This window comes from Rissa tridactyla, chromosome 2 (genome assembly GCF_028500815.1).
Source record: "Rissa tridactyla isolate bRisTri1 chromosome 2, bRisTri1.patW.cur.20221130, whole genome shotgun sequence".
NCBI lineage: Eukaryota > Metazoa > Chordata > Aves > Charadriiformes > Laridae > Rissa > Rissa tridactyla.
Window position 1 is genome coordinate 114,776,342 of NC_071467.1, and position 109,732 is coordinate 114,886,073.

A 109,732-nucleotide genomic window follows, 5' to 3' on the forward strand; every position below is an offset into this window, starting at 1 on the left:
GATGCTCTCTCAAGCCCCTATTAACTTTGCAAGGCAATCCATAAAAGTTTTAAATGCTGGGTTTGTCCTCAAACTCCCATCTGAGTTTGGAAACGTGCCTCACACATAGGCAGCAGCCAATTCCCACCTTTTAAAGTCTAGGCCCTGTACTTTGTGCTTTATTTTCAGAGAATGCATGGAATTAAAATTGTCTTTGAAAAGCTATTTGGGGAAAAAAAGTGTCACGATACTGCAAAATGCTAGAATCTGATCAGCCATTTACAAGCTGCTGTATTCAAGGTTTCTTACACCCGATTGTGGCAGCGAGCTCTTGGGAAAGTCACTGATTTTGGTAGCATCAACATACCTTACGAAAGAGGCATGCCACAGAACAGCTGTGCTATTGATTTTTTAAATATAATTATGGGACAACGATTGCGTGCAAATGAAATTTAGTCTTGTCTCTTCAGGCTGGGGAACAAAACTGAGCTATCACTCAGAGCTGGGAAAAAAGTTCATATTCGCTGCTGTCTCCAGAAGAAAGCTAGGTGTCAAGGGGTGCCGTGCTTCATTTTGAAGTCACATAGTGTTGCCTTTTCCCCACTGCACAGATACACAGGATACACCAGGGCAAGCCTGGAAATTCACCTTCACAAGTGGATTTGGTTTGCTTGGACCTGCAAGCAAGTTCCCTGTCCCAAGAGAGTCTGCCGGGCTGCAACTGAAACCCTTTCAGCAGCAATCAAACGCAACGTGTTCAATAATGAGGTGTCATTATGGAGGCAAGTACATCATCAAGACATGGCCACTCGGGCAATGCGGTCATTTCATAAGCTGGCTGCTCTAGCACGTATTACCTTGGGTGGCCTTCAGGGTGCCCCTTGTTGTGAAATTAACTATTGCTCAGCTCTTTCATTTTAATTGTTGATGTGAAATTGTCAGGTTAACTCTTCCATTTGAAGGGTAGCAATAAAGGCACAGAAACCAGAGAGAGACGAACACATTATTTATCCACTTTATAGCATTCAGGAGGGACAGTCCAACATGGCTTAATAGTCCATGCTGTAAAAAAGCATTTAAAAACCCAGACACTATATTGATGCCACAGGTGGTTGTCAAAGTCTTAACCTACCTGCTACTCAAAGTATGTTCTTAACCTGAACACGACTGTGTTCCCTGAGCTGGAAAACTTGAACCTGTTGGGGGACACTGGGTGTGCCCCACTGGGGAGACACTGGGGGAGAACTGGAGATGAGCCCTTTTACACTGTGAGCAAAGGAGCTGAGCCCAGGTGAGGAAGGCAGGATGATGCTCCCCTCTCCATTATCCATCTCTTCTTACCCACCAGCTCAGCTCATAGTAGGAACAGAGGGGAGGAGCGAAAATAGTCTACCTCTGGTAGACTACCTCAGTCCTGGGCTGAAGGGTGGTCCTCCTAAATCATGCAACTCAGCTAAGATCTGGGTTCGACTGCAGGCAAACCACTAAGAACCAGTAAGAGGTCAGTACAATAAAGCCTTATGGCTTTTTGCCTTCACAAGTAGCGTTCAACTTAGCTAAGAGTTTCAGCTAAAATAAAAGGTCAGAGGAACTACAACTTCAGCACTTTCCCACTGGAATATTTAATTTTCTTCATTTTGCAAGTCTTGAAACATTATAGCTTCATCTATGCTTAATTAAACTAAAAAACCCCAGTTACCTGAGCTGAAGCAACAAAGCTGAAATTTTCAATTTTCATTTCACTGTATTGGTGAGCCCAGTCCTCCTCTCCTCATCATTTATTAGCATAGTTCCAAAAAGTAACGTAGGAGAAGATGTATAAAAGTTAATACACATACCCAGTCTCAGCTAGACTGAGCTATGGATACGCTATGTTGGGATACAGTCTGATGTTAATTTTGTACAGGTATTCCAAAGATTTCTCTATAACTTATTTAATGTAGTTGCTGATCTAGGACTGAGTATCTAGTGAGTCTGGGATGAATGAATAAAACATACATTCTTCTTTTTTTTTCCCAATTACAAAAATGGAATGAGAAATTGTACATATGTATTATACATATGTATAATTTACTGTTCAGTCTTTGAACTCTAATCTATTTGACAACCTGGAACAGTGATTTTAAATTCACCTATTCCTAATTATTTGATCTGCTCCCTTGACTACTTTAACCTTCTTCAAACCGAAGAGATTTATCTTTGGAGCATGTTAAGATTCGAACAGCGCAAATTAGATGCTGACACGACTTCTTTAAGTATAATTAAAATACATGACCAAGTCACACTTCCATACCTTTAAAAAAGCGTTTTATTACGTTAAATATATAATCTGGAGCAGTTAATCCATATTTATCTTACAGGATCATGGCAGTGACTGTAAAATTGCAGGCCATTGATCCTTCCTTGTACTCCTTGGAAAAGATCTATAAGAAAATTATGGGCTAAGATTGCCTTATAAAGCTCAGGCAAATACTCCTCAAAATTGAGCGGTGTTTAAATCAGTAGACCAGATCATCCAATACTGTGGTCCACTCCATCCAAGAGACGCTGGTCCCTGTTATGCTAACTATGTGGTAATTTCTTGGGTGTTCTCATCAGTAGGAATATTGCCTGCTTTTTTTGTGTTCTTGCCTGTGCTGTGCTGCAGGACAGAGATCTCAGCCCCCTGAGCAAGGGACAGAGATGTTCATAAAAAAGGGTAGCAGAAGTTGACAAGACATTGCCTTAGACTTCTTGCATTTTGGAATTGAAGAAATGAGCCAGATGCAAGGCATGAAAATCCAGTCAAGGTCACAGGCTTTTATGGGGAGAAGCTGCACAGCAAAGTTTATAAAGTTCTTCATTAGAGTCTTTGTTCTTGATTGCTTCTTTAGATCTTACTCTCCATTTGCCATTCATCACTTCTTACCCTTGTGGTATGAGATATGCATTAATTGCACAGATTTTTTTTTTTTTGGCAAACTAACTCTGCTTTCCCATATCCATGTCTTGGGTGTCAAATGAATACGCAGGAAGCTCTGAAATTTGGCCTGAGCCATTTAAATATCTACTCATTATATATATCTCTGTATAATATAAATTTACGTATAAAATTTGACAGATATTTCATCAAAAAAATGTGTACAATTTAAGGGTTGCTGGTGTTGAACACTTCATAAAAGGGAAGGTGTTACAAGAGTAATAATAAGACAATATTTACAAGCATAATATAAAATTATTCTTGTAAAATAGCTTTCACAAAAATGCTTGTTTGGTTTGAGTAAGATTAATTAGTTTGAGGTCAAATAATTTTGACAAAGAAGTTGAGAATTGATGGTTTAAAACAGATATTTTTAGTTTGTTTTAAAATTACATTTGTTCAGTAAAGTACCTATTTCTTTTAGACTTTCATATCACTGCTGGAGGGAGTTCAGACATGTCTGCTGTTGTTTTTATCATGAAAAAATAATGGATGATTTTTAATTTTTTTTATTTTTTTATTTTCACAGGAGCTATTGTGGATTGCGGCTTTGTGGAGAGAGAGAATGGAGGGGGCCAGGCACCAGCAGGTTTCCTGTGAGATGCTCTAATTTATGTCATTCCTGACACAAGGTGGTGAAAGCCATTTCCAGACTTTCAGACCCTGAGGCATGGCCAGATTAGTTGGATTTTCATCTGAGTTCTCCAAAACACCAGCTGCTAAGGTCTGCAAATATAATTTCATACTCTTCTGTGACTTAACATAGATTCCCAGTTTTGCGTCTTCGTGTAAATTAAACAGAAGTTGGTGAAAGGCATTTTACCTGAACAGATTTCACCAAAGTTCAGATGCTATTTGTAGTGCCTGCTGCTAGCTCTGGTGACAGATGGTCGGTAGCAAGATGACTGATAACAGGAAATGCATCTTAGAAATCCATGTATTAAGATCTTTGGAATGGAAAATGCAGATTAAGGAAAGAAGGGTTTCAATATTATTTCCCTCTTATTACTAAAAAGACCCGTTTTCTTTCATTCTTTCATTCATTCAGTCACTTAAACAGCAGCAGTGTGGACAGCTGAAACTCTGCACAAAGGGGCAATGAGTAAATACAGAAATAAATTCTTGCTTTTTTCTTCCATGAGTGCCACAAGAACAGTCAACAAATGCTAGAGATCAGTGCAAATTAGTAAGCACATCCTCTCAGCAGCCCATCAGTGCCTATCCCTATTTTTTGCATTCCCTTAAATTGTAAGTGTTTCAGGATAAGCACCCTTTGCACGTGCCTTCTGTTAACTGAAACATATTGGACACTTGCACATTGCAGCTGTGCATTCAGAGCAGCCTCCGCAATTCATATAAAAGTATTCCAGTTAAGCTGCAAAAGGGGATATAATTCAGCTAGAGAGAGTGTGTAAACAGTACTTTGCTAAGACAAATCCTACTGTGAAAATGAGAGGTAGGTATGCTTCTTTTAATTGCTCTGGGCTTTGACTGATGGTAAATACGTTGTCATCTCAGTTGAATATCATTATGTGGACCAAATCTGAACACCAGAAAATGAGCTCTAGCTACCTGGAATATCTGACTTTAGATGATCGTTCCAGAGTGTTTGCTTAAAAAATACGCACACAAACTTGAACTGTCAAACAAGGGAGATATCAATTCACCCATGAGCCATTTTTTAAAGCAGACACTATAATGTACCTGCACTTGGATAAAAGTTTCATTATTTTTTTGGCAAATGTTACAGTCCAGGAGCCTCTGTTGTCTTCAGTTTGCTGAAGAGACAATAAAAGTGCAGGGCACATAAATAAGCTGAATAAAGTTAGGCACTAATCTTGTTCCAGAATTTATTAAATATAGGACATTTTTAGTCCCCCGCATCATTACAGGTGAAATGAAATCACAGCCATGTCCAAAACCATCACGCCATTCTTAAATCATCATTCTTATCAGATTCAGCAAATAATCTGATGTGGTAATAACAGCTGTGCGTTAACAACGAAACAATCAAAATTGCACTTGAGTCTGAAAAAATCCAACAGCAGATTCCTAGAATTAGCAAGTAAGGATGGACAAAAGAAAAAGCCTACTGAAAAGTATTTTGATGTAGCATTGGAATTTTTTTGAAAACACAGATTTTTCATGGTAGAAGTCTGCTTGCATTAGAAAAAAATTGCATCACAAAAGTCAAAACCTGAAAATTTTTACCAACAAAAAAAAAAAAAGATTGTGTGCGTGCACTCTTCAGCTTTTTGATGACAATTGAGGCCTTTCGTGAAAAGAGTAGCAAAACTTTCCCCGAGACAGTCATGGAAATGCGAAAAGCAATTAGATCTATCAACTAGCCAGTAGACTTCCTAACCAATTTCACTGTTTAGCATGGGAAAAAAATGAAACAAAAGGACAGATTCTTCGTGATGTTTAAGCAGTATTTGTTTAGCTCCTAACACTAGATTTTCAAAGTTTTCTAAAGGAGACTCCCAGGATTCAATTTCTTTTGACATTTTGAAAGCGTGGTAAAACCCCTTCAGCAACTCCTATGGAAAAATTCTAACATTATTCCTTTCTTTTAAAGAAAAAGATATGAAATGAGAAGTCATCATACACGATTTATTTCTGTAGAGAAATAAATTAAAAGCTCTATATACATATGAAATTGTCTTGCTCATCATTTTCCCAAAGAAGAGATGCTTTAATTAATCCTTTCTGTGAGAAAGATATTAAATCCTCATCTAATCCCCAAGCAGCAGTTCATATAAAGTCTAGAATCATTTTGCGTGTTCATAACCACAGAAAGCATTATTTTCTCCTAAAGCAAATTGTGCTACAAAAACTATGAAAGCTTCAAGTGCAGAGATGTTTCACTTTTCCTTCATTTAATCTCTCCCTGATTTGATACAAATGTGGAAGCATAACAATAATTTTTTTTTCTTCAAATTTTCTTTTTTTTTTCTTAAGAGAGAAACTAGGGAAATCTTCATCAATTTTGGTCTTTTTAAATGTTCTGAAAACTCAGCTCTGGGCAGCAGGAGCAACAAGTATCTCCCACGTTGATTTCAGGTTTGTTTCTAATGACTTTAACAAAATAGGTATTGTATTTGCTGTTTTAGGTATTCTACCCACACCACTATTATGCACTGGCAACTTTTTGCACTCCTGTTTTCTAGATGATACCTATTATTTTACCCTGTATAGCTTTATTACAAGAACTGTATGACTTGTTTCGAGGTATGTTTGGGCAAAGACTGGAAATTTGTTGCCTAACTAATGGAGATGTTTTTTTGTCTGTATAAACAGTAAGTCAAGTCTGCTTATACATACGAAGAAATCAATAACCTACTCCCAGGCAGAGTCAGCAAGCCAGATTGTCAGCTCACATACGTGGGCACAGCCTGCAGGGATTTGAGCCCCTTTATTTCTATGAAGATCTGGCACCACCTGTCCATAACTCATTGCAAATAGAGCAGTTGTCCCTGGCTAGCAAAGGCTGCTGCGGTGTAATGTGGTCAACTGGGTAATTATACCCATTCTGAAAACGACAAACTATGTTACATTTCTCTGAGCATTTGTATCGTAATATTCCCACTTACAATGGTGAGCGAAGAATCAATGGTGAGCATAAGATATCCAAATCATTGTGCACATCTTATTGAAATGCCACAAAAAGAGCCACAAAAGTCTATTACAATATGGAGACACAAAAATACCAGACTCACTTGATTTGCCTACTTACAACTTCCTGCATGTTCGATCACTAGGGGATGTGAATACTTACATCAAGTACATCCAAAACCTTATGTCAGTTGCTAAATGTTGTATTTTTTTTTTTTAGACAGTATTGTTTCTTTGAACTGTCCTTTCTGCTTCCAAGTCAGCCTGTGGAGCAGTCCTGTTTTAATCCTCTTTCTTCATTGGATCGGAACCGTAATCAAAATGTTTTATTTGTGCAGAAATGGAAATAATAGCAGTCCATTTCCCTGTTTTTAAATGAAAATATGTTTCATAATGTGATCAGGAACATTAATATACAGCCTTTATATTCTAAACAATGCCAGACAATATCCAAAGAAGTATGCCTGAAAAATGTATTAGCAAAAGACTGTAGTATTTTGGAAATGAATTTTTGAATCACACAAGACTCAGTAATTTACGTCTATATTGCATTCTAGGAAAAGCTGGCTTGCAGAAGACTTTTTTCGGTGTTATTTGTCTAACACTAAAAAAAAAATCATAAGTTGCTCTGTGGTGTACCAGATCTAGATTGCTGTTCTGGCCAATGTATGTTATTAAACACACTGCTTGTGGCAATATGCAGTGACACATGCCAGAGTGAACAAAGTGGGTTTTGTCCACACGAGCTCTCTGATGAAGCTGAGACAGTTCCTTTGGTGAGTGCTTCTTCACTTCTCTCTGGTCCCTCTCCCTTTCCCCAGCTCTGAAACCCAGTGGATTTTAAGTAAGCGCCAACACAAAGCTGCTGAGATTTGAATAACTCATCCCTTTTGATGCCTGAAAATATGTATCATCCTCCTTTAGGGAAATGCCCTGGAACACAATTGCATATTGTGGTCAATATTATCTTCTGACCACCCCCCCATATAAGTTCTGACCTTGAACACATTTCACCTGTGTCCTGGTTCCGGTGGGGATAGGGTTAATTTTTCCTGGTATTCCATGCCATGTGAGCCACGCCCACCCTGAGCTGCCGGGGGAGGGGGCAGAAAGTTGCTGCTTAAAAGCGGGCTGGGGTGGCCCCGGTCTGGCCGGCGAGCGGCGAGCGGCGGGGGAGCGGCGGTTCCGTAATCGTGTTTGTATATTCCCCTATCCGTGTTGTTGTTGTTGTTTGCCTGTTCCCTTTGCTGTTCTGTTAAACTGCCTCTGTCTCAACCCAAGAGTCTTGCCTTTTCTTACGATTCTTCCTGTATTAGGAAGGCGCGAGCGAGCGGCACGTGGTTCTTTGTTGCCGTTTGAGGCTAAACCACGACAACCTGCAAACAGGGGTTTTCTTCTGTCCACACACTGCTTTTGGAGGGGAGAGCAGTAGGTGAAATGTATCTTTTTCTGGAGATCCTAAAAAACTGATCTTCAATAATTGAAGAGGTTACACTGTTCTTCAGGTGCCTGTTAGTGGTAGCAGTGCAGTACATTTATTTTATTCTACCTTAGGCTTTATTAAAAGGAAATTGGGCGTAACTTGTTCACCTTCCATACCGTGATTTTTTTATTTCTCTGTATGTGTGTGTGTGTGTGTCCATGTGCGGGCAGTCAGAAGCATGCCTGCTACTGCAAAGGATTTTTCCTCTAGCTCTGTATAATTTCTTCAGCCTTTTTATAAGTGGAATTAAGCCTGAGAGCAGTTAGAATTCAACTGGCTGCTTCTATATTTAATAAATAATAACCCTGACATGAAATTGTAATTGGCAATAAAAAGTCCTGCAATTCATCTAGTGGCTTTCCACCTCTGTTGTAAATCTGTACCTCCACTCTGCTGCTCATCGCCAAAAGACAGAGTGTATTCATTACTTCAGATACAACTTCTTCCATAGAAAGGGGAACTGGGATGCAGGCATTTTAAATTCTTTCTTCCCACACTTTCTTTTACTCACCTACCTCCCTGTGGGCACAGAGTTCCTCCATTTTTTGACCTATATTGTGGTTTCTGCTGGTCTTTTCCAAGCTTTTAGTGTTGACGGATTAGACTAATTTCCCTAGATCACCCTCTTCCCTCTCTGCAGCATCTGTAGTACCATTTGATTGTAAACTAATTCTGGTATTATAGTCTTAAAATATGTCCTAATGTATTAATTTTTTGGTTTTGCCATGCTTTGAACTTTAATTTTAACGTTACCTAGAATTGTATTTTTTAAAATCTTCTGTCCAACAGAAATTCATATCAAAAGTTCAGTTTGCTGTGAAATGAACAGCTCGCTCGCTGCGTGGCTTTTCCTACCCCTGCTTCGCAAAGGAGGCTCAGCGCAGTTTCAGCTCACTGCTGATTTCTTCTGTTCAGATTTGGTACTCGAGGATTGTGGTGCTGCAAGGGCTCACCCTTCTTTAAACAGGGGATTAGGTCCCTGTTAATAGAGGGTCTGTCAAAAATTATAGTTGAATGATCAGGCGGATACTCCAAGTGTTCTGTGTGCCCAGGGATAACTACAGAGACAGCAGAGACCAGGTGGATGAAGGGTGGCAGCCAGAAGGGCATGAGTTTCTGTCACACCTTCATTTCACAAAGCTCTCCCCTATGGGAAAGGAAGTCTCTTGGCCAAGGTCAGAATCGGAATGTGCAAAGGAGAAAGGAACTAAATCTCTTCCCTGAACTCCAAGCCTGTGTTTTAGCTGTTGGATTATTCTTCATCCCCTGCAGAGGAAGAGAGAGGTTTATCGGCTCCAGGCATCCTCTGCACTCTAAAGGGGGATCAGCTTCCAAATCAGTGCAGGCTTGAGTGGAAATAATGGAAAGGACGTCTTGTATGCAACCACCAGAAGTGGCACACAGGGTGGGTAGGGAGTGGGAGGAGAGAAACATTTCTCTCCCAAACCAGATATGACACGATATCCGTATGCTGTAGTCTAAGATGGAGTAAGATTTTGTTAATAGAATAGAATAGAACAGAACACAACGCAACGCAATGCAATGCAACACAACACAATAATTTTCAGTTGGAAGGGACCTGCAATGACCATCTAGTCCAACTGCCTGTTAAATTGGTTTTAGTTCAATTAAACATGAGTAAAGGGAGGAAAAATGCTTTAAAGCAACAATACATAAACTGCATTGAAAATAATTCCTATTTATATAGGTTAAAGGCAGTACGTATCAGTGGTGGCTGTTTAAAACACTGTAAGAAGTTGGCTTGTGGAAGCCTCAAACTCAGTTCTCCTCCAGTGGCCTTCCTGTACTGCGCAAAACAGAGCTCTGGCCCTGCTGAGGCTCCGGCTCATAGCTCAGAAGACTATAAATGCACAACAAGCTGCTGGTGCCAGCTGTAGACTAAATGGGAACTAGTACCTGCGCCTGCACAACCTCTCTGCCCCTGTCTCAACGTGCATTAGCACTCATTGTAGTTAACCGGGACCTTAAGCAGAGGGAGGAGAAGGGCAGGACATCCATATGGCCGGTGTTTTGTTCTCTGCAGTCGCCCAGTTAATGAACATATGGTCTGCTGGGCGATGGGGTCGAGCAGGCTGGCTGCTCGCCTGCCGGGTGTGCTGGGAGCCAGCCAGGTATCACCTGAAGCTGCCTTTCCCATTTGGCAGCGCAGCTTTATTTCTGAGCTGCTTTCCCTTTCCAGCTGCAGCGGGCACGCCGGTGCTTTGAGAAGGGCAGACAGTGCCTTGGCAATTGGAAGCGGAAGATTTTGAAGGAAAAAATCTTTCTGGTGACAACGTGAGCTGTGAATCTATTCTGCCTACCTACCGTAATCCCTACGCGTAACTCCGTGCCAGGACTTGATGGATGCCATACATGTTGGCTACCTGCTCAGCTGCTTAAAAATCGGAATACTCCAAGTGGCTGTCTTGACCGCCTCAATATTTTATAGGAATGCACATTTATCACGCATTTGTTTCAATTCATGGGGCTTGGCTCTTTTATTCGCTAAAGCTACTTGCAATTCAAGTCACTGAACAGGAAGCAATCCTACTCTGCAACAGACTAAATTAATGCAGAATCAGGCCCTTGTGAAATATATGATTTTCTTGATGGTTATATTGAGGGGAAAAGAGCAAAGGGATTTGAAATTTCAGGGTGTCTAACAGTTCCACTAGCATGATATTCATATTTAATGGTATTCTTCTACGAGTTTTCTTCATCTGCTTGCTCTTTTCAAAGATAATTCCTTAAGGATTGCTTATTCTTCTGCAAGACTTTCTTAGCAAAAACATAAATGGCTGTGTATCGTTTTTGTAAAATGGACCAATCTGAATTAAGACTACAAACAGAAATGAAGATGTGAAAAAAATGTCCTCCTTTTAAAATTTTTTTAAGTTACCCATGGAAAAGAAAGAGCATGCTTATATTTTATCATTACTCTTATAAAAATGCTTTGTAATTGCTATGACTCCAGTGCTTTACTATGGGTAAAATTTAGACTTTTGCAAACCATCTGATCCAAAACTTAAATGAATAGGAAGTATCCACTTGCTGGCAGTTTGGGGATCTGAGTCAAAGCTGGATAGACACTCGACAGGTCAGAGACCAGGCTGGAGCCCAGCAGAGAGCAGTCATCTCATTCTCTGAAGGCTTTAGTATTTCAAAATTGAATTTGTTCAGATTCTGGAGGAAAATTAAACACAAATTACTTTGTAAAAGGAAAAGCCTCCTCAGCTCCAGCTGCCAGCCTCTAACTCCGGAACGCAGAAATTTGGGGAACTGACGAAATCAGCGGGCTGTCAGTTCCATGTCCCGAGGTGACCCGTGTGGTGCAGCTGGGACAGAGTCACAACCCAGGAGTCTCTGCAGTGTGTAGCCGAGATTCACACACTTGCAAAGAGCAACTTGGGATGGCTGAGATTGGCAGTGTCAGCATGCTGCTGCCAGGATCCCAGGCATCACGGATCCTGAAATAAAATGCTTGGGAGTGAGGATGAAACCAGCTTCTGAAATCTTGCCGCGTCCCCTGAACCTTCAAACCCTAAGTTACAGCTGTTTCATTCAGAAAGGCAGAGAATGGGAGTTAGAGGTTTCTGTCAAGAGAACCTAGTAACCTTGTGACTGTGTTTAGCTCATGAAAGATTGTTGCTATTTCAAGTCTTTGAAGATTTAGAAACTTGATGTCTCCACCTGGAGGGGCTAAAAAAAATGAAAAAATGCGAGTGCAAATGCAAGGGGAATAGTTACCTCCTAGCTAAGGCACATACGGACCTCGCTTCCTTCGCACACAGCACTGACCTCCAAGACTCCAGAAATACAGGCATCCCTTCCCAGTCACAGCCCAGGCTGCGGGGAGACTTGCAGCCTTGGTGGGTCCTAGCTCTGAGGGTGGCAATTCAGCCTGTTTGGGTATCTCCTACCCGTGACGAACAGATCTGCAGTCCTCCAGAGGCACGACGTCAACAGAAAACAATGTACATGCTAAGTAGCTTGTAAGCTAAAGGAAAATGAACTTACGTCAGACAACACGAATTGTGCCGCTAACGTGTGATTTCTGCTCCTCTCCTGTGCGGCTGGGATGTGGGAACACAGCTCTCCAGTGGTCCTGCTCTCCCAGAGTCGGCAGCTGGACCCCTCTGTGCTGCCCCAGATGTTCAGCTTCTGGAGACAAGGCTGCGCATTGGGAAGAGCAGACTGACCTTCCTCTTCCAAGGCCAGAATATAGGAATTTGGATAAGCATGGGGTTTTTTTGTTTGTTTGGTTGGTTGGTTGGGTTTTTTTACAGAAAAACAATTAACTTGTTGTTCTTTTAGAAGCAAGAAATACCTCTTTCTCTTTCTTTGTGCAATCGGATAGCATTGTTTCTTCTTTGCACTTAATATGATTGTGTTCAACTACACCAGAGTGCAGGAAACTCCAAATAGATAGAACCCAAATATTTTTTCAGTTTACTTCCAATACTGCCTAAATGCAGCAAAGAGAAATCTACTATGAATTCTCTGTGAAAAGTAATACAGACTTAAGCAGATGTTATTTTCTGTCCATTTCAGACATGCCTGATTTTTTTAAGTATTAGATGCATTGGAACAGTTAGCTTGGCTGACTTTTGGCAAATTATCAACGTCATGCACAACAAATACTGCCACACAGCAGTTTCTACCAGGGAAGACAAAATAGGGAAAAGCATAGCACAGGAGGAGCTACATATTCCTGCATAGTGCCCTCTCCTACTGCTGCTGGGTTTTGGAGAGCAAAGTCCATTGTGGCTGCGACGGCACCTCTACCTGGTGTGGAGTGTCCACACTGTGGCGTACAAAACGACCCATCTCCATCTATTGTGTTTCACAGCTGCTGTGCAGGAAAGACCAGAGTCTCTGCATGAGGAATTTCTGGCTTAAATAATCAATATCTATGCTATTTATTTCTTTCTCGGTCTTTAAAAACTTCGACTCGTTGTGTCTTTTTTTTCCAGAAGCACCTGCTTTTGTCGCATTGTATACCTCTCTGGATTTCACTTTCTGCAGCTGTGCAAGGTTTCCTTCTCTTTCCCGTAAGGAAAATCATGCCGCTGTGGGGAGATACAATATACGTGTTGCAATGTCCCCCCATGTGCCTGCACATGGAGGATATCAGTGTCATTACACACTGCAACTGCAGAGTAGTCTCTTCAGCTTTCGCTGGAGCCATTTATGCTCTTAGGTTTTCTGGTCCTCTGGTTCAAGGCTATATTTAAGAAAACTAAACTTGTGTAGATTTTGAGGTCAAGATAATAAGAATGGCCAATGAAGTGGCTCCTGAGACAACTCCTCTATTCTTCTTCCAAATAATCCATTCCCTTGTTTAAAGATTATTTTCAAAATTGCCTAATCTTTCCTGCAGTGTAATACTCAAATGTGAATTTAAGAAAAGCCATTCAAAAAGGTTAAGCAAGCAGTATCACATTTTATTATACATTAGGAACAAAAAGTTAGAATACTAATTTGAGAGCATTTTATATTAAAGCAGAGGGAAGACTCAATTTCTCTCTCTGTAAAACTATCTAAATCTCTTCAAGCACCGAAAGTTCTTGGAGACTTTTCAATGTCCTGGCTAAGGAAAACAACAAAGTCAGTGGTAGGAATCAGTCAGCCAGCCATTTCTTCTCCACAGAAGGACTGCTAGGATTTGATCTTGCCTTTTATAGGCTTTTGAGATTCAGTAATTAAACTTTTATTTCACCATTCATTTCAGAGGTTAATTTCAAATAGTTGGCTTAGTCTCCGGGGGGAGGGGGTGGGGGTGGTGGACGGACACAAACCCCAAACCCCAAATTTCGGAGAGCTGGTATGACTTTGTAGAGGTTTGAAAACAAAGTGTTGCATCCTAGAGAATTATGTTAATTATAGATGTGGTGCCACAGACAGCCCATGGCTTCAAATTCTGTGACTAAATGGAAAGAAAACAGTGTTTCAGCAAAACCAGCCATCAACAAACCAGGGCAGTGACAGTGACTGAGAAATACTTAAAGACAGAAAAGCTAATAGTGATGGAAAACTTGAATTACCCCTGTGTAGACTGCAAAGTGCTGGAGCAGGGCACGGTATAGCCTTTTCTAGCACCATAAGCACCACTTAGTGCAAGCAGCTGGCAAAGCCACAAGAGAAGTCACTCTTGGTTAGTCCTGAGAGCTGTGCACGATGTGGCATGCAATATAACTACTGAAAAGCCTCTTAGTGCCTGTAATATGCTTGAGCATAACAGCTCTGTAGGAATAAGAGTGCCAAAAAACCCTCCCACATTCAGTGCAATAACTTTTAACTCTAACAAGGAGAATTCTGTAAATATAAGAAAGCAAGGTAAGAAGAAGGAAGAAGAGCAAAAAACTGTCAGGAAGCATTCAGGAAGCTTGGATGCTACATAAATACTTCATAGCAGAGGTTCAGATTCTACCTGTACAATCAGTTGGAAAAAACCTTCAAAAAGATTTCCTCTCCTCTCTTAGATAATGTATTAATGAGCATTTCCCAATGGTTTTCATCAAAACATAGTGGTTCTGGAATATTTCTTTTTATCTGAGCCCATTCCAACCTATGCATCATTTGCTGCTGTTGATTACTGGTGCATATGGATCAGGGCCAATCATTTCTCATCATGACTGGTACTAATTATCTGTATGGGCCTGGATGAACACTCTCCTCTGAATGACTCCAGGGAAGCTGTGGAGGCCCCATCCCTGGAAGTGTTCAAGGCCAGGCTGGACGGGGCTTTGAGCAACCTGGGCTAGTGGGAGGTGTCCCCGCCCGTGGCAGCGGGGTTGGAAGTAAATGATCTTTATGGTCCCCTCCAACCCAAGCCATTCTATGATTCTATGATCTGCTGGAGAGGCCGGAATAATGCTCAGACATCCGGAGGTTTCTCACATCCCTGGAGCAGCCTGGTCCAAAGCCCTAGATAGAGACATGTCTCAACTTGGGAGGGTTCGGAGTCAAAACCTAGACCTGATTTTCACTGCTTGTGCCCCCATCCCCTGCTATTACTGGCCCTGGGAGTCGAAGGTCCCTGCAGCCACCCCTTTCTTGCTGCTCACGTAACCAGACCCACCTGGACTGTGGGGGTGGATGCTGTGGGCATGTTGTGGAGACCCCTGCTCCAGCAGCTGGGCAGAGGGTGTGCTGTGCTGGCCCCAGCGAGGAGTTTAATTCCTCCTGAGCGCCCACATGGCCATCTGTGCTTACACGTGCATAAGCAAAGGACTAGGTTATGCTGTGAGCAGGTAATGGGAAATTGAGTTGGGAGGGAAATTGAGATGGCTGGGAAAATACATCATGTTCTGCTTAGGGTTGCATTGGTATTAAGGCAGAGCACCTCCACAAAGCTGAACAAGTTCTGGATTTACATGTGATTATGTGCTACGGTCAGGGAAGGTGTGCACAATCTCACCTGCTGTCTTGATATAAACCCAGGGTAACGCGACTAGAGACAGGGAAAAACATCCGAATCAATGGAGGGTAAGTGAACTAAGAGCCCAGAAAATCAGTAAGTAGAAAGATAATTGATTATCTTGTTCTGAAGAGTCCTTGAGCCTCTAAGTGACACCAGCAATCCCTTGGAGCCATACCTTTCCAGGCAGGCTCTCCATATGGAGAAGAAAGCACTGCCCATACTGAGTGTGCATCAGGTTTGAGCTCTTTGCAAAGATAAGTGCGAAGGCCTATTTAAGGTATTTTTTTTTCTTGGTGAAGGCAACTTCAGAAGTCAGACAGACACTGACAGCGAAATTGTGATAGCTTAATCTTAAAAATTTAATAGGGTTTTGCTAATACAGGAGAGCGTGTTAGTGCTTGTATATGGATATAGCATAATTCTGCAGGTAATTGAAATCAAAGCGGGTTGAGCTAGGGTAAATAAGCAAAGCTGCTGAGGGGAATAGCCAAGCTCCTGAGCTGAATGCAGGGAGGAGGTCCATGCTTTTACAGGTGTGCCTGACTCCAGAGCTGGCAACTTTTGGGGTGCAAGATAGTCCAGAGTCCACAAGGCATATGGCTGGGTCCACGTGTGCTGACTTTCTTACCGGCTGCTGCTCCTGCTGCTGGAAAGAGCATGTGGAGGGCTGTCGTCAGAGTTGTAGCGAAGGAGAGCTCAAAGGGACAATGCCAGCTTGGTTTTTTTTTTTTCTTTTTTTTCTTTTTTTTTTATCACTCAGCTGCACTGAAGCCCGACGCCTCTGGTAGCCAGCGGTGGAGCAGTGAGGAGCTGGTTCTGTTGCTGCGCTTTTACAGGAGAAGCCTGGCTGCGTTAACTCTCACAAAAACAAGCACCTAGACAACTCGCAACAAAATCCAGTGATGGAGGTCGGCTCCACAGAAGCCAGTAGCAGCTCCCAGGGAGGCACCGGCTGGCTGGATCTTACCCTTGTCACCTGCACTGAAACGGTGACTTTCACGGAAGTGGTGACAGAAGAGGAGTGGGGATCCTTTTACTATTCTTTTAAGGTATTCATTTAAGGCGTGCGTTACTTTTCTCACATGCTTGCAGCTTTGGTGCATTTTCAGCACCTCTGTGGGGAGGCATGTAGGATTATTGAACTTTTTTGCCCAGATATTTGTGGGTTTTTCCCCTGCAAAGACAGCGGACAGCATGTGTGAGGCGTTTACTGAAAAACAAAATAGTTGTAGGTATTGGAGTTCAGACTTTCAGTCCAAGAAGGGACAATACTGTTTTTCTATAGAGGTATTGTAGTTACAAGTGCACCTGTAGACAAAAACTTGTATTAGTTCAACACATCTTTTGTGTAATTTCTTACAGACATCATCTTGACATAAGGGGTTTCTTTTCAATTTTCCAGCTGCAACAAACATTGTACACAAGCGAGAAGGTTTTTTGCAGGGTTTTTTTGTTGTTTGGTTGTTTGTTTTTTTTTAGTCACGAGGGCAGATTCAAATTAGTTGTTTTGTTTGCTTTTAACTTGAACGGGGGATGCAGCATCTCTTGAAAGCTGCTGTTAAGAATGCACCAGATGAATCATTCAGTAGTGAATGCTGTTGAATGACATGGGAAGTGTATTCATTCATCTCCCCAAACAAATATCACCCTTGCAATATATGAATGTAGGAAAAAAGATGAAAGAGGTACTGAAATTCATCTTTCCTTCAGATTTCTGTGCCTGTTCTCATTGCTTAATTTCATGCTGCCTGCCATGTGTCACTCCGGTGTTGTGACACATAGTACAAGTGAAGTAGAAGTTATTAAAAGTCTGACAAGGAGTACCCTGCCATTCCTTCTGGAGCTCAGGACCAGAGAGATCACTTTCAGTTGGAAAGGTACAGGCACTTACAACATTTGACAATATGTTGGGTAAAAGGAGATATGTTCAGAGGCAATTTTGATTCCTGTGAGACTGTTAGCGCTCTGATACAATGCCAGTGAAATCAGTGGAATTACAACAGGTTTCCACGTCTGCTAAGGAAAATGTTGATCTGTAGTTCTACGGTTAATTAATTATGGTTTCTTCTAACATGCTGCTGATATGTTTTTTTCTTGATAAGACAGTACTTTCTTATCTAGGACTTCAAGGATGAAAATCCTTTTTCTTTGTCTTTTTTTTTTTTTTGCCTCCATGCCTAAAATGTTCTTGAAAAAAGCAGAAGCGACAAGCAAAATATTTTTAACAACTTTATCTCCTTTCTTTTCTCCACACTTAGGGCTGTAAATCTGAACAATGTCACGGGAGCAGTATTCTATAATGTTAAAAGTGACAATTAATTCTGTGATTAGAAAGTCCTCAGGCAGAAAAATGCTCCTTAATAGGGAGATTGAGGAAATTACAATAATTAGGGAACCATGGATAGTCATGCATGCCCATCCATTGCTAAGGGAAACTTGATTCTGTTAGCTGAGAGCTTCTCATTAGACTTGCACTCCTCTGTCAGACATCTAGCTCTGGCATATATAGCATGAACTTTGCAAGGAGGTTGACTGATTTCGCATCAATTACTAGCTGTAGATAGGCATGGAAATATTTTGACTCTGGAGACAAGTGACAGCTGGTGCTGCTGCAGGAAAGGAGGGATAAAGCACCTGCTCTGACGACTACGGTGCAGGGAAGACAGGGCTCCCTGCCAGCAATTTCAGCTCTCTGTAAAAGCTCACGTGTGGAAGGTGCTGCTGATACCTGCTGAGTTGGTTGCCTGTCCTCCACCAGCGCTGCCCATGTTGTGGATGTGTCCTTGCCCCTTCCAGCAAGCCAAGCAGCATCCCCTTGCTTTTCACAAGGGTTAAGTAGCTACAGCAATAAAAGGTTCAGCTTGGAATTGGGTGATTAAAAACCAGATCTCAGTGCTCAAAACATAGCTACAAATGGGGGTTTGGCCTTTTATTGGGATTTTTGAACACATTGTAGCCCATGGCTGACAGTTAAGGCAGGCTGGATGAACAGCCACAACACAGGTTATCTCCACAGCCTGCGTGCCGGGATGCAGAAGTCCAACACAGGGCACACAAGTCATTTCTGTTTGGGAAATGCAGGTGTAACCCGTCTTACCAAAGTGGTCACAGGAAAACATGACCTAAGCAGATCAATGGAGACAAGGGAATGGTGCTCACTCCGTACCTGGAGCAGTTCCTGTGTTAATGACTTTTTAATTATTTTACCCAAGGACAGCCACGTAGCGTATCTTACACGCTGCTCGAACGACAGGAGCAAGCGCTGGTTTCTTCTTTTCCTCCCATGCTTCGAAAGGACAGCCTGTACCCACCTAAGGTAGTGTCTGTGTTGTACTGTGGTGGCAATGTGACAAAAGTAAAATAATGCGCTTTAGAGCATTTCAGTGCCAAAAAGTCCTGTTATGCGATAAGCTGTGAGTGCTTCCCAGCTCCCTGTTTCAGAAGCATTTGAGTTTCTGTCCATTCCTCTTCAGAGCTTAACAGCTAAATCCTGCACTGCTTCAGATTGGAAAGCATTTTGCCAGTTCAATTAGATTATTTATTTTTTTCGGTTTTTTTGTCTGGGAAATGAAGCATTTCATCCACTTGGGGGAATGCACATTTGCCTTCTGGTAGTCATTACCATAGCCCCTTGCCCAGCCACTAGCCAAGGCTTTGCCCATGAAGTCTGCTATGGGGCCGTGGCCATGCGTGCTAACTAGGCTGGCTCTTGGGGCACAGAGTCACAGCCTTTGGGGCAGGATTGTGTGCACCCATGCACCACACAGTGTGCAAGATGAGCTGGTGCTTCCCACAGCGAAGGCACTGGCTCATGCCCACATCTACATTCAGGTCTTCCTGCTCTGTTATGGCAAATGGTCCCTGAAAGCCCAGACCGTATTTCTTCCCACGTACCTTTACATGAGGCATCCAGGTAGCTTACTGTCTTGAACCACGAGCATCAGAAGTCCTCTTGACTGTGTCAGCACCAAATTCAGAACAGATGTGCAAATTGGTGTTAACTACAGCTCCAACCTCCCAGGCCAAAGGAGAGTTCATTACATCCCTTTACAGTCTCCCTCATATGCATTTAATCTATGTGTAAAAGGGCTCTCAGCGAGTGTCAACTGCCCTCTGCCAAATACAGTAATACAGAAAAGAATGGAGATCATGTGAACACCTGTGGCCTTCCTCCACTTTAGGACCTTCTTAACTCTGTGAACCTGATGAGGCGCAAACCAGAAACCTGCCTGGAGAGAAGCTGGAATCTCAGAATAAGTTCACCCTGTTGTCCGCAGGGCTGGCCAGCTTTATCAGGGCTGAAGGAAGCACCTCAACTTGCCAGGCCCCCCGCAGCCCCAAAGCTCCTCCCTAATCCCAGGGATAGGAGTCCTCCTGACAGCTTGTCCTCAGAGAGGAGTAGGGCTCATCTCTTTCATAAGAGATCTGCTGAGAAACAGGATGCCCTACTTTGATGCAACAGAGTGCTTGAAAGGAGAAAAGTCCCATCTGCCATTCCTTTCTCAGTGGGACTGTGTTCCCACCATCATCTCCTGCCTCCCAGGAGTGTTGGCTGACTTCCGTGATCTAGTGCCTTTTCTTATTTTGTTTTCTGATGTGTAGAGTTGAACCCTCACCTGTGCAGCAGGACACAAAGGTTTTGTCGTTTACTCCCAAGGTTGTTTGGTAACCCCAGTCTCTCCCCTGCCAGGCGGGAACCCCAATCACTGGCCCACATGTTGACATCCTACGCCCTCTGGCCCCGTGAGACCTGGTCTCTGTGCCGTGCAGTGTCGCCACAGCAGTGATGCTGAAGTGCTAGAGCTCTCAGGAGGAACAACATGAACATCAGCTCCACCACAAATTATTTTATATGTATAATCTAATTCCCAATTTTTTTCAGGAAGGAATGTTTGACTCTCTGACTGTTTTCCCCCCACACTGTAGCATTCCCAGTACCTTCATGTTTTAGTCCACATAGCTCAGGTATTAAACAGGACTGTATAGCCATGCCAGAGTAAGCACAAATCTAAGAGTATGTGCTGCTTATCCATGGAGCCTAAAGCTCTTTACAAAGGTAAGGGCTTAACGTTTCCAGCAAAAAGCTGAGGAGACCAATGCGTGGAGAGAAGGTTTGTGTTGACTTGTTTTTCAGGATTATCAGGTAACAAGGATTTGGCTCCAGGTGTCCTCAGAGCATGTTTAAGTCAGAATCTGTTGTACATATCATTTCATCCAAATGCAGGAGTCTGTCTGTCTCTTGGAAAGCATTCGCCTATGCTATTGCTCATTCTCATTTTCAAGCACACCTCACAAAGCATCCCATCATTGAATACATAATAGAAAAATAATAATGGGTGCTGTCAAATTTCTGAGGTAATCTCTGCAAATGCAATCATACATTTTAGAAAAATAGGCATATCAAATAATTCATAAGTAACTTCGCAATCTTTCGGTGGGGGGAGAGGAGGAGAATTAAGTCTACACAAATAAGGTGTCAGGAATTCCTGAACACAGCCTCTGAAATATGCCATAGCGGCTGTTGCTACTCCTGAGATGCCGCACTGAGAATGTAATAGCTTATCTCCTTGTGAAACAAATCTGCAGTGCTTTTGGCCAGGCTGGCTTCATCTTGTAGCTTAAATGCAAAACAGAAGTGATCTGTCTGTATGACAGCCGGGCTGGGGGTGGCTGTGAGCCAACTGATTTAGGTGGGTTTATACTAGCAACCCTCATACTTCTGACTTCATGGTCCACACAGCCACAGAGTTTGCATCTGTCTGCCTCTTCTATATAAATATGCCTAGAAAGTATTAATTTCCTCAGGCTTTTTTTTTAGATGTTTTAACTGTACAGATTAGGTATACTTAATAATTTTCCCCCTTTTGTGATTAAGAAAAAACAGCATTTCACAGTTTTTAACAGGGCCATCAAAATCACACAATTATGGAAGGACCATTGAGTGACCTAATATTGCCTCTTCATGTTGATAATATTCTAGGAAAAATAGATAGGTACACCGTGAAAAATGTATCTTTCCTGATTACATTAAAATTAAGGATACCTGCTTGTCATCTTCTGCACAAGTTTCCTAGGGAGAAACAGGTAAAAGAATCCTGCAATAACTGAGCAGTACTGTTGCCATTTATTATCCCTCTTGTACCAAAACGCAACAGAATGGCAAATGCTAGTAAATGCTGGTAATGCTGGTAAAATTCTATTGTTACCATTTGTTATTGACTGACATTCTTCCCCTCTGTTCCAGTCACACCTATGGAGGATTTTTGGGTAGGGTGAGGGTGGTTTGTTTGGCTGTTGTTTGAGCTTGGAAAGATCACGGCAATTCACATGCATTAAATGCTGCACACTGAAACGACCCTGCCTGGCCTGTGATGGTGAAGTCAGAGCTAAGAAACACATTTTAAAAACCTGGGGATTCACAAAAAATTTTGCTAGATTTCAAAAAGAAGTGAAAGCAATTTTAATAACGTAATTACCCCTCTCCATGAGAAAGTGTCCTGATTTACTGACTAGGCCTCCTCAGCTGGTCTGTTTCCCTAAGTATAAAAGGGTGAAAATATGATAGATTTTTCCTCTATGTAACATGTTAAAATTCACAGACTATGAGTGCAAAACCATATAGACACAAGGACAGGCAAAACTGCTTCTCAAGTTTGGCAGAACAGAAAACACCAGCCTGGGTCCCTTCCAGCTGTGCCCTTCTTCCAACCATAAGGACCTGTGGAGAAGTGACTGTTGACAGCCCCTCTGGCGTGTTGTGAAGGCCTCGTGTGGCAGCACATCCCAGGATCGCCAGAAGGACCTGTAGCCATGTGCTAGCAGGATAACATGGCCATCCTGTGAGAAATCATCTCAGTAAAACAGGCTCTGTGCAGAAGGAGATATGAAAACTATCAGGCATGACCATTGCCATTGAAATGGGAAAGCAGCGGTCCCAGAGGCAAACCTGGGGCTGAACTAGCATTTATGAAGTTTGAATCAGGCTCCATTCCAGGCAATGCTAGCAAAAAAAAAGATAAATAATCAACTCCTAGAGGGCTTGCTCCCTGCCCAAACATGTTTCTCTCAAATTCAGTCATAGTGGAAGCACTTTGAAGGACAAAATATAAAACTTAGCTTTGAACTTTCTCTTTTCTCAGTCTTTCTTATCTTCACATGAGTTTTCCCAGAGCTTTTCAGTGTCAATCAAATTGCTTTCCCAAAATTTTCAGGAACATCTTGTGTGAACTCTGTATGGAGACATCTTCTCATTTTTGCCTTGCTAGACGGAGAACGTTCCTTCAAAATGTGCTTGTATTACAGGACAATTTCTGCTGCTTGTGACAAGTAGGGTATGAAATGTCAGTGATCTTCGCAGTTGTTAGTGTGTTTCTTTCTCACTGAGACAAGGTCTACCTGCAAATGAATCAAGGGCAATCCAACCATTTTTCTATTTTCCCCAAATCTACCTTCCTTCCCCCCGCCGCCCCAGATTTCTTTGGCATTAGGAGGCAGTTTGAATTAATCATCTGAACTTTCACGTTCAGGTGCCTGACATTTACTGTATGAGGCTTACTTCTAGCCTAAGTATGCCCACCGCTGTCCCACTTTTGGCAAAATATTTGGTGCCCCTTACTTTGTTCCTTCTTGACAGTCAGAACTGCTAGTTACATCTAAGTATGTGTAACACACCTACAGCATACGCCTACACACCAACAGAGATTGATGTTGTTTTTCTCGCAACGCAACTTGTGTTGAAAGTTTCAACGCAAGAAGAAGTAGGAATGCTTCTTCCAGTGGGCACTTTAACCAAGTTTCTTCTTTCTTAAGAAGAAGTTAAAGAACATTTATTTTGTAGCTGATAAAACCAACAACAGTCATGATCCCTTCAGTGGCATCGTGCTTTATTTCTGAGAGCTCATTGTTTAAGCTGGTCACACCCTGGCAGAAATTCTTCATCTCAGGCTTCTGTGGAAGCGTAAGACAAGTGCCACCTTATGCTTTTTAAGTGTTTTTTCCTAAGACTAATATGTCTGTGTTATTCCCATGCCAGTAGCCTTTACACCGTACTTTTGACTTGCAGGGTGAATTTTATTTTATGTAAAGATTCCCACAAAGATCTGAGTTATTCATGTTTCTATGATACAATAAATAATATACAACTTGTGCAAAACGCTCATCTGATTATGTCTGTATAAGTACCTTTTAGTTTTAAGCACATTCCTTAAGAAAATAGGTCTTATGCGTACTTGTGTGTGCATAATAATTCAGGTAGGGAAGGACTTCTGGAGGTCACCTGCACCAGCTGCTCGAAAGCAAATTCAAATTATGCCAGATTGCTCAGGGACATTTCCACTCAAGTTTTGAATATCTCCAGGGATGGAGATCCTGCAGCCTCTCTGGGCTCCCATCCCAGTGAGATGAACCCTCACCCTCACGATGAACATTTTTTTCCTAATATCTAATCAAAATGTCCCATGTTACAACTCTTAGTTGTGGCCTCTTGTCCTTTCGTTGTGCACTTCTGAGAAGAACCTGGCTCCACCTTCTCTGAACCCTCCCTTTAGATAATTGTAGGTAGCAGTTAGACCCCACAAGGCTCCTCTAGGGTTTCTGCTGTGGAGGAACCTGGCAGTATGAGACAGAGGGTTTTTTATTTATTTTTGCTTTGTTTATTTAGTTTTAAAAACTTTATGAATTATGTTAGAGGTTGTGCCAGTACCTTTAAGACTCCTTAATTAAATTGTGCCGATGAGTGTCTATCTTTGATTTTTGTCAGCGTTGCAGTCCAAAGTGCAATTTGCCTTAGAGGTAAACTAAACTGACTATAAATCCCTGACTGGAATCAGTCAAACTGCATGGCACCTGTCTGCCTGAGGAAAACTAATCTTCCTGGTTTGCTTTTTTAGGGGGTTGGGTTTTGGTTTTTTTGTTCCATCCGAAAAGGGGGATGTTAAAATAGCAAATCTGTCCTGAACATTGAAAGTTCAAGGTTCCAGAACTTGTACAATGGGGTCAAAATAATGCAAAATCTAGACTCCTCCATTTTCTTGCATGGCCTATAATTAAAGTGATTATTTCAGAGGGTGGGAAAATATTTTTCTCTTTTTTTCCTCCTTTAAGAAAGTTCACCACTACTAGTGGCGAACCTCACCATGAGCATGACAGTTCCCCAATTTAGCAAGAAGATTTATGTGTTCTTCGTATGTGTCGAGAAGAACATCCTTAGAAAATCGTTTAGCTTGCTCCATGATTACCTCTTTCTTACAATCTCAATTGCTGCAATCAGTTACACTAGGAACATAATTTTTAAAATATACCAAAGGTAAGCAGTCAGATAATTTGCGTATTCCCAGAATTTAATCAACAAGCAAGAAGCAGCCATTCAGAGACTTAAGCCACTACTGACCTGTGATATGAGAGATCAGAGCCTCTTCTTCACCCAGGTGACCAAGGACATGGAGCAGGAAGGCACCAGGTCAGTGAGGACATGAATTCACTACAGACCTCCTCGCCTTACACTAGGAGGCCAACCGGTCACGTTAAGAAGGGAGTACCTCTCCCTCTCTTTTTCTGTTTATTAGCTCATTTCTTCCTGGCAACCCATTTTTTCCAGGCTGTATCCCAACCGGCCTCAACAGCTAGAACAAAGCTGTTTCATGTTGTGTTCCTGTTCAAGTACAAATGTGCTTTGTCCATTGATAGTTGAACCCCTCCTCTTAGGCAACTGCTGTGATATCAGGCAAAGGCTTCTGCACCTCAAGACACGAGCAACAGCATCTCCATTGGGATGGGCTATTAGATATATCCACATTCCACAGCCACAGCTGGTGTCCCCCAACAGAGGGGATATAAATCCTGAGAAATGAGTGAGCAACGAAGTTGGATGGGGAGAACTGGAAGGAGGGATGGCATTGTGGCACCAAAATGTCTCCCAGTGGCTCTGAGAGGATTTAACTATGGTCTCGATTAAAGCTGCTCACAGGGATGATCTTTGTCTCAAATATAAAGCAGAATAACCTCATGCTATTGCAACCTATGAATTCAGAAATTTTTGTCAGAGAGATAAAATAACAAGCCTCTTCTACAACCAAAGGAAAATGCACACAATCTTCAGACAGGTTTTCTGGCTTACATTTCACCCATGAAGCAACTTATTTCATTGACTAAAGCTGATTTTAATCTTAAAGCCAAACAAATTAGCCAAACATGAATATGTGCTCCAGATGTCAAGCACTTCCATGCTCCAAACATAGCAGTCTTGTGGAATAGCAGTGCATGCAATGGTTGTAGTCAAGCCAAGGAAGTCCTCTTGACTTTGATTTACTCCGTGACCTCAATTAAGTCAGCAGCATCTTTATGTTTTCTAATCTAAAAGAGCTGGTGTATGTAACTAGTCTCTCTCATTGCATTCTCATGTGCTACAGTTAGCGATGTCCATTTCAGAAGCAGCCCTCACCAAAAAAAAGCTTCTACACAGGGGTTTGGCAGATTTTATTATCTATCTTTTCATCCTGAACACTGCTGATGTCTGTGCAACATGTTATTAAACAATGTTTTTGTAAATCACCTCGCTGAAGGTTATTGCAAAAAGAGGATTTCTGCTTGATGAATAAACAAGACATGAAATGAAAATTCTCTATGTCTAAGCAACCTTAAGGTGACCAATAAACCAGAATTATAGAAAAATGCAGCTAGATTGAAATTCAGGGATCAATCAGCTATCATTCTAATCTAATAGCTATTTTTAAGACCTTCATAGATAAAGTTTTCACTGACTCAATCAATCTATATATATTGTATTTTTTAAGTCAATTTTTGAATATGGTCAGTCTGAATTCTGTGCTGTAGTTTTAATTCACTGATTTTGGACAATCTGCAGTAGATCTAAGAAGACATTATTCCCTTCCTTTTTTACATCAGTCTTTTTGTGTCTTCAAGGCTCTGTTCATATTTCCCTGCAGTCTGCTTTTTTGCTAGATTAAGCAACTTAATTCATTCGGGTTTTTTTCTCCTGGCTATACCCTCTCGCCTGCTGTCAATTCATTGCTCGGTGTCTCTCTGGAAGCCTGGTGCCCAGGAATGGGCACGGTACAGCGTCTGGGTACAGTGGAAGAATTAAAGCAGAGGCACGCAAGACTAGTGTCGATCCCATGACGGTGATTGTCGCTCTCTTGGCAGGGTGGCATTATTACATGATGCTCCACTTGTGGGGCACTTTACCTGCTGCATGCAGGGGAGATGTTTTGAAGGCTCGCCCAAGCCGGTGTCATTACACCCATTGCACTGTACCATCCCATGCTTCTCCTTTGTTGAACAGCATCTTGCTTTTTTTTCCAGTCCATGTTTCCAATTCATCAAGATCATTTTGAATTCTAATCCTAGCCTCCATGAAGGCCTGTATCACGGTGGGCATCCCATTAATAACCACAGAAGTTTCCATTCTGCAAGCTAACACAAACTGAGAGAGGCTGCAGTGATTTAAGTTGCCTATTGTTATAGCTCCTTAATCCCCAAGAATGAGATCTGTTTCTCTTCTCTCTGGATGGCAGCTACCACAAATAGATTAATAGAAACTTTGGCTTTATTCCTTTGTCTATGTCTTTTCAAACTTACCTCTCCTGTATTCAGCTTTTGCACCTTTTAGGTTATCTTTGTAGTCTGGTTTAATCGTACGTTTCAGTAGAGCCTTAGCCTGAAATTGTTAAACTGTTAAGCGGTGCTTTTTAACTTGGCAGGAGGGGATTTAAACTGACCATATGTGCTGCGCTCCTGTGATCGAGAAACACCCTTCTAACACAGTCTCTGTTGCTCCATAGGTATTTCTTCTGCAGGAAATGGAAGAAGATTTGAGTGTCAGATCCTTAGTCTGTTTGTACCCATATGAGTATAATATAGGAATACAGAATTTCTTTCAAGAAAATGCTCTCCTGATTTTATACTAGAGAATACGGGAACAAGTCTTGTCCCTCAGTTTTCTTCATGAGTGAAAGATCTTTTCTAAAACAGAAAAGACAAACCAAACCCTGAGGGAAACCCACTGATTTCAAGGACAAACATGATGTGAAATCTTGCTTTTTTTTTATTTCAATTGCCTTCCAAAACTACAATTCCTTTCAAGTCCTGTACAAAGCAAAGCATCCCCGTAAAAACAGTCCCACCGTGTCTCTGCCACACATTTTGAAGGGAAAATTCCAAGAAATTCAAGAGATTTGCAGACGCACAAAAAAGGTGGAGGTTTTTTTTTGTCTAAAAGCTAAGCATCCAGACCACACAAGGTGTCTCATCTAGGTCACTCTATAATCAGTGGAGACAGGCCATCCCAAGGTAGGTGAGATGAATGGTGACTCATCTCCGAGATACTGCTATTATCTAGACTACACTATGCCAATTTAGAGCAGTTGTCTCCCTTTAGAACTTTAAAGCTAGGTGAGATGACCCAAATGGTAGATTACGCTGGGAAAAGTTATCACGCTGGGAAAAGGGAAACCACCTAAACAGAGCCTTCATTGTACGCTTAAGCTAATCTGTGGGTTCAGGCACAGAGTGCAGCCTCAGATTGCTCATACACCAGGTCTTGCCTTTCCTGCATGCCCATGTAACCCACAGGGTAGCGTGGCTCCCTACCTGGAGCAAAGGAGAGGCTGGTTCCCACAAGTGGCTCCCCAGTAGAGGAGGAACCATGGCTGCTGGCTGGGAGGGAGCTAAGCGCTGAGGAGACACTAAAGCTCATGGCAGAGCAAGAAGTTCCTCACCCCTGCTCCTTTCCTGCCGTTTCACCTTCCCTCCCCATGCTTACAGCTGAGCTGTTTTCTCTCTGCAGGCAGCAGGAGCCCTGGTTTCTGCACAGTCATGTGCAAGTCATGGGTTCTGGCAAAGTCATGGGTTAGTGGCTGCCAAATGCTTTTATATGAGTGGTCTCCCCTCCTTCTGCTCCATCATCAGCCCAGTCATGCAAACATGGGTCTCCCCAACAGCCTCCTTCCCCCCACCTGCTCAGGACAGTGTCTTGGGTGCCACTTCTGTAGGGCCAGCAGCTGGGATCCCTCTTCAACTGCAGCCCTTATCTGTCTCCTCCATTTTCCACTAGCTCCCACATTAAGTGTTTGGTGTCAGGAACAGGAAGATCCCAAATGACTGTGTCGTCATAACCCAAAACTCATCCCAGTTGCTAGCAAGTGAATCCAGGCAACCACTGCATCCGAAGCACTGGAAAGCCACAAGAAGGCAAAGCAGGGGGTTGAAGGCTCTTCTGTATTTCATTCATACGGACTGTCTCCTCCTGAAACACCAAAGGCAGGGGTCTGCTCAGGAGCAGCAGGCTCTGTGAGCCTGAATGGAAATTGGATTTACCTTTATAACTACAAGTTCTGCAGAGCCATACATGTGGGGTTTTTCTCTCTTTGACTCTAATATTAATGCATATATTATTGTTGCTGGATACATTAGGAATTCTTTTCTCCTGAGGGTCCCTACTCTACACCTTTCAAACCTTACTGTTACTGTGAAAATTCCCCTCTCTTCTACTTGTCTTTGCAGAACAGCAGCAGAACCATCTTCCCTCATGCCACTACATGCAGCTTTACACAGGACAGGTTTTTTATAAGTGAGAATTTTGCAGAAATGCAGAATATTTTCTCCATCTGCCCCCATGATCACCAGACTCGGTGCTTCTCAGGCATCAGAGCTGGCTGGCTGCTATGGAGAAAACATAAACTTCACACTCACACGTGGCGAGGGGAAACCTACAGAGCGGTCACTGAAAAATAACTGTCCTGCATCTAGAGAGGACCAAATGGGTTTTGGTAGGTTGAAAGGAGGGACAAGTTTGGGCAGGCACTCACAAAACAAACAAACATGGATACATACACCCTTGTTCTTGCAGCCAGACGATCCTGATGCTTTGAGAGAGCGAATAACGTTTTTTCTCACTTTCTTTTCTTGGTACACACTACCACTAGGGGACGTTTTGTCATCGCGTATCGCTCGCTACACAATTTTCCTTTTCCTTACAGTGGGTCATGCTTTCTTTTCAATCTTGGTGCACATCTAGATCATGGAGCGGATGTCTGAATTTCACAGGGCTTGTGGATGACCCAGGCTGACTGGAGCTGGGAAGGAGAGAAGTATTTATTTCCCCCGTTTCTCCAAAGGAGCCCATCTATCAATATTCCTTGCAAAGTGAGGCAGCTGGTTATTTCACAGCTTGCTGGAGCAACACGAGAAAACTGAGGGCTGCCTCTCATTTCAGTGTTAAGTGCCAAACACAGACACTGCTAGTGGTTTTGTGAGGATAGAAGCGATATACAGCCACTGCAAATCAAACTGGAATGAACATCACCAGCAGCGATGCATGTTAAGTATTTTCTGAAAGAACAAGAATATCTTTTAGACTACATAATTAGAAATCGATTGGCAAAACTCTCATTTCATTCCTTTTTTCCATTCTCATCTCATTTGTCCGAGGATAACTGACTGGTTTAACCCAAGTCACTACCCACCCACCTACCGATGTGCTTTTTTCCCTTCTCTCCAATGCAGACAGAGCAGCTTGTGACTCTTTGGATTCTTTTTATTGTCACAATTGTTGGAAATGCCATCGTGCTCTTCTCTACCTGGAGGAGGAAGAGGAAATCTCGAATGACCTTCTTTGTTACGCAGTTGGCAATCACAGGTAGTGTACGGGAGGGGAAAGGGCATCTGAGCTGCACAGGAATCACAAAATGACAAATAAGAAAATGCTAGTTGAGTGGTGAAGAATTCACTTGCCACCTAATGTCCAGCTGCAGCTTGACATAAGACAGATGTATGGTTTATCTTAGGGCTCGAATCTAAAAAAATGTTGCTAGATGTAGTAGTGTCTGTGTCGGATGCAGCAGCTGCAACTCATTGATTTCACTGAATCTTATCTTCCAGTCTGAACTTGCACCCACATTTCTCAGAAGTTGTGTCCCCAGCTGTTGTCATGGAACTGTTTAAACTAAATAGTTTAAGATGAATCTCTTGTGTTTTTCGGCTAAACCCCTTTCTAAAGTACTTCATAACAGTATTGCTCCATCAATTGCACTTTTGCATGGAAGAGTGAGAATAACTTCATGTTGTCTGGTTTAACCAAGTAAAAGAAATATAAAAATGTAAATGTGGAGAGGAATGCATTTAGCTAATTTTTTTTGAATAGGAAAAAGGATGCCGATCCAAGAACTTTATAGTTTTTAAACAAAAGGAAAAATGTACAGAAACCTGGTTTGTAAAATGTCAATGTCAGCAACTAGGAAAAGAAAGAGGAGCATAAGCAGCACATTGTTTCTCTGTGGCCCTGAATGGATGAAATTTCTGGGGTTTTAAGTTTCCCAAGGGAAAATATGTGCCGTTTCTATAACAGTATCCTGCTACTAATCCCTGCTTACAAGACAGCTGTGTTGTATTGTTTGCCTATATAGGATATGTTTATATGCTTTCTGTTGCTTTTTTTTGGTAAAATATGGTAGGAATTACAGCACTTTTCCACTAAAGACCTATTTAATATGTGATTTCCCAGCAGTACCTCATCCCCTTTGATATCTGTTGTAACTCTGTTTAAACTGGAAAAGCAAAGGACTACGCTTCCCAATTTTCAACATGCATTCTTTGCAAGTAAATGAACTCCTGCTCATGGTCTCAACCATGTCTGCCCAGGAGCTTCTCACATTTGAAGAGCTGTTCTCAGTTGAAACAGTTAGACCAAGGTGTGTAAAGTGATGCAACGGGACTGGCCTCTAATTAACTACAGGTGATGTAAGAATTATTGCAAGGTGAGGAGGTGAAGAGTTGCAGTGACTCCTCTTCTGAAGTGCTGAGTGCTGGTTTTCCTTTTCGCCTGCAAGTCATCTGTAATAAACGGTTTCTCTTCTTATCTTGGTCATGACTTTCATGTCACTTCCTCCGTGTACCAGCGGTATTTTCCATCAGGTAAGGCGTGTTGCTACAGCCTCACAGCACAGTTTGGAAGCATCAGTCACAGATCAAGCATTACAGTGTCCACGGAAGTTCCAAAATAGCCAGTCTCTGCTCAAAGAACTCCCAATCCCAGATGAATATACAGAAGATTTTAAAAGATAGGCAACCAAGCAGTAGTATGGGCAAAGAGCACAAGAGCAACTGAAGCCCCAGATGGACACTGTCCATTTTCTACCTACCGTCATCAATGAGCAGAGTACTGGGACAACCGTCATGAGAAGGGCTTTGGAAGAGAGGAGGGTGGAAAATGACCCTGTGTGTCCATTTGGCACAGAGGGCACAAGGGCTGGGCTTGCTGCCAGAGCAAAGGCACAGGTAATACATACACCAGCATGGTAATAGAAGATGCGTTCTAATGGGAAGAGGTCAACTAAATAGCAAAAGGGCTTGTCCTAGTAAGAAAACAAATGTACTTACTGCAACAGAGAAGGAACCAGCATAAGGACACAGGTGCCCAGGTCACAGGAATAAAGCAAGAAACAGACAGAAATGTCTGGACCAGGATAACCCAGGAGAATGCTGGTCCACGTGAGGTGTACTAGGAGGAGGCTACTGCTGTTGCTGGGCTGGGTAAGGGCCTGGGAATTTTTGTGGGAATTTTGCAGTTCTGGACCCATAGGAAAGGCTGACTTTTTGGATTAGAAAGGAGGTGGATAGAGAGCTATTCACTAGGGGTTCAAATATCATCTACATAAAGGGAAGGGAAGGCATTGCAAGTGAGTTTTGAGGGAGCTGGAATTATCAGTGGCAAATACAACAAAGCAAATATCCCATTAGACGTGGGCTGCAAATAGTGCTGTACAGCTGGCATTAAAATATCAACTGAGGTCCAAATGTTCCACTTGCTGATTCTTCTGACCTCCCTTCCCTAAAATTATCCCTGAATTTTAAAATTAGAGCTTCAAAGTGTCTAAGTTCAACAGCCTGTCCCATTTCATATTGCAAAAATTCCCATAGAAAACTCACATCTGCAATATTAAAAGCAGTAGCACCAGCTTGAACAGCAAAGCTCCTTTCAAGTAGTGTTGACTTCTTTTTTGTAATGCAGAAGTCAGAACTCTAATTTATCTTCCCGCATCAAGAGTTCCTGTCAGTATTTTGGCACAAAGAAATGACTTAATTCCTGAAATGGAGCCATTTCACATTCTTATCTTCAAAAATATTAATAAGAACAAAGCAAGCTGGCAACAGTCATCTTTCTTTCACAACAAGTTATGAGATAGGAGCAGCACATTATGGAAACACTGGCTTGTCACATTGCTTTGACATGCCAGGCATATTTAAATCCTACCAACTAAAGCCTAATCTCCTGGCAAACAGTTTCTGCTTAGTCAATATTACTACTTCCATCTATTTTGGGATTCTTAAAATATTTATTATTTCTACCCCAGTAGCAGAGAGAAGAATAATGGATATAGCTTTATCAATGCAGGCATTTCAAAGCCATTTAAAAATTTTTTGTCTATTGATCTGTGGCTCAATAATTGAGTAGTGTCCTCAATTTGCACATCTTCCCACTAATGTAGTACCAAAATGAAATGAAAATATAGCCTTCATGTTAGAATAAACAAGGTATTCAAAGCAAATTGTGCATAATACATGAATAGGAAATGAGCACTGTTGTTCTCCTTGACTCATTGCCAAGCCAGATGCAGAAGAGAAGTAACTAACTGATTGAAGCTTCTTTCAACACCGCCAGCATTCAGTGGTTCAACCCACTCGGCAAATTCGGAGATAAGACTAGTACTGCTCCCTTACTATGCCATAATTCAACGTGGTGCTCGAGGTTGCAGGGATCTGTAGGAATGTGAGTAATCCCTTCAAGTTCGATGTGCTTAAAGATGTTGCTGAAGCCTGGATTCAGAATATTTCATATTAAATATATGCCTATACAATGCCTGTGTCAGCACCACATTTAAGTCTATGTTTAACTCTCAGTTCATGCATAAATCTCTTTGAAATTATCTGGGAATTAAGCACTAGGAAATCAGCTAAGAGTTAACAGCTGAGTTGAACAATAGTCCTAATCACTCAGCATCAGCTAATTTAACAAACAGGAGCATTACCATGTTTGCCTTTTGTTCAGTTTGCTTTTGGGCATATTCCTTTTTTTTTTGGTAGAAATATTTTTCTTAGAAACAAGCTCGTCTGTGAAGATTGAAACTAAAGCGAGGTTTCCTACAGATTTCTGTCTCCAAGGCAATTTAGTATCTCAGAAAGTGTAAGCTCTGAAGATTACCCTGTGAGGAGGGTATTTCTAAACACTTTTTCCCACATAGATTTCTTCTGGGTTTAGCACAAGTTATGCTCATGGCATAGCTACCTCTCCTGGCAGGAAAGCTCTCGCATCTCCCCCTGCCTGATGCCATGATTCCATTTCATATAACTTGCAGAGTCTCAGTGTCTTTAAGACCTTAGCCTCTGACTGAATTCACTGAGTGGTTCAAGAACAAAGAGTGGGGTCTGACAGACAGGCAAGTTCACAGGCACCGTATTAGGCTGGAAATTTTCAAGTGAAATACGGTTGTTTTCAGAAAAGATGGTTTGTCCACACATTTATATCCATTTAGATCACTTTACCCAGCTCTACCAAATGAAGACCTCTTCATCTCAAAATGTAAAAGCAGCAGACATTAGCATATATAAAACATGATTATTTGAGTAGCCTTAGACAAGGAATGTAATTTTATTGAACAGTTGGTTCAATAAAAACCATTATTATTTGACCAATTCTAAAACCAATCAAGGAATACATTAAAAATATCTGCTAAAAAGTATTTTACTTCTCACTTTTCTTCATCTAATTTCAATTACTAGTGACAGAGGAACATATTTAAGTTCCTTTTAATGGGTGCATAATTTATGGAGGGTTTTTTCCTCCAAAATTAACATCTGAAAAATTTGAGCTGGAAATGTCATGACCATTAGCTCTGTGAGTTTCTCTTTCTATTCCAACATTTAGCAGAAACCAGAACCTTAAGAACAGTATTAGATTTTGTTCATTATTATGGGGTAGAATTACAAGTAAGCACTTTACTGCATGCCCAATTTTAAGCCTTAGGCTGATGGACTTGGTTGGAAATACGTGCTCGCTTAGGTATTGCTGTGACTGTAATAAAGAGAGAAAATAAAAGAATGTCAGCTAAATTCTATGGTAGCTTACATATAAACAAAAAAACCAAAAGACGACCAGTAGAAGTACTTAGCTACAGTCTATATTGTGATATAAATACCGAATCCTAAGGGATGATTTGAGAATGACATTAAAAAGACAAAGAGGTATTTTTAAAAGTGTCTCTTCATATTGTTGCCACCTTCTTCAGTTGCTGCCAGAAAGCTGGATCACAGGAAGGCTTGGTCCTTAAGCAACTGCGCTCCTTTTATTTCGTGTTCAGTAAAATGCCAATGCACTGAAAACTTGCTAGGAGAGGGTTGTGTGAGCGGCTAGGTGGACTGGAACCCTGCTAAAGCAAGGAGTGTTTCTTTTCTGTGCTGCTTCTGTCCAGAGAGAGTATGACTGTGGGGCTAAAACCAATTAGGCTCCGCCACCGACTTCTGAGATGGCTTTAGTTAAGATGACCGAAGGCAGAGTCTGCCAATGAATCTGCTACTTAGATGCACTAAACACGTGCATCTGACTCCACTACTACAATGGCTAAACATGAACAAACACATTAGAGGTTGTCCTGCCTTTCTCCTTTTTCTTTTTCTGCCTACACCAAAAATCACCATGGCACTGGCTGCTTTAATGGATTGTGCATGTCCTTCATTATTTTTCTTCCTTGTCTCTGTGACTTGAAGGAATGAAGATGACTTGTTACCCCCTGATCTGTACAAAAGCCTAATATAATAACACCATTACTAAAATTAACACGTAGAACAATATTAACAGATAATTGTCTCTGTTCCAGCTTTTCGTCTGGAAAATGGTACTTGTAATATTTCCTCACTTCAGAGAAATCATACATACGAATTCATCAGTTTTACAAGTACCTTAGACATCACAGTGATTATGAGCATTGGAAGTTAATTGCATAGAGCCAATTAGCAGCTAACTCAGCAAGTCACCTTAATGGAGGTGGACTGTTGGCAGCCAAAGAGTCCATAGAGTTCCCAGTTATACTGGAAAACTTATACCTTGCCAGCTGGGTCTTGGCTGGAACTTGCCATCTGATTTACATGATTGCCTACTCAAGACGCAGAAACCTAATGAAGACTGCTGAACTGAAACAGAGTTTATTTCAACAGTTCCCAGAAATCTGTATTTTTTCCTCTTTCCACACCTCTATTTTCTGCTAATTTGTGGGGGAAAAAATGAAGGCTGAGGAAAGGGGCAGAGGCGCTTGCTTTTTTTGGTTTTCTTTTGTGTGAAGGAAATGGTTCAACATCCTACCTGCAGAAAAAAAGACATGGAAGAAGTTACAACAGTACTGCACAATTCATTGATAAAATTGAAAGAATGATATCTGCATTTCTTGTCCTAAAAGCTCTTGAAACTGTAGTTAATGTATGGTAAGGAAACAGTCTCTGCTAATGGATCATCTGTTTTCTACACTACGTGTTCCCATCACTACGGGAAAGGATATGTCAAAATTGGGAAGGGAGTGTGACATTTGTTGGTATTCCCTCAGGCACAGACGCTGAAATTTACTGGAGTACCTGATTGCAGCTAAATTCCCCAATTTTGGAAGCAGTCTGATTCCCAAGCACCTCGCTGGAAGTCCAACAACTCCGCAAATCACCTGAGTGTACACACGGCTTGGAAAACAGGGGAAGAAATAGATTATATCCACCTTTCCTCTGCAGGCTAGAGAAAGAAACTATAGCATTTAGTATGACTGTTCATTTTGCATTCACAGAATAAATAAGAATCAATTTACCAAGAGCAAAAATGGTCGCTGGAGTAAACACAGCAATATTAACATTACTTATTCAGTGCATCCCGTGAAACTATGTCTAGTTCTCTGGACTCAGAGTGAATAAGAAAATTCATTGAGTGGCCGCATTAGTTGCCTGGAGAAGCAGCAATCATTTTCCATCCTGATTCTGCCAAGAAGACTAGTTCAGTAACTGGAAAACAACATGGGACTTACTTTTAAGTTAGGTTTGTATTAGTGTACCCCCCCAAAACTGAGGCGTAATGCAGGATAAGATAAATGTGGTCACTGCCTGCAATATCCTGTGGCAGCACATGGCAAACCAGATTTGACATCCATTGCCATTTCTGGCAATTTAATACCACACAACAGAAGATCAAATTCTCCTTTGAACTTCAACTCAGATTTGAAGATGAGTCATAGAGCCCTAGATCCTAATAAGTAATTTGGACACTGACGCTATACAATTCCAGTTTGATAGTATGAATCATGTTTTACTATACTCTTAGATTTCTTATGTGAACAGCCAGGAATGTTTCTGTATGTCTATATATAATCATTCTTATCTGCATATATGGTTAGTCAACCCAAGACTCAATCTTTCCTGAGGAAAATAGAAAATATCCAATACATGCATCCCACTTAAAATGCATTTTCTCCGAAACCAAGCCTGAAGTAGATGGGCTAAAAAGTGGAATATCCTCCGAAGTTAGGCAAGGAAACCAAGAGTGAGCGTTAGCATCAAAACTGAGTGACAGAAAGAAGCTTTATGCAAATGAGACATAGTCTCTTCTGGGGTACCAGGACCTCTATTTCACAGTGTCTGTCATACAGCCAAAGGAAAACGAACATGGAAAATGAAGTAGATTTCATATTTTAGAGGTGAAATCATGAAGCGAGAGGTCTGACATAGAGAACTTGGCATCCTGAAAATACTCCAATCCCCAGAATCACAGAATTTTCATGGTTGGAAAGGACCCTTAAGATCATCGAGTCCAACCAAACAACCTACAATCTCTGCCACTAGAGCATGCCCTGAAGTGCCACATCTAGACGTTTCTTAAACACCTCTAGGGATGGTGACCCAACCACCTCCCTGGGCAGGCTGTTCCAGTGCCTGACCACTCTTTCAATAAAGTCATTCTTCCTAATATCTAATCTAAACCTCCCCTGACGCAACTTCAGACCATTTCCTCTGGCCCTGTCATTATTTACTTGGGAGAAGAGGCCAACACCCACCTCTCTACAACCTCCTTTCAGTTAGTTGTAGAGGGCAATGAGGTCTCCCCTCAGTCTCCTCTTCTTCAAGCTAAACATGCCCAGCTCCCTCAGCCTCTCCTCATATGACCTGGTCTCCAGACCCCTCACCAGCTTGGTAGCTCTCCTCTGGACACGCTCCAGCACTTCAATGTCCCTCTTGTACAGAGGGGCCCAGAACTGAGCACAGTACTCAAGGTGAGGCCTCACCAGTGCCGAGTAGAGAGCCACGATCACTTCCCTGCTCCTGCTGGCCACGCTATTCCTGATACAAGCCAGAATGCTATGGGCCTTCTTGGCCACCTGGGCATACTGCTGGCTCATCTTAAACTGGCCGTCCACCAGCACCCCCAGATCCTTCTCTGCCGGGCAGCTTTCCAGCCACTCTTCCCCAAGCCTATAGCATTGCTTGGGGTTGTTGTGACCGAAATGCAGGACCTGGCACTTGGCCTTATTAAACCTCATACAGCTGGCCTTGGCCCATAGATCCAGCCTGTCCAGGTCCCTCTGTAGAGCCTTCCTACCCTCAAGCAGGTTGACGCTCTCACCTAGTTTGGTGTCATCTGCAAACTTACCGAGGGTGCACTCAATCCCCTCATCCAGATCATTGATAAAGATATTAAACAAAACTGGCCCCAAAACTGAGCCCTGAGGGACACCACTGGTGACTGGCCGCCAAGAGGATTTCACCCCATTAATCACAACTCTCTGGGAACGGCCATCCAGCCAGTTTTTAACCCAGCGAAGAGTACACTTGTCTATGCCATGATTCGCCAGGTTCTCCAGGAGAATGCTGTGGGGGACGGTGTCAAAGACCTTACCAAAGTCCAGACAGACGGCTTCCACAGCCTTCCCCACATCCAGAAGGCACGTCACATGGTCATAGAAAGAGATCAGGTTGGTTAAGCACGACCTCCCCTTCCTAAACCCATGCTGGCTGGCCCTGATCCCTTGGCTGCCCTGTAGTTGCCGTGAGAGCTCACTCAAGATGATCCTCTCCATGATCTTTCCTGGTACCGAGGTCAGGCTGACAGGCCTGTAGTTCCCCGGATCCTCCTTACGACCCTTCTTGTAGATGGGCGTCACATTAGCCAGTCATCTGGCACCTGCCCTGTTGACCAGGATTGTTGATAAATGATGGAGAGAGGCTTGGTGAGCTCTCCCGCCAGCTCCCTGAGTACTCTTGGATGAATCCCATCCGGCCACATAGACTTATGTACATCTAGGTGCAGAAGCAGATCATTGACTACTTCCTCCTGGATTATGGGTGGGTTGCTCTGCTCTCCATCCTTATCTTCCAGCTCAGGAGGCTGAGAACCCTGGGAATAGCTGGTCTGACTATTGAAGACGGAGGCAAAGAAGGCATTAAGTATCTCAGGCTTCTCCTCGTCATTGGTTGCAACTTTCCCCCCAGCATCCAGTAGGGGATGGAGATTCTCCCTGGCTTTCTTTTTGTTGAGGTATTTATAAAAGCTTTTTTTGTTGTCCTTAATGTTAGTGGCCAAGTTGAGCTCCAGCTGGGCTTTTGCCTTCCTAATTTTCTCTCTCTATAACCTAACGAGATCTCTGTACTCCTCCTGAGTTGCCTGTCCCTTCTTCCAAAGGTGGTAAACCCTGCTTTTCTTCCTAAGTCCCATGCAAAGTTCCTTATTCATCCAGACTGGCCTTTTTCCCCGCCTTTTAGACTTGCGACAGTTGGGGACAGCCTGCTCCTGGGCCTTTAAGATTTCCTTCTTGAAGAGCATCCAGTCTTCCTGGACCCCTTTGCCCTTCAGGACTGTCTCCCAAGGGACTCTCTCAACCAATGTCCTGAACAAGTCAAAGTCCGCCCTCCGGAAGTCCAAGGTGGAGGTTTTGCTAACCCCCCTCCTCACATCTCTACAAATTGAAAACTTGACCATTTCATGATCACTAAACCCAAGACGACCTCCGACCACCACATCTCCCACTAGTCCTTCTCTGTTTGTGAGCAGTAGGTCTAGCAAGGCACCTCCCCTGGTAGGCTCACCTACCAGTTGTGTCAGGAAGTTATCTTCCATGCACTCGAGGAACCTCCTAGCCTGCCTGCTCTCTGCTGTGTTATATTTCCAGCAGATACCCGGCAGGTTGAAGTCCCCAAACAGAACAAGGGCTGGCGATTGCGAGACTTCAGCCAGCCGCTTATAGAATACTTCATCTGTCTCCTCATCCTGGCCAGGTGGTCTGTAGCATACTCCCAGCACAACATCTCCCTTATTTGCCTTCCCCTTCAACCTTACCCATAAACACTTGACTTTATCATCACTGGAATCTAGCTCTATACAATCAAAACACTCCCAAATGTACAGAGCCACACCCCCGGCTCTCCTTCCTTGCCTATCCCTTCTGAAGAGCTTATAGCCATTCATTGCAGCATTCCAGTCGTGACAGTCATCCCACCACATTTCCGTGATGGCAACTACATCATAGCTGTCCTGCTGCACAATGGCATCCAGCTCATCCCGTTTGTTGCCCATGCTACGTGCGTTCGTGTAGATGCACTTGAGCTGGGCTACCGATTTCACCCCCATCCTTGGCCCTTTATCCCTAGGCTCATTACTAGTGGGCCTGGTTTTATCCCCTTGCCCCTTCAATACTTGTTTAAAGCCCTGTCCGTGAGCCTTGCTAACTCTTGGCCTAATACCCTTTTCCCCTTTTGGGTTAGGGTTTTCCCATTCTTAGTGAGCAGGCCCGGTGTCCTGTAGATCAAACTATGATCACTGAACCCAAAGCCCTGCTCGTGGCACCAGTTTTGGAGCCAGGTGTTGATCCATCCGATTTTCTTGTTTACCCATTTGTCAGTCCCCAAAGCTGGAAGGGCAGAGGAGAATACAATTTGTGCTCCCAAACCCTTGACAAGCCGTCCCAAGGCCCTTAAATCCTTCTTCATTGCCCTCAGACTTCTACTCTCCAGCTCCTCACTGTCTGCCTGTAAGACCAAAAGAGGGTAATAATCTGAGGGTCATATCAGGCCAGGAAGCTTCCTGGCTATATCCTTAACACGGGCCCCAGGCAGGCAACAGACCTCCCTTTGGGAAGGGTCCGGCCTGCATATGGGACTCTCAGTTCCCCTCAGAATGGACCCCCCTATGGCTATTGCCCTCAATAGGGCAATTCCAGACTGGTACCATAGGAAGAACAGTGAAACTGGGACTCACAACAAACACCCAGTCTAATTACACGACTTGTGAGGTTTAATGTGAAAGAAACTGCTTTTGGTGCAAAATGAATTCTCCTTAAAAAGGTAAAGTTATGCTGCCACAAGACTGGGGCTCTGATGGTGGCCCTGGACGACTGGCAGTAATTATGTGGCAGCTGTATTGCCTTTGCCTTCTGTGCATGCAGGCAAGAGAACTGGAGTCAAGGAAGAATGCTAGGAAAGACAAAGAAACGGTGATGGAGCTGATCTCAATGCACTAGCCAGAGAGTTCTAGTCTAGAATATGGTACCCCAAAAAGCAGGCTGGTTAGTGCCCCACCAGGGAGCTCTTGTAGAGGCGGGACACTCCAAGGGCGCAGAAATGAGCTGTAGGTTTACTGACAGCTACTTCTCCTGCTTTAGTTTCCAATTCCAAACTGAATTCCAAGTGTTTTTAACCAGCCTGGACCCAAAGTTGTGTACTCTATATTTTGCCTAATGCTCACGTATTTTTAGACACCTTCTTAAGGGGTCACTGGAAAGTCCAGGGCTGTACACAATATTCGTCTTTGCTGTGACCCTATCGGCTGTAGCTCACTGCAGTCAGAAACAGTAGCACTGGCACAAAAGCAAAAAAAGATGAAGTGCTGTATCTATAACAGTAGAATGCAATGGCCCTCCCATTAGTGGAAATATAAAGATAATGAGCTCTCCAAATTTGCTACTGGAAGCAAGAATGGTCATCCACTTAAAAACCCTGTAATGACTGTTATTTATATAGCCTGCTTTAATCTTACAGATGCAGGAACAAGATGTCCATGATTCATGGTTTGTAATTAATGCAATCCCAACCCACTAGGCAGACATCCTTAAACCAGCGTATTTCAGCCTGCTGCCTCTGAGCAGTGGTCTTCAGATCCCTCACAGGTAGCACAAAACACTCTGCAGCATAGCTTGCTTGAGGTCCCCGCAGGCAAGGGGAACGCGCAGAAAAACCCCTCTTCTTTCCTATTTACTCAATGTACAGCATCTAAATACTGTACTAAATTGTGCCGGAAGGGGACAGTTTGCGTATTCATCATCCACAGGACCTTCAGAGTGGGATTTTCAAAGTGCCTAGTGATATAAACTGTATCCCCTCTGCAACTGCAAAACAGCAGACACAGTCTCCCAGCTTGCCAATAGCTCCAGTAACAATTTCAGTCTAGGATATGGTGGTGTGGGTTGTTTTCACTCTACACAGGACCACCTGGGACCCTGAAAATTTAGCAACAAAGATGAAATGCCCTCATTTCATCTGTATCTCAGTCACTCTAACACTCTCAAGCCAGATAAATCTTTTTTAACTTTTATTTTGTGGAGCCGTAACATATTTTCAGTAGTGGTCTGGATTCCTGTAGAAAGAATTGGAGTCTTTCCTTTTATAACCTTTAGGGACTTAATAGGCTTTAGACCACAAATCCCCCTGCTTCTAAAGCAGAGGAAAACCAGCTGCAGCACACCTATACATATGCAATGCAATACACAATGATTATTCCTTTGTAGTGCACATGCATATTTAAAATCGCAAGTAGGTACCAGACTTCTGTTCCTAAGTCACCCACGAGAGGCTTCAAATGCCATCCCTAAAGCCTGGGCCCCTGGTCACTCCCACAATGGAAATCATTATATTAGTGGAACATCTTGTGCCAATCCTATCTTCCAAAATTCACCCCAGATCATACATTTTTGAACTAAGATGGAATTCAGTTGCTCTGTTTGCTTTTCCTGGGTAGTAAGTAATTTCTGAAAGGATTAAAAAATGACGAATGGACCTTCGGTGCCCTGTCTTTATACAAAGGCATCGTCTTCTCATTTCAACAGACACACGCAGCCTAAACTTAATTCCACTTCCCCACCTACAGATTTCTACATAGGAGATGCACATTTACCATTTCTATTATTTTAAAAGGAGCTGTCATTATTTCAGATCTTTGCATACAAATGCTTTCCCTGACTCGACATCCGTGTGACTAAAATGAAAGCCTTTCCTTTCAGACAGTTTTTGCTGGTAGCTTTTTTCCCCCATCTTTCACCTTCAATGCAATTTCTCTAACCCTGTGCCAAGACCCGCACTGTGCAGCTAAATTACTGCTCCATCACAGCTCCGCTGATACCAGTAGGGCTGTGTGGACATTATAAAGGTTTGCTTGGCCAACGACAGCACTTTTGAGGGCTGCAAGGCAAAAATGCAATGTAGTCTGGGCACGTATACCAAAGTGACCCTGCAGTATTTGAAAGAAAGGGCAAAAAGAGCAACAAAATTCTAATCTCAGTAACTTTTCTAGTTAGCCTAATAAAATGTGAATTAGGTAAATTTCTTCAGACACCTGCTTTCTCTTGTACCTAGGCGGTTGAGTACTTTGGTGACAACCTGCGTTTGCAGGTCTTTGAGGCAAAGGGATTTTAATCCGTGCCCTTCTTCACCTGAGGAAGTTACTGTTATTCGGAGCATTGAACCTTTTGCTTTGTACAGCATCATTGTCAGCGGGGAGGGTGGAGGGAAAATGCTCTGTTAGCTTCTTGCCATGAGTACAGAAGTAGGTCTAAAGAAAGCATAACTGCTCGACATCAGTCCTGGGAAGCAGAATGGGGCATAACTGTCATAGAGATAATTGGATTAAATTTCACGACTGCATTCTTGGACACTGGTATTCATTTTAGGCATTATTCATGCCATCTATTTTAGGCACCTCACTTAGGTATGTAAGCTACGAAGCCACTCTCCCTGTGCTCCATTTATAGCTGATAGAGGAAAACACTCTGAGCTGCCTTTAAGTTTCACTGACTTGTGCAGGATTCAATTCCTAATTTAGATCTCTAAAGTTGACTGTATAAACCCCTCCAGTACTCATACGTCACCAATTATGTCTGGATTGCTATTCATCTTTGATAACTAAAAACCTAATCTTCCAAAGTTTCAATCAGACCTCAGAAGGCTCTGACTCAAAAACCACCTGCAAATACAGTTTTACAAAGAAGGTATTTCTCAGTACTTTTTTATTTATATATTTTTTAAGAGCAGCAAGGCATATCAACATGTTACCTGATGGAAAAATGCATGATTATTTCTTTTGTGCTCACCTCTGTTTCTAAACAGCCATCCTGAATTTGCCCAGACTTTTCTAGACTCTGCCCAAAAGACAGTTTATTCCAGTGGGGTCTGGAAAAAAAATATAGCTTAAATGACAAATGTTATTCCAAACTTGCGCAGTATCACTACAGCCGTGTGATTAACCTTAAAGAAGAACCTTTGCAGTGCAGACAACTGCCATGCCCCGTTGTGTTAGCGGAAAGAACAAGCTGAAATTACGGAAGGATGCAAAGTGGATATGGATGCATTTAAGCAGCTCATTCTGTTAATATACACAGACACACCAGAAAAGAAAAAAAAAAGAAAAAAAGAGCTTTGTCAGTGTTAAACCAAGGTGGATAAACTCCATAGCCCAAACTTTGAAATCCAAAAGAAACTTGGAGGTAAGTTATATATTTCTCCACTCCTATTAAGTTAGGCAGGCAGTAACAAGACAGAGAAAAGGGTGAAGACTTGCTTAACAAGAACAAGAACAAGTATAATCAAAACAGGATGGAAATTACACCTGGACAAACCCCCAAATATTTAACTTCCAAGTCAGACTTTTTGCTACTTCTTAAGGAACAGGGATAAGAACACTGAAAAGCAGAAGTGGTCGGTTGATCACGCTGATTTCTTAGGCTGAGAGGTTACTGATAATGCACTGATAAAAACAATTTTTCTTGCAAGATGTTTGTACTTTCATTGTAAACTAGCAAAAGAGAATGACAGAGAAAATATTACCCAAACATGCCAGAAGGCTGAAGACTAGAAGTGGGGAACAGTGGGTTTTCAGCACAAGGAAACAGTTTGTTTTGAAGCTGTAGGAACCTGAAGAAACATGACAAAAAGAGGAGGAATTTAACTATTTCCTAAAAAAAAAAAAATTGTTTTAATATATTTTCAGCCTGGAGAAGAGAAGCCTTCGGTGAGACCTTCTAGCGCCCTTTCAGTACTTAAAGGGGCTTACAGAAAAGGTGGAGAGGGACTCTTTATCAGGCAGCGTAGTGACAGGACTAGGGGTAATGGTTTTAAAGTGAAAGAGGGTAGATTTAGATTAGATATTAGAAGAAATTATCTACTCTGAGTGTGGTGAGACACTGGAACAGGTTGCCCAGAGAAGCTGTGGATGCCCCATCCCTGGAAGTGTTCAGGGCCAGGCTGGATGGGGCTTTGAGCAGCCTGGTCTAGTGGGAGGTGTCCCTGCCCATGGCAGGGGGGTTGGAACTAGATGATCTTTAAGGTTCCTGTCAACTCTAACCATTCTATGATTCTAAATCGGTATTTTATGTGTGTGTATAAATATTTTTACGAAGCCACGTATGAACTGAAGAAGTGACAGCAAAATCAGATCCGAGCCACTGGATGAGCTAGGACAGCTTTTTATCTACTGTGTTTTCAGTACAACCTTAACTGTGGAGATAAGTAGCACACCTCTACATTTTAAGATGGTGTTGTTCTATGGAGGGATATTTTCTAGTCTTGAATGGAAGAACTGATTTCTATCCATTTTCACTTTCCAACTCACATTGGCAGGGAGAAAACCAGGAACTGATGCCACGTGTGGGAGGGATGGAGAGCCTTCTTAGAAAAATGGCTTTCCCATGCTACAGAGATAGGGATTGTATAAACACTGGTTTTCTAGCGTGTTATGGGATTGCTGGAGTTACGGTTATATTATGACTAAGTACAGAAAAACAATTTAAGGTATATTAAATATGGTAATTCCCTACTGCTCCTTAGGAAATTGTCTCTCCAGTGATATCTGATAAGCCAACTGAAATACAAGAAATGTCATTTCTGCTCAGTCTTCTTTATTTTAATGAAATACACAAAATATTTAAAAATCAAGAGAACGTTCTCTCTAAATTAAAGTCTTTTACTCAGGAACTGCAGGGCCATGGACCTTTGCTCATGGAAGTCAGTAGCAGATCCCTGCTAAAAGGGCTGGAGAGCAAAAGTTGCTTTTCCTGTCAGCCCTAGCATGAAATCCAGCATCACCACTTCTGAGGCCAGCTTCGTACATAACCCTGGCAAAGTCAGGGTCATTCAGTGTTTTGTTCATCTCTCTAAAAGGAGGATACCATGTCACCTCTTCCACCTTTCATTTACAGAATCAATTTAAATTTGGGTTCCTGGATTTCCCTGAGAGAAGCACATGAAGGCATAGCAAGCCCAACACATTTTAAATACTGGCCTTGTTAGATGGCACGGTCCATTTGGAGTAAGCCTCACGGTACTGGCTGCATGGGTCCCATGAAGACTGTGCTACAGCACTGATTCTGATTCACTTGTCCAATATATACATTTCCAATCTCTGATGATCTTCTCTGATAAGTTTTTACAGCTCTGTGATACTCAAATTCCCTATGAAACAGCAACTAAATTTCTTTGCGTCAAAGAGTTATTAGTGGCAAATCTCATTGCTCTAAGTCAGAAACCGTCATGAAATTTTAATGCACAAAAGACAACACAGCGAAAAATACCCCACCCATGTGAAACCTTTGCTTTGCAAAGGTGTCTGATTTAATATTATTAAGTTTCAACCACATCAGTTGCACATTGACCTGGTTTCTCTCATAATGTTGTGCTGCAAAATCTTAGCTGTCTCATGCACTGAAGCTTCTTAAACAAAGAAATCAGTAGCGAGTCCTGTACCTTTGCAACCTGGCTATAAGTGAAGATTATCTCTTAGTCTCCCTGCATGGGTCAGCTAGCACTTGTGGCTTGGCAAGTTAACTGGAATAGCAGCCCCATCACCACAAACATGGTTTTCATCAAGTACTTGCCGAGTGCCCAGTTTACTTCCCATGCAGCAGGTAAACTAACAGGTTTTGTTCAAAATATGGCACCTTTTGCACGCTTCAGGCACTTACCAAAAGCATTTTTTGTCTCTTCCACAGAAAAAAACTTGTTCAAACAGAGGTTTTGACTTGCGTGAGCATGCTGCATCTCGGATGACATTGACCTCATTGTAGAGTGGGTGGGACGGAGGTTGTTGGCCATCTGCTGAGGCCTTGGAGCAAATGGGTGGATGATGGAAATCAGCATGAAAGTATTTTGCACTGTGTCTGGCGGGGAGTGTGAGTGTATGCTACTTCAAGTATGGATTTTGTGTCAGCAATGACATTAAAACCATGTATTGCACCCTGAAGCTAGCTTACTATAAGCGCATACCGTCTTCAAAAGCATGTAGCACAGAGCAGCCAGTGTGCTTAAATTCTGACTTCGGCTCACTGCCTACTACCTTCTTCTGGGTACGGTGAAAACATAAACTGCACCGTTGAAAATAACTTTTAAGTGCTCTTTCTGGGAGGAACACTCACTCTCCTATCTAGACCAAGGCTGTCAAATTATCAAATATCAACATTTCGAGCTGGCAGTGGAGGATGGGGAAGGAAGCAGTGGAGAGGAGGAAAAGGCGGCAGCACAGTTTACTCATTACGAAAGGGAAAGTATATTTCACTAATACACCAAGAGGGAAAAATAATTTCCCTTTTGAGGGAAATCATATGCCAATAGGGAAATTGTTATTTTGGGTACAGATCTTGAGGTCAGCTGTAAAAATAAATAATATGTTGACAATTTGGTACTGGCTAGATTGGTCTCTGCTGCCTGCGTGAAGGTCTTAGGTATTCCAACATATTCTGCAACCTTTATAACTGCGATTTACAGCAAAATTTCTCAGGCTACAAAACCTGAACCCTGTAGGCAGTATAAAGTTAATGCTTAGTTTACAGCAGAAATTGGCAAGATAGACGAAAGATTGAGAGAACTGTGGCAAACTTTACAGCTAACACAATCTACACTGAGGGTAAAACGACACTGCAGCCAGGGCAGCTGCCATCATGGGAAGAGTCCCCAGTAAACTATGAGGTTTGGCAATACTCACTGAGCTGCTAAAGCAGCGGCAAGTATCGTGGCTCTCCTCTACCTGGGGAAAGCTGCAGACCACCTGCATAGGGTCCGATTTTGAGAGAAAGCCCATCCTCAGATGAACTCCCAGTCCTTTAGGTAAAGGAATAAACTCACATGTCTGAACATTACATTCACAGAGATTGCTGAGCAAGGGATGACCTCAGGACAGGGGAAGACATCTGTTTAATGCATCCAGAAACCAAAGCAATATGCCACTTCCCCAGTGAACATCAAGGATGTCTTTAAAATAGCCCCATTATTATTTTACCAAGTGGAGCGCTCAGAGCACACGGGCACAGAAAGCCCTCTTTCCCTCTGTGGCCTTCACAGCTCTCCCAGAGCCCCAATTTTGGGGACAAACTCAGGTTAGAAGGTGAGCCAGAGCACCTTCGCAGGACGCGGCATCTCCCAAGGCTCCCACGGTTTGGGAGGACACTCACTGGTACCAAGGAAATGCTTCAGCATGCTCTGAAAAGGATCCTTTTGTATCCAGGAAGAATATATGTGCCACCTGCCTGCCATCGCGCTCCCCGGCAAACATCGCTCAGAGGGAGAGTCAGAGCCAAATCAAGCCGGTGACTGACAGAAGACCACAAGCTGTCAGCTGGAAAGCAACGGTGCTAATGCCAGCAGAGCACATCTCGATATATTACAACGCATTAGAAGTATTAAAGCCCTTCAGCTTACGTAGTTTAGAAGCTATGAGCACAAAGGGCATTTACCTTTTAATAATGTTTTTATGAGCTGCCTGAGTGGTTTGCAAGCAGTTCAATATCCACTGCTGCATACCATTACTGCTGTATTTTCTAGAAGACTGCTTGGGAAACACAAAAAAGAAAATGACTGTGATCAAAGCGAAATTACAGTACACAATTGCATTTCTATGAACGCTCTGCGCAGCTAATACAAATAGACTGGAAAAATTGATTCAATGGGATCCATCAGAAAAACAAAGCAGTACTTCCAAAACCATACCCCTTACATGTACGCTTTTAAATAACCGTGCTTTACGTACGTGGCTTAAAATGTCAACATAAATATGAAAGGATCTGGAAAAGGAAATGGCTTGGAGTTCTTTTATCGGACCTCTTTGTGTGCAGATAATGTCGCAAACAAAATATTTTGCTCTTGCTCAGGACTAATTTGATCATCCTGAAACGTCACAAGCAAATGGACTACCTACTCTTGCAAGACAGCTTTATGCATTTTCAATTGTATTTCCAAATCCTTAAACACTCACTTGTCACTGTATCAAATACATTTTCAAATAAATTCTTTGGCAAGTTAGCATTGTTTTCGGCAAACAATGTTTCCACAATGCATTTTTTTGTACTTCGCAGAAAATGTTCATGAAAGATAGTGATGTTATAAATTCATCAGATCTATTTCTCCTAGGAGGTTGCCAAAAATAATCACATCCCTTCTTGGTTGATCATTCTTTGCTCCAGAAATGGAGAAAGACACTAGGATCTGTATAAAGCTTCTTTTATTTTTTTGGTGTGAATTGTAAATAAGTACAAAAGTTCACATTCATTCATTATTTCGGAAGACATTCCAATTTCAGAAGAACTTTGCTAGGATGCTGACTTAGAGGATGTGGAAAAGGCGCAAGTAAATTGATTTTAGCTTTTTATTGAGAGTTGCTGTTTATACTCTACCCTCATCAGTCTCACTGAATTACCTGCAGGGAAAATCCAAATTTCTGGATATTCATCTCAAAGATACCCAGACATTTTTGGTCAGGAAAAGAAGCCAGATATTTTGAAAAGACTAATTTCCTTTATGTTTTTAGCATGCCATGATTTCAGTTTTGGGCTGGGATTGCAACCTTGACACAGCTGCAGGCTGGCTTAGCCCTCGAACCAAAAATCACAGCTCATCCACAGGCTGTTGACACTGGTGCGAAACTGACTCCGTTTTAGCAGAGCTCCACGCAGGTCTCAGGGGCTCTGCTTGCCCTTTTACCAGCGTTAGGTTGACCTCTTTGGGACCACAGGGAAGAGGTGTCAGAGAGGTCTGACTTGGCCACACCAACAAACGTCTGAGGCACGAGGTCCATGCTGTGCCACAGCCCATGAACACAGTGTTGTGGGTGGCATACCCACACCTTTTATTTATATTAGTAACATGCTTTGGGAAAACAGAGCAGCAGCATCTCTAATTCTGGCTAGTAAAATGTTGGTCCTGTTTGATGTATCTTTTCATAAATTACTCTCTTCAAAGCAAACTGGTTTTTGGACAAGGCAGAGTGCAAGAAAAACAGTTGGTTTTATATTCCTAGCACACTCGGCACACATAGTGTGGTACAGGGAAAAGGGAAGGGCAAGAGGTGAACTCGGGGTTTTCTTTGGGGCCCCAGAGCAAAAGGAGACATTAGGATGGATGATATTTTGATAACCTTTCCTGTGTCCCAGTGGTAGGCCTGAATATGCTTTGTAGATACACTTGGCAGCCAGCAGACTGAACTATGTATTTTTCACATCGGCAGCAGTTGTCTTTTGCTGTGTCAATTTATGTCAATTTATAGGAAGACTTAATTTTTGTTTTGACAGCTATAGGATTGTTCTGTGGTCCTGAAGGACTGATTATGGTTTTCCTACCTTCAGCCCGTTTCAGACATTCAAATCCTAATGACAGTTGTGCTATGTTTGTTTTTGTTTTTAATAAAAGGTGCTTGGCAGCCAAGCTGTATAATCCTTTGGGTCCAACATTTCAGCATTAAGGGGGGAAGTGGATTTCTTTCTGAATTGCTCGGGAAACATATTGCCTCTAAATTATACGGATTCCTGTTTGATTCCCCGCTGAAAGTACAGGCAGGATTGTCATCTGACAGAGAGGATGCTTATTTTACAGTTACTGTACGTGAGAGTCTGAGTTCTGTTGATAAATTAAGGTAGGTGTGCAGAGTTTTCTACCTGGCTTCTTCATATGCTGGCAGTAAATGTTGAGAGAGGATTGCACGAGCACGGTGCCGCCAGCAGTATGGCTATAATGACTCTGCTTTACTCAGAATCATCATTTAGGATCTCATTAGCTCCCGTTAAAAGACATGACTTTAAAGTTTTGACATTAGATGTACAAATACATCATTAACACCTTTTAGTCTAACATCTGTACCGCAGCATTTCTAGTTGCAATCGAGTGGAAATTATGCTGGAAAGATCCTTTGCATGCCCTAAAAAGCACTGAAACAAAAAGCTACATTAAGAAGGCAGTGATTTTTTCTGTTCCCTTCTTGCATATTAAAGCAGTGATATTTATTTATTATCCTGAGTTAGATTGTCTTTGTGCCACCAAAAATAGAACACTTTTTCCCATCTTTCCAAAGAGCTGTAGGACAAAATACCCAGCATTTTCATGCTGTACTTCCTCACCTGCTGATCTGTACAACTCACATTCACGTGTTTTACAGGTTTTCTATGGAGAATCACTTCCTTTCATTCCATTGCCTAGCTGGTTACCAACTGCTTACAAAGGTTTAACAGGATTTATGGAATTCAGGTCAAAGATATCACATATGGCGCTACAGAGACTTGGCTATTCTAGTAAGACCAAATGCTCAGAGGTCCATTTTGGCCAAATTCAGCCCAATTATAGGACTGAGATCCAGACCATATGTAATGAAATCTTCAGCCTGTTCTGGCATTACAGTATATTTAATGGAAAGCAGCTCAGTTTACATCTGCATGGGCCAGGTTTTCCACATGACAATTTTACAAGGCAATTCTACAACAGATCTTACCAGTATGCTTTTGTTCATGCTGTCAGCAAATACCAGGGGAAACAAAGCAGGTACAAAAATGGGAGTGAACATTTTTTCTACGGTTCTGCAATTGCAAGCCTACAGTTGGACAAAAATTGAGCAGCAGCATGCAATATCACTGCCCGAGCATCACGGGAATCCGATTTACAATTTGCTGCAAGGTAGGAAAGAAGGCTTTATTCTTACCATTCCTACCTCGACTAAAGTATCTACATCAACCATACCTGAGACTACCAAGACAGGATTGTAAGAAGTGCAGGTATTCGGGGACTAAGAGGACCAGAATGCCTGAATTACACCAACAGAAATTATTCCCAGGATAGTCCACCTTTTTTAGATGAGAATAATCGTGTAGCTGCAGCTGTGACCAAGATAAGAACGTGCAGTCCAGTCCTTAAAATATTTGAGGTAAAGAATTGCCAAAAAGGATCAGTAACGGGGATTCAGAGGAAATAGTGAAAGAAACTACGTACAAGATGATGGGGAAGGACAGAATTAAAAAGGTCTGTTTGGTGCTTGGTACCTTAGAAGATAAATTTATTCTGGAAAATGCTAGAAGGCACCACTTGAAGTAAATGAAGAGGCAATGAATTACAAGCAGTGTGATTTCTGTGTCCTTTGAGGAGGCATGACCCTGTTTTCCAGTGCGTAGGTAAGACAAGCTGATCCATAGCAGCTTATCTTCTGCATTTCCGCTAATTGAGGCCAGCCTCCCCTATGCAGGTTTCTTCCCCAGGCCAGTTTTCTTCTTTCTACCTGTTCTTCTTTGCCTTAAGGAGAAAAGAGGGCTTAAATTAATGAGTTGCTTGTGACATATACTTTCCCAACAGATAAATAATAGTGATCTAATACTTGTTCTTGCTTAACTTTGACTTACGTATTCAGGCATGCATAAGTCATATGTTCGTATACCTACAGTAGTTTGGTTCCTATTTCAAAACCTACAGCCACATGCCTCACTAAAACAAGAATTTTAACTATGGATTTTACAGTTTTGCTGTTACCTGTTGTGTAAACAGCTGCTGAAACTCTTTGTCCACTCTTCAAACCCCAGTGTGAAACTATATTCAGCTGATTCTATACAGTCTGTCCAAAAAAATGTCTCTCTTTATGCAGAACTTCCCACTGAGCAACGGTAGACAGCAAAATAATATTTGGTCTAGTAGACCATGGTCTCATCTATGTGTAAGTAACACAAGATGGGAAGTGGGAACTTTGCCCTAAGATTCAGAACTATCATCAACTTCATCTGCCCCCACACGATTCCCTAACGCGAACTGCCAATCCCAAACCATGGTATCAGCAGAGGTCTGAAGAAGGGGACATTTGAATGGAAATCATTTGCCTTTACTTTCCTGACTGCTTTATGATGCATCCTGATTTTGCAAGAAAACAATTCTCCTATCAGTTCTTCACCTTTGCGGATGGACTGAAACCACCACTGATGTGGATGACCTAGTATTATAAGCCAAGTCCTCCTCCTTGCTCACCCTCTACTGCATTTGACGTGCCGCTGCTGTTCCATTTGTCCTGCCCTGCTTTGGCGGGTGCCATGCTCCCTCCTGCATTGCTGCTGGTTCAGTCTAGCCCCCTGTGCCCCTCCAGCCATAGCCCCACAGCAAGGGCAGGGTGGGAAGGAATGGTAGGAAGAGATTTGTTAATAAAGGCAAATTAAACAAAACCTTAATGCCCTTCAGAGTGGCAGGGCATGTTGAATTCAAATTCCTAGGGACCTGCTCTCCAGCTCTTCTGTAAACACTGTTCTGAAGAGGTTAACATTGTGCAGTACATTCTTTTCTCAGTCCTTCATCTTTTAACCTGGATGAGCTCTGGAGTGAGGCTGGAGCTTCACTGCATCCACCATTTACGACATGCAGCCTAACAGGGCCCGCCTCATTTCGGGGGAGGGAGACCTCGGAGCAGAAATGTAAGAAGTGCAATGAATAAATAAAATGCTCACCCAGTGCAACAAAATTTCTTGTCACTTCTTATGAGCCAGACAGAGAAAAAAAGCATCAATTCTGCCACTGAAAAAATACACATGGCTTTAAGAGAAGGAACTGAACAGGTTTCCTCTTGAAAATTTTCAAGTGGGTTTTGTTTCATCCATTACATTTTGTGTTCTGCTCCAGGCTCCCGGGCCTGAAGGAGAAAACACACAAGAGCAGCGTAGTACGCATCGCCGGCACACGTGCCAAACCTGCTGCCTCACGCGTGCGGCAGCACAAGCGCTGTGGCGGAGAAAAATGTTTGTGGGTGTGCTTGCTGATTCCCCACAAAAGCTTAGCGCACCCCAAATTTTGGCCACCACTTTTCCCCCCCTTTTCCTGGGATTCTCCAGCAGAGAGCTGGGATCCTTGCACCATCTAAGCGCAACCACATCGCTTCCACATCAACACTTCTAAAAGAGTTAAATTCAGGGCGGGAGGGTTCACAGCGGCTCCTGGGGGTGCCAGCCATCCTCCCCACTGGTCCCATCTCCAACATTGTACCCAGATGCTCTGCAGTGCAAGGGGCTGGAAACAGCTACAAACACAGGCAAAGGCACCTGGAGTGATTGCAATGAGGACGAACGGGCTATCAAGGTGCTCTGCTCTCGCAAAGGCACTGCAGTGGGCTCCTGGGGGCTCAGTGGTTTAAGAGCTAAAATTTAGTCATTTTAAAAGGCATCTTCCAGGTATCTTGCAGGTATCTTGTCCTACAGGTGCCCAGGTACACATAAGTACATAACCTATTTCACCATCAGCTGCTGAATGAGAGCAGAGGGGTGGGTAAGTTTTCTAGCTAACATGGTCACAAAACTATTTCTATTGCAGCAAATACTTGCAAAGCCACCTGATGTGTTTTCACTAGAAAGCACAGACTAAGGGAAGAATGGAAGTAAGACTGTAATGAAACGAGATGCAGGGGTGTCTGTGGGAGGTAGGGCAGCTTCTGCTGCTCTCTCTCCCCTGTGTCTGTCCTCGAGCCAACCTGCCACTCCAGGAGCCCTAAGTACACTTAAATTTAAATTGCTTGCACCCTCAGGTCTGTAACAAAATCAGCTGGGGGTTTACTAACTTGTAAGGCAAGTTCACCGCACTGTCTCTTATTAGCTGACAGCACATTAAGCGTGATACTGAGCAGCAGTGGCAAAGCCGCGATGGCCACCTCATCACTTCAAAATCGTGGACAGGATGAAGTAATAGAGCACTGATGCCATTTTTGTTTTTAAGGGTCTATCACTCCATTGCAGGTAGGTGTTAGGAAACTGCTGCTTCTGATGCTTCCAGAGGATGTGCTCCTTGGGGAGTGGTAGGTGATGGGAATGCACATGGTGAGGTCCAAAAAAATGAGCCATGGGAAATACTCAGCCCTGATGAGGAGCTCCCACCCCCTGTCTTGCCTTACAACGTGTTGCTGCTGCTGTGTTGCCTTGTGCAGCTTGGTACCGTCAACAAAGCAGAACAAAACATCCCTCATTAAAATGGAATCGCTCTGTAAGCGACATGAAAAGAGGGATGACATTTCAGTAAGAGGCACAGCTTCTCCAAAAAGTCGTGGATCACCACATCCAACTTAGTAGGACTGTTCTCATCAGGGGAAAAAAAATGATCAAACTGCAGCTGAGATGACGTGTTGAGTTTTTTAACCCACGTCAGTTTACCAGCAATCTGCTCTCCACTTCTGACAGAAAAGACTTTCAGCATCTTTAGGGTAAGTGTCTTAAGGGAAGAGTGGTGTCACTACTAATAATCAAATGATAGAGATATTTTCTTGCAGACTTGCTAGCACAGATTTTTGTCTTAACCTCCTTAGTTGTAATAGAAGAAATATCTGAAGTCCACGCAAGGTACATCCCTTTGGCAATGCCATCAAGTCAATGAATTTCTATGAACAGATTAACTAGGACAGTTGTAACCTGTCTCTATTCCCATGCTAGACCGCTAATTACCTCCATCTGTTTTCTATAATGGACTTCTGTCTCTGTGGAGGGTATTTTGCCATGAAAATTTGTCTCACTCACAGCAACAGCAAGCCTGCATTCAGATTTGTTCCTCCAAGGGTAATGTTTTCTTTTGCACCCTTTTGTGCTCGTTGGCCATAAGAGGCAGCCCCTACCACCCAAGCTGCTGCCATCACCTCCTCAACCAAGGGGTTCCTGTGCCCAAATGCCTAGAGGCAATGCCTGCACTCAGTCATGTCCAGAAACAATCCAAAGAGATTTTGCCGAGCACGACGGAGACTTGGGTAATACTGGTCTTTAGGGTCCAGTATTTTCACGGATTGTTTCAGTACCTGCCATATTTCCCAGCCACAGACGCTGCAGTACTATATTCAGTATGTTTCAGTCCCCTCTAAGAGGGAATAACAGCTGCTTCTCCTTCTCAGCTGTTTTCTTGGTCTTTTTGATAAATGCTGTTTAAAAATCCTTCATTTTGAAACGCTGACAGGTTTGTAAAGCCAAATACTAGTTCTGCTTTTGAGGATGGGCTGCAGCCATGGTGGCGACAGGTAGGAGGCAGCTGAAGGGTCGCAGACCTAAGCAGCTCTAAGCTGTGCAAACACCAATAGGCAGTTTTTCCCTCCCTGTGAACCGCAGGCAAAGCCATCTTTCCTCCCTACCTCCCTCTACTTTTCCTTATTATTGAAGTCTCATGGATCTTTTCTTTTAAATTAGTTTATAGTAACTCCACCTCCCCTCAAGAGCAAACTACTACCATCCCCATCACACCAGTGCTGTTGTCTTCTGTTCAACAAGGAATCATTTTGCCTACATGATTTTGTGAACATATATTTGGCTATAAGTCACAAACTACCACTTGCTGGTATTTTTATTTTCTATCAAAAGAGAATATATGTCATTAATTGATTTTCTGCCTATTTTTCTGAGGAATTAAATGAACCACACCGTTGCCTAGCAATGCAGACGCAGAACCACTGTACACGCACCACTTCTTGGTTAAAAAAAACCAGAGTATTAAGAAAGCAGTGGCAATGACAAGTTCACGCACAGTTACGAGCAAAGGTTGATTAGCACTGTTTTCAGGAGCAAGCTTGGTGCCATTTGTCCCAGGAACATTCATCAGGGAAAGAATACAAGCATCTACCGTGCAAGCCACTAGCTTAGTAAGGAGCAGTGGGGATACCAGCAGTAATGAGGACACTGAGTTTTAGAGCCATGTATCAGCTACGTTGGTTTCCTGTAGCTGACATTTACCACTTAGGACGTCAGTGATGTAATCCAGTGATACACACTGAGGTGTAGGCTTGCCAAAAGCAACCAGGGAAGGTGGGATCTGCTGAGATCACATCGCTGAAATCGGCTGACTAAACACTAACCTCTATCACAGCAATCCAAATTACACAGCAAATGAGGATTTCAAGACACTGATCGTGGCTGTAATTGCATCTGAGATGATACGTGGGTGAGGAGGATTCATCTACCAGTGACTAAAGCTCTGCTGGTAATTCATGATCTGTGTATCAGATTTATAGCACTGGGACACTGGGCCTTTGTGTGAAAGGGGGCTTGTAGCTGTGAAGGAGTGAAAAAAATGAAGTCTAATTATTGCGCCTGTGATGAGCAGTAAGATAACAGAACAATGAGCAGCACATTCGTTGTCTAAATAACTAATAAAGGTTTGCACCAGGTACTTGTGGCACTGGAGGGGGGAGGACACAACGCAAGAAATGGCCAGGAGGGACATTCAGGGCAAGAAGTGAATCGGTGGAGCTTGCGCGTATGCTTAGCACAGGGGTAACCAGTTAGCTGACGAGAGAGTGAATAATAGATGCGTAACAGAAAACGATGTGCAGAATCAACAGATTAGAGCGTATACAGCAGGGAGCAGTAGCACAAATTCTTTGTCATCATGTGTAGGTTTGCTGTGTTTTTCCTGACCACCTGCACAAGGCACATTATTTACTTGGTGGCTCTATATAAAGTAACCTGTGTCTGGATGACAAATCCTCGAAAGATGTGCAGATGGGTCACACTGAGAGAGTCTGTTCCTTTGAAGAGATGGGATAAGAAACACCCTCTGGAGCAGGCAGTAGAAGAGCAAAGGAGTGAGAAAAGTTGGTCTGGTACTTGGTAGGATAGGAAAGACAAGAGAGATTTCTGAAACCTCCAGAGGGCATGAGGATATTGCGTGGAGAAATGTTGCTGTGATTAAAGGGTATTGAGAAATCTGGCTAATTCAGTGTGCATGCACAGCTGGCTGCATCTGCTTTGGCACTCATGTGTGTGCTGTGCTCAGGGGCACATGCTCGGAGGAGCACCTGCTTAGCCCTTCACAGGGATTCAGAAACTCGGCACAAAGAGCTCTTAAAATATACCGCTGGGGGAAAGGAGCTGAGGCTGCCAGCACAAAGAAGCTGTGAAGTTTAAACCTTGCTTAAAAGCCTCTGCAGTCACATGAAAAACCTCACTCAAAGGCTTTCAAGAGAAAGACGGTTTTGAGTTGTCTTTAAAGCTCATGAAGTATTTAAGGCTATAGCTGTACTGGTAGGTAATTCCATGCAGAGGGGGCAGACCTCTAGCATGACAAAGATGGAGCTTTGGATGTGTAGATCCAAAGATAGATCTACACTGTGCATTCTGGGGGGGTTACTTCAGCTGAGTAAAGTCCCCGTGGTCACAGAATCACAGAATCACAGAATGGTAGGGGTTGGAAGGGACCTCTGGAGTTCATCTAGTCCAACCCCCCAGCCAGACCAGGGTCACCTAGAGCAGGTTGCACAGGAACACGTCCAGGCAGGTTTTGAATGTCTCCAGAGACATTCATGACGCCAGAGCTGGTCCATCAGCCTGAGCACTGGCTGGCACCTGCATGGTATGGGGTGCATGAGGGGCACCCCTGGAGAGCAGCTTCAGGACAAGCATTAGCCAAACCAAAGGCTCATTCCCCTGTGGCTTCTCCATCATGCAGGGGCCAACCACAGGTTAAAAAAGTACACCCCTGATGCAAACTAAAAAGCTGATGTGGGTGTACTCTGGAAGCGCGGTTCTGGGCCTGTCCAAATTGCTTGCACCCAGCAATTGGCTCTGCACCCAGTGTCCCAGAGACCGACAGGATGCTGGCCCGTCTCCCACCTCACCTGCAGGATCCACCTCCAAATCTCTCTCCTACTGCATTGGAAATGGATGGCAAAATGGCTGTGAGAAGGGGGAAATAAGGAGACAGCTGAGGTGCCTTCCCTTCTCCCACTCATTCCTCTAGAGCGCATGGAGATGGGCAGGAGGGAGGGCAGGCCCTGCACCCTCCTGCTCTGGAAAGAAGATGAACCCCCATTTCCCACCTGCTTGGCGGATGCTCAGAGCATCAAAAGCTGGAGGATACCCTGAGGTGAAGCTCTATTGATGTGTATGACTCTGAACCTATGAATATTTCATTACTGGAGAGAGAGAGAATATGAATCAGTAATTCAGGAGTAAGGAAAGGGGAAGGGCTGGGTTTGAACCACTGCTGGAAGATGCATTTCACTTTTTGAAACACTTAAACTCTGTGGTTTCTTCAAAGACCACCTTAATTATATACACCTACAATCTTTTCCGTAAAGTCTTAAAGCCACTGTACTCATCAGAGGAACAATCATCCCTTGCCCCATTACTCTAATTAATGAGCAACATTTAACACAAGGTTTCAAACCACAAACTTTCTTCTGGAGGTCGTCTTTGATCCAGCCTCCCTCTGGAGGCAGGGGAAGAGAGAAGAGAGAGAAAACGGGGAAACACCAGGAGAGGAAAGAACAAACCAGAATTAGTTGAACAATAAAGTCATGAGGAGGGAGGCAATGTAGTTATGCGCAACAGCAATGATATTTCTCTTCTAATTTCCTTTCGAATTTAGCCTTGAAGAAATAGAGGAGGTAAAGGATTACTGATACAGGAAAAATAATCCTAGTTTTCCAATGAAGCAAAACACGTTGCTGCTTCTAAAGCATTAAGCTGAGATCTCAATTTCCAGCTAGAAACATCTGGAATTTCTGGAATTTCAGAAAGCTTGGAAGAAACTCGTTTTGACAAATCCATACCTGTTTGCTTGGAAATTCCTGTACAAACTGTCCACCACTCAAAAAAAAAATGTTTTGAAATTGTTGAAAAATCTTGTTTCCAAAAGCATATATTTCAAACCAAAATCTTCTGATTTGGGGGTTAGCATGCCTCTGCCACAGTAAATTTTAGAGGTGGTTTTCGAATGTGTAAAATGGTAGTATCAAAATGAAACATTTTACCTCACCACTCTAATTTTTTTTAAATCAGGATGTTACTTGGTTTTGTCCTGATAAATTGTACAAAATGTTTTCCCAACCTGCTCTTTCCCGTTGTGGTAAACTGTGCAAGAAAAGCAACATGCTGTGTCACTTAAAGTGGCAAAACTCTGGATTGACGCGCATTTTCTTCCATGGGCAGCACCTAAAACACGTATCTTGTCCTACAGGGAGAGAACTTTTTTATTATCGTGGTTTTAAAGACAAAATTTAATATTGCCTATATGTACAACAGCAGTACCAGCTTTTGCGATTCCTTTGTAAAACTTGCATTGCTGTGAGTGTTCATTTGTACAGTAAGAAGCAGAACAAAAGCTGGAACATCTCAGATTTTCTACAAAAAAAAAGAAAAAAAAAGAAAAGAAGATGGCTTGAGGTGTATTAATTTTGGTGAATGCAGACTACAGAAGTACAGGCATAAGTAGGCTAACTTTAAGCTGACAGGGCAGGGTTAGTCATTAAATAATTAAGTTTTCTAATAAAATCCTGACAAAATTTCCACTAACTTCAGCAGCATTTGGATTTCACCCCAGGTGCTTTCACAGGAGACATATTTCTTTTTACAGTGAAATAAAAGACAAAAAGACATTAAATAGTTCAATATTTGGCACAACTGAGATCAAGACGACGCACTTAGACGCTAACCTACAGCTTCTCCCACGCTATATTTTAACCACACCTCACAGAAAACCTGGGGGATCTTGGCAGCCAGTGGTGAGCCTGGCAGGCTGCAGGATCAGGGCCACCCCCTCCATGTCTCTCGTGGATAGGCCTGAAACGTTTAGATGTATAGATGCGTCATCCCTCGAAACATTCGAGGTCAGGTTGGAGGGGGCTCTGAGCAAACTGATCTGGTTGAAGATGTCCCTGCTCATTGCAAGGGGGTTGGACTAAATGACCTTTAAAGGCCCCTTCCAACCTAAACCGTTCTGTGATTCTATGTACATGGGAGTAACAACCCAGAGGTGATTTTTTATGCATCTGCACACACAAAAAGCAAATTGTTATTTCAAGAGAAATTGATCTAATTATAGGCATCTTCAGTATACATGTGGGTATAGACCGAGACCTGCATCCAGTCTAGGGCTGACGTGGCCATTTCAGCTGGTCACCTTACGTCCCTGAATTAGCAACGGAGAGAAAAAGGCACTTTAAGGGTGCAGCTCATACCCGTTTGTCATGCCAGCCAGGCAAGTCGTGCTCACAAGAAGATGCCAGCTCTGATGCTTAGAAGAACCCCACCTCGTCTGTCTGAATGGATTGGCTTTAAATTAAAAGAAAATAAAACCACAAAACTCTAAGTGTTTTCTAAGGCCTTCCCAGCAACTCTAGCATCCTTTACGGACCGGTCACAGCATGGCTGGGGGAGCTGGTACATCCCGAGGGTCATACCTGCCTCTGTGGCTCACCTGCAGTTATGTGTTTGCTTCTTTTAATGCTTCTTCAGTTAACTTTCTTTGCAGATTCATTCACGGGACTCATAAACATAATGACGGACATCATTTGGCGCTACACTGGAGATTTTATGGCTCCTGATATTGTTTGCAGAGTCGTTCGCTACTTCCAGGTATAGAAACCTTGTGCTCCCCTGTATGCACAAGCTCACGTGGCTTTGTGTCCCCACAGCAACTAACCCTAACGAAAACGCTGTAGAAAATTTTTTGTAGCATCAAAAGCGATAAATGCTGAAACTGTTCATTTAAAGTTGAAACACTTTTAATTAAAGCATAATAAGTATTTGAAATTTTGTGGACAAGATAAAGGAAAAAGATTTGGGTGAAAGCACAGGGTTATTTTTTTTTCTTTTTTCTTCTTTTTTCTCAGTGAAAGTTTTCAGATATTATTAGTTCAGTGTTCTCACTGACATTATTTTCTGCGATAAACGTGTCTCAACTGCTGCCTCATGTATCTTCTGCCCCAGGTGGTCCTTCTATATGCCTCGACTTACGTCCTTGTGTCACTAAGCATAGACCGGTATCATGCCATAGTTTACCCAATGAAGTTCTTGCAAGGAGGTAGGAGAATTTCTGTACCTTGCTATTGCTATGGATATTGATGGATAGTTTTTAGTTTCAAAATTATTGACCTTGTTGCCATGAATTATTCATTCCTGCTGTAGCAACATTTGGACTCCGTTACAGTTTTCCAAGTGGCAAAGGAGCTGTGGTTTCGAGATTTATTAAGCTGCACTTAGCCCTCAGCAGTTTTTTTAAGCATTGTGTTAGCAAAGAATGAAATGACATTTTAAAAAGTATAGAGGTTTTCATTATCTTCCAGCATTTTGAGAAGGTTACTATTGGCAAAAGCTATCCCTCGTACAGCTATGCTGATTCTAGGTGCCACAACAGTTACACTATTTATTCACACTAAAAAATAGCTTGGTGAGAGAGTGCAGTACTGAGAATTCATACAATAGTTTGATAAGACAACTTCAAAAGCTATAGCATATAAGTTTGGATATCTATTGTTTCTTGTAATTTCTTCTATTTGTTATTTTTACAGCACTCATATATCCTGGCTGCTTAGCAGTACAATTTAAAGAACATGATTTCTTTCCTACAGAGCCTAAAGTGGGAAGTTAAAGTATGTTGCACTGAGTGAATAAACAGAAATAGCAGGTGGGGAGGAAGGGGAGTAGTTACAAGAACCATGAGGTCTGGAAGACACACTTTAATCAGATGCAAATATCATTCTTGGTTTGGCGTAATGATGGCTTTTGACAGCCTGCTCTATTCAGGGGATCATATTAATTGTCCTTTCCGGCCTTAAAAACCTATGAATCAATCACAGCCCAGGCAGTGGTGCAGCTTTGGCAGATGTTAAGGTCTGAAAACTTCAAATACTTTGTGAAATTTAGCCTCATATTCCCTGGCGTGCAGACCAACTTTTTCAGACCGGGGGGATTGATATCAAGGTTTTCTCTGCAGGCTTTGGGAGGCTCTGCAGCACCTGCCGACATTGAGCTGGGCTCGGGAGGGCTCAGAAACCACCTGAAGCACCGACTGCCGGCTGAGCAGGGTGAGCTGTGAGACAGGCTCGCTGGCATTTTGTCTTCATATGTGGTACAAGAAAAGCAGCACTTGTTAAATTACCACCTGGGCCTAGTAAAGAATTTGGTGGTTAATCTTTGCAAAACACCTTGAAGTTGAAAAAAAAACCCACCAAGCCACCTCAAATATTTATAAAAGCCTTTTTTTTTTTTTTAACTCGGTCCCATTTCCTATACCTGTACCATAAAGATTTTTCGTGTCTTTTTAAGACTGGAGAAGAGCAGACATTGCACCCAGCCGAGGGGCAGCAGAGGCATCAACTGGGTGTAGGTTTGGGGGGGAAACAGGCCACGAGCAGAGATAACGCTGGCAAAGCCCACCTGCCTCTGGCAAGGGCTGGCTACACACTGATGGACAAGCAAAGACCATGTTTAAGTGCCAAAAGGAGGCAGCAGTAAATAAAAAAGAATGATCTAGAGATTTATATTTACCCTAGCAGCTTCCTGGAATGTACATAAATATATAAATATTCACCTTTCGCACCCAGCTGTTCCTAGCAGAGGTGTTTTGGGGGAGCTTTTCAAATGCCCTCTTAGCCATTCTGCAGGCAGACAACAAAGAGAGTTACAAAACTTCATCATTGGTAATGACGCAGGGAAACTTTCAGAACAGTTCTGAGTCAACTTGTGGCAAAGTTCTTTGCAAAAGGAAATGCTCATCCCCCAAAATAATTCAATCGAATGAAAGAAACAAAAGTTGTTTGTCCTTACCAATTTTAAAAATTATGTTTCCATGTAGCCTTGAAATATCATTTTGGAAAAAAAATGAAACTTCTTGCTTTGAAAAAGTGAAACAATTTATTTTTTAAAAAATTGCGGTTTAGTTACTAGCCTCAAGTCATGTTAAAAAAAACATTTGCATGGCTTCTAAGAAAACAAACTTCAACAGTTAAATATTTTATACTCACTTTGTGAATATATAAATGACCACAGAAAGTGCAGGATGTGGAAGAATTATACATTCTAATCCTAACGCTTTTACAGTGTGAGGCACTTAATTCAATAACCAAAGGGGTAATTTAAAAAAAATATCGTAAAATAAAGATTAAAAAGAAAAGAAACTGATATACAAACTAAACAGCAGGTGACAATAAAACTGCTTAGGTAAAAGACAAAACCCAAGCAGGTGTAAACTGTCCATTGCATGGCTTTGGGCTGCGAATGATGCTAAATTCCAGCAGATTAATGAGGTTCTGGAACAGGTCCCTCCCTCTGGATTTAAAACCTAATTTTAAAATGGCACTCACTTTATAGAAGGGTTGCATAGCACTGCTGTTCATGGTAGGAAGGACCAAAACTCCTCCCAAGAGGTGCCTTCCCACCACATGTTGCTGGGAGCAGGCAGATGTGCACCAACCCACTGCCACAGCGCATGGATGGCAGAAGTGGAGCAAAGGGGACGGTGACATGAAGACGTCCTTTAGGAAAGTCAGTGCCAGAGCTCATGACTGAGATTCTTGCTCCAGCCCTGGGTGTTAGTCTTGACCACCCCAGCATGAAGAAATCTCCCGTCTAAAGAGCGATATTGTTCTTAAAGGAAAATACTGAGACTGGCTGAATAGAATATCGTATTTCAAAAGCTGTTATTTATTTGATTCCATTTATAATTGATATAGTTCTAGTTATAGGATTTGCTGGCATTCAGAGCATAGTCGAGCACTTACAAAAAACAACATAAAAAGCCCCTGCTTGTGAGGCAGCCAATTAACATTAGTCTGATAAAACAAAAGTCTACTTACCTAGATGCTATCAGTGCCCTGTGAAGCCCTTTAGACCAGAAAGGCCATATTTTACCAAACAGAAGGGACATTTAAAACAAGATTAAATGAACACTGCAGGTAACGTTTTATAAAGCACAGAGACAAAATACCACTCTTGTCCAAACCAAATTGCCCGCTTCTCATCAAATTCAGGGCATCGCTGCACAGTACAGAAAATAAAGTATATTATCCAGGTATGATCTTTTCCCCTCAGAAATAGGGAAGTGGGCCCACTGTGGCTTGTATGTATGTAGTTTAAGTAGCTAGCTCACAATCGAAAAGCCCTTTCTGTCAGGAAATATTTTATGAAACTTAATATTCCTTTTGCGAAGTTTATTCTGTTATGCTTTGGGAAACTTTACGGTTCTCTTCTGCCTGTCCAATATTTATAGACTCAATATAACTCTCTCACGTCAATGTCATCAGAGTTCCCTTAAGCCCTAGATTAGCAAGATTGTATTTTGCTCAACGTGGGTAGCATTTAAAAATGAGGAGGATAAGTGAATATTTGCAACTGATGTTTTATAAAGCATAAAATCACTTTTTGAATGTTTCTCTCACACACTTTCATATTGCTCTTTGAGCTTCAAGGAGGAAAGACGTTCTTCTTGATATGCATAATTTAAAGCAATTTTCCATTTCACACACAACCTCGGGTATTTTGTAGGACAATAAAGTATTTCAACACCAAATCTTCCCAGATCAAAAAATCCGTCCCCATCTGTTCTTCTCACAATCTGACTCAGGAGGAATAACCGCTGCTGAGAATCACTGGTACTCCACAGATCAGCCTTTTTTCCCCGCACTTATCTAGATCTACATGGATTTTAGCCAGAAGATACAGATTTGTCAAAACAAATGCATTGGGGCTGTTTGCTCCAACCCATTGATTTTTACAGTATTCCATGGGTGCCAACAGACACGATTTGGTTTCCCACCAGTTTTCCCCACTTGACAGTGGAGGAAGCCAGAAGTCAAGGGGAAGCAGTAGCCCAAACCTGCCAGGTGTTTTGGAATTACTCAGTTCCTGATCTTCATCATGATGTCCAGCACAATATTCTAGTCAATGTCGCTTGTGGCAGATAAAATAGAGCTGAGCACTTGAACACCAGCCCACCATCATCTGCCCTGTCTCATGATTAGCAGTTCACCCTTAGCACGGCTTGGGCATGTTCCCATCATCAGGAGCTGGATTTGGTCCCTGCTGTGCCATGGGGAACTGCAGGAGTTGCCTGGACTCTCCTGGACCATGTTTCTTTGGGGCAGTAGAATTGCATTTGGAGTTAAAGGCAGCTAGCTGTGCAGTTCTTTCCCGATCCTGACCAGAGGTGTTTTCTCTCCCCTGATAGGAAGTGTTTTGCAAGCTTTCTCACTACAAGATGCATCTAAATGTTTACTTACCATTCCAAGGAGGATATTTTCCCCCTCCAGTACATCCAGTATGTTCCAACCTAGTGTATGCTTTAAGTAACCTTTCCTGGTCTCAGCCTTCCTCTGTTATCTGTAGCACAAGGACTTCTTCCTTTCTGTCTCTGTGTCCTCCTACTGACTGCCGCTTTGCTGTGCCAGGGTAAGAGTGCACAGCAGGTCAGGGCTGCGGTCCTTTGCATTTGTTCATGATGTTGTCTTGGTGGCACTGAAGCACCTTTCACATCTCATGTTTCTGACTTGCTGACCCTGACCAGTGCCTTTCTCATAGCGTTTCAGATTCACCGGACCCTTAGCACCTTTAAATAAAACATTTAAAATACAAGCCCATAACAACCGGACTTTTTATCATGAGAAAGAGATGAAATCCCCACACTCCTTTGCAGTCTTTTCAGCACCAACCAGCTGTAGACCAAAATTCCCTTTCTTCACCCAGTTTCCTCCCCTTCCCTGCCTGTCTATCAGTATTGCTACAAGGGGACAGTCGTGCCAGCACCCCCATTAACAGCATCTGTTTGACTCTGTTGCACAGAAAGACAGGCGAAAGTTCTTATTGGAGTGGCCTGGAGCCTCTCTTTCCTGTTTTCCATACCGACTCTGATTATTTTTGGGAAACGGCAGCTCTCCAACGGGGAAGTGCAGTGCTGGGCTCTCTGGCCTGATGACTCCTACTGGGTACCCTACATGACGGTGGTGGCTTTCCTGGTGTACTTCATTCCTCTGATCATTATCAGGTAAGCCTGAGCCGCAGCCAGCAAGCGTGTGGTGAAAGCTGTCAAGTGTGCAATCAGCTTAATGCTTTAATTTCTACTCATTCATTACGATTTCATTTCCGCACCTGCCTTATAGCTGCTTCAGTTTTTATCACATAATGCACGGGTCACTGTACTTGCCCTGGGTGTTCTCCATACTGTATTAACAGCCAGAAACATTTTCTCTGAAAAAAAAGGAATGAATCTCTAAGTGTGTCCACTTATCTCTGCAGATTCAGGCTTGAAACATATCGTTATAAATCCAGTAAGAATGTCTAGCTATTATGACAAAACATAGTTTTAATAAAAGAACACGAGACGACACTTAACGCTAATTAAACTAAAATTAACTTAAAGTGCTCTCAAGCTTCATAATACTAGAAGAGTGTTTCTTCACCAGGATTGGAAAGAAATCTCCAAGTGTATGAAGCTGCCAACCACTCCTAAAATATAAAAAAATATTTTTTTTCCCATTTTGTGATGGGAAACCTGAGCTGCAAATATTTGAGACTGATTTGCCTAAAATCGCGAAGACGATCTGCAGCAGAATCTACTTTTAAACTGAGGTCAATCAATAACCCAGCCTGTGCTTGGTAATCAATGAATTTTATTGCCTCCCTCGGGGTGCCGGCATTACCCACTGTTAAATAAAAATTACTTAGCCATGAGGAGCTACTAATGCAAAGGAGCAGTCAAAAACTGATGTGGAAGAGGAGTGAGGCTTCTGAACTGCCTTGAAAGGCTGCCGGTGGCAGTAACTTGTTCTCCAAGCCCAGACGTATTCCTTTTCTTTCTTTCCCTTTTATTCTCTTTCAGTTGCAGGGTTAAAATAGGATTTCTTTGTGTCCATGTCTTCCTCTTAGGGGCAAAGAAGACTTGCTGGGACTCCTTTTGTTCCCCATAATTTGGTGACATGCTGTTTGGGCTGTGAGAGAGGAGCTATGTTTGCGTGTCCCTTGGACATCTCTCATGGTCCATCTGCTTTTCCAGCCATGAATCCCAGCTTCCTGCTCATTAGCACCCCAGATGAGAGCCGGTGGGGGGGAGAGGGGGGGCTGATCTTTTCTAGGTGATGGACAGGACCGGCTACACAGGGTAAATAGTAAAGACCGTGTCGTGGTTTTAGTTCCTTTCCAGTTGAGCTGTGCCTTGAAGTTTATTACTGTTTAATCACAGAGATTAGGTTCTGCAGCTTCTAATGGAAACAAGTTTATCTCTATTAGAACCAAAACCACAGGAGCATGGAAACCGTGATGCTTGAGCTCATCTAGCTGACTTTTTTGAGACAAATTTAGCATTGACCAGCGTTGGTCCTTAGAGAGAAGGGACAATTTTTATACTTTGCTCGTAACACATCAGTTCGCTAATCCTTCCATTTTTGTGTCAGATTGCACAGATATACAAACAAAATCACGAGAAGTTCTCCTTGAAGAAAGGACATGATAACAACAGAGAAAAACTACTCCCAGATTATCCAATTGCTCTTCCTTCCTAGACAGGATCATTTCTCTTTGTATGTTTGCCTGTATCTATAAATCAGCCTATCTTTAAATAAACCAAAAAATATTCTTGGAAATATGTAAATGAAAATGTGGATCTGCAACCCAGCACTAGCAGCAAAAAGAATAAAGACACTCAGAATTCTGAGACAAAAAGTAATTTAACTGTGCAAAAGAAATGGCACTAGAAAACTTTGAGGCTGGCTGTTACTATGAGAGGAGCTTTGTTAGGATTTTTCTCAAGTAGCTAGCAATCAGGAAATTCTAGCCAGCATCTTAAGTGTTTTAGGAAAAGAGCCCATAGCCTCTCCAGTTATCAGTCATTCCACAGGTGTGTGAAACATCACTTTCGCACGCTTAAACTTACAGATTCACACGCTTTCTATCACAGATCAGCCACTCCTTTTTTCATGGCATATACACTTGTTTGGCAAGAAAAGGCAAGCTACAGAGCAACAAATTTTTCAGAGCTGCTGACGTGCTCCCCTCCTCCCTGCCGAAGGAAGATATTCAAACCAGATCTGCTCTGTGCCTAGCTTTACAGGAAATCCCCAGAAGCAAGAAGGCAATGAAGACACGAGGGGAAAGGGAAAGGCAGTGAAACTGGCATTGCATGAGATTGCCCTGACAGCTGAGAAATGAATAAAGCATCCTAAAATTTTTGCAGCTTTAACCTTAACCGACTTTCACACGAGAAGTTTATGGCAGGACAGGAACCGAAAACACTGTCCTTGGAGCCACAGGGCAGAGCAGAGCCCAAACACGTGCCTGGTTTCAGCGTACATTAACAAAAATGCTCCCACGTCCTTGCCAGCAGAAGTAAAATTTTTGACAGGTCCTAAGTGGTGCAGGGCACTGGGAGGAACGATGCGGGGGTGGCACTGGGAAGGATTTTTTTGTGCCCATTTATTTCTAGTTGTCAGTGATACTATTTTCTTTAGAATAGAGAGGATTCTCTAAAACCACATAAAAAGAGGATTACCATCAGGGCAAGGTCAGCGGAGACATTATGAACAAATGCCATGCAGTTTGGAAAGAACTGGCCGGTTTTTTAGAACACTTTCTCAAGTTTCAAGCATACAACTGAAGGTTGCAACTTGCCAGCCGATGCATCTGTAAAACAACTGTCAATATAGCCTCAAGGCGTGAATTTAAAATTTCTTGGCAGTCCAGGAGTTTAAAGCTAATCCACTTGATGTGGCTGCAGCATACAAATGCTCTAGTGAGCAGTTTGCAGCCGAAGAGCGGCAGGAATGGCTGTTAACACCTGCAGGGACTCAATTTCTCTGCAAAAGTTTTGTTCCACCACATACTTGCAGACACACAGTAAGTTTGATGACAAGCGAGATGCTGTTTCATACGGGTGAGTGAGGGAGGTCACGTACATTGTAGTTGTGTGTCACTCTGTCAGAAGATTAATTATAAAAATGAAAGGTGTTATTTAGTAAATGAAGGAAGGCATTTTGTGATTTTTTTTAATTTAGTGGCCTTTAGCTGAAGATGTTATTAAAAAAAGGCCACAATATAACAATGGATAGACGATCCGTAAATGTGTGACTGAAAAGTCACGGATCAGTATCTAAGAAGCCAGGGAATACAAATAAGCCAGAAACACATGACACCCTTACTGAGGAAGGGAGGCAGGGTGCACACAGAGAAAGAATAAGACCTTTTATGCAATAATTCATTTTGTTTGCGCAGCTACTTTATTTTTTCTGCCAAAGCACTCTGATTTAGCTGCATGGCAGGTGCCTGATGCAATGTGGGACACTGGCTGGCGGAGTTAATTCTTAATTAGTTCTGCTGCCTGAATCTGCTGAAAACCTAACCTCTAGAGCAAAGCAGTTCACTGATGACAGCACTTTTTCTGGTGAAGTTCATCCGAAGTGCATACAAAGGATAAAATTTTACTTTTCAGGTGCAGGACTTAATTCCACATTATATACGCCGCTTTGGCTGAGTGGTTTTCACTTGCTACAGTCCAGGTACCATCATCTTTTAAGCTTCTCTCATCCATCCCTCAGCTCTCTTGGCAGAGCTGATTTCACATGTTCCTGACACAGCCTTCAACTAACTCACAGGAATTGCGTTATTCATAGCACCACAGCCCGTGGAATGAATTATTTAGCTGATAACCTTATATGCTCAGTCTGGAAAACCCTTCCACTGATGAGCTAATCTGCTAGACATGGTGTGAGCAAACCCTATAGATTCCAAGCCAAAACACAAACCAAAAGAAAACAACAATCTGTCCCTTTTTTAGAAAAAAATGTATCACAGAATCATAGAATAGTTTAGGTTGGAAGAAACCTTTAAAGTCTTTAAGTTTAACTGTTAACCTAGCACTGCCAAGTCCACCACCAAACCATGTCTCTAAGCACCACATCTACAGGTCTTTTAAATACCTCCAGGGATGGTGACTCAACCACTTCCCTGGGCAGCCTGTTCCAATGCTTGACAACCCTTTAATTGAAGAAAGTTTTCCTAATATCCATCCTAAACCTCCCCTGGTGCAACCTGAGGCCGTCTCCTCTTGTTCTATTGCTCATTAGTTGGGAGAAGAGACCGACCCCCACCTCCCTACACCCTCCTTTCAGGTAGTTGTAGAGAGCAATAAGGTCTCCGTTCAACCTCCTTTTCTCCAGGCTAAAAACCCCCAGCTCCCTCAGCCACTCCCAAAAGACTTGTGCTCTAGACCCTTCACCAGCTTCATTGCCCTTCTCTGGAGGTATATTTAAAAAGGCAATCTATGAACAAAACTGCAACAGCCCTCAAAGATTTAAATACTTGGGAGGTCTCTTCCCATCACTTCTTCACAACTGGAGAATCAGCAATCAGTTATCAAACAGCTTGTGGTTTTCTGGCGAGTTCTTTTATCTGATTATAGTACAAATGAACAAGACCTGAATATTGAAAAGAGATGTGATTAGATTTTTAACCCAAGTGCGCGCTTATCTTTGAGAGCTGAGAAAAGGGGAGAGCATTTGTTCTTTTCCTGTAGAAGCTGCCCTCCTCCCCACCATCTCAGTGTTGGTCAGGGGGAGCCACAGGTCCTGCATCAGGTTCCTCTTTACAGTGCTTAAAAATTTGGCCTGTTCTTCCCTCTTATTCAGACTAATCTACCACTGTTTCTGCAGTTGATATTGTCAACCTACCAAAACCCAGAAAATTCAGGAAAATTAATTAGGCAACCTGCAGTAATTAGTTCTCTCCTATTCTGGGACAAGTGTCATCAGCCAAGATAGCCAAGCAAAGCTCAAATGGTATCTGGGATAGCTGAATACCTCTGGGAAATTGCTGAACAGAGGTTAAATATGGGTCAAATCAAGATTACGGACTGCTTTCCTGCAAATATTTGCACGTGGGCCCCTCAGGTCCTGTGACGGGGAGACAGGAGAGCTACTGGGCTTCTATTCTGTATTGCTACTCTGTGCCAAAACGTAATTATATTCTGGCACTTGAGTATCCAGAAATTCAGGGTCCTTTTAGCTGTTATTCATGATTGCCAAATCTATTTTTTATATTTTAACCCGGTAAATGTAATACATAGGCATTTATCTAATATAATTCCAAATTCAGGTTAAAAATATTGCAAAAGTTCCTCTTGAAGCACAGAGGAAAAAAATATCCATCTGCTGTTTAAAATCAAAATTCCAAAGAGAACATTTGCTTTGGAGCAGCATAAAAATAATTAGAAGAGAAAAAACAGAATCAGCTAAAGGAAAAATATGGAACTAAACCAATGACATTGCAATGAAATTAAAAAAAGATTAAATAAAAGGTATTTGTCTGAATTAAATCCAATAAAGGGAATAAAAATCCCATTAATAAAAATATCAAAGGTCATTTTTTGAACTTAATTCAGTGAGCACAATCATTTTTGCTTGCAATTTCCGTTTCTAAATAAAAAAGCCCAGATCTTGCGCATATGCTCAAATGTCAAATGTCATCTATTCACTTATACATTACACATGCCTACAACGGTTTGTTCAGGTGAAGTTACATATGCCTTTTGTCTTTGGATAAATAGTGCTGTAAATTAGCTACCATAAAACATAATGCAGCTGCATCACTTTGCACAAATAAAGTACAAGGAACGATAGGCAATGCTGGATGATAAATACAAGCAATTAGCAGGGAGCTTAAGTGTATTTTTGGCCATAGTAAAGGCTCATTTTACTGGTAAATACTGAGGCTGCGTGGGACACTATCATAATGCAATCATTTATTTAAAATAAAAAATATTAATAAAATAAAATAAAATAAAATAAAATAAAATAAAATAAAATAAAATAAAATAAAACTCTTATGATTATTAATATCAATACATAACTTTACCAGAAGACATTTTATTTTCCAAAAAAAAAGTGATTTATGAATTAAAAACAAAGACAGAGTGGGACTATTCATGGTAGTATTTGTATGACTAACCATAAGTTAGTTATTTACATGGACAAAGAATGCTGTAATTACCTATGGGGTCATATTAAACACCATTAACTAATAACATGCTACAATGAATATGCATCTCAGTGCTTCAGAGTTTGCATCAAGCTAAATTGGTTTTGGAGATGCAATGAATTTAATTTGCTGAGATACATCCATAGTCTGAACCATATTCTATTTTCCTGCCACCTTTCCAGATAAGTATTTTATCAGGGCTAGAAAAATCACTGCATTTTCAGATCAACAGCATGTCCTTTCTATCCTGTGGTCTTCAAATCCTGAGCAGCTCCTCCTCAAGGAGGCTTGAATTATTTTTCCATCCAGGTTTGACTACTCCACCTGAGCTCTTTCTTCCCTTTCATTATTCTCTCACCTGCAAATAACGGGCCACAACGACTTATACAGTATTTGAACATCATATTATACATTCGAATGACTACAGCATGTGTTTATATAGTGCTCAAGAATCCCCAGTGAGGGCTGGAAGACCAATGCACTATGCACTTACAAACACAAGGAAACCTGACAACGTCCTGACCTAACAAACTGTGCATCACATCTCCTGGTGCTGCCAGTGGAGACAAGAGCAAGCAGCATGCAGGTGTGTTAGACGTGTTGGAAAATGAGGTTTGTGGCAATGTGTATGGTGTGCTTTTACATCTTGGCAGTGAAGGCTGAGCTGCTTGATGTTGAGAGGAAGGAAGCAGAAATTACAATACTGTCAGAATGGTGGAGACCGACGCCGAACACCCTCCTGTCCATCCGAATACCAGTCACCATGTGTCCTCCGCTACTCTTTGCTCAACTGCTACTTCATTTTCCATCAAGTGGGAATTTCTTCCCACCCTTTGAGATGTCACCAACCACCATGTCCTCCTCCAGCCACCTTTTAACAGAAAGAAAGAAGCCACAAATGCATTCTGAAAAAATACCCTGCTTTTCCCTTGCAAGAAAAATACAACTTCTGTTCCGTAAGTGCTCTCTTTTTATTGTTGTGGCTTTGAAACACACACACAGATGCCTTTTATGATCTTAAGCTTTGGGTGACACATTTCTGGAAACTCCAGTTTCTTAGCTCCATGCCAGAAAGAAAAAGATTAGGCACTAATAAGATCTGGAGTCCCAGAGAGATCAAAGCATAAACGCATCATTGTGCCTGGCAAAACAGTCACTGGGAAGTGTACCTAGCATGACAAGTGACTCGTCTTTCCTGACACCCACCCTGAGCAGCTTTACACCACCTCTGGTCCCCTCCCGATAAGGAAGGCTCCAGTGGATCCAGCTATAGAGAAAAGAAAGATGAGCAGAGGCAAAACCACCAGTACAAATCCATTATGTTGGCAGCACTTTAGAAGCCACTGGATTAAACTAGGAATTAAACTTTCCCCCGGACCTCTGAAAATTAAAGATTCAACTGAAACAGGATGTAATCTCATATGTGAAATGCCAAGTGTATTCCAGGGCCCGATGTCGCATCCCACAACTGGTGCATGAAGAAGACAGCAGCTATAACTGGATCCGGTGAAAGGGATGCTCCTACTGGGCTCTGCAGCCAAGAGGGCAGGATTTCTGGGGTTGGAGGGAAAGCAAGTGAGGAGCCTGACTTCGTAATTCAATAGTTGTGGCTCCTGGCTAGAAGGCGGCAATCTGAGTATTTTGACTACGGAGTTAGTCTCCTTCATCCTGATGCTCAGGCAACACTGAGTGCGTCCTGCACATGCAGGACACATGCAGGTCTACATCAGAGGGGATATTGTTTCAACTGCAAACTAAAAGGTCAGGCTAGAGATAGCAGGCTAGGGAGAAAATAGAAACAGGACGTTTAGGAACTGGCTGGAAATTTTCTTACAATTATCATTACAACACATTCTTATTCATCGGAACAATCAAAGGAGAAATGATACGTGAATTTTCCACCATTGTCAGTGCTAAGGACAAAGGAATTCTCAAGTGCACCAGCTGATAAATAAACAGGTCCTTGAAAAGCCAGGAGATAAAAGGAAAATGTTGAAGTCAGCTGGGAGCCATGCTGGACCTTTGAAGGGATTAAGGAGGGCAAGCCGGAGTCCGCGGCAGACGCATGCAAAACCCTCACTGGGCAAGTATGCTACTGCTCTGCTGCACATCCTGGGCTGCATGTCGAATTTCCAGCTCTTGCCTATTGAGCCTGGAAACCAGATGGCTCAAACTTCCACAGAAAGGAAACCTCCAAGGCACACAAATACTGCCTTTGCAAGCATGTCTAGGAATTGAGGGTGCTGGAGGAAAGGTTCGTATATCAGTCTGAAAGCTCTAATAAGTATAATGTCTCTTCTTATAATAAAAATAAGCCATGTGGTAGTAAGACACATTTTTGTCTCTACAAAACACCCTGAAATAATCTCCCTAGTTGCACAGAGTGGTCACTAAGGTTTATGGCAATTAATGCCCCAGGCCTTCTGTTATGATTCTTGGTTTTTACATTAGGAAAACATGGCAACCCAAGTGCATTAGCTGAAATATTTTGAAATTATTTTTGTCTTCCTTAGCAGACTAAAAAAGAAAACACCAGTCAAAAGTATGCTGTTGCTTAGTGATTTTAGCTGCATGTTATTCACTCTTGTAGGAGAAACAGCAGACAGAGCAAGACCTTGTATTTTTTTTTATGTAAACTGCTGAAAAGGTGACATCCTCATCCAGGATGCGGATTCAAACAGCTCTTCAGCTTGAAGGAATTCTTTTACCTGTTCTGTATTAAATAAATAGAACTCCAGATTTGTTATCACCTAGGGAAAAGTCATAGCTATCCAAGGTCATTGTGGACTAGGGTAGTTTTCATCTTTCTCATTAAAAGTATAGCTATGTTCCCCTCCAAATATGCAAATTGTGGTGGGTCTGGTTTTGAATCATCTAACTGTTCCCATCTACCTGCTTCTTCTGTCCTCCTCAGACCTTGAGACCTCAAAGTGAGCAGCGCCACACTTAACTGCATTTCTCATGGATCTTGCCACCGTTGACATCCCCAGGGTACCATTTTATTTGTCAGCTTTATGCTCACAAAGTAACACCAAACCCAAAGTGTACACACAGCCAAAACAGGTCTGTCCCCTTGCTTCCTCCATTTCAGGGCTAGTGTCCTTCTTGCAGCTCCCAAGCCCACAAGCACACCCCTGTGCAGGGATGAGGTGCCTCCTGTTTGGGGCTGTTACCTAAGCAGATTTGGCCTTTGTGAACCCAAAATCCCCAACAAGTTCTTGCCTGCGAGATCTTGGCCAAATCATTGCACTCCTCTGCACCTCAGATTTGACATCTGCAAAACCAGGACAACGATAATGGCTTCCATGGTGAAACCTCTTCAGCTCTGCTTCTGAAAAGTACTACAGGAGAGTCATGTTTTATTTATTATTGTTGATGTCATTATTATTATTATTATTCCTACGAAGTCCCATCATCTCTATGAGTTCCTTACACATAGATAAATATATTCATAGAGCACAAATGACTGGGATGTCAGTTAAATTTACTGTAGCTCATAATATCAATGACTCTTTCCCTTCTGTAGCGTCATATACTCAATCGTGATTCGAACCATCTGGATGAAGAGCAAAGCTCAGGCTGTCATCATATCCAGCTGCCCTGGTGAGTCTCAGCACACATGTGTCTCCAGCTTCATGATTCCAATTCAGCCGGCATCCCTCACATCCAAGAATGCCTGGACGTGTAGTGTCACATTGGGCCCCATCACTGCAGTGGGAATGGGGTTTCTGTAACTGCTCATTCATAACTGTTTTCTACATTTTTTTACCTTCTTTCTTTTGACACTAAATCCCCTTTGGAAAAATGATAGAAAACAGCTGAGGAAAAAGAACTAAAAGGTAAAAAAATCCTTATTGTAGAACTTAGAATCCCTACTCCTCAAACTTTGCCTATTTCCAGAATAAATTTTTCCTAGCAGATACTTAGATAAGTCATTTGCTGTGCTTTTGTATGACCTTGCAAGCCTGGATTTTGGTCAAGATCAAAATTCTTCGCTATGGAAAGCCATAAACTGAGCTGAGCTTTCCACCCCAAGCCCATAAAGTTTTTTGGATTGTTCTGATTGATTCTGGCAAAGAATCTGAGCACAAATCATTTCAAGATCCTCACTTGTCAGCTGCCTTTCCTATTAGTTATGAAGAAAAGTATGTTCATTTATGCTAATACATTTTACAACACAACTGTAAGAGCACACAACCAGTTAGTGCAGCCAAGTGGTGACTGGAAACACTTCAAAGTATGGGGACCAAGTTGCTGGTACTTGCTTGACGCAGGATCATGGATCACGTCTGATACAGGAAGAAGTGTCCTAATGTGATGTTGCACATATTCAGATATCCTTATGTCATAACCTGACATCCGTCAATTAAAATCTAAGATATACTCCTCCTTTGAAAAGCTTGAGCAGGACTGATTTCTAATTATGTTCATGACACAATCAGTATCAACTAGTCTTGAAAAAAAAAGTCATTCTTCTCGTCCAAGAGGTATATTGTGCTCTATCAGTCAACAAGTGATTTCCAGTAATATTAAGTATGGACCAATTTCAAGCTTCTAGATTGGACATTTTACTGATAACAAGCCCATATTAATTTTATTTACGTATTTTTCCTTACAAATTACACAGCCTTGATACGCTGTTTTTATAAGAGGTGCAAACAGTCCTGTACACAGAGCTATTTCCAATTACACTAATCAAAATTCCAGTCCTAAGTTTGGACTACAAGAGTTTAAAGATGTTTTGATAAAAAATGACCTTCTTTTTTATTCACTATGGTGAACCTAATTATTCTGACCCAGCAACATGAACAGCAAATTGACATTAATAATGAAATCAGGCATATTATTGCAATCCTGCTGGTACTGTTATTCAAATACAGGACTTGATTCTTGGAGACATTAGTGTGACTTCAGAGGAAATGAGATCAACCAGCCTTGGTGTGAGACTGAATAGGATTTGCTTCTCAATTCAAGCCACACTTCATCTCTGAAAAGCTATTTCATATTTCATTACTGAGTCAACAAGAAGAGTAAAATGCATGACTGACTATCCAAAACATCAAAAAGAAAAAGAGTAAGAGGTTCAGGGAATGGAGTATGTAGCTTTTAAAATCCTTCTGACTGAAATGCCGTTAAAAGTGAACAGGTAGTTTGTTTTGCCAGGTTTTTTCTTGTGTTTTCTTAATTACAGAGGCCAGTTCCTTTCAGAAAATGTCTCCTATAACACCACTCCGGTTGCATTTTTGTAGCTGTGACGGTGCATGGTTTTTATTAGACTGGTACAGTTGGGCACATAGGCAGTGGTTCTCCCAACTAAGTGTCAAGGATCAGGAATACCCAGCTGCCACAATGCTTCAGGAAGATCTCTTCTGCTTACATTTCCCCTTTTGATTTTGAGTGGCTCAGGTTTTGAGTGTCCAACTTGAGCAGGTTTGCAAGTGTCTGAATTTCAGGAATCACCGAGCCCCTGCCAGATGCCAGGGAAGGATGGGCTACGTATCGCTGTCCTGCCTGCAGACATCCTCTTTCTGTCCTTTTCCCAGGTGGCAAAACCTCTGCTGGCTACACCAGTCGTGGGTTCATATCCAGGGCAAAAGTGAAAGCGATCAAGTACAGCATCGTAATTATCCTTGGTAAGTGGGAAGCCCCATAGCTGGTAGCTAGGGAGAACGCTGACATTTAGGAAAGCTGGTCTTCCTCAGCTCCCTCTGCCACCAGCGGATAAAGTGAAGTAGATGGCTCAGAGAAGAAGCTTTTTTAGACCCTCTGACTTGCCTTCTGACCTTGTCCTTCCCCTCTCCTCTGGCTGACGGGCTCCTATTTTAGGCATCTGCCATAAGCCTCAAATGAAATGATATGCACAGCCCCTCGTGTGCGTAAAGTAAGGGAGAGACATTGCCTAAAAGGAAGAAAGGAAGGGCTCATCTGCTTCCCATCTGGGCTGCCAAAAGTCTTGGCAACTGAGTTGTCTTTTAGGCTTAGAGACTGTGTATGGCACGTTAGCTGCTGGGGCGGTGCAAGGGAGAGTAGGGAGAGGTGTGGGATGCAGAGCAACTGAATTTGATGTGAGAGGTGTGTTGCCTGCTGAGGTGGGAAGAACAAGCTCTCCTTTCCTGACCAGGCAGCAGATGACTCAGTGCAGGTGTCCTCCGTCTCCCAGGGAGATGACATTATCCTGATGGAATTAGGAGGCTGACATTTTATCTCGATAAATAAAGGCAGCGTCACACAGGGCTGGTGATTAGCTGCAGGAGACAGGCAGGAAGGCGGCCGAAGCTATTTACTCCAAAGGCTGACAGCCATCCCCTACCACTGAAGAACAGATCTCTCTTCTTTCCAACACTACACAAAATTCAGATGGGATGATATTGTGATAGTAAGTACTACTGAGGTGCTTAGCTCACCGTTTAGTGGTAGTGTCTGCATGTGTGTGATTCATGCTTTTCAGAAGCCCAAGAACAGCTTCTCTGTGTCTGAACTTTCCTACGTGACAATCAGAGAAAGCTTTTGTCAGACACAACTACTATTGCAACTCCATCAGATGCTAAGAGCTCACCTGGATGCTCAGTTTTTCAAAGGACCTTGATAAACTTAGGCACCCAGCACCTCTTGACATGCAAATAGATCAAGGCACCATGGATTTCTTTAAAGCCACTTAAGGTTTCTACGTAGTCAGGGCTGTGATCTATACGCTGACACTGCGTATTGCTATTTTGCTGGTATCTGTGCATCGACACTGCCAGTTTGGTTACTCTAGAAAACAGGAGGGGAGTTTACCTCTTCCATGTGCCTTCAGTGAGCACTCAGCTGACTGCCAAGAAAGAAATACTGATTAATGTGAGGAGAAAGCAAGCATGAGGTCACTCTGCTGTGTCATTTGGGTCAGGGAGAGATCGTGTGTCTAATTTCACAGATACTTGTAAGTTTGCAGCCCAGGTATTTATAGCTTCGTTGAGTGAACTGCCTGTCTTGGCGTTTCTATATAGATCTTGAATCAAAAGCCTTTGTGAAAGGAGATGACATAGAAATTTGTGAGGGACAGATTCATTCACTATTCCTGCAAATAAGGGTAGATCTGTGGCCTTTTCATTTCTACCACCTCGGAACAAAAGCAGGGGCTATGAACAACGCAGTCCTCTCTTCCCTTCCCCAAATTCTTCTCTCAAATTGCAGGATAGGAATTAGGGAGCCTTCCTGCACACTCCGTGTACACAATACCTCCAACCAGCATGCAAAATGACACGTTGGCATGCTGTAATGTGGTGCGAAAGGGAGTTGTTCCTTGCTCCTGGGTGTCTAAGAGCCCTTTTTTAATAGGTGGCCGCGACAGGCAGTGCTGTCACGCAGCGGTACTTTGGTGCTGTGTACATTTAGATTGGCCGCTCACTCAGGGGACCATTAAAAGAGCGCTTCACTGTAAGTGATGATGCTTTAACTGGCTACCTATTTACCCTTTATGTGTTGCATTGCGTTCGAAAGTGCCTCGATATCTCTAGAGGGAGTACTCTAAACACTTAGAGGAGCTCACATAATATATTTTATGGGCATTAAAATAAAAATAAAGACAAATAAGAGCAAAATCTAATAACTACTCTCTTAAATAAGACCCTGAATAGGGAGAGATTTTTTCTTGCATGAACAAATATTTATGTGTTATGACAGTCTCTCTAAGCTCTGTGTATGTGATTACCTCCCTAAATAGCTAAACTATCTAATGTCAAGCGCTTCCTCTCTCTTCCAGCATTTGTTCTCTGTTGGAGCCCTTACTTTCTTTTTGATATACTGGACAACTTCAACATACTCCCTGAGACCAAAGAGCGCTTCTACGCATCCGTGATCATCCAGAACCTGCCAGCCTTGAACAGTGCCATCAACCCCCTCATCTACTGCCTCTTCAGCAACCACCTCTGTCCCCCTTTCGAGTATCGCTCCTTTACTGTCACTCTGGCTACCCTCTAAAAAGGGAGGGAACATGTAAACACAGTCTCTAAACCGACTACTTATTTTCTTCTGTTTTCATTCTGACCGTTCCTTATTTTCTTTAGGGAAAGAAGAACTCGAAGGCTGGGGGGAACTTTCCGGGACAGAAGTGACGGAGGGCAGGAGATGCAGGTCTTGTCCAAACCAGAATACATCTAGCACAGATGATGCTCTGCAAAAGCTACGCTGAGAACTGTACCGAGGAAAGCGGAGGTCCCCCACAAGCCCTGTGCACCGTGAGTGGACGGACACCGACTGGAAAGAGTCCACACCTCGCTGCTGTTGAGCAGCACGTGTATTTGGGATTGGCACTGCAGCTTCAGCAGTTGCACGCTGCCGGTGCCAAACTCAGTACGAGGGGTTTGCATGCCACTGTCATGAGGGCTCATCTTGGCCCTCTGTTTTCAAGAAAGCTGTAATATCTATGTACTCCAAATGGCAAAAAACAATGTAAATGGTGTCTAGTCAGAGTCTTGTCTATTTTTCTGAAGTCTCTAAAAGTCATCTACTGTACCATCTGGCTCATATAACTGATAAAGAGTATTTACAAGTAATTACAGAGCAGGAACCCTACTTAGAGTGAAAACACAGGCACTTTTCCAAGGAGAACACACCACTGTCACTCTATATAATTGTATCTCGGTTTCATACACAGCCACTTATGAAGTCGTAGACAGAGAAGAGGGGACTGAAGGACTGGGTTGCTGCCTCCCACCTCTCCTAGCCCACTTCCCAGCTCACACCAGTCTTCCCAGCTCACACCAGTCCTCCCAGCCACACCGTCCCTGCAGCTCCTCCTCCCCTTCCCATGTGGTATTTTCCTGCTGTCCTACCTTGATGCACCAGTGGCACCCCAGGGTCCCTGCAGTGGTCCCACGCAACACATCCGGACAGTCATTTGTTCCTGGGTGTCATGGTTTGGGCTACTGTATTAATGAAGCATTTGCCAGCTCCTCTCAGACCCTGTGGTGCATCACGTGTGCAGATCCTCACATGCTTCTGTGACAAAGGCCCTGAGGAGCCTTTTGGGGGACCCTATGGGGAGCTGCCACACAGGGCACTTCACCAGTGCAGGTCAATCTCTACTGCCCACACGGCAGCATTTCCCTGGCTTGTGCCTTGTGTAAATCATCCATGATGCTTAAATCACACGGGGAACCATACACATCTTAAGGCAACCTCAGACCTGGAAAAGGACCCGAGTGAAACCATAAAACTCAAATTACATTTAGAAAAAATTACCTGTTGATGTCCCAGTCTTGTAAACTCATTGTAGGGTCCACGGAGCACCGGCCATCAGGCAGAACTTTGCTGCACAGCACCCCAAGCAGTTGGGCATCCCCTTCCCTCAGCCCTCAGAGCATCCTCCCACCACACTGTTCTGAAGTTTAAGGAGAAATGTTCTCATGCAGGTTCAGTGGGTGGGTGGATGATATTGACTTCCATGTTCATTTTACCGCAAGGCACTTCAAGTGTTTTTGTTATAATACACTCTAACCAGCTGTATGGCAAGCGTGTTTGTTTCCTCTCAGTAAAAAAATTGCATTCTTACTTAAGTGGAGTCAGTTTAAACAGGGTTTTTTTTATTATTATTATGATGATCCTTTGCAATGAGTTTGTTCCCTGTAAAACAAGAACTGAATAAAATATATTTATAATTACCTATATTACAAAAATCTTTTTTCCTAAGTAGGAGATACATAAAAACATGGGGCTTTATGTTCTCAGGAAAATAAATAAGGTTTCTCTTTTTATTACTATGAAGTTCTGTTATGTCTAAATTCTGGTAATAGCTTAATTAAAACCATGAATCTACACCAGCCTTTACAGCTGCCACATTGGATAGATCTAGACACATTATAACTTCCCCAAAAGTGGGCTGCTTGGTTTAAGCCTCATAGTGATACAGATATGTTTTTTTAACTTTTTCATCTGATACATATACATTGGCTACCTACTTTGGAACAATTAATGGAGTTTGTAGACTTAATACCTGGAAATCAGATGATATTTCTGAGCAGTACTTTGATTTGCAAATTTAACATGACTCAATCCCACTAAAATTTACATATTATTCAATGGGGTCACCACCTGAATTATCCTATCTAAATTAAGCATATGCATGAGTAGGACTCCAGCCTTAAATGAAGTCATTACCCATTTATTTCCAAGGAAACAGCCTTTTTTGTTTAATTCATTATTGTATTATGTACCATTTACATGTTGTTCATATCTTTTTCCTCTAGGCATGATTGTGATGCTATCCTCATATGAGAATCTTTCAGTATAAATGGCCTCATGCCACTTTTGTCTGTATTCCTTCCAAGTGCTTAAATACAGAAATAAAGAATTTATCTCATTTTCTATCCTGCTTTCTTACTGTGCAGGAGATGGCATTTTACCACCTTTTTATATTCTCCAAAACTGTTGTTGTAAAGAAACAGAAAAATCTGAGTTTTTCCATTAGTCTGGAAAACACTTGCATGGCCCTCCTTTGTCTCTTGGAAGAGAAATTTAGGGAATTTTGTCTGACTCCAGTAGGTTTCTTATTCCACATCTGCAACTTGCTCTACATCTGTTGACTGTTTAGGTGACAGAGTTGTTGTGAAAGACCCCACACCTAGGAGAAGAGGTAGCAAAAGCCAGTGTCAAGGTCCAAATGCCCAGTGAGAGAGACTGAACATTGTGTTTTTCATCAGCTGTAACACTTCAAGATGTATCTGTGAGATCCTTCCGACATTCCCACAGCAACCAGAGGTATTTGTATGCATGACTATTAGGACACAAAATCCCGTACAATTATAGATTCCCAGGAAGCATGAAAAATCAGACACTCATCCCTCAGAGAAGTCACATCAAACAGCATAGGACTAGGATACTTTTCAAACTAATACATTAATTCAAGAGAATAGAAAATGTGTGCTTTCTGTGACAGGTTCAAATAAAATCTGAATGAGAAAGCTATATAACTTGGTCTTGGACATTTTTTGATTTAATTTAAATGTCAATTCTCTTAGTCCAGATTTTCATCTGTTGCTAAAAGTGTAAAGCAGTATTTTGCCTTTCATCTTGGATTTGCCTTTGAAATTTCTGTCTTCTTTTTTATTTTTACTTTGAAAAAACTAGTGCAAGACATCAAAATTAAACATCCAAATCACGGGGTAAGAATACTCTAATAATGAAGTGCAATATTGCACTGCAACCAGGGAAGAACAGCAAAGTAAAAGCCTACCTAGAAGCATTTTGCATCCTCCTGCATGCTGCTGACCAAGCACTTAGAGGTGCAGACATTATCAACCAAACCAGAAAAAAAAAAAAGGTAGCCACTGCCTCACTGTCTGGTTGGCTATAGATTTGGGGCTTTTCTTGCAAGATAACTTTCATGGAAAAAAATAATTAGATCTTCTGATATGATACAGGATGATTTGTCTTCCACAGAACAACAACAACAAAAAAAGTTAAGTCTCGCACACCTCTAAGACTTGCAAGGCATGAATGAATGAAGGTCCATACTCTACAAGTTAACTAGATGCTTAAATATGAATTGTTTTAGTGGGAATCAGGCACATAAACGTCATTATAGAAGCGGACTTACCTAATATGTTTTTAGAGTACTGGCTATTGCAAGTGTCTGACCTCTTCTGATGGGAGTCTCTAAGAAGGACACATAAGCAGTAGAAGTAAAAGCGAGCCCAGTACTTATTTTAGTTCAAGATCTGGAATTTGAATACCAGAAAGCTTTGTGTCTATTAGGATTTCATATTTTCTTGACACTACAAGATGCAGGAAATCGGGAAAACCCTCTCTCAAAACACAAGCCCCTATTCAAAACATAGGAACAAATGACTCAACAAAAAAAGAACATTTTCAAAGTGACTTTGGCAGAGAATTTCTCAACAGCTGAGCACTTTGGGGTGACACTGACCCAAGATAATTAAGAATAGTCTCTTGGCACTCCCTCTACAAGGAATACATTTGCTGGCAAGATGCCTCAAGTTACATGTCCCTTCAGAAAGCCCTGCCTCACTGCTTGTTCAGATTTGTTTCAGACAAGAACCCAGAAGGCATCACGCTACCTGCCACTTCACCTTACCCCTCACAAAGACTGCATGTACTCTTCAGAAATACTTGATGAAAACAGAAACACTACAAAAGAGAGAAATTGCAGAAAGTGCAGCAAAAAGTATATAGATGCCGTGGGCATAAGTGCCTTCTTTCAAGGGAGGAAACATTCCACAGATAAAAATAAACAAGTGCAGAAGCTATCTGTCTCTACCTTCCAACTCAGAGCCTGGTGCTTAGAGGAGCAGAGATTTTAGTTTATTCATCAACCTTGGAAACATGATTGATTTGGGGAGTAGATGCAATTTTTAGTGTAAGGTAAAATATGTTTCATTTTCTTTGGCAAACTGTAATTTATGTTGCACAGCGTTCAATTTAGATAAGCATTATAGCTGAATGGTTCATCAGATAATCTTTTGTCATGTTTGATGGCATCTTATTCTGAGTACGCATAAAATACAGGGGTAGAAGGTTAAGCATATAAACACAGGCATGAATTTACAAATAGACATCACTGATTCCTCAGACTGAGTTGGTTATAGTAGTACATAATTAGGAGCTTAACTGTTAATTTAGACTCAAGCAAAGGAAATGAAAATGGACTAAAATTCAGCAGCTTTATTAAATTCAATAAAAATGAATAGAGTCTGAGGCATCTTGTAGAAAGAAGGGGATGATCTTCAGGACCCTAGTAGCAGAAATGTGGTGAAATGTATCATGCTGTGTGCTAATAATCAGTTACATCAATTACGAGAAATTCTGTTATAAATTGTGAGCTCATCAGCTGGAAATGTCTGAAGAGAAGAAAGCCTTGAGTGGGTTCATCAGCCAGAGGATGCCTGGTTACTGACAACAACGGGGCCGATGGGGTCAGGGGGCTAATATGATCCCAACACATACCAGGTGAAGCATTTGTCAGAGAGCTAAGGCTGTGCCAGTATCACTGTTACCCCCTGTTGAGACCACTCTGCACGAAACAAGAGAAAGAAAGAACACAGAAAAGAAAAACCTGAGTTTTTAGCTTGTTGGGCTGGTAAAACGGAAAGCTGAAAATGGGCATTTCTGTTGCCTGTTAATGCAAGGATATCAACAGAAAAAGGAGGGAGAGGAGAAAACTACTTAAAATACATGATAAACCTGCAACAAACCCTGCCCCCTGGAATAATCTCACCATGAATACATTTGTATAAATTCAGCAGACACAATGATTAGCCTGCCCAGACCTTATTGCATGGGTCAGGAACAAGCTTTATGGGAATAAAAGAGCCCTTCTAGTTTGTGTTATGGCTATTTATTGAGATCTAAATGCGAGGCAAGGCAAGGCTTTCTGTGCAAGCTTTTCAAGGGGACTGGGTGCCGGTTTCTCTCATTTTGAATTGTGCTAATGGCCATGCCTTTGCAATGGTGCAGCAAGGAGATCTGATATGAGGAATAGCAGTGGGGGGCATTTATTTGGAGATGCAATGTCTTCTTTAGTCAAGTGGATGGAGCTGGAAAAGCAAATGAACTTTCAGGCATGAGCATGCCCTCCCCATCCCTGCCTTACCAATGCACATCACAGGTTTCAGCAAAGTGCAAGGCAGCAGCTGGCCTTTTTGCTTTCATGTTGAGACCAATACTGATGATAGCAGAGTTATACAAGCGTTACTCTTAGAAGTATAATCCTCTCTCCTCTTTGCCCAAGATACCGTGGCTCACCCTGTTTGGTCTCACACGACAACCACATGTTGGAGCAGCAGCCTACAGCCACCCTGGTGGCTTGCAGACAACCTGCGTCTGCTCACCTGGTAGCTGGGTTGGCTCTCAACTAACTTCACGTGTGCTCATGGTTTTACAAAGAAATGATTAAGAGGCTGTAATTGGGCATACATTTATGCATAGCGTGACTGGAAAACTACACCTCCTGAGCAGTACAGACTAATGCCAAAGGGAAAAATTCTTGTAGCTGTAAATTAATAAAGTGTCCTTTACTTAAAGGATTTGGGGCCCTTAAATGAAAATTAAAGAGAAGTCAGACTCCCTTGATCGTACTAAAAGCTAAAAGGTACTTTATGAAACTACCATAAGGTGAGGAAAGACTTTAAAGTGATCAAGTAGGAAAATATCACTAAGTCCCATTTGGAACCCATGGCTTAATCTCCTCATTTGGGAGAGCAGGATTACTCCAAGAGAGTTTTTAAAAACCTAGACAGGGGAATTACTGATTTGCACAGACATCAGGTAGGTGGAAGAAGTGGGCTCAGTTTTGACATGGTGCCAAAAATAACAATTTAAAGGTGACTCTGCTTTAGGCTGTTTGTAAGATGCCATGGACGTAGGATAATTCATAGAGGAAAGTCAAATGCAGTTGCTTTTTCAGGAATACCTGGCAATTCCCCAAACATCCCCCAGAGAACAGGCTGTTATGTGGTTGTTCCTATGGGACAGGGTGTAGTGTCATTTGGGAATATTTATTGTCAAACAAACTCCTGCAGGAAACTATTATTTTTGAGAAAACTTTGATTTTGAAGGGGTTTGCATGCAGAGAATATCTTCTGGATCAAACAGAAGAGGGAGGCACCTCAGCACATCCACGGCCATGGACACGGGTTTAGGGAACGTGCTTAAGCAAATTCTTGATGTAGCTTCCCAGATCTGGAAACCTCAGGGCTATACAGACAGGTACTAAATAAATATTCACTCATTTGGATGAGAACAGTTCCAACAAAAGAGGTAAGGAGAGGCTTCCTGGCAACTTCTCCCACCCTGCAGTGGTGAACCCCTTTGGACTCATCTCATGACTCCCCAGTCAAGGGAGAACCACCCCAGAGAGGAGCACCCTGGAGATGCCTTTGCTTTCGCATCCCTCTGCAGTTGCTCCCCTCTTTCTCAGCCTATCTTCCCTCCCACACGAAGATTTTCACATGGTTCGGGAATTCTTATTGAGTCTGGAAAAATGTCTACATTCTTAAGAAAAGGAAAAAAAAAAGAGAAAAAAGAAATTTCATGCAAGTGAGTTTAGCCCGAGAGCCAAGAGGGGTAACGTGGCCTGCCTCAGTTTTCTTAAACAACACTGCTTGGCAGGCAAGAATCATTGTAACATATCATGTTACATGACTACGTTAAATGCTCTTTTCGAATCCCGAAGGTGTGGGTGAGATATCTAGTTAACAACGTACAGAGACACACTGTTGATATGGCTCACAAAGGGGCTCAGTAGATATCAGAAGGGACCTGTTGGGAACCCAGCATTACACAGTTGAACCTGTTTAATATTCTGAGCCAGATTCTCAATTCATGTATCTCAATAGGTCTTTATCACCTTCCGTCGAAGATACAGTGGTTTTTAGATCAGGCTCACATCCATGTATCAAGGAATATATGTGTGAGCCATTCTGAACCATGATCAATCATCAGAAAAGAGGCATAATTATAATTTTATAATTATGAGAATAATTGCAAAAGATTAGTAGTCTACCCAGCTGGAGACTTTGCAAAAGCCTGAAGGCAATTAAGCTGCTCTATTTTGAAACTATCTAATCAATTTAATTTATTTTCTTAGATAAAGCAGCATGAACTTCAGTTCGCGTTGTCACAGGAGGCCTGTTGGGTGATGAATACATTTTACTGGTAGATCAACCCAACCCTATCACAAGTCAGGAAGATTCTTCTTGCTGGTTTCAGTAGGAGTTGATCGGGATGTGTTCAAGGAGAACACAAGACCCATTTAACATGTTTACATTTACTATTTCGGGCAGGACTGAACTGATTTAACTGACACCCCAAATCAAACTGACAATTAAAAAACAGGCTGCAGAGACTTTTTCAGGTCAGCCTAGCAAAATGCTAAGAGAAAATAGTGCACATTGACATAGAATTATCTGAGAAAGGACTAAGAAATAGGATGCGAAGAATCACTGAAATGGTGACAGAAGGGAAAAAAATAAAATAACGCATGCTTCCTAGAAGAACAGGTAATTACTATTTGTTGAAAGACTGCCCCGATACCCAGCAGAAGTTTAGTGGATTCAAATTACACTACAGACCAGAAAATCGTAGAATACTAACAGTCTTGAAACAAAATCCATTTGATGAGACTATGGGACACAAATCTCTCCAAGATCATTGCATGAACCTCAAACATATTCTTGATATTTTTATGGGCTCAGAAGTGGTATAACTCCTGGATCAGTCAGCATGCTTAGAGTCACACCTATAGGAACTAAAGGCAACCTAAGGGATAACTTAAGCCTCTCCCTACTCCACATCAGAACTCTGCCAAATTTCACTCCTTCCCACCCCAAAGTGGTATTAAGCAGCACAAAATCCATGGGACCTCTTTCAAAGGTCCTGATAGACAAAAAGTCTTAAAGTCAATAAAATTGCCTACCCTGCCCTCAGAGTGTGACCAAAAGTCATAGACTTTCAAAAGCGGGTCTGGAGTATTTCACAGGTGCAGGGGTCCTCATGAAGAGTTTGGGGAGTCACTGTCATTTTCTCTTTTTACCCTGGGGAAACCCTGGTTACTGGGGGGTAACTGGTAACATGTGCTGGTGACCGTAGCCTGAATGTGAGTCTGGAGAGAGGAGAAATCAGGCTGGAAAAAGTCCAGGAAAGATTTACTCACCCTGAAAAGCCACATCCAAGTCCATCATTTGAGTAGTCCTCCATATGGCACTCTTGTGCGCCTGTGGGTTTACAGGCAAGAAATTGGGGACACAGTGCCCTGACCACTCAGAGCCAGTTTGGACACCTCTGCACACTCCCACACCTAGCTGCATCCTTGGGAACTGCCTCTGCATATGTGCCTCCCTTATGTCTAGGCCACAGTCACACCAAGTCTGACATCTGTCTTTTTAATAAAGTAAAGGTTTTTGGATAAAAGACTCAGCATTCCTGATCGCTTTGCTGTTTGTCCAAGAGACACGAGCAAAAGGTGAGCTTCAGAATAAAAGCGTTTTCCCTGCCAAGACATTATTTTTTAAGATTCATGATATAGCAATCTGATTTTAATATTTCTATGGGCTATGAAAGCCACCCACCACTCCATCTCTGCTTCACAAAGCTAATATGACTCAGATAATTAACTCAAGGACAAATGATTATCAAGCTACAGGACATTCACCAGTGGAGTCATTAACCACTTTAAACATATAACCATTGCTCTATTGACTGACAAGCTTTATGCGATTAGCTGAATTCAGTTCATGATCTTTTCAATCAGTCACCAGCACAAAACGCATGACTGTAGTTTCCCAGTCCTCCTCTTCTGAATTGCTACATTAGCCTCCTCTGAAGTCTGAATCACAAGGATTTGTGAAGCTTCTGCTGCTATCTATTAAAGTGATTTATGGTTCATACTATTTCAGGTGGCATACCTGCAAGCAGAGACCGAAGTGGCACTTCTGCTCTAAAGCTGCTTTTAAGTCCTTTAAAACATTTTGAAAATGAGAGGAGGAAAAAAAAAAAAAAAGACTTTTCTAGTAGAGTGACTCTCAGGAAAGTTTGTTTACTGCAACCCTCAGCTACCATCAGAACAGCAGCATGACATTTTGGCATATCAAACCCCCGCATTTAGGGCTTTCTCCTGCCACCCCACTGCAGCCCCTTAAATCCTTTACAGCGCATCAGAAATCCTCCTGTCACCATGTTGTAGCGCATTGGAAAGCTGAAGCACACAATATCCTGCTGATGGCAGTGACCCCCTTTCCATCTAATCCTCCGTCTCCACTTGCTATACAGACAAGGGACAGGCATCTCATGTAGAAATGTGGGAATTAGTGGGGGACAGGCAGGGCTGGCAGCAGGTGCCCTCTGCCAGGACAGTGCAGGCAAAGAGGGCTTTGAGTCGTCACCTCCCACTGAAGGCCCTTTCATCAGGGATCTTGCAAGCACTTTGCTGTCAAGCATTCTGCAGTCTGAAGCCTGTAGGCAGACTAAAAAGAGTGTGGAGAAATGGCATATTGATCCGATTCAGTACGCTCGTTGCTGATTTGGAAATACGAAGGAAATCACTTCTGCTAAACAATGCAGATGGCAAATAGATAACACGGACAAGGGCTGAGCCTTCACAAAAGCAGGACAAGGACATTCAGTAAATTAGTCCTGTACAAAAGGCGTATTCATACAGTCAAACACCAAGCTACGCATCAAGTGGTAAAAAACGTCCCCTCTGTCTAGAGAAAGTGCTGCTGTGGCTGGAAAGCCTGAGACTAGAAAGGAACAAGAGAGTTCTCTCTCCTAGAGAGAATAATAATGAATAAACAAGAGAGCATGAGCTCCTAGCGTCATCAGGGTATCAAAGGAGATCAGGTAAAAGAAACAAGGGGTTGTTCGATAGCCTTCCACACATGATGGGAAGGACAGATATGGAGATCACACCTTATTCAAAAAGCATTCACAAAACTTGGGCACACCACCAGAAGAGAGGCAGAAATTAATCTGAGGATGGAAGGAAATCTCCTACAGTAAGAACGTCAAGATCAATCTCTTTTGCTTAGAATAAGATTACTGATAACAGCACCTAAGAATTTTCACAGGGAGAAAGAGCACAGTGCCAAAAAATTAGGTTTAGTGGAGCAAGGCATTACACATCTGTGGTATAAAGCAGAAGCCTACGAATCAAGTCAGACATTAAGATTACATTTTAAGAGCAAAAATTTTTAACTAGTGGAGGGAATTACCATGACAAATACTGGATTCTTCATCTTTGATGTCTTCTAATGAAAGTTGAAGAGCTTATATTTTATAAACACAATTCAACAGTGTAAAAATCTTTAAAAAGCAAAGTTACATTCTGCATGACTTCGCATCATCTCCTCTAGCAATAGTTAGCTTTATTGGGTAATGTAAGAACCAAAGGTAAAATGGTTGGCCCGCTTCCAACCGGATTTTGCTTGGTTTTGGACAGAAATGAATTCAAAACATTGATTGTTTATACCTAATCAAAAGGAATAAAATGCCCAGGTATCTTTTAGAACATGTTGAAGTGGCACAGGGAAACCAGCAGATGGGACTTTCAGTCTGGGCGAAGCAGAGTCCTAACCTCGTCCCAGCGGGACACAGAAGAAACAGAGCAAGGGGTGAGCAAGACCACAGCTGGGTAGCAGGAAGGAACTTGCAGGACTGTGAAGGAGATCTGGCCCTACTGCAGTCAATGGAAATTCTGCCTTTGAGTTCAAAATGAACCAGGATTGCGCACAAACATTGCTTAGTTTACCTGGGGAAAAGTCAGAATCTGGACAACACTGTGATATCATTTATGCACTGCTGGGACAGCTTCCTTAAAAGGACAGGAATGAGGTATCTAAAACAGAGATACAGAACAGACTGGACACTTCTGTCTATTTTGTCCCATAACCAAAGAAAAGAAAGGATTAGATTCAATTAGAAAGGCAATCACACTTGTAAGCAATCACTGTAAATGCAATATAATAATTAGCATATTAGTATTTGGAATTCATTACTCCATGCTAACATCTAATCAGTTTAAATCTTTGTAAACTCTTCAATGCTTGACTGCAAAGAGCAGCACCTGCAGTTACTGTAGCTCTGTGTGGATTTCAGATTAAAAATATCACGATTGCTATATTTGCAGGTAAAAAAATACCAGTGGTGGGATCAGAAATAAAATTCCATTCCCTGCAAAATATAGCTGTGAATAAACAACCTGTCATGTATTGCTTCAGGGACTGTCTCCTTTTTCCTCTGCTGATGAAAACCCAGCCAAGATCACTGTACTGGTAAAACAGGACATTGGGAGGGATGGTCTCTAACCCATTTGAGGATGTCAGTTCCCCTCTTTCCTCTTCTAGCAACTGTTCTGGCTTCTTAGGACAAGAGGAAATGGCCTCAAGTTGCGCCAGAGGAAGATTAGACTAGATATTAGGAAAAAGTTTTACACTGAAAGGGTTATCAAGCATTGGAACAGGCTGCCCAGGGAAGTGGTTGAGTCACCATCTCTGGTGGTTTTTAAAAGATGGCTAGAAGTAGTGATTAGAGATATGGTTTAGTGATGGTTTTTGTCAGAGTTAGGTTGATGGTTGGACTCAGTGATCTGAAAGGTCCCTTCCAACCTAGGCAAGTCTATGATTCTTGTAAATCTTTGCGTGTGGTACTTCCCATATAGCAAGTACAAAGAGAGTCATTTTTCATTTTCACAGTGCAGCACTGTGATATTACCAATTGTAAATTTAATCTGCAATGTGGACTGCTTATAGCTCTACAGCTGAGTCACTGTGATTGCTTGGATCTGCTTTTGTAATTCTGAGAAGGATTTATTTAAAAAAAAAAAAAAAGAAGGAGGGAAAAAAGGACTAAACTGGCTCATTGATGCTTGGCAAACACCTGAGTCTTTTCCTCCTGAATGGAAGATTAGCAGGCATTAATCCTTCCTGAAGGCAGTATATTCAGCAGATTCCCATGGGGAATGTGGTCCACTGTGACTATTGAGATGTTCTGCTTCAGAAAAGCTTGACAACTGTCCTTGTCTAAATGCCAGGATGTGCGTAGCCAAGCAGTGACGGGCCAGGCTGCCCCTTGGGAGAACCTCAGCATGTGGCAAAACGGCATCCAGGGCAGCAGGGAAAAACCTGTTCCCTCCATGGCTCCACCAGCGATACTGGGGTTTCAACACGCTTGAGCCATCCTCAAGAGACAGCCTTTCTTTGAAAGGACAAATACGTGCATCAGTATCTCATGCGTGGGAGTGCAAGCACAGGACCATCAAGCACAAGGCAGGCCGGTAAGGGTCTTCACAACAGCTAACCTATATAAATTCTTCATTCAATTTTCATTTCAGTTTTTTAAGGGCTGAAATTGGAATCCCACAAACTAATGGCAAAGTTGTGCTATCAATAAAAATACAGAATTAATCCTGTTTTCAGTTATTCTAATTGGAACAGGAAACTAATATTGTGAGTTTTCAGGGATTTTTTTAATAGCCTCTCTGTATTCAACAGCATCCAGGTTTAGTTTAAATATATTGCTCCCTCTTCACCTTCAAGCTCAGAGGATGGTATTTTTTCTTCAATAAGACAGATGTGGAAATTATTCATTACCTGATGAAATACTGGCGGCTGAGGAAATGCATTCATGAATGCTTGAGGGAATTTGTTTACATGCATTCATTCATTGTCAGTGTTAACCAGACTGAATGTATTTGACTTTCCTTCTTTTTTCTTTTTTCCCTAAACAAGACATTTGGAGACATTTTGAAGGTTAATTTAGCATTTCTCAAATGTCACCCAAACTCTGAATGATAAAGTTTATCTAATTTCTTTTTCATCCTCCATCACAACAAACTCTTAGCAATGTACTCCTTAACAGTTCCCTGGGCCATAATCTCTACAAACGGAAGGCATCTGAAAGCATGAGATGAGCTCTTGGTCATGCTAGAATAAGTCCCACTTCCTCAGGTTTCTTTCATTTCTTCAGCTTTGTTATTTCCACAGTAGATAGCAAGAGGGCAGCCAATTCCACCCACACCTCCATGCACTTACCAGGCAAGGATGCTAAGAAAGAAGGGGTGGGCATCCTGTAACCCAGCTTTTAGGCCAACAGCGTGTTAGGGCATTTGGGTAGCAACTCTCCATGGGGTTTGAAGTCAATGGATTTTCTCAGCTACTGAAGATGATCAGAATCTGAGGTGACACATCCACCAGGCTGGCAGAAAGAGAACTACTTATTTTTGTTAGGGTTGTTTCTAGCCAGATCATTCCTGAGAACCACTAGCGTTAGCACGCAGGGAGGTGGTGGGGACTAGCTGTGGAAGACACTGGGAGTCCAAACTGCAGCAGCCCTGACGGATCAAATCTGCACCAGGATCATTGCAAAGGTGCACGTATCCATGTGCAAAATTGCCTTCACCCTGGTAAGCCCGACGAGACACCTCTACCTAACACAACACCAGAGGCACCAGGAGCGAACTCTTCACACTTCCCAAATTCCCTCTCCCCTCACACATTGTGGGTATCCTGCCACGGTCTCAACCTTGTAGACATATAAAATGAACATAGACCTGAGTGCTCCAGGTAAGGCCTGTCTCTGGCTAGCCCGCAAGAGAGAGACAAAGTCAGGCCCCAGTGCCACTTCACACTTCCCTGGAGCGAGCCATCTCACTTTGCACAGCATACATCTGTTATCAGACCAGTGCCGAAGACATCAGATTAGCTGATGGGTGTACTGAGTTGGCCTAACCAGAACTTCCCACCGCGAATCCTGAAGAATGAATTCACTGCTGATGAACCGCCACTGAGTACAGAGAGGTTTGGTCCAGAGATTTGTGAAACTTCTGTGCCCCGCAATTCAGCTATTACCATGCTTGTCATTATACACCTTTCAGTAGTCAAACAACAGGTCATCACCACTACAAGAAAAAAAGTCAGCCTTACCAGGTTATACAGAGACCTTAAGCTGATTTCCTCCTTAGTCAGCATGGAGTGGGGAGAAGAGTGAAATGGAGTCACCTTCCCAACACGTTGTCAGTGTCCATCCAAGGGCCTACCCAAGTCAGCTTGCCTGAAACAGATGAGGACAGCCGGTCAAACTCCAACTGAAACTCCAACTGTTTCAGTTATTTACACATTTACCAGAAAACCTCGATTCCGACAGCTCTTCCCACAGCAAGTTTCCAAACAGTATTTCTTTTGTTGCTGAACATGACTGCTTTATTTGGAAATACCAGCCACAATGAGCGAGCTCTGTAATGCCGGAGTGAAACAATAGCAGGAGGCGGGAGGAAGGGAGGGAAGGCATTCAAAGTTACCAGAAGGAAAACTGCAATTTTCCAATCAGCTCACGAACGAGGGTTCACTGACACTGTGAAAACTCGTGTTTCAATCAGCCTGCAAGGACTATTTCATCTAATTTGCTGATGAGCTCGGGCAAAGCCTTCCTGTTCACTCAGTTCCTTGGTCTAGTGATAACCACACGTATCGCCGTAGCTGGTGCCATCCACCCTTGTTCCTCGGGGACTCTCCACCCAAGGACAAGTGTGAATAAGATGCCTGCTACCCTTTGGTGGTAGCATAGAAAAACCCTTGTTTAAAAGTCAGCGCTAATCTAGGACGACGAAATGTATTAACAAAAATGCAATAGTGATAAAACAGCCTTACCAGGATAACAGCTTTAGAGGAAAAGAGGCTGATATTGTCTCTGTAACTATAATTACTTAATAAACATTTAAAGCAGCAACTGAGCCGTCACTGTAACCGTGCCTTGGAATTTCACAAAATTCATAAAAAGAAAACACCAAATAAAGGCTCATTGCAACACATGCAGTTTCCACATGACATACAATCCCTTACCATGCAAAAGACTAATAAGATGGGCCAAAAAAGATGGAGAATTTGCCATGGGAAGGCTGGACCCCAGAGGATGTGGGTCTGTGCCACAACCACTCAGTTGTTCCCCTCCCGGGTGGGAAACTCTGAGTTTGAGTTTGGCAACTCAAAACTCCCACAGCCCTTGTTTAACCCAGTACAAATGATGGCAACGTGGTTTATGCCCTGCTCACCTGCTCTCCTCGGCTGCCAGGCAAGGAGAGAGAGGAGGAAGGAGCATGAGCACATTTCCAAGAGGGCAACATTGCTTCTCACTGGCTGCATTTTTCAAAGCGAGCCAGACACTGCCCCTCTGTGCATCAGGTCGATCTCCACCACCACCATTCAGGGGTGTAGTAGTCCAAAATACAACTTTATCGCACCAATTACCCTTTCTACAAAGGGTCACACTACCACCTCCCAGCCCCCATCCTCCTGTGTTCCCTGGGACATTTGCTTCAGGAGGATCAGGTTTAAGAGCAGGCAGGTAGGGAAACTACCTTAACGTGGTGGCATGTGATTAACTGACCTGTGTATAACACCATTGATACCAAAAACATATTTAAGTGTTTGCATGGAGACAGGCTGAGCACTGAGATGCCAGTTCAGCCCGTCAGTTCCAAGTGCAGGACGTTGAGTTGCCTGTGCCAGAGGAACATCTGCTTCTCCTGCACCCTACCAGCCCCCAGCCACAGCACACCCTGCGCCCATGGCAAAACACCGCCCAGAAAGCAAAGGAAACCCTAATCTGAGACCACGAGCACAAAAGCAAGGGCAGGGAGACTCCAGGCTCCATGTGGGGCTGAAGGAAAAGGGAAACAACCAGACATCTAGAGAAAATCCTATTGACCATCTCTGCCAGCCACAGCAGGTGTTTTTTGCTTTGCCACATAGACTGTAATTTACATGGGATGTTCAGATTTTCCCCGTCACCTTTCCTTGGGGCAGTGAAGGATTCCAACCCAAACCATTCTGTGATTTTCCCAGGAGCTTGTTGAGCTCACCGAGTAGCTCACGCAGTCACTTGCGTTAATGGAAAGCGCACGGAAAGGGCCATCAGCCAGGTTGGTGCACCTTAACCCACAGAGCAAGGGGGCTGGTCCCACTGCCCTGACCTCAGCTGGAAGCGAGTCCCAGGCAGAAGCGTAGCGGTTAGAAGCGGATTCCTTCACTCAACTTTAAATATTAGCTACCTTTCTGAAGTGATTTCTGACCTTTTAAAAATGTCATTTTTATTCATTCAAGCAATTTGCAATACTAAATTTTAAATATTATTCAGAGGAATCCTTTGTCCTTTTCAAAATGCCATTATATTCATCCAGGCACACTTTTTTTTTTATTTATATGCCTTTTTTTAATTCTATTTTACTGTAGTACTGAAAGGAAAGTGCATAACCTTTGACTACACTTTGAATTCCTCTTTAGTTGCACCTCTTCAAGACTTCACGCTGCATTGAGCTTGCTGCAGCGCTCAGAGGCTGTTTCTTTACCTTCTTTGAAATGAACTTGTCCAGAGGTAGGAGTCAGGGCTGCGTTTCCCAGCCCCCTCACAATTCAAACAGGAGCCCCGTGGTCCCGTGACGTCCCCAGCCGTTCTTCGGGCTGCAGGAGGTCACGGCAGAGCTTTGCTGTGCCCAGGCGTCTGTCTGCTCTCCATTGCACTGACAGTGCAATACTAGGGATGCAAATATGGCTGTGCAGTGCAATATTGCAGCTGCAAGTGTGGCTGTGAAGATGCACTCAAGGTGGCCTTTCATCTGACCAGACAGGATCCCAAGACCACCCCTACTCAAAGGCGTATCTGCCTAAACATTCAGGGCCAGCGCTGCCGCAGCTACTTCGCTTTCTGTCATCTGAGCTACTGAGATAAAAGCTTTGCACCTCTGCTTTTGTGCCAGCTACAATCTTTAAATCCCTGGCTGCAGAGTCGATACGCTCTCAACCCCTTCGACTGCCCCGTCCTCATTTGTACACAGGCAGCAACATCACGCCAAGGATCACTGCGGAGCTGCAGGTCTCAGGCTTACCCCTGAAAAACCCCCTTGTCCCCAGCTGTAAACCAGCACTTGAGAAAAGAGGTTTTTGGTTTTTTTCAAACTACTCACAAAAACAGTAGGTGTGCCAAATTTCCATTCAAATATGGAAATAATTTAGGGTGGTGAGGTGGGGGTTGTTTGTTTTATTATTTTTTTTCCTTCTAAAGAAAACTCCTCTTTGGTTACTTGCTTATCTGTCAGCTGAGGCTGTGACTCACTGTCAGAATCCGAATTAAATGGTATGTGCAATAGAATGAATACAGGAAGAGCTGCTTAGCTAAAAATATAGACAGAAAAAAGTTCTTTATAGTTAGCTTTTAAGTTATATAGTTCCTTATGTAAGCATTTAAAACCAGAGGGGAAAAAAAATGTTTAAAATCGGCCTAAACCCAAAGAAAAAACAAAGTAGACTATTTCCAAAATGATAAAAATCCATTATTTTTGCATTTCCATTTAAAGTGAGAATTCTTTTATGGGTTATATGTTAGCATCTCCTTTAGTTATATGGCATACAAAGGACAGTATTTTGACATAGGAACTGTTACACTGAAGTTTCTGAAGTTACCTAGGAAAAAGCATATGTAGCATATGAGAAGACAAGAAAAGCTGAGCATAATTTTCTAGAGCTCCTGCATGCACAATTTAAAGAGATAACAGCATATAAAGCATTGAACTGAAAGTAAACCCCAGCTATTTTGGACGCGACAGACTACCCTTTGATTGAAGCTCACGGTGTGCGTTCTGTCAATCCAGTATTTCCAAATTCCTTGCTGTGCGGAGCTTCATTCCCGATCGATTAGCAGATATTACGCTGTGCTGCCAGACAGCAAACTGATCTCATCTATGGGCTCTTGCAGCCAGGCTACTGTAATTCAGGATATCTAGGTGCCCGAGTGTCCTGGATGTGCAAGGCTCCTTCAGGCCCCTGAGTGTCCCTCCAGCAAACCAGGAGGGTACTGGATCTCACTCACTCCATGTGGGCTGCTGCTGGATCATCTTCAGCGCACCAGCTGTTATCTTTTCAGCACTTCAGTGCCTGAGACAACAACTGTTAAAAGCCTACAAGCTCCGGGATTGAGTTAAAACATTGCCTGACCAGTGCCAGGGAGGACAGTCTGGATCCAATACCTGTCCTTCTGTCTCACATAGGTGGCACCTACCTACAGCAGTGCTAAGCCTGCTTGCTTTGATTGTCCAATACAACCAGATACCATATTCAAAAGACTCATTGTCATATTTCCTAGCAATTTTATCCTGAACTCTCTCCAAATCTCCGGCTGTTCAAGCTGAAGATGAGCAAATTCAAGATGAGAACTTTGCTCCTCTTGTTTTTGTCATGGTTCAACCACTTTACTTTTCTTCACGGTTTTTCAGAGCTATGTCAGTGTTAACTATTGGCCACACATGAGACGGGATAACTTTGTTCTCTCTCTTTTGAGCCATTTCTGAAGTATGAGGTTTTCCTTCACGAATCACACAATTGTTTTCTTCTCTTCCTGTCTGAGGAAGAGTGGGGAGGAGGCTAAATAAAAGTTACAAATCCTTTACCTTACACAGGGTATCTCAGACAGAGATATAGCTTCACCCTACAACACAAGCTTATGTCATACATTCCCTCCCCCGTGCATGCACACGCAAAGCTGGTGACTGCTCAAGCGATGACCTATATTTATCATGTACCTGCCTTATTTATCATGTTTTTCATGCAATTCCCCTTCTCCTCTTACTCAAAAAAAAAAAAAAAAAAAAAAAGCTTGAACAGTTGTGATGAAATGTTCATCATTTTTTAAATGATGGGAAAAATAAATTCTGCAACTTTAATGTGGAATTTCTCTCTCTGCAGCAGGAGACCTCTCAGGAAAAAACTGGTAGCCCTATGAACAGGGAAGCCTGTTCTCCTTGGCTTCCCCTCCCCTTTCCTTTACCACAATAATTCTTTTTCCCTATATCCTCGCTACATCTTCACAGGTGAGAGTCGAGAATGTTGCAGTTGGGGCAGAGGTATCCAGGCAGATACTCATCTGCAGCTGGTGTTGCAGTGGGGGAGGTAATGCTGATCTCTCTTGCCTTCCTCCTTCTGTCTACCAGTTTCACCAAAGCCTGTAAAAAATGACCTTTGAGAGCTCTATGTCCCCATCAAATTTCATTGAACTTAGTCAGGAGCTCAAAAGTTTTTTGGTATGGATGGACAGAGAGGGGCCTCCTGAGGGTCCAGCATCACAGAGACTTTGAACCAGTGTAGGGTGACCCAGCCACTGAAAAAAGCCGTTGTTCATAGAATCATTTAGGTTGGAAAAGACCCTTGGGATCATTGAGTCCAACCATCAACCCCACTCTACAAAGTTCTCCCTTACACCATATCCCTTAACACCACACCTAAACAAGTCTTAAACACATTCAGGGATGGTGACTCCACCACCTCCCTGGGCAGCCTATTCCAGTGTCTGACCACTCTTTCTGTGAAGAACTTTTTCCTAACGTCCAGTCTAAACCTACCCTGTTGCAGCTTAAAGCCATTCCCTCTTGTTCTATCGCTACTTACCTGTGAGAAGAGACCAGCACCAACCTCTCTACAATGTCCTTTCAAGTAGTTGTAGAGAGTGATGACGTCTCCCCTCAGCCTCCTCTTCCTCAAACTAAACAGTGCCAGCTCCTTCAATCACTCCTCATAAGATTTATTCTCCAGGCCCTTCACCAGCTTCGTTGCCCTCCTCTGCACTCGCTCCAGCACCTCGATATCTCTCTCGTCTTGAGGTGCCCAGAACTGGACACAATACTCAAGGTGTGGCCTCACCAGTGTTGAGTACAGGGGGACAATCACCTCCCTCCTTCTGCTGGTCTCACTATTTCTAATACAAGCCAGGATGCCATTGGCTTTCTTGGCCACCTGGGCACACTGCTGGCTCATGTTAACGGCCGCTTGTCAATTAGAACCCCCAGGTCCTTTTCTGCCAGACAGCTCTCCAGCCACAGTTCCCCAAGGCTGTAGCGCTGCATGGGGTTGTTGTGGCCCAAGTGCAGGACCCGGCACTTGGCCTTGTTGAAGCACATTCCATTAGCATTGGCCCATCGGTCCAATCTATCCAAGTCTCTCTGTAGAGCCTCCCTATCCTCATGCAGATCAACACTCCCGCTTAACTTGGTGTCATCTGCAAACTTACTGATGATACACTCTATGTCCTTATCAAGGTCATCAATAAAGACGTTAAACAGAAATGGTCCCAACACTGAGCCCTGAGGAACACCACTTGTGACTGTCCACGAGCTGGATTTAACTCCATTGACCACCACTCTTTGGGACCGCCCATCCAGCCAGTGCTTGATCCAGCAGATCGTATGCTCATCCAGGCCATGAGCAGCCAGTTTTTCCATGAGACTTCTATGGGTAACAGTATCAAATGCTTTTCGAAAGTCTAGGTAGACAATATCCACAGCCTTTCCCTCATCCAATAATCGTGTCATCTTGTCATAGAAGGAGATCATGTTCGTCAGGCAGGACCTGCCTTTCATAAACCCATGCTGACTAGGCCTGATCCCCTGCTTGTCCGTTATATGACTTATAATGTCACTCAAGATGATCTGCTCCATGACCTTCCCTGGTACTGAGGTCGGACTGACAGGTCTATAGTTTCCCAGATCCTCCTTTCTGCCTTTCTTGTTGATGGGCGCTACATTTGCTAGCCTCCAGTCCATTGGGACCTCCTCAGTTAGCCATGACTTCAGGTAAATAATGGAAAGTGGCTTGGCAAGCACGTCTGCCAACTCTTTCAGCACTCTTGGATGTAACCCATCCAGTCCCATAGACTTTTGTGCATCCAAGCAGTGTAGCAGGTCACTGATCACTTCCTCTTTAATTGTGATGACCTCGTTCAGCTTCCCCTCCCTGTCTCCTAGCTCATGAGGCTGGATGCCCAGGGAACTGCTAGTTCCACTGCTAAAGACTGAGGCAAAGTAGGCATTGTGCACCTCAGCCTTTTCCTTATCCTTTGTGACTATGTTTCCCTCTGTATCCAATAAGGGAGGGAGATTTTCCTTAATTCTCCTTTTGTTGTTAATGAATTTATAGAAACAGTTTTTGTTATCCTCAACGGCCGTAGCTAGTTTGAAGTCTAGCTGCACTTTGGCTCTCCTGATTTTCTCCCTGCATAGCTTCACTGCCTCTTTATAGTCTTCATGAGAGACCTGCCCCCTCTTCCAAAGGTCATAGACTCTCCTTTTGTTCTTGAGGTCCAGCCAAAGGTCCCTATTTAGCCAGGCCAGTTTCCTTCCCCACCTACTTCTTTTTCGGCACATGGGGACAGCCTGCTCCTGTGCCTTTAAGACTTCTCTCTTGAAGTATGTCCAGCCTTCCTGGGCTCCTATATCCTCCAGGGCAGCCTCCCAAGGGATTTTGTCAAGCAGTCTTCTGAACAGGTCAAAATTTGCCCTCCAGAAGTCTAAGGTGGCAGTTTTACTAACCCCTCTCCTTGTTTCTCCAAGAATCAAAAACTCAATCATCTCATGATCACTGTGCCCTAGACGGCCACCAACCTTTAATTCCCCCACAGGTTCTTCCCTGTTCACAAGAAGCAGGTCCAGGAGGGCACCTTCCCTGGTCAGCTCACTTACCAGCTGTGTGAGGAAATTATCCTCCACACATTCCAGGAATGTCCTGGATTGTTCCCTCTCTGCTGTATTGTATTCCCAGCAGACATCCAGGAGGTTAAAGTCCCCCACAAGAACAATGGCAAGTGACTGCGAGACTTCCCCCAGCTGCTTATAGAAAGCTTCATCCACCTCACTGCTTTGGTTGGGAGGTCTATAGCAGACTCCCACAGCGATACCAGCTTTATTGGCCCTTCACCTAATCCAAGCACTCTCAACCCCATCATCACTATACTTGATTTCCGAGCTCTCATAGCATTCTCTAACATACAGGGCCAGTCCTCCACCTCTTCTTTCCTGTCTGTCTCTCCTGAAGAGCTTGTAGCCATCGATGGTGGCACTCCAGTCGTGTGAGGCATCCTACCACATTTCTGTGATAGACACTATGTCATAGTTTTCCTGGTGCATCATGGCTTCAAGCTCCTCCTGTTTGTTGCTCATAGTGCGCGGATTGCTATAGATGCACTTCAGATGAACTAATGATTCCAACACCTTTTTGTGAGTGTGGACCCCATTTCCCGCCAGACCCCTCTCAGGTGCTTCCATGATTTCCAAACATCTGTCCCTTCTCTTAAATGAAATGGCAGACCAAGAGTCCTCACTAGTCCACCATCCTTCAAGCCCTGGCATGCTTCCCTTGGGTTTAGTCCTGACAGGTCCAGTTATCTCCCCTTCCCCCCTCATATCTAGTTTAAAGCCCTGTCAATGAGCCCTGGTAACTCCTGCCCCAAAATTCTTTTCCCCTTCTGGGACAGGTGCACCCCACCTGCCACGAGCAGGCCAGGTGTCTCTCATAGCAGCCTATGATCAAAAAACCCAAAGCCCTGCCGATAACACCAGTCCCGGAGCCACGAGTTGACCTGTTGCCTCTTCCTGTTAATTTCCTCATTCATGATTGCCACTGAAGGGATAGAGGAGAACACAACTTGCGTTCCTGATCCCTTAAGCAGCTGTCCCAAGGCTCTAAAATCTCTTTTAGTTGACTTTGGGCTCCTTCTACCCACTTCATCACTACCCACCTGAAATACTAAGAGGGGGTAACAGTCAGAGGAGTTTACTAGGGCCAGAAGTTTGTCCAACACACTCCTGACCCGTGCCCCAGGGAGGCAGCAGACTTCCCTGTGAAGTGGGTCTGGACGGCATATTGGCCCCTCCCCGCCCCTCAGTAGAGAGTCACTCACAACAATGGCCTGTCTGCTTTTCCTTTTGGAGCCAGTTGTGATGCTGGGTCCACGGTGGCTTGGTCTTTCTAACATTTCTGGCCTGAGTGTATCGTCCTCCTCTCCAACAGCCAGTTTCTCCTGCAGGGCTTCATATCTGTTCTGCAAGGGCAACTGGGAAGGCAGGAGGGGATTCGCCTGCTTCCCCGAGCAGGGACCTGTTTCCATTCCCCCTCTTCTCTGCGATCCCCTCCTACTGCCTGGTGACGAGAGGGGAGGGGGGTCCTCTGACTTGTGTGGGGCCTCAACCTGTTCCCTTTCTCTCAGGGAGTGGGTCCACCAGTCACTCTCCTTCTTGCATTCCCTGATACTCCTCAACCTTTCCACTTCCTCCTTCAGCTCAGCCACCAGAATGAGCAGGCCATTTACCTGTTCACATCTGACACAGGTGTTGTCTCCACTGCCCTCCATTGCAAATGCCAGGCTCTGGCAACTCTCTGCAGCCAGAGGCCTGGACGCCCACATGTTTGCGTGGGGCCTCTGTCTGTGTGCCCACAGCTTTTCTAACAGTCTTCGACCGGGTGGCAACCACGGCTGGATCTCTACAAGCAAGTGACACCTTGCGACTCGAGGGTCAGTAAGGGTGAGCACCCTCGTCCTCTGACCACTTAGAGGGACTGAACTCACCTCGTGCACTGGCAGAGGCTCAGCATCCTGCCGTACAAGCTGCACTCAGCTGAGGCACCCACCGAGGCACTGGCTGCTCACTCTCCTTGCCCTCCCTGAGGCTTCTTATAACCTGGTGGCTTGATGAACCAGGGGTGGTGCTGTCTCTGCCCAGGCTCACTCAGCAGCCCACCCACAAACTGACCACCCCCAGCACAAGCCAAGGGCTTTTCCTGGCTTCGAAACCCCCCCAAAAGAGCTTTTCGTCGGCCCTTTTGGCTGCAGATCCCTTCCCCAGCGCAGTCTTACCTGCCCTGAAGCTGGTCTCTGTGGCAGTTGTGCCACTCCGTGGTGTTGACTGTCTGCGTCTTCCTGGTGCCTTTTCTTCTTGGTTGTTCCAGGGTTTCCTGTGTGATGAATGAGGTTACATACTCAGCTGACACAAAAACCAATTTATTTTGCCAGGTGAGTTTCATCTGGACCAATACCTCAACTGGTTTACTGCACTGAATGATTGAAAGTTCATGCTAGCATGTGAACTGGCTGGGGGAGAATGACTTCTTCAGAGGCACTCTAGTTTATGCTGGTCTGACACATATGTGGAATTACAGCTTTAGCCAGACTAAATCCTTCCACCATTTTAACATCACTGAGCTGGGAAAGCATTTAGAAGAAGATTGTATTTAACATTTTCATACCTGTATTTTTTATTAGCCATTCTCTCAGAGTTAAATTAACTTTTTTTTCTTCAAATGTTCACCATTCTTTTTATTTTAAATTTAATTTCTTTTTTATAAACTCAATGAAAAAGAATAATTTATTAATGTTTTTCTCTAAATAATTGTGACTGCTGTGTTTCCCTTCAGTCTTTCAATCTTTCCCAGTCAGAGAATAGTTCTAGGAGGTGGTATTACAGCTTGTACAAATTATGGGTTTTAGGCTTCAGTAATCCTGAGGAAGTAGAAAATCTCTACCTCGGGGAAAGTTTAGTTTATGCCCTTCTAAATTCTTCCAAAATCAAACACAGGTACTAATACTTAGACAACAAAGTTTCATCCAGTGATGAGACTGAATCCAACCGCTAACGAAACAAAGCCTGAGGAAAATGGGCTCCTGGGTGCTGGAAAAGTGTACTAAAACCAAGGACAACCTCCCCAAAGTCACTAGAGTGGAACCTGAATGGCATCTGACCTGGCAGCGGTACCTGCTATAGATGAAATTTGATTGAACGCTGGCATGTCACCTACGTAGGTCAGACTGCTCCATGGTGACAGCCCACATGCTATGTGACCTTCCCAGCTTTGAGCGTGTCCTTTGAATGGACCTTACTGGTTGCTCGCTGCCACCCATCTTCTTCTCACAGTTGTGAATCAGGTAGTCAGTCATGCGGGAATCAATGAAGTCCATGTACAGGGTCTACTTCCAAGAACACAAGTAGCGTTCAGAAGGATTCGCTGCAGTGGACATCTGCCACTGACTGTGCGGAAATAATAGATACAGCAAATTCAATAAGCATAAGCCAGTAGGAGGGTTTGGCTCCTTCACCTTGTGCCTTAGAATGGTCTCAGTGCTCAGTTACTCTCTGCTATCAGCTCAGACGGCAATAGCAAAGGGTGGCCCGCAGTCACGCTGTGCCACAAGGAAGAAAATATGAAAGGGTATCAAGAGACCAGAAACTGATGAAGAGTGTCCGTACTTACTGTTCACCCTCAGCTGCATTTCCAGATTGTGTGCTTCCCTCACCCTTGGTTCTTATCGAGTGTAATCTGACCCATCAAAACCAGATCAGAGCAAGCCTGCAACATTGTCAGAAAACATCTTTCGGCTTTTTGGTCCCTTTAGCAGGTGGAATTGCCTTGGTTTTTGAAGCTTTCAGTAAAACTTGTACATGTCTGTGTATATTTTCTGTATTTACTTGTCACAGATTTACAGGAGCAAGTTCCGGTAGGGAATGTAGATATTTGCAGAGCGGCAGCGGCCTCAAAAAGTACATCACTGTTGTTATCTATTTGTGAAATGTAAATAGGGGAGCACAGAGCAGACCACTTTCCATTGTAGTTGCTTGGTCTGTACAGATGGCGTTTAAATCCCTTCAGCTGCACAAAAAGTGGAGTGTTACCTACAACACAGAAGCATTGGTAATGAAAGCAAGGTAATGAAAAAAGGGGGGAAGCACAGTGTGAGGTGATAGGGAACACTGAGGTCCTATGCCTCACCGCATTGACATTAAAGATGACGGCACCCATGTGCTGCCCAGGAGAGTCTAAACGGTTTGAAACGATTCAGAAAGCACACCAATACAAAGATAAACAAAACAGTTAAGCTGGCAAACATCAATGCCGTGAAATAACATCGCCAAACACAAATCACTCAAACTTTGTGGTTTTAAACACTCCAGACATGTCATCTTCTGTTTCAAAAACTCTGAGCCCAAAAGGGGTGATTGCACAGGTAACACAGCTCTTCACAAAAGCTTTCCAAGTGAACTACTTAGCACAGCACAACAACGTCCTCCCTCTTCTTCCTCAATGACTTGTCCCAATGTGCTTTAACACCAGCCTTAGAAAGAAAGCAAAAGGAGCCTCAGAGCAGCAGGACTGTCTAATTCTTCATGTGGCAGCAAAAAATCAATTAGCAAGCTCCATTCTCGCATTCAAAGCCAAAGAGCAGCTTGAAAAAGTGCTCATTGAGGATCAGATTGGTTTTTTAAAAACTGAAAATTGATATCCTGAAACACTTCCAAGATGTACTGTAACTACTGTTACACTGGGTAAGATACTAGCAGTATATCAGTTTCTCTCCCTCTCTTTTAAACAAGATTTGGGGGTTAAAGTTTTGATTTAAGTAGCCAATTCTGAGTGACTGACCCCACCAATATTTCCTTCTGGAAGCTGGGCCACGACTGTGCACCAGAGAATGAAGGCACACAAAATCATTCATGACTTCTGAAAAGCCAGTCCTTCACCTCTTCTGTGCTAAAGTGTGTTCATTATGTTCCCAGAGGTTAATAATGCACATCATAATGCCTCATTTTTCTGCTCCAACCTTAAGAACCGTCCTAATCTAAATAGTCACCTATAAAATTGGTAATAAATAAGAGTATTTTGAGGGCAGCAGCTATGGGAGGAAGCTCTTTGATCTACAGTAGGCCTCCTCTGTGCTCTTCTTCTTGGTTAGTTACATTACACAGATCAGATTACACTCTGTTCGAAGGATTGATGGTTGGACTCGATGATCTTAAAGGTGCCTTCCAACCTAGACAATTCTATGATAAACCACAATACAGTATATGACGTTTGTCTAAAGGGCTCTTAAGTGGAAGAATGGAAAGCTTGGTCAAGCCACCACTCCGACATAATGCAGATGTCATTCGGATTCATAGTAGCTTGAATGAATTCTTCAGTAAAACACACTTCTGGGCTTACTGATCAGGTTAGCAGCAACAGGCGTCGTCCTCACTAAAAATGAATCTAGCTCCTACTAGGTCACTAGTTCAAGACCATGCAGAAGATGACATGGTCTGATCATAACTGCAACACATCCACTTTGGTTCCTGTCATTACAGCACAGCACAGCATGCTCTTGGTAGTTTACTACAGAGTAGTAGTTTACTGTGGTGAGCACCCATGTCACAGACATGAGCTGAGGTCTGCTGCATATGGAATTTGTAGCCAAGTTATTTTTAGACCATATAAACAAACACAAATGACACATGTGTGTGGGTGGGGGGGTGTTCTCCAATTGTGCTTCTTACCCTGGCTGTGAGATCCTGATGACGTGTACTCCAGGTTTAACCTTGTACAAGGTCCAGGCTCTTTTTAACTCATGAATAAATGGAGAATGACGACAAACTACCCTGGTACAGGAATACCAGGAAATGTGGGCAGCTTCCATCACCTAGTTCATTGGCATAAGCCAAGCATTTTGACAAGGTTTACTAAAAACAGGTCACGTTTGGAAGACACAAACACCTTCTCAGTTTCAGCTATTCGATTTTGCTCAATTCTATTCTGTTCCGTTTTATCCCATTTCCCAGCATCGAAGTGAAACTGCATAAGATGAAATAGAACACAGAAAAAAACCCAGAAAAAACACATTCCAAATAAAGTCTGACTTTATTAAAACCATGTTTCCTTTCAGCAATCCCACTGCACCTCGACATTGCAAATATTTACGCTTTTCAATTTATTTCAATCCGAACTTTATTGCTTCGCTACTTCCTCATGTGTAAGAGCAATCTTACAAAACAAACCATCAGTGCTGACAGGTTTCTCTCTAAATTCAATTATCAAATCAGTTGCACGTCGAGGGTTCAAAGGAAGGCAATTCATGTCACAGGCTCCTAATTCAAAGGCATCTTTACAACCCCTTTTTATTTCAGGCAAAAACCTAATGGATGAAGCAAACCTGTGACTATTCAAGTAAATAGCCAAGACCTCATTAGTTTAAAAATTAGTTACAGATTCTGACAGCACCACTTGCTGAGTAACATTTGATTGATTTTAAGCATTGAGGGTAGTAAACTCTAGGATTAAAGCACCTAATAAAGAAGTTGTGAAATACAACTTACTTTTGATCATCTTATTACCATTTCTCCCCTCTCAAAATATTTATTCCTTTTAAATTAGGTAATAACACAAAAATGGCCAAAAGGTATCAAATCAAAGATCCTGTCTGCAGCAGCCTGCAGCACAGCAACTGCAGCTAAGTCCAGCAAGAATCTAGAAAAAGGAAAGCCAAGGTTAAGGAAAACACCTACTCCTAGCGCTTTTATACAATTTGTGTTTTGAGCTGAATGGCCTTTGAAATACTTCAGGTATACGAAAATTTCTACTCTGCCCAGCTACTAAGCTTTATTCTAACTTTAGCTTATTTTTATGAGCGGTGGAAGATTAACTTCTACAAATATAGATGCATTATGTTTTCATAACCAAAATCAAAGAAAAACAAGGCAGTAATTCAAGCACCATCATATAGCTAATTCAGGAAAAAAACAGGAGGCACCCTACTCTGGGGTATTTGCTACCTTTCTTTAGCTAAGATTAAAAAAAGTTGGACTTTTAGAACCAGTTAAACTATAAAAGCCAATATTTCATAGGAGGCTAGGATTTTTTGCAGAGCTCAGGCAGAGATATCCACAACAAAACACTAACTACTTGCAA

At 42.7% G+C, this 109,732-nt stretch overlaps 1 protein-coding gene across 1 annotated transcript; it reads left to right on the top strand.

The window, feature by feature from the left end:
- Positions 1–16,361: 16,361 nt before the first annotated feature.
- Positions 16,362–81,123, top strand: NPSR1 (neuropeptide S receptor 1). The gene is made up of 9 exons (XM_054192026.1): positions 16,362–16,508; positions 29,980–30,112; positions 61,237–61,340; positions 61,695–61,788; positions 66,543–66,744; positions 76,249–76,325; positions 78,266–78,355; positions 80,464–80,644; positions 80,768–81,123. Exons 1-9 carry the CDS (start codon positions 16,362–16,364, stop codon positions 80,859–80,861), a joined length of 1,122 nt encoding a protein of 373 aa, XP_054048001.1. The 3' UTR covers positions 80,862–81,123.
- The last annotated feature ends 28,609 nt before the right edge of the window (positions 81,124–109,732 follow it).

Bases quoted from the DNA above. Each gene is read 5' to 3' on its own strand.
- NPSR1 (XM_054192026.1), top strand. From the start codon at position 16,362: ATGGAGGTCGGCTCCACAGAAGCCAGTAGCAGCTCCCAGGGAGGCACC. The intron at 30,113-61,236 runs GTAGTGTACGGG...CTTTCTTTGCAG, and splicing joins TACGCAGTTGGCAATCACAG to ATTCATTCACGGGACTCATA. The intron at 61,789-66,542 runs GTAGGAGAATTT...TCTGTTGCACAG, and splicing joins AATGAAGTTCTTGCAAGGAG to AAAGACAGGCGAAAGTTCTT.